The sequence below is a fragment of the Camelus dromedarius genome, chromosome 1 (assembly GCF_036321535.1).
Source record: "Camelus dromedarius isolate mCamDro1 chromosome 1, mCamDro1.pat, whole genome shotgun sequence".
Lineage (NCBI taxonomy): Eukaryota > Metazoa > Chordata > Mammalia > Artiodactyla > Camelidae > Camelus > Camelus dromedarius.
This window is the reverse complement of record NC_087436.1, coordinates 6,461,206-6,583,101: the sequence shown is the minus strand read 5'-3', so window position 1 is coordinate 6,583,101 and position 121,896 is coordinate 6,461,206. Positions and strand designations below refer to the sequence as shown.

Here is a 121,896-nt window from a genome sequence, read left to right as displayed (position 1 = left end):
TGCTGTATCATTTGGAAATTCTATGATTAGAGGAACCACCAAACTGTTTCCAACAGTGACTGCATCATTTTACATTCCTACCAATGTAGAAAGGTTTCAGTCTCATATCCTTGCCAATACTTGTTATTTTCTATTTTTTAAAAAATGATAGATAGCCCTCATAGTAGGTGTGAAGTGTTACCTCATTGTGGCTTTAATTTGCATTTTCCTAATAATCAGTAATATTGAGCATGCACATTGGCCATCTGTATATCTCTTTCGGAGAAATGTCTACTCAAGGCCTTTACCCATTGTTAAAATTTGGTTGCTTGTCTTTTTTTTGTTGAGTTGTAGGAGTTCTTTACGTATTCTGGATATTAAACCCTTCTCAGATATATGATTTGCAAGTATTTTCTTCCACTCTGAAGGTTGTCTTCACTTTTTTGGATACTGGTCTTTGATACACAAAAGTTTTAAATTTAGATGAAGTCCAGTTAATTCATTTTTTCCTTCTGTTGCTCATACTTGTGTTGTCATTTCTAAGAATCCATTGCTAAATCCAAGATTTTGAAGATTTCCCATGTATTTTCTTCTAAGAGATTTATCTCATGGTTAAGTTGTTGATTCATTTTGAGTTAATTTTTGTATATGGTATAAGGTAGGGGGTCCAGATTCATTATTTGCATGTGAATATCCAGTTGTCCCAGCATCATTTGTTGAAAAGACTACTCTTTTCCCATTTGATTGTCTTGGCATCTTAGTTGAAAATCAGTTGACTGTAAATATGAGGATTTTATTTCTGAACTATCAATTCTGTTCTACTGATCTAAATGTCTATCCTTTTAGCTTTTCTGATTCATTCATTTGCAATACTTTTATTCTCTTTTTACATTCCCATATAATGGTGCTCATTTAAAGCAAAAAGACAACTGGGCAGGAAGTGACAGAGAGGTGCTGTTTTGAGTTACTATCAAAGCATCTTTTCTCATAGTAACGAATATCAGTATTCGCTCTTAAGTGTATGGAGACTTGAAGAGAGGTAAGATGGCTTCTTAAAACAAAACATCTATATTTTGCGAACAATCAGGCATTTTCTCTGATGCTAGTATTTGATTATTCTGAAACCTTAAATTTCTATTTAAAAGTGTCCATGATTCTTATGTTTGCTGATAAGCAAGACAGATAAAGCTCTACCTTAAACTAGGAGCTGCCAGTGGACTTTGTATATTCTTATAGTTAAATACAATTTAACATTGGAGATTTAAAAAATTCTGTAGTGTCTCCTCCTAGGAATTTACCGCAGTGAATACTCAGTAAACGAATGTGTGCATAGTGAGTACTCAGTAAACGAATGGTAAAAGAATGAACGAACCTTCCTGAAGTAGAATTCTCTTAATTTCCTGTACAAAATATGTACTAGAATATACACATTATCAATATAATTTATTTACCTTTTTATGGGCATCAGTCATTTTGATTTTTCCCAAATAACCTCATGTCCTTGTAAGCTAATTTACTTTAGCCATTATTATAAATTATTTTGTGTCATTTATTTTATACTAATAAATCCATCATGAAGTATCCCACAGTGTTCTCTGTAGAAATGGGTTTCGGAGTCAGTTATGAATAAGAATTGAGTCTAGTTGATTGAGAGATTAGTGACAATTCACAGGGGTCTGTGAAGAGAGCTGGCTTCATTAACTCAGAGGGCACCTCCTGCAGGGGCCACATCTCTACCCAGATGAACGATGGAGTATATGTTTTCTGACTTCCTTTGCTGTCAAGAGATCTTCTTTGTCTATAGTTGTACCAAAACTGATGGATCATTTCTTTGAATGGTCTTGTGGTCAGAGTATAGAGAATTGGGTTCAAAGCACTGTTGATAGGCAGAATAAAAATCACCACCCAAGAGGTTATGGTACCTGGAGGAGAAAAATGAAACACCTTAAATGTTTATGGATGTTTACAAGGTATAGAAACACCTTTTCCCTGTTTCTCCCTCAGCTGTCTTTTGAGTCTTAATTTTCCCCCTTGATGTCCCATAATTAAATACCAAGTCTATATGTGTTTCCAGAATATATTTTTCCAGGGTGCCAGTGTTTTGAGGGAGGTGCTGACACTGCAAAAACACAGGTTTTTGCTAAGTAGCTTTTCTTGAATACACCAACAAAAGTATTCCATTAGATAGAGATATTTTCTGCCAAGTGATTACATATTAGTCTGATATGATTCCAGTTTAGGAAAAACAATGTTTAGCATTTAAATCATACTTTTTCAAATGTTTTAATTACTAGATAGTACATGTAGTATTTCTCAAAAATATATAGATGAATCTCTAATAGATTTTTTTTCCCCTACTGTTTGGTTTTTAAACAAGTATGCATTTTTAGGCTTTTGACCAGATATTTATTTCAGTAAAAACATCTTTGGCTAACTTTATCTTAAAATCACTGTAGTATATATGCAACTACCAAATGCTCAGATTTTTATTGTAATTCAGTGTATGCTATCTTCCTTCTTTATTACTTATAAAATGTAAGGCACTACCACCAACAACCACGGGATAAAGCAAAATTAAAATTGTATGTTTATAAATTTTTAAAATGTGATTATATATCGCATTATACATACAGTAAAGAGGATTTTACACATTTTTTTATCGTGGTAAAATATAAATAACATAAAATTTTCCATTTTAACCCTATTTAAGTGTATAGTTCAATGGCATTTCATTACATTGTTGTACACCACCATCCATCTCCTGAACTTTTTCATTTTCCCAAACTGAAAACTGAAACTCTGTACCTTTAAACAGTAACTTCCCACACCCTCTTCCCCTCAACCCCTGACAGCACCATTTACAAACTTTTTGTCTCTGTGAATTTGACTACACTAGTTACCTCATATAAATGGACTCATACAACATTTGTTTGTGACTGGCTTATTTCAGTAGCATTGTGTCTTCAAATTCTATCCATGTTGTAGCATGTGTCAGAATTTCATCCCTTTAAAGGCTGAATTATAATTCCTTGTGTATATGTAACACATTTGGTTTAACTTTGTCCATTGATGGACACTTGGGTTGTTTCCATATTTTGGCTGTTAGGAACATGCATACATGAATATGTTTAATTCTCTGCTTTCAGTTCTTTTAGGTATATACTAAGAAGTAGAATGGCTGGGTCATATTGTTATTCTACATTTAATTTTCTATGGTGGAGGACCCACCATACTGTTTTCTACTGCAGTTGTGCTATTTTACATTCCCACCAGTATGAGTTCCAATTTCTCCACATCCTCACCAATAGTTGTTTTTTTCTTTGTTTTTGATAACAGCCATCCTAGTGAGTGTGATACACACTGTTTTTAAATATCAAGAGTGCTTTTATCATCTCTCACTCTGGGGTAATGTTCTCTAAATTGCTCTGTATTCTAGGAAGAAAATTTTCCTATGTTCTGAAAAAAGTGAAGTAATTATTTGATAATCACTTTGACTTGTTTTCTTTTCTGGTCATCTCAAGCATGGGATTATCAGAATTTCAACACACTGAGCATAATTTATGTGAGTCGTTGTTCCTTTGCTCCCAGAGTGATTGTGTTTTTGGCATCTGTGGAAAGACTTGAACAAGGCAGCAGCCACTGGCATGTGCTGGGAGAATCTGTCCCCACCACACCCCCACCCCGTGCTCTGGCTCTGGCCCCTCTGGCTCCAGTCCCCCATCCCCAAGGTAGCAGCTGCCAGTGTACCCCGGGAGAAGTCCCCTGGCTCACATGGGACTCTGACTCTAGCCCTTTCATCTCCAGCCCCCAACCCTACACCAAGGCAATGGCCTGGGCATGTTCCAGAAAAAGCTCTGCCCTATGTTTGTTTCAGACCCAGCACTCCCACCAGAGCCACTGGGCACACGCAGACCACATAGGGTGCTCCCGCACGAGGACACATGTCAAAACCAGAAGTAACTGTTACAACTGATTTCACAAAGTGAGACAAAATGAGGAGACAGAGGAATATATTCCAAATTAAAGACCAAGATAAACCCTCCCGCCCCCAACTTTACAAAAATGGAGATAAGTGATTTTCCTGACAAACAGTTCAAAGCAATGGTCATAAAAATGCTCACACAACTCGGGAAAAGAATAGAGGAACACATAACTTTAACAAAGAATTAGAAAAGATAAAAAACCACTCAGAGCTGAAGATTACAAAAGCTGAAGTGAAAAGTACACAAGAGGGAATCACAGTAGATTAGATGATACAGAAGAATGCTTAGCAACCTGGAGGACAGAATAGTGTAAATCACCCAATCAGAACAGCAGGAAGAAAAAGTAATTTAAAAAAATGAGGCTAGTTTAAAGGACCTCTGAAACAATAACAAGTATACTAATATTTGTATTATAGGGGTCCCAGAATGAGAAAAGTGAGGGAAAGGGGCAAAAAAAAAAAAAAAAAAAAAAAAAAAAAAGAAACACATTTGATTAAATAATGACTGAAAATTCCCCTAACCTGATAAAACATATATCCTGACCCAGGAAGCACAAAATGACCCCAAAAAGATCCACACAAGACATAATTAAAGTGGCAAGAGTTAAAGAGAAAATTTTGAAGGCAGCAAGAAAAAAAACCCAAGAGTCACATATAAAGGAACCCTTATGAGGAAGGCTACTAGCTCATTTTTCAGTGGAAATTTGCAGGTCAGAAAGAAGGTGCATTATATAGTTAAAGTGATGAAAGAAAAAACTTGCAACCAAGGATACTCTGTCTGGTAAGGTTATCATTCAGAACTGAAGGAGCACTAAAGAGTTTCCCAACAAGCAAAAACTAAAAAAGTTCATCACCACTAAACCATCCTTGTAAGAATGGTTTTTAAGTGGAAAAGAAAAGGCCATAATAAATAATAAACTAGATGAAGGAAAAAAGTCTCACTGATAAAGGCAAATATATATTAAAGGCAGTGGATCAGCTACTTAAAAGAGCTAGTATGAAGTTCAGAAGATGAAAGTTGTGAAAGCAACTATAAGTACAATAAATAGTTAAGGGATACACATAAAGATGTAAACTATGACATCAAAACAAAACTCAGGAGGGGGATAAAACATAGAGCTTTTAGAATGTGCTCTAAGTTAAACCGTCAGGTTACAAGTCTCTCAGCCTCTCTCTCTTTCTCTCTTTAATGGTAACTGCAAACCATAAATCAACAACAGATACACAAAAAACAAAGAGAAAGAGACCCAAACATAACACTAAATGAAATCATTAAACCACAAGAGAGGATGCTAAAAGAAGAAAAGAACAAGCAAGAGTTACAAAACAACCAGAAAACAAGCAACAACGTGGCAATAAGTACATACTTATCAACAATCACTTTAAATACAAGTGGACTGTATGCACCACAAAAAAGACATAGAGTGGCTAAATGGATTAAAAACAAGCACCATCTAAGTGCTGTCTACAAAAGACTCACTTCAGAGCAAAAACACATATGGACTGAAAATGAAGGGATGGAAAAACATATTCTATGCAAATGGAAATGAAAACTGGATTAGCAATACTTAAATCAGACAAAATAGACTTTACAGTCTATAACAAAAACCAGAAAAGGGCATTATATAATGATAAAGGGGGTAAACCCAAGAAGAGGCTATAACATTTGTAAACATATATGCACTTACCATAGGAGCACCTAAATATGTAAAGTAGCTGTTACTAGACATAAAGGGAGAAACTGACAGTAATACAATGATAGCAAGGACTTTAATACCTTTAATTAATACTTTAATTCACATCAATTGCTAGATCATCCAGATAGAAAATCAACAAGAAAACTGGCTTTAAGTGACACGTAATACCAGATAGACTTAATAAATGTCTACAGAACATTTCGTTAAAAAACAACAGATTATGCAGTCTTCTTAAGTGCACATACAACATTCTCCAGGAGATACCACATGCTAGGCCACAAAACAAGTCTCCAAAAATTTAAGAAGATTGAAATAATATCAAGCATCTTTCTAACCACAATACTATGAAAGTAGAAATCAATTACAGGAAGAAACCTGGGAAACACAAACTTGTGGAGACTAAACAACATGCTACTAAAAAACCAATGGGTCAACAAAGAAATCAAAGAGGAAATAAAAGTACCTTAAAATGAATGAAAATAGAAAGACAAAACTCCAGAATCTATGGGACACAGCAAAAGCAGTTCTAAAAGGGAAGTTTATACTGATTCAAAGCTATTTCAAGAAACAAACAAAAAAATCTCAAATAGACAACCTAACCTTACACCTTAAGGAACTAGAGAAAGAACAAACAAAACACAAAGTTACTAGAAGGAAGGAAATAATAAAGAGCAGAGCAAAAATAAATGAAATAGAGACTAAAAAAAAAAAAAAAAGTCAATGACACTAAAAGCTGTTTTTTTTTGAGAAGATGAAAGATGGATAAATTTTTACCCAGACTCATTAAGAAAAAAAGACAGAACTCAAATAAATAAAATTAGAAATGGAAAAAGTCAAAGTTAACAACTGATATCATAGAAATACAATCATAAGAGAATACTACTAACAGTTATATTCCAATAAATTGGACAATCTACAAGAAATGGATAAATTCCTAAAACATACAATCTTACAAGAGTGCATTAGGAATATATAAGGAAAAAGGTATTCCATGCAAATGGAGATCAAAAGGAAGCTGGAGCCACAATACGTATAGCAAATAAAATACACTAAAATATTGTTATAACAGATGAGGACACTACATAATGATCAAAGGATCAACCCAAGAAGATATAACAATTGTAACTATATATGCATCCAGCAGAGGAGCACCTAAATGAATAAGGCAAATATTAACAGACGTGGAAGGAGAAATTGACAGTAACACAATTATATTAGGGAACTTTAAAACCCCACTTACATCAATGGACAGATTATCCAGATGAAAAATCAATAAGGAAATACTGGCCTTAAATGATACATTAGACCAGATGGACTTAATTGATACATAGAGAGCATTCTATCTGGAAGCAGCAGAATACACATTCTTTTCAAGAGCACACAGAACATTTTCCAGGTCACAAAACAAGCCTAGACAAATTTAAGAATATTGAAATTATATCAAGCATCTTTTCTGACTACAATGCTAAGAGACTAGAAATCAACTGCAAGAAAAAAAATGCTGAAACCACAAACACGGGAGGCCAAACAATATGCTATAAAAACCCAATGGATCACTTAAGAAGTCAAAGAGGAAATAAAAAAATACTTTGAGACAAATGAAAATGAGAACACGATGATCCAAAACCTATGGGATGCAGCAAAAACAGTTCTAAGAGAGAAGTTCATAAAAATACAAGCTTACCTCAGGAAACAAGCAAAATCTCAAATAAACAACCTAACCTTACATGTAAAGCAACTAGAGAAAGAGGAATAAATAAAACCCCAGGTTAGTAGAAGGAAATAAATCCTAAGGATTAGAGCAGAAATAAATGAAACAGAGACTAAAAAAAAAAAAAAATAGAAAAGATCAATGAAACTAAAAGCTGTTTCTTTGAAAAGATAAACAAAACTGATAAATTTTTAACCAGACTCATCAAGAAAAAAAGGGAGAGGGCCCAAATCAGTAAAATCAGAAATGAAAAGGGAGATGATATAACCGACACCACAGAAACAGAAAGGATCTTAAGAGAATATTATGAACAACTATATGCCAACTTAGAAGAAATGGACAAAATCTTAGAAAGGTACAATCTTCCAAGATTGAGCCAGGAAGAAATAGGAAATATGAACAGGCCAATTCCCAGTAATGAGATTGAACCAGTAATTTAAAAACTCCAAAGAAACAAAAGTACAGGACAAGCTGGTTTTATAGGTGAATTCTAGCAAACATTCAAGGAACAGTTAACACCTATGCTTCTGAAACTATTCCACAAAACTGCAGAGGAAAGAACACTTCTAAAGTCATTCTATGAGGCTAGATACCTGATACCAAAACCAGACAAAGATATCATAAAAAAAAAAGAAAATTACAAGCCAGTATCACTGATGAATATAGATGCAAAAATCCTCAACAAAATATTAGCAAAATGAATCCAACAACACATTAAAAAGATCATACACCATGATCAAGTTGGATTCATCCCACAGTCACAAGGATGATTCAGTATCTGCAAATCAATCAGTCTTATACACCACATTAACAAATTGAAGAGTGAAAACCATATGATCATCTCAATAGATGCATAGAAAGTATTTGACAAAGTTCAACATCCATTTGTGATAAAAACTCTCCAGAATGTGGGCATAGAGGGAACATACTGCAACATAAAAAAGGCCATATATGACAAACCCATGACTAACTGTATTCTCAGTGGTGAAGAGCTGAAAGCACTTCCTCTAAGACCAGGAACAAGACAAGGATGCCCACTCTTGCCACTTTTAGTCTACATAGTTTTGGAAGTGCTAGCCACAGCAATCAGAGAAGAAAAAGAAATAAAAGGAACCCAACTGGAAAGGGAGAAATAAAACTGTCACTGTTTACAGGTGACATGATACTATACATAGAAAATCCCACAGATGCCACCAGAAAACTACTAGAGCTCATCAATGAATTCAGTAAAGTTGCAGGATACAAAATTAACATATAGTAACTGGTTACATTTCTCCACACCAATAATGAGCTATCAGAAAGTGAAATTAAGAAAATAATCCCCCTTACAATCAAATCAAGAAGAATAAAATACCTAGCAATAAATGTTACCAAGGAGCTGAAAGAAATGTACTCTGAAAACTATAAGGCATTGATGAAAGAAAATGAAGACATCAAATAAGTGGAAAGATACACTGTGTTCTTGGATTGGAAGAATTAATATTGTTAAAATGTCCATACTGCCCAAAGCAATCTACAGAGTCAATGCAATCCCTATCAAAATATCCATGGCATTTTTCAGGGAGCTAGAACAAATAATTCTAAACTTTGTATAGGACTACAAAAAAAACCTGGAATAGCTAAAGCAATCTGGAGAAAGAAGAACAATGCTAGAAGTATCACACTCCCTGACTTCACGCTATACTACAAAGCTATGGTAATCAGAACAGTATAGTACTGGCACAAAAGCAGACAGAGAGCTCAATGGAACCCATGCACTTATGTTCAATTAGTCTATAACAAAGGAGGCAAGACTATAGGATATGGAAAAGAGAGTCTCTTCAATAAATGATGTTGGGAAAGCTGGACAGTTACATGTAAAAGAATGAAATGAAAACAGTTTCTCATGCCATACACAAAAATAAACTCAAAATGGGTTTAAGATTTAAATATAAGACCTGAAATCATAAAAGGCCTGGAAGAAAATAAGATGTATGCTTTTTGCCGTCAGTGTTAGCAGAATTTTTGGATGTCTCCTCAGTCAAGGGAAACAAAAGCAAAACTAAACAAATGGGACTTACCTAAATTAAAAAACCTTTTGCCCAGCAAAGGGAACCATCAATAAAATGAAAAGCAACCTACCGAATGGGAGAAGATATTTGCAAGTGATGTGACCGATAAAGGGTTATTATCCAAAATATATAAAGACCTCATACAACTTAACATCAAAAAAACAAAAATCTGTTTAAAAAACGAGACCACCTGAATAGGCATTTTCCCAAAGAAGACATACAGATGGCCAGCAGACACATGAAAAGATGCGCAACATCGCTAATCATCAGGGAAATGCAAATCAAAAGCACAATGAGACATCCCTCACACCTGTAAGAATGGGTATCATCAAAAAGACAAGAAATTACAAGTACTGATGAGGATGTGGAGAAAAGAGAACTCTTGTACACTGTTGGTGGGAATGTAAATTGGTGCAGCCACTATGGAAAACAGTATGAAGGGTCCTCAAAAAATTAAAAATAGAATTACCATATGATCTAGCAGTTCCACTCCTGGGTATTTATCTGAAGAAAATGAAAACACTAATTGGAAAAGATACATGCATCCCAATGTTCATTGCATTATTTACAATTGCCAAGATGTGGAAACAACCTAGATGTCCATCAGCAGATGAATGGATAAGGGAGATGTGATGTATATACTACTCAGCCATAAAAAAGAAAAAAATCTTATTTGCAGCAACATGGATGGACCTGGAGGGTATTATGCCTAGTGAAATAAGTCAGAGAAAGACAAATACAGTATATTTTCATATATATCTAAAGAACAAAACAAATGTAACAAAACAGAAACAGACTCACAGATATAGAAAACAAACTAGTAGTTACCAGACAGGGGAGGGGGAGGTAAAATAGGTGAAGGATATTAAGAGTTCCAAGCTACCAGTTATACAATAAATAAGTCACAGAGTTACAATGTATAGCACAGATAATATAGGTAGTATTTTATATTAACTTTGTATGTTGGTAATCTATAAAAATATTGAGTCACTATGTTGTACACTTGAAACTAATGTAGTATTGTAAGTCAACTATACTTCAATACATTAAAAATTTAAAAAGAAAAGTATATCATTTAAGACAAAAATTTAATTTACAAGTAACTCATATTAATCTAAAAATAAAATGGAATGGCTTAGGGAAAAAAAAGAACTGGACAGCTTCCTGCCAATAAACATTTTATTGATGAACAGAGCTTTAAGTATATATAACTCTGACTTATACTTCTTGAGATGAGTTAGTGTTAGGGATCATAAGTGTCTTTCTTAGAGAAACTCTGTAGAAAGAGATTTATTTTTTCTTTACAGAAAGAAAAAAAATTGTACCTGGTATTTCTACCTGAAGCAATGAAAGAAATTTCAGTACAAAGATGGGCATCCAACATAAGGCATCAGTAAATACAATAAAGAAAAACCGTTTGGCTAAGATCATCTCTTTTCTAACTTGATTCCGAACTTCAGTGGCTGTTAGGGCGCTTTGATGAACGCTGTAAAACATGCTTCCATAGGAAAAAACTATGATGATAAACGCTGCCAAATTAATACCTATGAAGGACACAAAGTTTACTATTCATGAATATGAACATTTTCAAAACAAATAAACATTCTCTTAGCAGTTATTACAAAGAAGATACAAAGACCACAATGTGTTTTCTGTTCTTCGTAAGAATGACTAAAGTACAAAAATCATGAATTAAAAAATTTAAATATCATTGAAGTAATAAACAATGATGAAATGTTTAATTTTAAAATGGCATATTAAAATTAGATTATAGCCATTCAGTGAATATCTTGGGCTTATTAAATTAATCTTCCTCATATTAATTTTTTGGTAATTCAACTGTTTTAAGTTCTACTTTGAAAATGTTTTCACAAGAGAAAACACTTGTTTGTCTACTCTCAAGCCAAAGAGTTGTGTGACTACTTTGAATTTGTTCATGTTATAAAGGCAGAGTTAAAATATATTTTGCTTAGTATTGTTAGAGTGAATGCGTGAAAGGCAAGTGTTTAGTAGCTTGTCTAAATTAATGTGATAAGGTGGTAATTTAGAAAACAGATCCCTTCAGGAGATTCTGATACAATCCACCCCAGTGTCACTTTCGCTTAGAAGATCTGAGATAAAAAGCTGTAAACATTAGAAGGCATCATGAGAGTCCTACTGGGATGTATTCTAACATTAGAATGAAAGCGCTTATCAGACAGAATTTCTTACCAAGAAAAATTGCCACGGAATAAATCTGGGCTCCAATACTTTCTGTATCTTCTGAATGAAGAGGGAAACATACTCCGTTGGTGCCGTAGTAGTTTTTGAAAAATTCCTTATTGCTCAGTGGGACGAAAGCCACGATGAAGCCAACAATCCAGATGAGAATCAGAACGGTGATGGTTCTGCACTTTCCGGGTCTCAGACATCGAAAAGGGTACACAATGCAGATGTACTTCTCCAGCGTCAGGAACGTCAGGAGCAGCACCGACACTTCCGTGGACAGGATGGCCACGGAGCCCAGCAGCTGGCAGTGCGGGCTCTCCGTCCACAGCTGCGCGTGCTTGTTGTACTCGCCTCGGAACTTCAGGTCAAAGGCTCCGATCGAGAATAGGTAGATGCCCATCAGGCAGTCGGCACCTAGAGCGATCAGGACGTTTCACAAATTTAGAGAGAAAAACAGATAAAATGAAGTTATCAGTCAGCAGTCATATTTTTAAGATTAGCTAAAAAATAGCCAAGTTTCTTCTGTCATGGTGGGGAGGTAGTTTTTATTCTAAGAATTAGTTTGTTAGTAAGGACCACTTCACCAACTCTTTGGTCCCCACCAGTAGAGACCCTCTGCAGCTGATTGTGTAATCAGTTCTCTGCTTTTGACTAATGGACAGGTCTGTGAGAGCAGGGATCTTGTCTGTTTTGTTTTCCATTCTAGCCCCATCACCTGGAAGTGTTGAATAAATGAGTAAAATGCAATTATGTTGAGCATCCGATTAGGGACAAGATGGGGAGGTTATAATTGGGTCCGTCTCTTCCCCTGAGATTCTCCTCAGGGGAGAACCAGCTAAAGGCATCATTCGAAAGCCCAGAGAAGGTAATCCAGAAGTTGCTATGATATTTGAAGTCCATAATTTAGAAGACACGACTAATGATGAAGTGCTTTGCAGTCAGTGTAGTTTTGCGGGGCTTAAATGATTTACCAGAGGTTCTCTCTGATTCTCTCTTCCCATTTTAACATCTTCCTCTGTCTCTTTAGACTTCTCCAGCCCCCAGATCAGCTGTTAATGTGATACACTTCTTGGAGTATTTGCTTTTTAAGCAAATACTACATATCAGAAAGCAGGTGATTTTTGTTTGTTTGTTTAACATACAAGCATTCTACACAAAGATCCTAAAAATCACATCATGGTATAAATCATTAGGCTGGCCCTAATCTTTAAACACAGAAGCTATATTCTAGCTTTTATCAGGGAATTTGAGCATATTCAAAATGCTGTGGCTAACAATACAGAGTAGTAAACAATTTCTGAGTTCTGCTTCTTGGCTAGCTTGCAATGAAAAAACAGTTAGACATTAGACTTTGAATAGGGTGCGGATAAGATGTGGAAGGGCACGCAGAAGAGTAGAACATGGTGTGGATTGATGCTTGTTTGAAGGAGGATGGCTAAATCACAGGCCACTTGACCCAGACTGTACACCCCCTGAGAACTGGTTTATAACTTTAATCTATTTTTTTTGTATTCCTCATTTAACAAAATACCTTGCAACCACATTTTCAAAACTTAAAAAATTTAACACTTTCTTAAAAACACTTGCTTATTTAAATGTTTCAAATTATGAGTGGGAAAGATGTTAGCAGGTTAAAAGCAACTATGGAGTCAGTGTCTATGAACTGGATGTGCAAACAAGAAGATAATAGCAGGTCTGGATGTGACAATGTGGCTATGGAAGTTTCTCTTTTATTCATTGCAAAAGATTTTATATGCTTTAATAAAATACCTTCAGAGAAGACAGCAAATGAACCAAAGCTTCTTTATGAGACAGAATTCATGAGTGGGAGCTTCAGTCATCTGTGTGAAGTGACTGAGTTTTCTTAGTTAAAAAACTTTCTTACTGCTAAAGTAATTTTATTTTCATTGTAGTGAACGTGAAAATGATATACAAGCCAAGAGGAGAAACTGTAAAGATCTCATAATTCTGCTACTCTGTTTCCTTATTTTCTAGTAGCAATGCTTTTTATATATTTTGAAAAGGTAAATTCCTCATTAGCCAGGAGGTACTCACAGCAGAGAGAAATGATGGACATGGCATGCAGTCTGTTCTCAGATCTGATGTAAGGTCGCGTACAAATAACAAAGATGTTTCCAAAGCATGTGACTGCAGACACAACCCAGACAAACACCCTCTGAATGATGCTCGCCAGGAGATTCTCTAAAGATGAGATGCCATCAGTGTTCGGTTTGCAGCTGCGGACATGTGGGGTGTAGCCACAGTACTGGAATTTCTTAAAATAGCTGAGGTACAAAGAGAAGGGGAAAGAAGATTGTAAATTTGATTCAGCGTCACTCTACATGCATATCAGTTGTCTACGTTTTCTCAGTAGAAAGAAAATGTCTTAAGATGTGAGGCCAGAAAGAGAAAGAAAAATACCATATGATATCATTTATATGTGGAATCTAAAAAAAGAGAAAAAAAGGACACTAATGAACTTCATCTACAGAACAGAAACAGACTCGCAGACATAGTAAACAATCTTATGGTTACCTGGGGAAAGGGGGGGTGGGAAGGGATAAATTTAGGAGTTTGAGATTTACAAATGTTAGCCACTATATATAAAAATAGATTTTAAAAACCCACAAATTTCTTCTGTATAGCACAGGGAACTATATTCAATATTGTGTAATAACCTTTAATGAAAAAGAATATGAAAACGAATATATGTATGTATATGCGTGACTGGGACATTGTGCTGTACACCAGAAATTGACACATTGTAACTGACTGTACTTCAATTAAAAAAAAAAAAAAGACGTGAGGGATACTGCAGCTTGAAACTTAAGTTTAGTTCTCATTAACTTGATTTTACTGTAAAAGAACATGTGAGAGCAGCAAACAAGCAAAATGAATACACAAATGTTAGGTAAGACTTAGAATATGAATGAACTATTAACATGTGATCCAGGCAGCCCACCCAAGGAGACAGTCACTGGGTTTTTAGGGTTTGGTGTATGTGAATGCACTGTTACCGAACTCCTATGATCACTGCAGCTGACTTTGCTTTTTCACACTCAGGGGGAGAGAGTTAAGTTCTTTGTCCTCTGTACTTCCATGACTTTCCTATTACAGAAGTTAATCATGTGATGTGTAACTACTTGCTAACATGTATATCTCTGACCCTGGATTTTGGTACACAGTAAGGTGTTCAGGAAGTATTTGTTGAGTGAATCCTTTCACCAGTAGAGAGACCTCCCTTGTTAACAGTCACCACCTGAATAATCAGTAATTACTACTGTGTTACCACCAACACCCCCACCGTTTTTTGAGCATCTTCTAAGTATCAGGGGCAACCCCTCACATCAACTCCATGAGGTTGGTGTCAGTATCACCATACGAGGAGATGAAGCTTCAATGGAGACAAATTATCTGCCAGGAAATTTTCTAATAAGTGTAGAAATTAGGATTCAATTTCGATCTATTTGCCCCTAAAGCCATGTACTCCGGCATAAAATAGAAATGATGTTTATCGTATAAAGAGTTGCAGTAATACAAGGTAACTTGAGGATTGCAGTATATCGTCCTGCAGTTTCACTCTTGCTGCCTGGATCCCTGTATCTGATGTGGCTTCTGCCCAGTTCAAGTCGCCTCCATGAGTTGTTTCTCGGGTTTTGTGAGCTATGCCATTTTCTCCCAATAAACTCTGCTTTGCTTAATTCAGTCGGAGTGTTTTATGTTGTGTGCAACCAAGGGAATTTTATAAGCATTCTCTCTGAGGAACTATGGAAAGCAAAAACAGTGTCCTCTGTTGGATTTAAAATACAAGCCAGATGATAGACTGGTGGTCGCTGACATGCCACTTTCTAAATTATTGAGAATTAATTACCTTGGCATGGAGGTCATTCTAATCCTGGCTATAAGATCGCATTCAATTAAAGAAAATGTTTGTAAAGCATGTAATCAATGGTGCGATGAGACACACTGTTTGAATGAAAGATTTTTCAAAGTTTACCCTTCTGTCCATGTACCCTTGCCCCAGTCATGCCCTGATGCTCTGGGCAGTTTTCACTGAGGAGGGCTTCTCTCTTCCTTCCTCCTTGTAGAGCAGTTATTTATCTATAATTGTTTTGTGCTGTCTGTACACACTCCTCTTTCATCTGGTCTCATTCATGCCACGTGTACAAACGACTAGCTCATCAGGCAAACATCAGTATTGGGAGTGGCCGCAGAGTGGAGGGGGGCGAACGAGGCTGAGTGGGTTCCCGCCGCACTCCTGTTCTCTGCCATCCAAACACATCTCCTTTGACGCCACGAAACTACGGAAAACTAAAGTCACCCTAGGCAACGTCAGCCATTTAAGAGTTAATTATTGTTTAGGTGAATTAGTCCGTAGGAAATACTAGCAGATCGGATGCATTGGGTGTGGAGGTATTAGCACAATACACTTGGAGACGGAAAAGATTAACATCGAAGTGAAGAACAAGAAAAACGTCTGCTTACATGTGAGAGAGATTCGCGAGAGGTCTGAACATCCTGTGTTGGATATTGGAAATTTCAATTCCTTCCAGGCTGCTAAAAATATCAAATTGATTATCAAAAAAACGTGTTGTGCAGGGTATAATAAAATGAGTTTTTGTGAAGGAAGATTTAATAAAGTGCTGTTAGTTAACACTTACTCCGAACCAAACATTCATACTCAATCTTCCCGAGGCACTTCCCCACCACCTTTTTCATTCTGTTATTTATGCACATACATGTCCCCTGTTTGGGATTTTTGCTTCTCATAGATCGTGGCACAGTAATACTCAATAAGTACTTGATTTTTTTTTAACTGAAGCATACTCAGTTACAGCGCTCAACAAGTATTTGTGAAATAAATGAGCGAGAGTTATCTTCTAGACAATGTTACAATAGCAGAGGCATTTTACATTCTTGAAATGTTTCTAATAAGTTTTAAAAAATAAATTTTTTCCTAATAAAATGCCATTTTACTGAGGGAACATTTAAAAGAACTGAAGCTTATCTTCATAAGGCAATTCTTAGATCCTAACAGAATTTGTGTGTGTGTGTGTGTGTGTGTGTGTGTGTGGTGTAGGTGCTGCAAGTAATGATTTCTATAATCTAGAATGTTGCCCCTTGGGATAACAATGGCTATAATACATTCTTAGATATCCAGTGCTAATGAAGGGGTGAAACGCATGTATGCCTGTAGAAGATCAAAGCGAACCATCCAGCATAAGCTCCTGGTGATTATAGAGAATATAAAATAATCATTATCTAATTTTTGCTTATAAATACAGAAGATTAAACTAACAGCTATTTGTTTGTTTATAGCCCAGCAAGCACTCATCTTAAGTTTTTGTGGAGCTTAAGTAATATCCTGGGAATAAAGCTTCTGATTTGAGAGGCTCTATAAATCTTATTTTACAGAATTTATCAGTTATCAATATATAAATAAAAATTCCATCATAAAACTATCCCCATAGGTTTATACTTACAGAGACTTGAGTTTGACAAGATAATCAAATTGGTTTGCTTGAATTTTCTGGATTGGGTTATAGGAGAGATTCCTGTTTTTTAAAAAAGGCAGCAATAGGTCATTTCTAGAAACTACTTGAGTAAAGAGGAAGGGTATCTGTTGACTTAGGGTTACCTTTTGTTTAAAGAACATTAACCAAAAAGGACCGTACTGGCACTTGCCCCTGTAGGGCTCACTGGACATTTAAATGGAGTAATGGAGAAAGAACACTTGGATAGTGCATGGCCCCTTTAAGTGCTCTGTGACTGTGTCAGTGAGAGAGAGAAAGAGAGCCAAGACCACGTGAGCACGAAGGTGAGACTGTCAGGAAACAGCTCCCACCAGAGAGGCGGTCGGGTACCCAAAGGGAAGACGCACCTACTTCTGGTTTTCTACCCTATAATCAGATGTGGTTTCAATTAAACAATAACCTCATTTCGTTGAAATTTATATTAATGAAATCACATTGAATACATTTTACAATAAATCATGCCAAGAGTGGCATATTGTATTAGCCATTTGTGAGACACAAAATGAAAAGTAAAAAAGGCTGTAGCTGGGAACAAAAGAGGTGTAGATGGAGTGACAGTACAGCTGAGTTTAAATGGAGAAAGTTTCAGAATCTTTGTAAAACAACACCTTGAAACAAGGACTATTGATTAAAGGAAACTTCTCAAGGCAGGTTCACTTTTCAAGATTAGACCATTAGTTGGGAGGGAGGAGCTGCTGGAGGGTGGTGATTACAGACAGAAGGACAGAGAGGGGGAATGACAATGAAACATGAGTTGTGTGAAAGAAATGAAGGGGACCCAACCACCTGCAAATAGAAGGAAACTATCTTAGTATAACAAAGGTTGTATGTGAAAGTCCATAGCCAACGTCACACTCAGCGGTAAAGGCAGAGAGCTTTTCCTCTAAAATCAGTAATAAGACAAGGATGCTGACTTCTGCCATTTCTATTCAACATAGTACTAGAAGTCCTAGCCAGAGCAATTAGGCAAGAAATCAAAGGCATCCAAGTTGGAAAGGGAGATGTAAAATAAGCTCTGTTCACAGATGACATGATTTTATGTGTATAAAACCCTAAAGATTTCACACACACACATACCCACAAAAACTGTTAGAACTAATAAACTCAGTAAAATTGCCAAATATGAAACCGACACACAATAATCAAACAATAATCAATAATCAAATGCAACAACAAGCAATAATCAAATGCATTTCTATACACTAACATGAGCAATCCAAAAAGAAAATTAAGAAAACAATAACATTTACAATAGCATTGAAAGAACAAAATACTTAGAAATAAACTGAATAAAGGTGAAAGACTGGTACTTTGTAAACAAACTTGCTGAAAGAAATTAAAGAAGTAACCAATAAATGGAAGGACATTCTGTGTTTATGGATTGGAAGATTTAGTATTGTTAAGATACCAACACTACCTAAAGCAATCTACAGGTTCGGTGTAATTGCTGTCAAAATCCCAATTTTTTTTTGCATAAATAGAAAAATACATCCTAAAATTCCTATGGCATCTCAAGGGAACCTGATAGCTAAAATAATCTTGAAAAAGAAGAACATAGTTAGAGATCTCACTTCCTGATTCAAAACTTACTACAAAGCTACAGTAATCAAAACAGTGTGGTACTGGCATAAAGACAGTTATAAAGAAAAATGGAACAGAATGTAGAGCCCAGGAACAAACTTTTGTATATATAATTTATAATTTGTTTATATAATTTGTACAGATAATTTTTAACAACATGCCAAGAAAGTTCAATGGAGACAGGTCGATCTTTTCAACAAATGATGCTGGGAAAACCCAACAGACATCTACATGCAAAAAGAAAAACCAAAAACAATGTGCTTAGACTCTTAGCTTACACCATGTACAAAATTTACTCAAAATGGATCATAGGCCTAAATATAAAAGTTAAACTGTAAAACTCTTAGAAGAAATCATAAGAGAAAAGTTTCATGACATTGAATTAGGCAGTGATTTCTTGCATATGATACCAAAAGTATAGGTAACAAAAGAAAAAAATACAAAAATTGGACTGAATCTAAATCAAAAACTTTTGTGCATCAGGAAACACTATTAACAGAGTGAAAAGGCAACCTACTTAATGGGAGAATGTATTTGTAAATCGTATACCTGAAAATGATTTAGTATATAAAATATATACACTCCTACAACTTAATAACAAAAAATCAAACAACCCAATTTAAAAGTGGGCAAAGACTTGAACAGACATTCTGCAAGGAAAATACACAAATGGCCAACAAGGACATGAAAAGATGCTCAATATCATTAATCATTAGAGAAATGCAAATCAAAATCACAATGAAGCACCATTTCACATCAATTAGATTGGCTAGTATTAAAAAAAATAACAAGTGTTGTCGAAAACATGGAGAAACTGGAATCCTTGTGCACTGACAGTGGGAATATAAAATAGTGTAGCTACTATGGAAAAGAGTATTACGGTATTTCCTTAAAAAATTAAAAATGGAATTACCATATGATCTAGTAATTCTACTTCTGAGGCTATAAACCCAAAAGAATTGAAAACAAGTTCTTGAACAGATATTTGCATCCCCATGTTCGTAGCAGCATTACTCATAACAGCTGAAAGGTGGAAGCAACCCAAATGTCCATCGATGGATGAATGGATAAATACAATGTGATATAGACACTCAATGTACTATTATTCAGAATAATAATATTCAGAATTTTTAACACATGCTAAAACATGGATGAACCTTGAAGACATTATGCTAAGTGAAATAAGCCAGTCACAAAAGAACAAATATTGTGTGATTCCACCTATATGAGGTGCTGAGAGATGTCAGCTTCATAGAGACAAACCAGCATGATGGGTGCTGGTGTGTGCGAGGGGGTGTTGATGGGGAGTTACTGTTTAATAGATATGGGGTTTCATTTTTGAAAGATGAAAGTTCTAGAGATGGATGGTGGTGATGTTTGCACAACAATGTGAGTGAATTTAATGCCACTCAACTGTACAATTAAAAATGGTTAAAATGGTAAAGTAAATATACATATGCCATGTACGTTTTATCACACTTTAAAAATAAAATATATTTAAAAATAAAGGTACAAAATTAATATATCAGCCTTACAATTGTGAGAGCTCCTTCAGATCCTTAAACACATGTGGTGAAAGATTTTCAATCTTATTACTTCCTAAATCCCTAGGGAAATAATTGCAAACATGTCATATTATTTTCTTAAGACTTTATCCATAGTTCTGTAAATTATTAGAAAATGATAATACAACTTTCAAATAATGCTATTAGTGAGTTATATTAATTAATAGAAGTCAAAACTTTTAAAAAAGGGAGTGAAATGGTAAAAGATAAAAATATTTTATCCCACATTATTACTCAGAGACAATACTTGATGGTATCTGATCTGGTTCTAATAGATACAATTTTCTAATTCCATTAATATACATGTTGTGCCTTCTTCCTTTCTCTTCTTCCTCTCCTTCCTTTCTCCCTCCCTCTCTCCCCTCCCCTCTTCCTTTCTTCCTTCCTTCCCTGTTAAAGTAGAAATGTGGTTTGGAGCCTTAATGTTTTCTTTTGCTTGGGTTTGTTATGATCTTCAGGTGGAAGTGGACTAATTCAGGTGCCAGCTTCTCCCACAGCTGACATACACGGGGTCTCATACCCTCCTGGGATGGGTATGTCACGTGTCACCTCCTGTATGTATAGGGGTCAGGCTGCCTATCACGGTGTGACCTTGCAGCCTAGTTGTGACAAGATTTGATGGTAGCATCTCTTGTGGTAGCTTTGACAGTGACAACTCTCAGGAGAAATGCCTTGGATTCTTCTAAACGAGATAATCTTTCAACAGGCTGGAATTCTCCAGCGTGATCAAGAGATACTAAAAGAAAGCCTGCGCACTTGTCTTCTCCGTCTCCAAGTCCTGTTAGTTGCCACAGGGGGAGGTAGGAGATGAGACCTATTTGTTGCATAGCTTGGAGTGCTTGTAAATCAGAAACTGGATTATTCAACTTTGAAGGGCAGCATAGTTTTAGACTAAGTTTTTTAAAACTAAAAATAACTAGCTAATATAATCAATATTATAAATGTCTTTGCTGTTAATGTTTTGTTTTCATATTGTAAACATGTAGCTCTGTCCACACTCCATACTCTTTTCAGAAAACATAAAATCAAACTAGTTGCTAACCCAAACTTTAGCAAAAATCAAATTGAAGAAATTAATACTAAAAAATAAAAATTGTCTGAAGGATTTGCACTCCATCCATTGTCCTGCATATACTTTATTTGGACAATCAGGTGCTGTGAACTTGGACCACAAGGCTCTGGTGTATCAGAGAGTTGTTTTAATGTCCTTTGGAATTGTGTCATTGATCTTAAAAAAGGGACTATAGATAGCTGTCTTAACTCATCTCTTTTTTCCACTATTACAGGTTGGGATGTTATCCATGGCAGGGTCTCATTTCCTCACAAGATTATCCTTTGGTTTCAGAATTAGCAAAGTGGTGTCTTTTTACCTGCTGGTCTCTGAATCATAACTCGCTAGGAAACTTAGAGATAAATCTGCTGTCCCTCTCTAGCAGTGGGTCAGAGTGGTGTAGGATGTATTTCATTTATGAATTTTCCATGACTTTATTCTTTTTCCACAGCTATGTTTCCTTTACCTTACTTTACTAAAATATTTATTTTATATTTTTCTTTTACACATATTTTTAAGCTATCAGAATTCCTTTGTGGCTCAAGGTGTATATATATAATGCTAAGAAAAGAAAAAGTAAATATTGCTTAAATGTATAAAAAATGTATAACAAGTATGAACTGAAATAATAGAAAATTCTTATCAATATGTGTAATCAAACTTACAATTCATGTAGTTTCTGGAGAGGTGCAAGCGTGTTTTCATTTAGGTAATTAATTTTGTTCTTCGTCATTACCCTGAAAGTAAAAAGAAAAATCTGTTGTAGCTTCTGGGGGTAACAGATAAATGAGTCATTGGAGAGGAGATTAACAGCCTGCAAAAACAAAGATAATTATATGTAGTGCATTTTCACATCAAGATCCTTTGAAGTAGTAGCATGATAAATTACCCAATCTAATTTTAATCTTAAATTTCCCAGATCTTTTAGTTATGATAAAAATAAAATATTTTTGGAATTTTTAAGTGAAGCAGGGAAGAACTCGGCAGGGGAAATAGGGAAGAACTTGGCTCTCGCAAATCCAGACTGTCGCACAGCGAAGAGCACGGGGAGCTGTCTCAGCCGCCCCTGCCCTCTGCGGGGCACACCTCTCTAACAAAACGCTCCGCCCCCTCAACAGTAGCACGCATGCTCGTTTGGCAGTTGATGTGATTCTGGGTGGAGATGCCGGAGGAAGTCTAAGCTGGACCAGCTCAGAAGACCTCTCCTTTGGGATGTCAAGTCAGACTGTACCTCCTGACAGTTCATTGCTGCACTGATCCCGTTTTATGAGCCAGCATAAAGGACTAACTCAGAAAAACTTTGAAAGGATTTCCAGTTCTTGCAACATCGTGGGACATGCCTGGAAGTTGGCCTCGTCCCATCCTGAAGTATTTATTTCCTCCCAGCACTCCAAGCCATCACCATTTTCTCCCAGTCTCCCTGGACCAGACAAGCCCAGGCACCTGCCAAGAGGAAACTCACAAATGACTGCTTCATACACAGGTTTCCTTGAAAACAAATACAAGTGCAACAGAAAAGAAGTGCTGCGGTTTCTAAGTATCTGTTTGGTCTATGCCCTTTCAGTGCAATTCGGTTTTCTTTGGGTAATTACTATGAACCGTTTTGCATGACTAAGGGAGAGAAGCCTGCATCTGAAGACTGCTGAACTCACCGCAGAAAAGTTCAAGCATCTCAGTGGCTTTGAGCCCGTTGGAATGGGCGGGGAGGGGGCGTAATTGGAGAAACATCATTGTATCAGTGGTAGCTATTGCATTGCCTACACAGGGGTTCTGTGCATTCTAGTATGATTTTCAAACTTTTCCCACGGTAACCTACAGTTAGAAAAATGCATTTTACATTGAGACATAACATACACCCACACAACCCCAGAGTCATGAAACAACACATTTAATTATCTCAGTTGCACTCTGAGATTTTTATTCAATGCAATTTCATTTAAATAATGTGGCTTAGGACATAGTATATTGTTTTTATCATCCACTTGTGAACTTCGACCCACAGTTTGAAAAATACTCTTCTGGAAGAATAAACTGCGAAGGAGCAGTTGTATTTTTAAATTGAAGGAAGCCCCAGCATCCTTCACTTTCAGGAAGAGGCAACGTGAATTTAACATAAGTCAGAGAGGCATAAGGAGAAATTAGACTCGGTGACATCCTAAGGTTTATCCTGGTGTCCACAGTTACATCCTCAGGGATGTGAATACTCCGCAATTTTTCAAAATTACAATTAACTTCTCCCCAATCTTTGCAGTAATAATTCTTACAGTTTAGGACTTTAACTTAGTATTTCTCAAACTGAGATCCAAGGATAGTTTCTAGGTGGTTTATGAGAAATTCGTTCCATTAAGTTGGGAATTACTTAAGTTTGAGAAAAACAGGTCTCATGTGATACAGTGTCATTGTGATGATTGATTCCTATATGTTGTGACTCTGTGGTTATGCCTGGTTTGAACTTCAATAATTTTGCCATTGTGCTTCAGTTTCAAAAAACTTCAAGCTGAGTGGGAACATTTGCTGTAATTACTTTGCATGTTTATGCTAGATTATACTCACACAAATGATTCATTTTGTTTGTAAAGAGATATAACATTACTTCCAAAGGACAAAACATTACTTACAAAACAGTTAAGTTACTGCAGGAAATAAAAGTCAAATTTCTTAAATTATGGATATGGTTGCCTTCAAAGTCCCTGAAATAGAAAAATCAAAAATGAGAAAGCTAAGTTTTAATCATAGACAAATAAATTGGTTAAGAATTATTTGATTTCTGCTAAAATATCATTTTTCACATACTGTTTATTTCCTATAGATTCTCACATGGTGGCCACTTACATAACACCTGAAATTGTATAATATAATGCCTCTTTTGTTCTGTGTTAATGTAAAAAGGTTTTAAAAAATCACATTAAAAACATTTGTTATGGTAAATACCAGCTTTGTAAACAGACATCTAGTGGTGATCTGTATGAAACATCTGTCCAGAGTTAACCAATGGCGTTTCACTAAGTGATATGAATCTCTTTGCTACAGAGGATGCTACTGCCCAGACGATATTTAACCTCCACCTCCTTTGCCCAAACGCTCCGTAGAGAAACATTCTCAATAGCCCTGGACCACTGAGAACCCCTCCAGTTGCTTTAGTACATGGCCACCCCGGCCAGGGCAGACGCTGTCCTTGGTGCTGCACTCCCACTTCAGGGCGTGCGTGCAGACCCTCCTCCAGGCCCCTTGCTGTGTGATCGCAGGTCACCAACAGGAGTCTGGTCTGAGCAGCAAAATTTGCCAGAAAGTTTATGTGTGATCGTCTCTTCTGCATGGTTATCACAAACGTGTTCCTCTATTGCCCGTCTTTTATGGTATCGTTCGTTCACAGTGGAAGTTTGTAGAACAGGGTTAGCTGGGCTTAGGGATACACTTTCAGAAGTAGATGCTGGTCTTCAGTCTACTCAGTCTGCCCCCACACTGAGCCTACTGGTCACCATCCAGCAGAGAGCCATTCAGGAACAACTGTGACTAAAGTACGGGAGCTGAAGGGTGACACGACTGCTCAAATCTGTAAGGGAAACTTGAGGAGCATTAACAGAAGTGCCTGTATTCTGCTGGCCAGGCTACATCTGGGATAGTCAGTTCTGTTTTGGCACTGCAGGAAAAATAGATGCTGACAAATCAAAGTCTGTCCGGATGTAAGGGTTCTAGAGATCAAGTCAATGGGATGTCAATGAAATAGGCATGTTTATAACAGAGAGGAGCAAGCCAGAGAGCTATATTTGAAGTCAGGGATGGGTTTTTCTCTGTTGCATCAGATTGCAAAATTAGATTGACTGGTTGAAGGACCCAAAACATTTCAAATTTACGCTCACAGTCAATGGGGTCCGGAGAATGAGCTTCCCACCGCTAGAGTGACTTAGCAGGGGCATTTATCGTAACTCAGAGGTTTTGTAGACAGGATTTCTGTACTGTATGGAATATTGTATTAAAATCTTACACCTTGACTCTAGATCATCCTTCGAAAGAAAAACATCTATTACTCTATTAAGTTGGACACCTACAGTACTACTTTTTTTGGTTGTTAGGTTTGGCTAAGGCTTTTTGGTCTCCTATAAATGGTATGTTGTCAATGACAAGAGACCTTCTTTCTTTCCCCAATTTTGTTGTTGCTACGAATCTGCCACCAGGTGGTGACGCTCGCCTAAGCCTCACAAAATAGCTTTAGGTGCGTTGATGTTCTTTTCTTGTTAACTACTTGTGAAACCTTTTTTTTTTTTTTTTCTGTTAAGGTAGCAAAAATATTTCAGTTGCTCTTAATTCACTAATTTGTAAAAATCACTAAGAAGCACACCTTGAGGCATAAATTAGGGACTTTTGATTAAACTGTTAAAATTTAATGCTGAGTTTATTTTCACCTTTGTGAATTTGCTTTGGCTTTCTTCCTAAAATTAGAGGTTTTTGTCCCTGAGATGGAGAGATCTGGCTTGCCGCACAAGTGTTACCCGAGGCATACAAATCCGCTCCTTGTTCCAGAGCTCCCAGCAATCCGGGACCTGAGAGCATGTTTTGCTTACTTCATGTCTGGACCACTTTTCCAACTGAATGAGCCTCTGAACCTAACCATTTTATTTTCCCCTTTATACAAGGCAGAACTGGCTGAAAATGAAAAATGTGCTTGTATCTGAAAAACGATAACAAAAAACAAAAACACCAATAATCTCACCTGTTCCCTCTCCACTTCCTCTCTTATCCCCTGGTGGCGCTCTAAACATGCAAACCTCCCCTATGTCTGCTTCCTCACCTGCCTTCTTTAGACATCTCTGGTTCCTACCTCATAGAGAAAACTGAGGTGATGAAGGATGGAAAAGCCTTTGCCCTTCTGCCCGACATCTGTAACTTACCTGTATGTGCATCTGGTCTCCTATTCTCAGAGGAAGCTATGACCCACATCCTGCTTTAGGCTAATCCTGTGTGTCATGAGTTTGGTTTGTGAACATATGTATCTTAAAATATATGATCAATTTTGGTGAATGTCTTTGGGCATTCTTCACTATCAGGTTTATATTTATTGGGATTTTTAGGTTCAGGTGCATACAACAGAGACCCAACTAAAACAGCATAGCTACACAAGGGTTTTTTTGTTTGTTTGTTTGTTTGTTTGTTTCAATTAAAGAAAACTAGGGTTAGGTAATTCAAGGCAAGTCTGGGAATTTTACAAAGTTGTTAGAAACCTAAAATCTTTCATATTCACTGTTCACATGTCCTTGTCTTCATGGTCCAAAATGTTGCTAAAACTCAAGCCATCGCATCCATTTTTTTTCTGGATGAGCAAAGAGGGGAAGGGTCTGCCTGTTTCTTTTCAAGGAGATTTCCTGGAAGTTCCACACATAATTCTTCCCCCTCATTAGTTAGGGCTCAGTCACTAGGCTCCTCTCCATGCAGGGAGGCTGGGAATGCAGTATTTTAGCTGGGCACATTTCCCCAAGTAAACCGGTTCTGTTGTTGAGAAGGGACATCGCAGTTTGGTGTGGATCAGTGTTAGCTTATTAATTATGTATTTAGTTCTCCATATCCTCTTTCGGTTTCACTTATCTTTCATGGACTGGAAGAGGTGGATTACTATCTCTTACCACTGTGTGTCTATTTTTCCTTTTGTTTTGGTTGCTGTCTGAATCTCTTTGGGGCACGTATACTCCTAATGTAATATCTCATATTGGAAATTGCACACTATAGTGTTTAAATGCCCTTCTTTGTGCTGTTGGCCAGAATTCTGCCTACTTGGCCAAAAATATACGACGCCTGTGTTTTGTTTGTTTGTTTGTTTGCATGTACATGGCATACTTTTGAGCAGCCTTTTATTTTTAATCCCTCTTAATCACTTATAGTTGCAATGTTTTGGTTAATAGTCCTGAGTTAGGTTTTACTTTAGAAGCCAATTTGAAAGTCCTTTTTTGTCTTTAGTAGATGAATTTAGTCCACTTATATTTATTGATATGACTAATATAACTGACCGTAACCTGCTATTTAAAAATATTATTATATTTACAGGTTGCTATGTTTATACGTATTATAACCTATATATTATATAGATATTGGTTGCTATATTTATAGGTTAAAAATCTTTCAACAAATGGCTTAAAATTTTTACTTCTTCCAATATTTAAAAAGGCTGAATATTCTATTGGTTATCTTGATAACTACCCAATAGACTGTATCTTCTCCTTCTTAGAGAATAACACTAGTACTCATTAATTTCCTATTAAAAGAAGTGATGAAATTAGTATATATTGTCTTCCTTTCTGTTCTTCTCTCTCTCCCACCACAGGATTTTGATCAATTACATGCTATTTATTAGTGTTCACCTTAAGAATATCAAATATCCACATATTGGTAGATCTGTTAGTTTTAAGTGACATCTCTTGACTCCTAGCTATTCTATTTTTATGGTTCTGTGGTTTCCACTTCATTCATTTTGAGACTGCTCACCCATCTAAGATTATTATGTCCTCTTGCCGAATTGACCCCTTTATCTTACATGTTATCTCTCTTTATCGCTGGTGATAGTCTTTGTTCAGAAGTCTATTTTTTCCTAATACTAACACAGTCCCTCCAGCTTAAAAAAAATTAGTGTTGCACTTCTTATCTTCATTTTACAGTGTGTAGTATCTCCATTTTTTCTGGTTGCCCCAAGGTTTTTTCTTTATCTTTGGTTTTCACCAGTTTGACTGATTTGTCCAGTTTTTTTTTTTTCCTTTTCTACTTCTGCTTGTTTTTTTCTGAGGTTCTTAGATTTTTGGTTTGTTGTATTCTATTAATTTTAGAAAATTCTTGGTCATTCTCTCTCCAGGTACTTCTCTGAAACTAAGCAGGACCCTGTGAGACAAGCCCCCTGTGTCCCCTGACCTGCCTCTTGTTTGTAGGAAAGCTTCAGCCTCCTAGGCCTTCCCCAAGTTCCAAAGAGAAGATTTAATCAGGAAAATGAGAAAATGCAGAAACAAAGAAAAACAGTCAAAATAATAATAGTTTAGCCATAAGACAAAGTCAAGGGTCTTTAGTTCCTCCTCGGGGGCTAGAGATGATATCCTGAGCTGCATCCTTGAGTCATTTTCAGATACTGAAACCCCCACCAGGTGGGAGAAGTTAACTTTGTGCTGACCACTAGCACGTAGACCCCAGACTGATGGGAACCAGAAGGCTGATGAATAAGATTCCCAAAATACCACCCAGTTACCTTACCACCAACCAATTAGAAGAATGTTCACAAGCTGATCACACACTCTGTGACTGCCTCCCTCATCTTGCCTTGAAAAGCCCTTCCCTGAAAGCCATCAGGGAGTTTGTGTCTTTTGAGCATGCTCTGCCCATTCTCCTTGTTTGGCACCTGCAATAAACACTGTACTTTCCTTCACCACAACCCAGTGTCAGTGCATTGGCTTTACTGTGCATCAGGCGAGTGGACCCAAATTTGGCTTGGTAACATCATCTGTCCTGATTTCCCTCCCTCTCTCTTTCTTTTTTCTGTGACTCCTTTTACACATTTTTAGACAATCTTATGTTATCCCACAACTTCGGGATTCTCTGTTCTGTCCTTTTAATTCAAATGAGAGCCTTCTGTCGGCCTATCTTCAAGGTCATTGATTCTTTCCTCAGTTGTGTTCAGTCTGCTGCTATACCTGTCGAAGTAATTCTCTGATTCACTTTAACAGCTTCCCTCTCTTTGCAGACATTTCCCATGTGTTCATCTATATGGACCACCTTTTCCACTAAACTGTTTAACTGATAAATCATTAGTATTTTAATTTTAATTTCCTTGTTTGGTAGTTGTAACATTTGAGCTATCTCTGGGTCTGGTTCTGTTGATTGCACAATAATTTGACAGTGGAATGTTTTTCTTGCTCTTTTAGGGATAGGGCTTTCTCAGTATTGCTGTCCCCCATACCCCAGATGCCCCAACCCAAGTGAGCATCACCCACTACTTTGTAACAGGGCAGAGTGCTGGGCTGGAGAGGTTTATCTGCCCCTACCACTGGAGCAGACAGCTTTCCCTTCTGATGCTCCTTTGGAAGCAGTAGATCTCTGCCTGGTCCCTGGCTGCAGGAGGACTTTCTGTCGCTCTCCTGGTGGCATAAAGCTTTTATTCATAAGAGGAAAGAGTCTAGGGAAGAAGGTGGGTTTGTGCCCCTGTCCACCAAGGAGGACTCTCTCTGGTTTCCTTACCTGCTCCCATCTTCTCTTGTGAGCTGGGGGAGACCAGAGGAGAAGAATCTGGTGGGAGTAGCTGGCTCCGCTTGAGTGTGGGTTCCCAGTTATTCCAAAATTTTACATAAGCCCACACTTAACCTTCACAGGTTTATTGAAATTTTAGCTAGTTTCTTTGTACCTGCTCCATGACGGTCAATTCTTCACCCTGTGCTCTGCCAAAGATGAAACGTTGTGTATGTCCCATCTCTCCTTGTCACTCCTTAGGATTCAGTTCACTTGCTTGCCTTACTACTGTAGCTCTCTGACGGGCTTGAGAAAATCCTGATTGTGTAGATTACAAAGTTCTTTCTCATTGGTAGAGGGAGCAGTGATGTCTTGTGACTTTCTATACCTTTAGCAGTATTGTTGGAATGTGGGATTGTAATATACGATACATACTCTTCTGTGACTTTTTCTTTATATTATATTTTACATTATGGTCTTGACGTTGAGCCATGCTGATTGAAGCGAGGAGTTCACTCATCTTCATTGAGCCCGCATGTGTATCACATTTTATTTGTCCATCATTTCCATGGTTTCCAGGACCTTGCTCCATAATGTATCCTTGTTTTCTGTATTTTCAAATTCTTTATATCAGCTCCTTCTGCCTATATATAAACTTGCTTAGTCTCATCCTAAAATTAAATTTACTTTATTCTCTTGATCTTTAGCTCACCTTTGGCTATTTTCCCATCTGCTTATTTATTACTTATATTTCTTCCTTTTTGAATTTCACAACTTTTATTGTTGTGTTTATAGTTTTATTTATTGCTTTGAAAGAACAATAAAAAGTTTTAAGCACATGTAAAAATATATATAAATATATAAAATTTATATAAAAGGTTTTAATCTGTTGTCTGTCATATATCTTGCAAGTATATTATCCTGGGCTGCCATATGTCTTTTTATTTCACTTATATCTTTCCACTTAATCATAGTTAAAAAAATTTTTGCCAACACATCTATCAGATTTTCTAGTTGATACTTTACTAAACAAAAGTTCGTGTGCAAGGTAGAACTATTGTAATTAATTTTTAAAAATGAATACTTACAAAGCAAAAAATAATTATTACTAGCATTAAGATTGGAATAATGTTCACCATCAGGAATACATGTGGAATGATTTGTTTTGGAGAGCTAAAATTTAAAGATTATAATTTTAGTAATGAAATATTTAAAAGTCCACCTCTTTAGTAATAAATTCTAATCATTTTTATTTTAATCTGAAATGTACATATGGCTGCCTTTTTAAAAGCAAAGTAAAGATTTATTATTGTATGTGTGTAGTACCTGCCACATTTGCTTCTGGTCTCAGTGCATGAATTTTTACTTGCTAATTTACTTATGCAAACATTGATCAATTTTACTTCATTACTAAGTTTGGATTACTGAGCATGTAATAACTGTTAATGATTGTTTATTCTGAGGAGGAGATAATTAAGTCTATTTATTTTTAGTGGAGGTACTGGGGATTGAACCCAGGACCTCATGCATGCTAGGCACTCACTCTACCACTGAGCTATACCCTCCCCACTTTGTAATAACTGTTAATGAATTCTTTTGAATCAAAATTTCATCACTACAAAGGCTACATTGAACCTAATTTGCCCTTTCCTTGATGACTTAGTTTGTCATCAGTGAGGGTACTGTACTGTCATACCAAGATGCCCTCTGGACTTTGTAATGATTTGGGGGCTGTTTCTGTTCCCTATATGGTTCCAAACTAGTGTGTTTTGAATGACTGTTTTTGCTTTTTATAGCACTTCTTGCTCCTGCTTTACTATCAGGTTGATAATTACTACTTCTCACTAAAGTCAACATCTCTAACTTTCCCCTCCTACTATTAACTTGGCACTTATAATCTGCTGTGAGCTTAGAACTCAAACAACCAAACTTTTGGGAACTTCCTACGAAATGAGAGACAGAGGGAATTTTCACAAGATATGCAGTTTACTGAATTGTTATTTTGGATTTATTTCTTCATGTTATCTGTGTTTTAAATAGACACATTTACTGGGTAATTGAGTTCTGCATAGGTAGAATGGTGCTAATCACCACAAGCAAAGCTACTATGGGAAAAATTCTGTGGAATATATTCTGTTGTGATGGACTTCAGAAATCCCTGCCTCCAAAGTATTTTTGGGTTCTTTTTGAGATGTTTTACTTTGGTGAGAGTTTAGAGGCATTAGTTTAGATAATACGGATGCTTAATAAAAAAAAAAAATCATGCTAAGAAAATTTGAGGAAATGTGACACAATATTAACAACCATCCTTTGGGAAGAAAACCTAACATCTGAAGTAAGCTAGGCAAACCCAGAACAGTCAGTTGCCTCCTGAAGGGAGAGAGACCGCAACTTACAGCCAGTGCAGTCTCGGCATGTGCTGGCAAAGGGGCTTGTTGGGCAGGCGGGTAAGGACGTTATTCATCAATGCTCTGAAAAAGAAGAGAAACAGAGAAGAGTCCCATTTCCCATTTCTTTTCTCAACTTACGTCAAACACGATTTTATCACGATTCTTACAAAACGGTGAAAATCCACTAAGTTGTTGTCTTCTCACTTTAATCTTTTCCTAGAAGCTGTGTTAGATTTCAGCGCATGTTAATAGTGCAATCAGACAAAGTAGCTGTCATGCGGAGAAAGCAGTAGGTCAGCAGCTGGAAAGAGGCTGTGCCCTCCGATAAGTGGGCAGTCAGAAAGGAGGTGACTTTGAATGACGGTGGTTTTTCTTTACCAAAATTAATATAGGCAGGCTAGTTCTGGTCTGCTTAAGAATATTCCAATATAATATGTCAGTGAGGCTGTGTTCATTTTTGATGAACTGACATTCTGGAAGACAGAAGATCTTATAAAATGGTTAGAACCACAAAATAGCCTCATAGAATATGATTAGAGATGGTTTTTAGCTGAAAGGCCTTTGTAGGGCTTTAATTCCAAATTTAATGCCATTAAACTTAAAGCAGTAATTTTCTTTTTCTTTTTTTTTTAATTGAAGTACAGCCAGTTACAATGTGTCAATTTCTGGTATATAGCACAATGTCCCAGTCATATAAATATACACACACACACACATATTCATTTTAAAGCAGTAATTTTCATTCATGTCTTTTCCTTCAAGTGAAATATTTGCTTACGTTCTTAATACTTACAGGAGAATAAGAGAATTTAGTCCATAAAACGTTAGTGGGGAAATTCGATTGAGGGCATTATCTTCGATTATCCTGCCGGCCAGAAGAAAAAATTGATTCATTTATATATTTTTTCGAACATAAAAACTAATACTATGAAATGCCACCCAAAATAAACATACAGCCATTCTAGTCTATGGAGATCTTCAAAAACACCTGGCTTCAAGAAGGTTATCCTGTTATGACTGAGATACCTGAAAAAAGAGAAACGACTCCAGTAAATTTGTTACCTTCCTAATAGTACAAGGAAAAGAACAATAGTCACCCATTTTCAAGTTTCTCACATGCTGTTCTCATCGGTCATTTTCCTGCCTTTGGTCTCTAAAAGTTCTTTAGCACTTACCTTTCTGTGTCTAGTTTTTAAATTCCCACTGATCAACCAACCACCCATCAGTCAATCACTCTGTCTATTCATTTATTCATCAAATTATTTTTTTAATCAAAACATAGTCAATTTACAATGTTGCATCAATTTCTGGTGACCAGCATCATGTTTTAGTCATATGTACACATACATATATTCCTTTTCATGTTCTTTTTCACTATAGGTATTGAATATAGTTCCTCGTGCCATGCAATAGAAATTTGTTATTCATCTATTTTATATATACTAGTTAGTATCTGCAAATCCTTTACTCCCGGTTTATCCCTTCCCACCCCCCTTCACCCCTGGTAACTGTAAGTTTGTTTTCTATGTCTGTCTTTCTGTTTCATAATAAGTTCTTTTGTGTCATTTGTTTTTTTAGATTCTGCATATAAGTGATGTCATATGGTATTTTTCTTTCTCTGTCTGACTTACTTCACTTGGATGGACAATCTCCAGGTCCATCCATGTTGATGCAAATGGAATTATTTTATTCTTTTTTATGGCTGAGTTGAGCAAACTGTTTTTGAGCACCTACTGTACAGCACTGTGCTAGGTATCAGATCCCTTTCTTCGAGGGGCTTTGGGTTTAGAAGAAGACAGCGTGGGAGCAGGTGGTCACAGAGGGAAAAGCGAGTGTATGTAGCAGACAGTTGCCCTGACTTTGTAGCAGAGGAGACACCAGGCTCTGCTGGGGGTTGGGGGTACGGAGTTTGGAGGGGTGAGGAGACAGGAAGTCTTAACTAAAGGAGGCTCAGTTGAGAAGAGTCTTGGATGGAGACATGTCACAAAGCCAAGCGTGGCTGGAGTGATTCTGCACAGAGGAGATGGCTTGTGCAAAGGCAAGAGGCGTAAAGGGGAGCAAAATGAGGTGAGAGGCTCGCCAGGGGACTTAGTGCAGCTTCGCCACAAAGAGGCTGTGAGGAGTGAGAGAAGATAGTCACGAAAGACCACATTCTGTATGACTGCACTCATACGACCGTCCAGAATGGGGAAATCTATATACAGAGAAAGTAGACTAGTGGCTTCTTAGGGCTAGGGTAACGGATGGCGGCCAGCGGGGTAAGAGCTGAAGAGTATGGGGGTTTCTTTTTGAGGTGATGAAGACCTTCTAAAATCAGTAGTTTATAAAACCACAGTGATAGGCGCACATATTTGTGAATATAGGAAAACCACTGAAGTTTGCACTATAAATGGGTAAATTGTATGGTATGTGGATTATAGCTAAATAAAGTGGGTTTTTAAAAAAACTTAAAAAGAAAAGAGAGAGTCTGTGAGGAGAGATGGGAGACATACCAGGGGCAGGCAGGGAGATGCTCTGGAGAAAAGGACATTGAAGTCTTCCTGGAGACTCTTTCCCCACCTCACTCACCCAACTTGACCTTTCACTCTTCTGCACAGCGAGCCGACTCTCTGTTCTACGGGGCTGACGCTGACCTCCTCTTGTGTGTTTATTTCTATCTCAACTTCTCTAGTGCAGCAACTCGCTGCTCTGAGTCTGCTATCAGACAGACTGGTTCCCAGCTTTGCCACTTGTTAATCGTGTGGCCTTAAACAATCAACAGCTTCTGAGAGCCTCAGTTTCCCCAAGTCTAAAATAGAAATAATACGAGTACCTAATTTATTGGGCTGTTGAACATTTGAGGCCGTGCACATCATAAGCACTGGGTGCATCTTATTAGAGCCATGTCTCTGTTCAACTTCCAACTTCAACTTCTTTCCTCTCCACCTACAATTCCTATGCAAGTATTCCTTCAAATTCCACTTCCACTGATACATGGACCACACCAGTTTCACTCTTTTCTCCACCCTGACAGATCTTGGTGCTGACGTCCTGGAAAATTCCTCCTGCCAGGAATCTCCTCTTCCTGCATCAGGGTGACTTTGCTTGGGGGTGGCAGGGATAGTGCCTCCAGTTAGGGCCACTCCCCTCCTTCCCTTGCACATCCAGAGCCCCGGCTCAACACTTCCCCATGAACACCTCAGGGAGCGGGGAAATTATTGGCCCCAGTACTTACAGCTTGGTGAGACTGGACAGTCCTCTGAAAGCATGGATGGATATGGATCTAATCTTATTGTTTTGCAGACACCTGTGAAAATGATGATTAAAAGGAAAACATAATGAAACTGAGTTTCAGTTTTGCCAAATGAAGAGTCCTGTGGGTGGATGGTGGTGATGGGAGTGCAAAACTGTGGGTGTCCTTAACGCCCCTGAATGTACATTTAAAAATGGTTAAGACTGTATGTTTCACGTCGCATGTTTTTTGCCACAATTAGAACTTTTTAAAAATGAAAAAGGGTAGCCACAACAAAATAATGTAGCGAAACTGCATGGTACTTTGCTTTGCTATTAAGTTAGTGTATGATTAGGCTCGTCTTTATGTAGAAATTCCCATTATAAAGGTAAACATATGAGAGCTAAAATTTAATGTTTGAATTTTCTATGAGTGAAACTTTAGTTTACTGCATAGTAAGGCATTCACTAATCAAAGAGGCCTAGAGGCTTTGTTTTTCTTTAACTTTTTAACATTTCCTGCTGTAATTCTACAAACTTGACAGTGCTCGACACAGTGCTGGTAAAACTACAAGTATGTGAGATCGTTAGGACTCCAAACCATATTCCATGCTGATCACAGATCAGCCAAGTGGACTTGAATTTTATTAATGTGATATCCAAGTCTTAACTCCAAACAGTGTTTGAGGAAACTCATCAGGAAGATAAATGATGAAAGAGAAAAACAGAAATAAAGAGAATCCAGACTGGAAGGATATAAATTAGCTTGGAAGGCCAAGCCAGAATGATGCGGGTTCACATAGTTCCCCGAGGTCACGCTGGGTGTTGGGCCTGGAGTTTACAGCAGGTCAGAGGAAACAGAACCCGGACACCAGCCACTGCATCACACGCACCCATTTAAGCATCGCACACCTGTGCACACCAGCCACAGGTTGTGAACAGGACAAGGAGGGGCTTCGAGCCTGATTTCCTCTTCTGATGCAGGTCACCATTGTCCTTTAGGGTTTTCTGAGTTTTTGTATAATTTTTCACAGATTTTAGGAGTAATAAAGGATAAGCCCCTATGAAAGAAGTCTCTTAATCAGAAACGTCGACTAAAGGAGAGTCCCTATTTCTCCAACATGCAAGAAAACCTCACTTTAATTGTAAAATATTATTATTAAGTCTGTCATCCACCTAGCATGCTGAGGGTCCAATCGTGTAGGAGATAATGTAGCTTCCTCACTAAAGCACAGTCAAACTTTCATGGCATTCATTTATACATGAGTTTATACCTGAGTCGTGGTGTTCATTCATTTATTTCTAACTATGGTAATGATCTACTGAACAATAGACTATATTGCCTGGAGTTTGAGACAAACTACGTCTCTAATAACCTATTAGAATTTTTTTTTGTAATTAAGCTATTTTGACCTCTTTCTTGGAACAAATTGGTTGTTCAAGAATTAATTCAGCGTTTGTTGTGTGAGAAATGCTAATGACTGAATTCTGATGTTTAGAGTTGAAGTCCTAACCCCTTTTAAACGATGTGGACATAAGGTGGAGCTGCAGCTCAGAAAAGTCCTCTTACTCCCAAAATCAGAAAACAGAAAAAGGAAGTATCTTGAAATTTTTGTATCAGGCCTGATTTTGAAAAGCTCTTCCCTGTTAGTCCATCAATGTCTACAAAAAAGTTCTGAAAAGCCTTTTTATTGGAATTTAATTTTCCAATATGAAACACTTTTCCGCAGCTCATCGGAGCTTTGAGAACATTTTATCAAAGTGGGTAAATATTTCTTCTGATTCTACTCTGTTTCTGTTATCCTAAAGAAAAATGTACAGGTGGATTGTATCCACGTACCAGAGTTCTCCAGTGGTTTTTTGTTTTCATTTTTTTACAGAACTAAAACCCATATAGACGTGAAAATGAAGCCAGAAGTTCTGAGACATTTTCTAGATAGTGTGGTGCCGGCATTTCAACGCAACCGTTTAAGCACATGACAGTATGATCTAGCCACAAAGTTGACCTAAAGAGCAGGCAGCCGTCACCTGGTCTATTATGGATCCTGCAAGTACATAGATAATCTTAAACTGAAGGGAAGCTGCATGTCAGATAACTACTCAAGGGTAAAATAAAACTCAGCCAACAAGGCAGAAGTGAAAATGGAATTAAGTCCCCAAACCAGCATACTTGGAGGTTTCAACCCACAAGGACTTGCTCTCTCAGGTAGAGCTTGAATTTGCAAACATAGGAAAGCTCTTCACTATCTAATCTCGATGGCAGATCTGGTGAAAGGCCATTACATCTTTCTCTAAGATGCACGGAGGGGCAGCGAGTGACACCACCTGAGTATCTTCACCAGGGGGGAGTGTGGTGGGAGGATTCACAGCACACGTCCTCCAGGTTCTTTGGGGGTAGGTATCTGAGATTTTTCTCAGATGGCTTTTAGAATTGCTCAGGAAAAAAAAAAAATGTTACCTCGTAGTCTCCAGCTAACAGTGAAATAATTCCCCAAAGAGGGATTGGACTTAAACAGTTGGTTCTTGCAGAAGTGGGAAGAAACAGGTATGTCCCCTGCAAAAGTCAGCTAATTTAATACCAAGAATTAACATTTTTCTTACAGTTGCTGAAGATCATGGTACTTCTTGAAGCCATCACGAGGAAGCTTTCTTATTAAGTTCCACTGAAGCGACCTGAAATAAATGCGAATTTTGGTTCTTAAAGTTTTTTCTTTACTTTTAAAAACAGTATGAATAACTATAAACTTTATTTACACCATAAATAACACCAGCTCTCAGGAAACACTTTGCTTCATGGTGTCACTCTTGTATTCCTAATACCATTTAAAAAATTTTTTAACAGATTTTGAGAGTTATTTTCATTTTATTTATTTAAATTAATTAATTGTATTGAGATATAGTTGATCCACAATATTATATTAGTTTCAGGTGTACAACAAAGTGATTCAAAATATTTATGGATTATACTTCATTTATAATTATTATAAAATATTGGCTATATTCCCTGTGATGCAGCTCATTTATTTAATACATAGAAATTTGTATCTCTTCTTCCCCTGCCCCTGTCTCATCCTCCCCTCTTCCCTCTCCCCACTAGTAACCTCTAGTTTGGTCTCTATATCTGTGAGTCTCTTTCTGTTTTGTTATGTTTACTAATTTGTTTTATGTTTTAGATTCCACATGTAAGTGACAACATACAGTATTTGTCTTTCTCTGTCTGACTGACTTCACTGGCATAATATATTCTAGGTCCATCCATATTGCTGCAAATGGCATTTTATCCTTTTTATCACTGAGTAGTATTTCATTGTGTGTGTGTGTGTATGTATTTAAAACATCTTTATCCTTTGTTCTGTTGATGGGCACTCGGTTTGCTTTCGTGTCTTGGCTATTGTAAATTATGACGCTATGAACAGTGCGGTACATGTATGTTTTTGAATTAGTGTTTTCATTTTCTTCAGATATACACCTGGGAGTGGAATTTATGGGTCACACGGTAGTTCTATTTTTAATTTTTTGAGGAACTTCCATACTGTTTTCCACAGTGGCTGCACCAAACTGCATTCCCACCAGCAGTGTATGAGGGTTCGCTTTCTCCACAGCCTCACCAACACTTTTTATTTGTGTCCTTTTTGATGACAGCTATTCTGACAGATGTGAGGTGTACCTCATTGTAATTTTGATTTGCATTTCCCTGATGATGAGTGATGTTGAGCATCTTTTCATGTGCCTGTTGGCCATCTGTATGTCTCCTTTGGAAAAATGTCTATTCAGGTTTCTGCCCATTTTTTAATCATGTTCTTGGTTTTTGTGACATTGAGTTGTAAGTACTCTTTATATATTTTGTATATTAACCCCTTGTTGGTCATATCATTTGCAAATATTTTCTCCCATTCAGTAGGTTGTCTTTTCATTTTGTTGATGGTTTCCTTTGCTGTGCAAAGGCTTTTAAGTTTAATTAGGCCTCATTCGTGTACTTTTGCTTTTGTTTCCTTTGCCTTAAGTTGCTGATCTGTTGATTTCAAAAGCATTTTAATACTCCTGCATTTTTCACTCTCCTCCCCCAACAACAGTTGTTTTTGACATCACATTGTACATCTGTTTGTTTTGTGTATCCCTTAACCGCTAATTGTGGATATAAATAATTTTACTACTTTAGTATTTCACTCTTCCCACTAGCTTTGTATGAGGTTGATTTACTACCTTTACTGTATATTTGCATTTACCAGGTTTTTCCTGTAGTGATTTTCACGTTTCTAGTTGGGTTGTGGCCTTTTCTTTTTTGCTTAGAGAATTTCCTTTAACATTTGTTGTAAAGCTGGCTTGATGGTGCCGAACTCTTTTGGGTTTTGCTTGTCTGTGAAACTTTTGAGCTCTCCTTCAAACGTGGATGAAAGCTTTGCCGGGTACAATACTCTTGGTTGTAGGTCTTTCCCTTTGATCACTTTCAATGTATACTGTGCCACTCCCTTCTGGCCTGTAGACTTTCTGTTGAAAAATCAGCTGATAGTCTCATGGGAGTTCCCTTGAATGTTACTTTTACTTTTCCCTTGGTGCTTTTAATATTCTCTCCTTATCTTTAGTTTTCTCATTTTAATTACAGTGTGACTCTTTAGGTTGATCCTGTTTGGGACTCTCTGTGCTTCCTGGACCTAGATGTCTTGTTTCCCCCCAACCAGGTTAGGGATGTTTTCAGCTATTATGTCTTCAAATATGTTCTCCACCTCTCCTTCTGGGAACCCTGTAATGCAAATGTTAGTGCACTTGATGTTGTCCCAGAGGTTTCTTAAAATGTCCTCATTTCTTTTCATTCTTTTTTCTTTTTACTGTTCAGCTTGGGTGGTTTCCTTTACCCTGTCTTCCAGTTCACTGGTCCATTCCTCTGTATCATTTAGTCTATTGTTGATTTCTTCTAGTGTGTTTTTTCATTTCAGTTATTGTAGTCTTCAGCTCTGTTTGGTTGTTCTTTATATTTTCTAACTCATTTTTAAAAACTTCTAATTCTTGCTCTGTGCATCCATTCTCCTCCTGAGTTCTTTGATCGTTTTTACACTCAGTATCCTGAACTCTTTCTCAGGTAGATTGCCTATCTCCATTTCACTTAGTTCTTCTGGGGTTTTATCTTGTTCCTTCATTTGGAACATGTTCCTCTGTCACCTCATTTTGCCTCATTTTCTGTTTTTATTTCCATGTATCTGGTACGTTAGTTATGTTTCCCGACCCTGGAGAAGTGAGTGTTTGTAAGAGACGTCCTGTGTGTCCCAGTAGCACACTCCCCTCTGGTCACCAGAGCTGTGTGCTCTAGGGGCTCCCCCTGTGTGGGCTGTGTGGGATCCTGGGTCTAGTGCCTGCTTACTGGTGTGTGGGGCCAGGGTTGTGTCCAGGGTGGCTGTGGGTGCAGGAAGTCTGAAGGCAGACTCTGCTGGGTGAGGCTGTGTCTCCATACAGTTAGTTGCTTGGCCTGAGACGTCCTAGTCCTGGAGCCTACAGGATGGTGGGCAGGGGTAGGGCTGGGTCCTGATGCTGATAAACAGAAGGAAGACTCCACAATGGCACTTCCCAGCATCAGTGTCCACATGGTAGAACAAGCTCCTTAAAACGGCTGCCACCAGCATCTGTGTCCTCAGGGTGAGCTTCAGTTGCCTCCTCCTCTCCTGGAGACTCTCCAAGATGAGCAGGTGGGTCTGACCCAGGCTCCTTTCAGATTACTGCTTCTGCCCTGGGTCTCGGTGCATGTGAGATTTTGTGTGCGCCCCTTAAGAGTGGAGTCTCTATTTCGCACAGCCCTCTGGAACTGCTGAAAGTAAGCCCTGATGGCCTTCAAAGCCAAATGTTCTTGGAGCTTGTCTTCCTGGTACAGGACATGGAGCCCAATGTGGGGCTCAGACCCTCACTCTTTTGGGAGAATCTGCAGTTATAATTATTCTCCTGTTTGTGGGTCGCCCACTTGGGGGTGTAGGTCTTGACTGTATCATGACTCTGCCCCTCCTACCTGTCTTCTTGTGGTTACTTCTTTCTGTCTTTAGTTGTAGAAGATATTTTCTGGTAGGTTCTGGTCTTTTTCATTGCTGGTTGTTTTGCAGATGGTTGTGATTTAGGTGTGCTTGTGGAAGGAGGTGAGCTCAGGGTGTCTGTACTCTGCCATCTTGAGAACTCCTTCATAGTTCCATTTGGACTAAGTCTAACTGTTGATCTTGTATTATTAGAGATATTCATCTTTTCTTAAATTTAACTTAGAACATGGTTTAATTCTGACAACAAAGACATAATAAAACTGGGAAAAAAATTTTCAGTTGTGTTCTCTCTTTCTGTTTTTATTTAACAAACAGAAAGCATCTCAGTTTTTGCATGACAATAAAAATAGTGTTTTCTTGTTTAAAACACATCCAAGAACTTAAATAATTTTATATTCCTCAATATTTCAATTCTCACATTCCACTACCTTTGCTTCCTTTAAAAATTAGTTACAAAGGAACCTGTCAATTGGTACATACAATTGAACCATTTTTAATCAGTAAGTGATTCCATTGCGATTTCTAGTAAATCGTATAGAAAGATTTCCCCTAGGGTCACAATTTGATAGGCAGCTTGACACAGACCAGGTTCACATAATTGTTGTTGCATTGGAAAGGACCTAACCTTTAATTTTTTAAGCAACGATACATGGTAGGAAAGAAATAAAACAAGCAAAAAACCCAAACTATCAAAGTTGGGGGGGGGGGTCCCTTGTATGAATCATACACAATCTTTCCATGTCAGTTTCTTTAACAGTGAAAGGATGGATTTGGACTAGATGACCTCTAATAATGTCATGCCATTGTTATTACCATCATTATATGTTATGGTGGAGCAGATGCTCATTGAGAAAAGAGCAACAGACTTCACTGTAGTGAGTCTGACTTGCTGTGGAATAAACACATGGAAACACTTCATCAGGTGAAGACAGTTTCATACAAGACTCTAATGATGTTATTAGCTTTCATGTTGGTTTTGGACCAGTGCTGCTTGAACTTGGCAATGAATCCTTCTTATAGAAAAAGAATTTCTCAGACTCCCTATGACACATTTTTGGAAACTAATAGGAGAAATAAACTGTTCTGGAGTCTAGAAAACTGTGTATTCTCAATGCGAGTGTTAGTATTCCAAGGGGGTGAAAATTGGTTCTTAGGGAGTGAAAAAAAATCTTACTTTTTTAATGGATAAAGAACAGACATATGTAAATAGAAACATAGTATACACATAGTATTAATATATCACAGAGGGGGACAAATAAATGTCTGAAAAGGCTTGGGAAGGGGGGCAATATTGGTAAGAAAAAAGGTTAAGAAGCATTATTCTAGACTATGCATTCCAGTCGCTTAGTGATTTTTTAATAAATGAAGGTCAAAGTTTGATTAACTAGTAACCCTCTCTTGAAATGCCTGTTACCAGATGTTCTTTCATTCCTAATATTAGCGAACTGAAAATCCCTTTTTTCTGCTGATGAGTCTCAGTTGGCTTAGACCTTCAATTCTCCTTTATATCCAGTTTATATGTTTGTGTTGTATAAAGACAAACTGAAATATTTGAGTTTGATTTAAGGATACTGATGTGCTCTCAAAAAAGTCCCATACATTCATTCATTCATTCATTTTCTCAACAAATGTGTTGAATGCCTTCCATTTGCATACTGGGAAAAAAGGTAATATCCTTGCCCTTAAGAAGCTTATACTCTGTTTGGATGTCAGATAATATACTTTGTTTTGATTGTCAGAGCTATCTCTAGTTTTTATAAAGAAAGCTCTTATTATTGGATTATGTGCTTTTAGTGATTAAATTCTAGGATCTACACGTTAGCTGTCACACAAAGCTAACATTTAGCAAGCTAGGCAATGTATACATAATACTTTTACCCGTTTGTCTCTTTTGTTCACTAGCATTTATATGAAATGTCTCAAAAAATTATAGTTTTGAAAAATATTACTTGGATTATTGTCCTCTTTGATACTTCAGTACTTACTTACATATGAGTCAACTCGCTCATTTCTGGCATTTCCCTATGATAGTTCCCGCTCAAAAATATGGTACAAGCCGAGTAAAAAAAATGATATTTACTCTTAATATATTTTTTGTAAAGCCTAGAGTTCCATTTTTCTATGGAATTGAACAGAGACACTGATGGGAGTCAGTGTTCTGCAGATAAAGGTGGAAATGGATAACCTGGATTGAGCCCTTCAACCCAAAGCACAAGAAAATGCTATTTTTCAACAAAAAATAAAGTGTAATAGACATAAACTCCTGAGCTTGAGTCCCGCTTCTCCAAATGCCTGTTGGAAATTTCCCGAGTGACCGTTAATCACCAAATGAAAAAACATCTAAATTGGAGTTCAAGTGCTCCCCACTGTCTGTCACCACGTCTCCCCATCACTTTTACTCAAGATGGAAACCTTGGAGTCATCTTCAGCCTTGCCTTCTCCCTGGCCTTTTGTAGCCAATCCTTCATGAAGATCTGAACCAGTTTTTTTCTTTATACCAAGGGCTGTAAGCTCGTGGCCCACAGGCCTGTACACACCTCTCTGTGAATGTCTGTCTGCATGAATTTATGTGTCTGTACGTGTTGAGCCAGGACAGTTTTTAAAACTGGAATCAGAATGCCTTTAGGTAGGGCTTACACTCCCACCCTAGTCATCATCATCTCCACTTCCATTCCTCCAGTCCCCTCCCTCTCTTCCTTTCTTCCACAAAGGCGAATTAAATTGTTGAAGAATGGGTTCAAATCTTACTTGTGGGAAAATGAGAAATGCTACTATCAATGTATTCATGGATTTGGATTTTCTAGTAATCTGACACAAGCAATATGGGTGGTAATGTTTTCTTCTTTGAAAACCAATTGAAATCATCACACATTTTTATACCCAGCCATTCTAGTCAGCGTTTAGATCATGGAAACTCAGTGGTACCTCAGATTTTTTGGGGAGAGGGGATTTTTTTTTCTAGTAGGACTAATTACTAAAAAAAGCTGTGGTAAATTGAGGGTAGGATAGAATGCTGTCTTAGTACAGGTGGGAGTCTCACCTCTGGAAAACAAGTCGTCGTGGCTTAACCTGCCTGCTCTCCTCATCTCGTTACCAAGTTGGATAAGTCCCCCAGACTCTGCTAATTTGATGGTACCTATGTAAAGGAACCAAGCTGAGGCTCTTCCCCACCCCTTGTATGTGTTAAGCACGTGAGTTGCAGTGTTATGTGGTTTGGGTTGAAAAAAGGCAAGTCTCGCCAACATTTGTAGCCTTAAAGATCCCTCCTAGTCTGTCCTCATATATACAAAAGTCAGAGCCATAAGGCACTAAAACCTATGGAAGAAAACCAAAAACTCAGCAAAACTTGGACTAAAATGTTTGTCCTCTGCTAATGTCTTTTGAAAGTTTCAGCCAAATGTCTGTTTGTGTTGCTGAAGTTTGTTAAATTCAAATTAGTATTGGATCCATAAACTGCTTATTATGAGAATAATTTTCTCTTACATTCATACATTTGAGTTACTTCAGGGAAAAACCAACATCAAATCTCTGAGTCAAAATGTGGTTCAGAAGAGGCAGATTTTAAATGTGAAGTTCTGGAATATTTTATCCAGCTTGTTTTACTTGCTTCATATTTTTATTTATACATGAGTGTATTACAGTTTATTTCCAATAAAGTCAAAAACTTTTCACTTTTGACACTTTTCCAATAAGTGTCAATTCTTGTAACAAGAAAGCTCTATATGATAATTTAATTGGTAGCCTTTTTTCTTCAGTAGCACATACATTCGATTGCATCTTTTGTTTAGATGAAATATGGTGGTACTAAATACTCTGTAAGATTGTTATGAGGAACTAAATAAGTGAATATATAGAATAATTTAGAGTAGGATCTATCTTTTAATAAATGCAAATAAGTGTCAGCAATTATTATAATTGACCAAGGAACAATGATATCATCTTTGAATGACAGTGCATTAGTAATAATGACAATTAAGCCTTAGTTACAACACATTTTACAGGTGCTGTTCTGGCAGTCAGGGTGAAGCCATTCTTTTCTACTTACATCAAAGTCACATTTGAAGAAACTGATGGAACAGCTCGTAAATTGGTCTCATCACAGTTAAGCTCTAAACCTCGGCAAAGACATTGCCCGGGCACAGAACCGACCACTGAATAAAGAGGACGTAGTGAGGAATGGGGATACCGAGGGACCAGGAACAGGAAGGTAATGAAAAGAAAGAAACGAAAAGCTATGAGAAAATTATATACAAAAGTGGGTCACGTCTTAATGTAAGCCATTTGCGCAAAGCTTTAAATTAAGGTTCCAAGGTTTTGCTTTTAATTTAACATTAAAATGATGCTAGAACTCTAAGATAAGGAAACATACACAGTTACCAGTTCATGCATTTTTTTTTAAATAGCTACCTGCTCTTCTCCAGTTGGTGCAAAATAATGAATGACGTCATCCTCTCTGACTTGTCCTCGGAGAGTAGCTGTGCCCAAGGGCGACATGACAGTGTGTGATGGGCTTTGTTGTTCATATTAAAGCTGCTACTTAAGAATAAAGTATCTACGAATAGCTTTAATGGAGGACTAAGCCATTTTTAATTAGCAAGAAAGAGAACTAAACTCTGAACTCAGTGCTGGTAGAATTTTTTTTTTTTTTGGAAAACTCAGGAGTTCTTTAAAAGATTTTTAGTGATCTGCTTTGACTTATGCAGGGATGTAGAGATGTCCACAGCTTCACTTATGGAAGTGAATACTTTTTATGCTGAGCCCTTCTGTTCTCGCTGGGTGTTGGAAAAAGAGGGACATTAGGACGCATGCTTTGGCAGTCTCATGGGGCTATCATGATAGTCTTAAGATGTGATCTGATATTTCTAAAGTCTGTTAGAGACTTGCAGCGGTGTGTTCATATAGCTAAACAATGAGGTGGGATTATTATTCAGTGTGATGGACTGTCTGATTCCTGACCTGATGGGACTGGACCAGTACTGAGAGCGATGAGGCGTACCTCCCTTCTGCTTTTATCTGCAAGCCCTGCACTTCAAGCAGGGGTTACAGACTCGGATATCTACAGAGGCAGGCAAAGCAGGCGTCAGCTGTGTCCAGATGACCCGTGGAACAGCTTCTCCTGACCATTGCCATGTGTGGCCAAGTCAACCAACATCCTCAAAGAAGCCAGAAAGACAATGCTTTGTATATAATTACCTACTTAAAAATAAGAATAGCTGACTAAAGCATTGTCACTGCCAAGAAGAGATTCCGGTGACAAAGCTGGTGGGTGGTGGTAGTGAGCACCTTGGCACCAGCCTTGGACACAGTGACGTGTCCCTTTGCTCAGATCTGAGGCCACAGATGTTTTTCCTCTCCTCCGAAATAACTCTGCAGACTCCTTACGGGACCATGAGAGTGCAAGATCACAACTGGGGTTTTCTGTGTTTTGTAAACAGAGGCTCTGCCAAGAACTTTTAAACAGTTTTATGGTTGTAAGTGACCATTTTGGCAAGGATCTCTGAAAGCTATTCTGTCTCTCTTGGTGAAGTCATGTGCTGATGTGACTGTTGTGGGGAAGAGAAGGGGAGCGTTGGCAAGGAAGATGAAGGTCCTGCGAGGGACAGTAAGAGGGTGAAAACAGAGGGCAGTGAAGTCAACATTAATTCCGGTGTGTTTTTTCTACTTCTATAGACTGAGTTGAGATAACCCATACATGTGGATTACGGGGTTACTTGTGACGGGGAAAAATGAACAAGATAACACCTACATACCCAACAACAAAACAAGGATGAAGCAAATTATGTCCCTTAAAATATGTATAGTATTTTGAAAGGTTTGTAATAATATGGGTACCTGATTATGCCAAAATGCTAACTGAAAATATGATAAAAATGGATGGCACAGAAAATTGCAACTATGTTGAAATTTCAAAAAAGATGATGAATGCACCAGTAAGTTAATGCTGGTAGCTTTTGAGAGGTGAAATTATGGCTGAGTAAAGAATTCTTGACAAGTCTCTGTGCTTTCCAAACTCCTCACATTTAAAGTGTATTAATGTATTCGTTAATGATGGATATGTTTTCCATGATAACTGTTCTTGGGAAGTGACTTTATAAATGTGAATTCCATTCATTCTTTCATTCAATCAAAAATTATTGGAAGCACTTCTCACATTAATTTCCAATAAGTCCTTATGATAATCTGATTTAAATAAAGTGATACAATAGGAACCTTAATTTAAGTTTCACCCTCCCAATTTCACACTAGTCTTCCCATTCCATTTTTACACTGCTTTTAAGCTTGAAAAAAGACATTTAATTATTCATTACCACCCCCCCCAATCTGTCTTGAAAGAACTGTAATTAAAATTAGATATTTGTTCATTACAAAAAATTGTTTAAAAAATTGCGTTTGTAATTTTTGAACCATCATTTTTGGTGCAACTGTATTCTGATGCACGTATACTTAGGACACACTTCTCCCAGAGTTCAGGATTGGGCAAAAATTTATTTCTCTTGCTCACTTGATCCATTTCCCCCCCTTTTGTTTGTTTTTGCTTTGCAAACCGGACTATGAAAGCTATGTAACCCATTATTTTCCCTCTTTGACCTCATTCCTCATTGCTTTTCCCATTCACCATGGAATTTTTGTCTTTTGCATCACATTAGTTGTTTAAGCCTGTTAGTAGCCATATTTTTATCGTAAACTGCCTAACAGCCTTTTGGGAATAGGTGAAATATAAAAAGATTTTATTGAATTTTAAGAAATGAAAAGAATTTACAAAAAAAAAGAGAGAAAATGAAAACTACATTTTGAGATAAAATGGTTTAGTCCCTTAGTTTTTTGCATTATATTAGTAGTTAAATTATACCTGTTAACTTTTTCCTTTCTCAAAAACTTTTAGCTTTTTAATGATCAAGTAATTTGTTCTTCAGATTTTGACAATAAGACAGTGTGAGGTTGAGACAAATCACTGAGTCATCTGAGAGACTCGCAAGAGGGACGTATACCCCCTTAAGTTGGGAAGTGCTCCACTTTTTATTAGTCTCATTTGAGTAGAGAGGACAAAAGCTAATAAAAATGTTTTTAAAAAGCTACACTTTACAATTTGTGGTGGAACATAAAGGGAAAAATATAGTAAAGGATTCTTTCCCCCAACCCCCGCTTTCAACCAAGGTTTGAAAAGCTAGTGTTAAAATTACAACTTCAAGACACGCACTTACATTTGAATATTTTATTAAAATGGACAAAATTTATTTAAGAGGAGTAATTTATATAAATCTTCCTGATCTAAAATATTATACTCTCCCACTTCCCCCCAGGGTTTTTGTAAATTTTTGGTATATGTCTAAACATAGTAGGTTACAATTAAGAAGGCTTTTTGGTAGCTCTGAAGTACGGTTTAGACCCCAGAAGCTTTTTCGCTTACAAACATTAAAATCCAAGCAGCTTCTCTGATCTTCTATTTTCAGTTTTCTTTATATCAGAGTTTCTTTTAAATCAGTGTTTCTAGTGATTGTGAAAAAGGCCCTGCCAAATAACAATGCTGACTGCTGACATTAATTGTTTTCACAACAATATCTGGCATGATTTATTACTTTTATAATTGTGATCCCCGAATGATTTTTAAATAAAATTCTCAAATTGAGGCTGCATTTCTAATAGAAAATTATAATTTTGCAAATAGAAAACTATAATTAATTTTTTTTAATGTTGGATCTAACTTTGAAGAACATGGTGTCTTACAATAAACTCAGAGGCAAGGACTCTCAGCCCCTCCAGTTACTTACGGCATTCAGATGTTCTTGCCTCAAATGGGTACGGAGATGTCGTAATAATTTTGTAGTAATTGGCAAAATATTTGTCAAGTTGCTCAGACCATCCATTGTTGTCTCCTAAAATAAAATCAGAGAGCAGAAAAGTTGAAGAAAACAGAAATATTCTGGGGTGTTGGGGAAAACAGGTCCGCCTTAAAATAAACAGGTGGTCGGCAGACTTAGAGAGGGAGACATCGCCCGGGGGCTTGTCAACACTGTGAGTTGCTGGCCCCCACCTGGAGTTGCTGATTTCATAGATCTGAGATGGATCTCCTCGTCTCCATTTTTAACAGGCACTGTAGGGGATTCTTCAGCAAGTGTTCCAACCAGATTTCAACAAACAGCACTTTAGATGTACTGAGACCCAGCGCACTGTTCTTAGCCTATTAATTACGGTTAATTGTCTTCAGTTGTTTAACCTGATATTGGAGATGTATTAACGTGGATAGATAAATGGCCATGATTGTTAAATAGGAAAAGAAAAAAAAATAACATGACCGGCACCATCTCATTCTTCTTTTCTTTTTTTCAAAGGCATGGTGGTATTGCTAGGTAGTTAGATAAGTGGGGGCACTGGGCAGACAGGTGGAGGAGAGAGAGAATGGTCCAGACGATGGCATGGTGCCCACCTCCAGCATTAAGGGGCTTTACTTCCTCTAAATGAGTGCCAGCAAGAAACTGGTTAGAACCCGACAGCTGTGACTACGCGGCAGTGACAAGGACCTAACCGGACATGACCCAGTGCTCACTGTATTATAATTAACACTGCAGTTGAGCCCCACCAGGGGTTTCTCTGTGTGCCTCGTGGGTAAGGACATGCGCAAAGCGGGACAAACATGACTGAGCACTCCAGGGGCAAGAGCTGTCAATCAATCAAAAGATCACCTCTGAGCAAGGGTGTAAGGGAAAGGGGAGCAGACAAAGACTGCCGCTTTCCTTCCCTTGGATGAGCCCGCCTCCTGTTCTTGGAGGTGCACTTTTCCTTTTCTTAAATAAATCCTTTGCTATACAACACACTCCGCCTCCTGTCTGTAGTCTTGTCTTTCAGGTGAGACAAGGACTGGGGTCTTTTCTTCACCTTTTGGGGTAACAATATCACAGATCGCACTGAGTGTTTATCCTCTGAGCCCTTACAGATTTTCTCATCTATATTTTCTGATTTTAATATTAAACTCTTGCATAAATTTTTTAAATAAAATCAAACAAATAATAGTAAAAGTCTTCACTGAGTTGGGGGAGAAAAGAAATTTTTTCCTCACAAAATTCCTCATGACCTTTTCAGTTATTTTTAAACATGAGACCATGAAGCCATTCATGTGGTGGAGTGGACAGTGAATGGGGAGGCAGGACCAACTTCCCTGTATCATCTGCAGATGGCACAAGCCTTCATCCCCCTGTGGTGGGGGGGGGCGAGTTTGAACATGACCCTTTCCAGAGGTTCCAAAATTTTTTCAGATTGCTGCTAAGACTCTTTAAGGATGCATAAATATATAAACAGATGATAGAAATGATAAAAGTTTATCCTTCTTCCATAAAAGTATTAAATCTAGCATTGATTTTATGAGTTGTTTCTGCACATATGTATAATTCAAGCCTGAGACTAAGACCAGGTATTAAAATTTTGTTCAGTTTGCTTGGATTTGGTGAACTTGACTTAATCATATCCATGGTTTTAATTCTTATCAAAGGATTTCAAAATTACGTTTTTAGCCTGCACTGTATCTACTGTGTAACATGGGATCAGTTCACATGTTGCGCTGGTTGGGGCAGCTGGGCCAGTGATGGTGTGGGCAGCCGTCAGTCTCCGGATGGGAGCCCTGGTGCTGAGTTCCTGGGTCCCCTGCCACCAGTGGCTGCGGCCCACACCTCCATCCCTTCTGAGAATTTTCTAAGTATCTAATTTCTGTTTAACAGACCTAGAGTGAGTTCTCTTTCTTGCATTAAACCCTGATAGATATAGAGACTGACTGAATTGTTGAATTAAAATGTTGTTTAAGTGTGACTGGATTTTGTTAGTTTTCAGAGCCCAGGCGGAGTCTCATGATTTAGAACAAGGCAGTGCATTTTTTTTCCTAAACCCACGAGCGTGAGTGTAATTTAGTTCCGTGGTCTCACTGTGGTAACATGGGTGATGCTTTCCCGAATTTTCCCCCATCTTCCAAGTGGATTCTGGGAGTGGGGTCAGAGTAGACCGCTCAGCTTTCCTGGGCTCCAGAAACACCTCTTTGTTTCCTCCGATGTCAAGTGTGAAGTTTACCGCATTTGGATTGTCCCCCTTTCCTGGGTTGGCTGAGTTTGTTGACTTTTAGGCAAGTTTTTACTTTTAAAAACTTAGTTCATATCTTTAGATACAAGAAAGGAAAATTCTAGGAGAGACTTAAATTCCCCCATTTTTTAATGGAGATTTTGAATATTAGCACTTAGCGCTGAGAGGACTAATATTCAGCAAGTACCTGTGTTATTACTTTATTTTATCCTCATAGTAACTCTATTTGGCCATTATTGTCAACTCTACTTACAGGTTGAAAAAACTGATTCTGAGACGTTTAAGTGATTTGACTAAGAAACAGAATTATTAAAAATACCTGAAAATTAAAATAAAATTATTTAAATCTTTTATAGGCCCCAAAGATTATTTAATCAGTTTATATTCTACCTATACAATTCCAACTTTTATGTGACACTGCCTTTAAATATTTAGCTATTACTGGGAGGGATAAATTAGGAGTTTGGGATTAACATATACACACTACTGTATATAAAATAGATAAACAACAAGGACCTAATGTATAGTATAGGAAACTATATTCAATATCTTATTCTCTAATGGAAAAGAATCTGAAAAATAATATATATACATATACACGTATAACTGAATCACTATGCTGTATACCAGAAACTAACACAACACTGTAAAGCAACTATACTTCAATTAAAAAATTTAAAAAACATTTAGCTATTACTGTTACCTATTTTTCTGTTGCCTGTTTCATTTTCACTCTAGAGGCTCTTACACCAGCATTGTGTGAATTACACAAAAATGTATTTAACAACCAGAAGTAGTTACTAACTAGAATTTAAGTTCGTCATTATCATTATCCATGGAATCCATGAAAGTATTGCTAATCATTAAGGTATTACTAAAAAAGTTTTTTAACAAATTAATTTTTGTGCTAATGTTATGATTTTTTTTTATCCATTTATAAATGCTGCAGGTAAAATATGTGAGTAGGAGAAGTCATTTGGCTCTGGATATGTTGAGGAACCGATTATTTTTATAAGCGAGGTTTTGTGTATCTGTAGGGCAAGGGTGAAGAGGGTCCGAAGGACTCTACCCTGCAGGCTGCCGAGGCCTTGCTGGGGGAGGAGGGGTGGCGTTCATGGTCACATTCGTGTTCCTGACACAGCTACCTGGACCTGAGTCACAGCAGTGGCACTTCATTGTGGTGACCGTGTCCCAGAGCCAGGCCTGTTTCTGCGGGTGGCCTTTCCCGGCTGCTGTGACATTCGTGAGACAGGGAGGCTGGCTGACCTCCAGAAGTTGTTGCTTCTCCTTCCCTGGTTCTCCAGCAGGCCCTGTATGCAACTGAGCTTTCACAAGTGAACTGGTTGAATCTGTGGCATTTTAACCATTAATAGATGGTACGGGGAGCGGGGGAGGTTATAGCTTAGTGATGGAGCACGTGCTTAGCACGCACAAGGTCCTGGGTCCAATCCCCAGTGCCTCCATCAAAACAAAAATAAGTTATAAAACCTAATTACCTCTCCCTCCCCCCAAAAATTACAAGTTAAAAAAATTTAAATAATAGGTGATGCAGGGCTCAAAACTGTGGGCCTTGGTGGCCTCTCCTGATCCTTCGTTCCCCACCACCTCTCTCTTGTCCTTCTGTCTAAAAGGGGCTCACTCCGCATGGCGTATTTGCAAAGCTTTGGTGCAGCAGATCCAAATGGTGTTGTAGTTGACATTCCCATCTCCTCTCTGTCTCTTCCTGAATCCTGTTCCTTCCTCTCCTTTTCTGCCCTGTTGTACCTCGACACACACATGCAGTTGAAAAGCCAGGCTAAGAAGGAGAAAGAAAGGGGGAATTTGAGAATCTGAAGGAAAGGGGACAAGACTGCTTGTATTTCCCCAAAGCAGACCACATATTTTGTGGGGAGACCCCTTTTTAAATAGCAACGTCTTCAAACAAACAAGCTCTTTACTAAGGGGTATTCACCTTCCTGCCTGCCTTCCCGAAGCATTCTCTCCTTCCCACCCATGACTTCCTCTCACCAGAAGGCAGGGATACGGAACATAGGAGATGTGGCCCAAACTGCAAAGTTGGAAAGCTAGCTTTCTTAAGAGAACAGCTTTTGGTATGTGTGTTTCTATATTTTAAGCCCTATATCCCTCATATTTTAAGGACGTAGTGGGCAGTGAGCGGGATGACTTCACCCTTTAGTAACGATCCCACTGAAACTGATTCTCCGATTTTCCCTGAGGAATCACAGAGCTGTGCATAGGGCAGGGTACTAAAGAGGACACTGTGTTAGGGGACACGGCTTCTAGGGGTGTGGGTAGTGGTATATGAACAGCATTGATTAAATATATATATATTTTCCAAAAATAGTTTTTTTCCTAAAAAAGCTAAAAAATGATATAATGATGCTGTGAATAAAAATGAATGACATAGACCAAGAAAAATCCTGTCTTACCTGTGGCATGAGCTCAATAAATACTTGTTAATTCAATAAATGAATGAATGAATGAATAAGTGGATGAATGAATGAAAGAGTGGGTCTCGGCCCTCCAAGACACTTCAGAGAAAACCCAGCCTTCCTCATGCAATCATAAAATTTGGGAACTGGGACACTTAACCAGAACACAGATTTCCAGGCTCCTCCGCTGGAGATTGTGATCTGTTTGGTCAGCATGGGGAGCGGTGAACTGTATTTTCCGCAAATGGCGCTAGAGGAGTCTTGCAGAGAGTTCTGGGAGAACCGCAGTGTGGGATTTTCTCCAGCGCAGCCCTTGTCACATGGCAGTGGGGGACAGCTACATTTAGTATCAGAAACATCCTGGCAATTGGAGGGAGCTGTTTTTTGTTGTTTTTTCCTTACTAAAGTTGCTGACTGTTGAGGGTCAGTCTGGTAGTCCAAACACTCGAGATTAATGGGAGTGGTCCCAAGTTTAAGGGCATGCACGTATCTCTTGTTACTCTTATTGTAACTTGCTTCATACTGTACTGTTTAGGGAGGAGGGTATAGCTCACTGGTAGAGCGCACACTCGGCATGCAGGAGGTCCTGGGTTCAGTCCCCAGTACATGCTTTAAAAATAAATGCTATGCCTATTAACATATATATTTTACCTCCTTAAGAGAGTCTGACAGAAATTAGTCTTTTGACCTGTGTATTTTTATTACCTCAGTGACTTCTAAAGCATTTTAATAGCACAAGGGATTTTTAGGGCAATGAAATTATTCTGTGTGATACTATAGTGGTGGCTACATGTCATTATGCATTTGTCAAAGCTCATAGAATGTACATCAAGAGTGAGCCCTAATGTAAACCATGGACTTTGGTTGATAGTAATGTGCCCATGTTGGTTCATCAATTGTACCAAATGTGCCACATGGATGAGGGATGCTGAGGGTAGCGGAGTGTATATGTGTGAGTGGGGAGGGCTATGTGGGAACTCTGTATTTTCTGCTCAATTCTGTTGTGAACCTAAAACTGCTCTAAAAGAATGAAGTCTATTAAAAACAACAACAACAAAAAACCAAAAACCAAAACCAAACTAAAACAATACAAAAAAACCCCACAAAAAATAAAGTACTTTTAATATAAAATATGGCTGTTTACTAGCTCTCACAAAGTATATGAAATGGTAAATCTTTATTTCGTCTGCACCAAATGTTAGTTATAATTGAGTTTAATGGAAAAGTGGGTTAGACACACCAATCTGAATTCTAGAGAGGGCATCACTCTCCTCTGCACGCTCAGACTCCCTGGCATTGGCATTGTGGAGGTGGGGGGCAGGGGGTGTCAAGGGATGAGGTCTGGGTGGGAATGGGAGAGGTTCGAGTCCCTCAAATGCACTCCATGCTTTGTTACGGTGCTACATTAGGGTTTCCTCAGTTTCCCAGGATTCTCCTTGAGAGGAGAGTTCTGTGATTAAATATCCTTGGGAAATGCTTCATCCTGTGGTCCCCCTTTGGAATTGATAATGCATGCTAGTATGAGGACAGGGAACTCAGGCTTAAAGAAATATCTTTAAAGTTTGTGTAACCCTGTTTATATGACACCTTTGACCACATTTTGGGAAGTGTTTGCTTTTGCATTTGTACGAGAAATAGCAGGTCCCAGAGGAGTGGTTTTCAAAGTGCAGATTCAGGGCAGGTAGTATCGGCATCATGTGGGGACTTCAAAGAAAAGCAAATTCTTGGGCCCCATGCCAGGGGCTTTTAATTAGGAACTCTGTAGAAGGGGCCCGCATTCTGTGTTTTAACAAGCCCTCCAGCCACCCTGACTCCTACTCAGGTTTGAAAATCACTGCTCCGGACTAACTGATTACTTTCCAGGTGTGCTGAATTCGGTAATAAAATTGTCTGCATTGGGAAGGGGATCATTTCAAAATTTTAACAGGTGTGACATTCATCTATGGGTTAAAACGCTAGTTTCTGGGCTCCACCCCGCCCTGCCCCGCAGCCTACCCGCCCCATCAGGGATCAGTGTTTCTGGGGGTGGGGAGCAGGACCCGGCTTCTCTCCAGCCGGCAGGAGGCTGCTATGCCTCCCAGACATTCACCGTTCCCGGGTTCCTTCGAGGTTTGGATTTTGAATATTCAGAAGCCGAGGAACTTGTTCCTCTGTCACATGCCTCTGTAAGAGAGGATGCCGTGAGGCTGTGTGTGAAAGGGTCTGCACTTTTATCAGAATGAAGGCATACATCCTATTGCTGATTGATGAATGAATGAATAGGTGGTTAATTTCTAATTGGATTGACGCGCAGCGGAGGTATTAACTCGGTTCTCAGCACCTATTCCGGGGACACAGTGAGTGGAGCATGTTTTTCTCAGAAGGTAACGGTCCCCAGAGTAGAGGTGCCCTGGGCCATCAGAAGAGGCCCTGGGGTGTCGCCTGGCCTGGCAGAAAAGTCATCAAACCCGTAGTGTGAGAGCTCCTTGAATCTGAGTGACAGCAGTCGTCTGCTGGACAGAATGCATATGCCTCTTTCTGGTTCTTAGTACCTTTAGAGGCAACTCTTTGAAGAAGTGGAAGGTGTAACATTATCCTGGGCATATTTTAAAGGCAATCAGGGCCAATACAGAAACTTCCTTTTGTGCCTATTCTGTAGGGAGCCTTCTGTGTTGGAAGTCTTTGTGCCGTGAACTCAAACGTCATTTACGCGTTGCTGGATACAACAGATAAACCTATTGGGGTTAAAATGAGGTTTGTCTTTTATAAAAAAAAAAGCCAAGGCTCAGCTCCTTAGGTATTTCCAGTGCTATTTTGAGAATAATAAATAGAAAACCAGCCGTTTTTGAACTTACAATGCATAGTTGTGTATTAATACACATATTTATGACCCGTGCTACTTTTCGCCTGTGTTTTTAACCTTAAAAGAGACGAACTGTCACCTTTAATTCTAAAATGAGAACAGCTAAGTTCTACGACAGACTATCTGGCACTGCCTTCATCCTGACAGCTGTGTGAAAAGCTGTATTGAGGAAATGAAAGACCGTTTAGCATTCCAGAATTTTAAATGCAGGTCCAAATCACAATTAAAAGGATCCTTGAATACACTTCAGACAGTCTTACAATCCTATTAAAAAGCATATATCCTCACCATCACACCCATAAAAAATACTGTTTACCTACTACTCAGAGATTATTAGTAAGTGCCAGCCAGTGACAGGCAAATATTCTGGGGTATTAAAGTTTTCTTTCCTTTGCATTCCTTGCACTCAGCCTTTTTCCTATGCAGGAGGCTAGAATTATCCACTTGCATTGCTTTGGGGAAGGGATGACACAGCAGTCTGCAGATAACAAAGGAGTCGAATTCTAAGTATTTGATTGTTTCAGCATTGGCCATAGACGTGGGGGAAAAAAAAAGAGCTGGGCTTTGCTGTTTCTAGACTGGACAGGAGAGCTGGACCAGAGACCCGGAGGGGAAGGGTCTTCCTTCCCTTCCCTCTGCCTGGGCGGAACCAGGGGAAGCCAGAAGCCCCTCACCTTCACTATATCCACAAAGACCTTATTTCCACATTCTAAGGTTCCTGGTGGACATGCATTTTTAGCAGACGCTAACATAATACATCACCCAAAATGTACTATAAGAGGTTTCTGTTTTCCCTGTGGATCAACGAAGTACAGATGTGGAAATAGTGACATCCTCTCCCTATAGGCAAGGCTGTGAGCGTGCAGAGCAGGAGTGATGTTTAGAGCCTCCCGCGGGGAGCCCCTGAACTTGGGTCTTCATGGTAGAGGGATTCAGCCTGCCTCCAGCAGGGGGATGAGGCTGGGCTGGTGTGACCGTGATGGGAGCCTTCTCCATAGAGACATCTGTTTACAATGCAGAAGGAGGGGTGCTAGCACATTCTAATCTGGAAATGCAAACGTTCCTTTTAAATAAAAACCTGGATATAATCAATAAATTCTGTAGCATCTGATAATTTGATGCTATTTTAATATTTCATTTTTACTATTGAGTTAGAACTCAGTTTGAGATGGACAAAAATAATTCATGAACTTGAGTCCTTATCTTTTTGTAACCAGGTTCCTTTGGTATTTACCCAGGCATATTCTCCCAAGTATCTCAGAGTTTTAGCTGGAAAAGTGAGAAGTTCCTCTTTTTTCGATTTGTCACTGTTGGACTAAACACTGCGCATGTGACTGTTAAAGATTTTTTTTTTTTTTTGGCCTCTATTCTGATGGCATCTGTGATAGTTCTGGGTACAGATAAAAAATAGGTTAGTAGCAAAAATGTTTTTTACCAGAGAATTTTGAATTTCTAGACGGCTGTGAGGATTTTATGTTTTATTGTTTCCTGTAAACAAGTTAGTAAAAATAATTTTACTAACTTGTGATCAGATAATTTGTTCTGTGTTGTTTCTACATTTGTGAATTTATTGAATTTTTATAGCTTAACGTATGTAAATTTTTATAAATGCTTAAAGGAATTTTTGAAAAGTTGTTTTTATTTTGAGGGTATTGAATTCAATATCTACCTGTAAGTTCTGTGAGATTGTGCCTTAGGCCTTCATATTGTTACTTATTTTTCTATCTCCTTAATCGATCGTATGCTGAGCTAGGGGTTTTATTGTTGTCGTTTTTCTGTTCTACTTGTACTTCTGCAGCTTTACCTTTTTGAATTTTAAAACTGTTATTTGGTGCATAAAGGTCCTTGAGAGATACAAAAAAAATGTGTTAATGATATATGGCAAAATCATTTGGGAGTTATATCAAACCACGTAATTCAGGGAAAAAATTTGTATATTTCCATATTGAGTTTATCAGTAAGGATCAGATTTGTGAAAATGCTGCAGTCAGTTTTGACCAGGACTCCCCTAGTCTGGAGTCCAATCAAATGTAAACGATTCCTGTGATAGAATGAAAAAGATGTCAGCTCCAGAGTAATAGACTATGTATTGCCCAAATATTTTAGAAGGAAAATGATCTCTGTGAATTCAGATAGAAACTTTAATCGAGCTTTAATCAAACTTGATTAAAACTTCTCCTTGCATTGTGTCCATGAAAAATGTTCAATGATTTTGATGTCTTATGTTTTTGTTTGAGATATTTTATTTTTTAATATTTAATATGATTTTATTTTTTATGGATTTTCAAAGAGAACTGGAAACGTAAGACTACTTGTTTCGAATGTTTGTGATGATACAAAACTAACAGTTCTTTCTAAATATAATGAGTTTATATTATAGGTCAGTACATGGGGAGTCAGTTTAATTTATTTGATGGCATTTCATTTTTTAGTGACTTCCTTAAATTTTATTACCGCTGTTTCCATTTGACTTATTTCTCCACTTCTATAATTATTATTAGTGTCAATATTTAAATAGTTTAAGGGAATAAGGAAGAGGGTTTTGGAGCTATTTTTCTAAAAGGTCTAATTAAGAACAAAGTTCCCCGTTTCAGAAAAAAGGTTTTTTATTTGACAACATACTAAGCTGTAAATGATCACTCTTAAAGAGATTTTTAGCTGTGCGTTCTTCTTTTATTTATGTCTAAGATATTGTATTTTATATGACTGCAAATATATTTAATGTTGCTTATTCAAATATGCGTGAAGGTTACATATTCTGAAAAGGGTCAACTTTCTGACTTAATTTAATAAGCATCAAACCAAATTTAAATATGGATGTCTTAAAAATGAACAGCCCAGGGAGCATAAATTATCCAGATACTATAAAAAGAAGGAAAAAAGCACATCTGGTGAAGGAAATTAAAGCAATGAGAAGCCAGAAGAAATAACTACATCTAATACTTTGTATCACCTGGACTGTGCAGGCGGCGTGAAATTCTGACATCGTTTCCGGGAAGTTCCAGTCTCCTGCCGCACAGACAGCAGCAGCATCTCAGCTGCGCATCTCTGAGGCTTTGGGCACAGCTCCCTCTTTTGGTATTTGCAGCTAGTAGAGTGTCAGTTCTTCTTACAGAAACTAAACAATTTGATAATAATGGAGTCTGTTATTGAGTTGTATGAGCAGGTTAGAATGCTGGCACGCCACGTTGAAATCCTGATTCCAGTTTATTTCTGCTGTGGCTACTGGGTCGTGTGCCCTCCTTATTTTCTCCTCACTCGGGCTTGGGTCAGCGGTTCTCAATGTCTAGCGTGCCCCTCTTTACCCTTTCTTGTTTACTGAAGTATAGCTGATTTACAATGAATGTTAGCGTCTGGTGTACAGTATGGTGATGCAATTATATATATTTCCCTTTTCATATTCTTTTCCATTACTGTTTATTACAGGATATTGAATATATTCCCTGTGCTGTACAATAGAACCTTATTGTTTATCTGTTTTATATACAGTAGTTAGTATCTGCTAATCCCAAGCTCCTAATTTATCTCTCCTCCATCCCCTTTCCCCTTCCAGTAACCATGTTTGTTTTCTATGTCTGAGTCTGTTTCTGTTCTCTAAATAAGTTCATTTGTGTCTTTTTTTAAGATTCCATATAGAAGTGATGTCATATGGTATTTGTTTTTCTCTGTCTGACTTATTTCACTTAGAATGATGATCTCCAGCTCCATCTATGCTGCTGCACATAGCCTTATTTCATTCATTTTTATGGCAGAGTAGTATTCCATTGTACATATATACCACAACTTCTTTATCCAGTCATCTGTTGATGGACATTTAGGTTTCCATGTCTCGGCTATTGTCAGTAGTGCTGCTGTGAACATTGAGGTGTGTGTGTCTTTTCCAATTAAAGTTCCCTTTGGATATATGCCCAGGAGTGGGCTTGCCGGATTATATGGCAACTCTACTTTTAGTTTTTAGAGGAACATCCATACTGTCCTCCATAGTCGTTGTACCAATTTACACTCCCACCAACAGTGTAGAAGTTTTCCTTTTCTCCACACCCTCTCCAGCATCTATTATTTGTGGACATTTTAATGATGGCTGTTCTGACCAGTGTGAGGTGGTAACTTCATCATAGTTTTGATTTGTATTTCTCTAATATTTACCAATGCTGAGCATCATTCTAAGTGAAGTAAGTCAGACAGAGAAAGACAAATACCATATGACATATTGGCCATCTGTGTGTCTTCTTTGGAGAAATATTTATTTAGATCTTCTGCCAATTTTTTGATTGGGTGGTTTGTTTGTTTTGATACTGAGTTGTAGGAGCTATTGGTATATTTTGGAAATTAAGCCTTTGTCAGTTGCATCGTTTGCAAATATTTTTCCCAATCAGTAGGTTGTCGTTTCATTTTGTTAATGGTTTCCTTTGTTGTGCAAAAACTGATTAGTTTGAATAGATCCCATTTGTTTATTTTTGCTTTTATTTCTATTGCCTTGGGAGACTGACCTAAGAAAATATTAGTATGATTTATGTCAAAGAATATTTTGCTTATGTTTTCTTCTAGGAGTTTATGGTCATATCTTATATTTAAGTCTTTAAGCCATTTTGAGTTTATTTTTGTGTGTGGTGTGAGGGACTGTTCTAATGTCACTGATGTACATGCTGCTGTCCAGCTTTCCTAACAACACTTGCCAAAGAGACTATCTTTTCTCCATTATATACTCATGCCTCCTTTGTTGAAGATTAATTGGCTGTACGTGTGTAGGTTTATTTCTGGGTTCTTTATTCTGTTCCATCCATCCGTATGTCTGATTTTCTGCCAATACCATGCTGTTCTGATTACTGTAGCTCTGTAGTATTGTCTGAAGTCTGGGAGGGTTATTCCGCCAGCTTTGTTCTTTTTCCTCAGGATTGCTTTGGCAATTCTGGGTCTTTTTATGGTTCCATATAAATTTTAGTATGATTTGTTCTAGTTCTGTGAAAAATGTCCTGGGTAATTTGATTGAGATCCTACTAAATCTGTAGATTGCTTTGTATAGTATGGACATTTTAACAATATTAATTCTTCCAGTCTAAGAGCATGGGATATCTTTCTGTTCTTTTTTTTTTTTAACTCATCTTCCATTTCCTTTATTAGTGTTTTATAGTTTTCAGCGTGTAAGTCATTCACTTCCTTGGTCAGGTTTATTCCTAAATATTTTATTTTTTGATGTGATTTTAAAGGGGATTTTTTTTCACTTTCCCTTTCTGATATTTCATTGTTAGTGTAAAGAAATGCAACAGATTTCTGTATGTTAATCTTGTATCCTGCTGCTTTGCTGAATCTGTGTATCAGTTCTGGTAGTTTTTGTGTGGAGTCTTTGGAGTTTTCTATATATTTCTTTTTCTTGTCTGAGTGCTGTGACTAGGACTTCAAATACTGTGTTGAATAGAAGTGGTGAAAGTGGGCATCCTTGTCTTGTTCCAGATTTTAGCAGGAAGGTTTTCAGCTTTCCACCATTAAATATGATGTTGGCTGTGAGTTTGTCATAAAAGATTTTTATTGTGTTGAGATATGTGCCCTCTATACCCACATTGGTAAGAGTTTTTTAAATCATACATGGATGCTGAATTTTATCAAATACTTTTTCTGCATCTATTGAGATGATCATGTGGTTTTTGTCCTTTTTTTGTTGATGTGTATCACATTGATTGATTTGCATATGTTGAACCATCCTTGTGACTCTGGGGTGAATCCAATTTGATCGTGGTGTATCATCTTTTTTTAAAACTTTTTAATTTATCTATTTTTATTGAAGTATGATCTTTTTTATGTGTTGTTAGATTCAGTTCGCTAATATTTTGTTGAGAATTTTGCATCTATATTCATCAAAGATACTGGTCTGTAATTTTCTTTTTTGGTGGTGTCTTTGTCTGGCTTTGGCATCAGGGTGGTAGTGGCTTCATAGAATGAGTTTGGGAGTGTTCCCTCCTCTTCAGTCTTTTGAAAGAGTTTGAGAAGAATCAGTGTAAGCTTTTCTTTGTATGTTTGGTAGAATTCCATAGTGAAGCCATCTGGTCCTGGACTTTTATTTGCAGGGAATTTTTTTAAATTACAGATTCTATTTCACTTCTAGTGATCACTGTGTTCAAATTATCTATTTCTTTTTGATTCAGTTTGGTAGGCTGCATGTTTCTGGAAAACTTGTCCATTTCTTCTGGGTTGTCCAGTTTGTTGTCATGTAGTTGTTCATTGTATGCTCTTATGTCCTTCTTTGCCTTTCTTTACGAATTTTGTTTTAAAGTCTACTTTGTCTGATATGAGTATTGCTACACTTGGTTTCTTTCCATTTCCATTTTCATGAAATATCTTTTTCTATCCTCTCACTTTCAATCTATATGTGTCCTTCACTCTAAAGAGGGTCTCTTGTAGGCAGCATATTGAAGGCTCTTGTTTTTATTATACAATCTGCCACTCTGTGTCTTTGATTGGAGCATTAGTCCATTGATGTTTATGGTAATTATTGATATATATGTTTGGATTGCCATTTTAAACCTTGTTTTCTGGTTGATTTTGTGTTTCTCCTTTGTTCCTTTCTTTTCCTTTTTGTTTTTCCTTTTGTGGTTTGATAGTTTTCTTTTGTATTATGCTTGTGTTCTCTCTCTCTTTTTTTTTTTTTTTGTGAACCTATTATATGTTTTTGATTTGTGGTTACCCTGTTTTTCAAGTATGTGAACCCATTACTATTCCTGCTTGCTTTAGACTGGTAGTCATATAGGCTCAAACATATTCTATATTCCCCACATTTTGATGTCCTCTCTTATATCTTCATATTTACCTTTTTGCTGTCCATTATAGTTATCATTGCTTTCACAACATTTTTTTTGGTTTTTAAAAATCTGTGTGCTGGCTTATTTAAGTGATTTACTTTCCAATTGTGATTTTTCTCTTTCCTATAGATTCTTGCTTCTTTTCTATTTAGAGAAAATCTTTCAATATTTCTTTTAGGATAGGCTTGGTATTGCTGAACTGTTTCAGTTTCTGCTTGTCTGAGAAATTCTTTCTCTCTCCTTCTATTCTAAATAATAATCTTGCTGGGTGAAGTGTCCTAGGTTACAGGGTTTCCACTTCCAGGACTTTGAATGTATCTTGCTGCTCCCTTCTGGCCTGTAATGTTTCTGTAGAGAAATCAGCTGAGATCCTTATGGGAGGGTCCCTTGTAATTAACTCTATTTTTCTCTGGCTACCTTTGGAATCTTCTTAACTTTTAGTTAGTGTCCATCTGAATGACACGAGGAGCTCACAGAAACACTGCGGAGTCACTGGCTGCATTTCTGATTCAGAAGGGATGGGGCCTGAGAACCTGCATTTCTGACAACTTCCTGGGTGCTGCTGACGGGTTTGGTCCTGAACTACATTTGGAGATCTGCTAGTCTAGTGAATTTCAAGAGAGTTATGTGATTCCAGCATATGAAGACCAGGGACAGTTTACATAATATTTGTTACAAAGATATGTCTTCATAAGAGTGGGTTATGATTTTCCTCATATTTCCAAAATTGGACATGGGACTTTTTTAACTGTTGACAATGGCAAATAAGAAAATTTTTAAATGATCATACTCTTTTTTGTCTAATAAAATTTTGAACATTAATTGCTTTTCAAATACCATGTGTATTTTTAATAATTAGTATTAGTTAATTAAACAAAGTGTTGTTTATTTGCCCATATGTAAGGTATTTATATACACCTGTAGCTAGAAATTGTTATTCAATCCATGCTCTGAATATTTATTTTTCATAAAAGTTAGTGGTCCACACCATTCCCTGCTCATGTCAGAGACCCTGAAGATGACATACAAACAGGACCTTGGGGATAGATTGCTTACACTACCTTGTCTCCGCTTGCTTCATACTTCCCTTAATACCTACAAACTAGGACTTCCCTGGTTTGGAGTCCAATAAAATATAAACAGTTCCTGGCATAGAACTGGAAGCTGTGAATTCCAGAGTAACTTCCAAGTATATAGTCAATAATCTGATCTGCACAGGTTTATTGCATGCCTGGTATATGACAAGTATTTCTGTGCAAGTAATTTATTTAATCCTCATAATGAATGTATTATTCCAATTTCACCAGTAAGGAATGGGATTTAACCCTAAGAAATGATTCACTCAAGTCACAACAGACAGAAAGAGGCACTTCGAAGATCTGAGCCTGAACCTTCTGATGCCTGGTTAAGGAATCTTCCTACAACTTTGTTTCTATTTTAAAAAGAAATCAAAGAAGGTAAAGAAAAGTTATTATTGGTGCAATTATTTTTTTAAACTACTCACAACATACTGATTTTACATGAGTGAATTTGGAGTGCTAATTGGGAGAAATTGATTCCAACTCAGGATGAAACAGTGTTTGTTTGTTTTCTTTTTTTAGATTTCTGTTTTAGCCAATGACAGGAATAAGGAAGCTTTTTGCCTTTTAAACGCTCTAAACCTTTTGCAAAGCTGATAAGATACGGACACTTTTCTCATTGAAAAGGCACATCTACACAAATACACAACATTTTCTAGTTTTCAAGGGATTTACAGAGCCCCCTGAAGAGTTCCTTGATTCTCAAAGAGGCCCCTGACCCTAAGGTAAAGACCACCTTTCTGGGCTGCTGAGCCCAAGTGTGGGGAGGGACGGTGGGAATCTTTTGACAGCTAAGTAAGATTGAAAAGCAACTTCTTGGATTTTTTTTTCCTTTGGAAGTAAAGGTGTTAAAATCTTTGTAACAACTAGCCTACCAACTTAATGAAGTGAGCTAAATAGTAATTAAGATCTCATTTATAAATATTGTGGTGGGCTTGGTTTGAAAGAGGAAAGGACAGAAGACTAGATAAGCATGAAACAGAAGGCAGAGTTGAGAGACATTAAGAGAAGGGACTGGGGATGGTTGGAGAGGAGGAACAGAAGTGGGAGGCAGGTGGAAACGAGACGGAGAGGCAGGGAGGGGCCGGCCTGAGACCTGCAGAGAGGGGACACCCTGGAGCGAGAGGAAGGCAAAGAGGTGGGAGGTAAGAAACAATTATGGAGCGATTCTCCTCCACCCTGATTTTTGTTCCCATTAGGGACGGTTTCCACAGGCATGATGCCCATGTCTGTCATCAGAATTCAATTCTAAGTATAAAGAAATAGACCCTGACATTTTCCCTAGAGTTACATTCTCTCTATTAAAATTCACCAGGATGCAGAGTAATGAATGTGCTTAACAGCCAAATATAGAAATCTACATAATTGATCTCCCCCCAAATAAACCATTTAGGAGATGTGGGAAAGCTTACCCACCTCCTGAATAACTACCCCAGAACCAAGAGGACACACAGACACACACGCACACAGACACACACCCCTACATACACACAACAGTACAAAATCAAGACTGTAGAAAAGTATTTCTTCAATTATCAGCTGCTGTTTCAAGACAATAAGTAGACAGATGAATCATGGTTGCTCCTGGAAATATTTAAATTGCTTAACAGACAGAACTTCCTAAGGTCATGCGGCTGGGAAGCCTGAGTGTCTGGGAGTTAGTGTTTGTGGGAAGAGCAAATATAGCACCAACTGTGGCAGAATTAGCAAGAGTGGCTGCAGTCTGGACTCCCTCTGCCTGAGCTCCTTGCAGTTGACATGGAGGTCCTCTCAGCAGGAGAAGGGGGTGTTTCCCCTGCTGGGACAGGGCTGGCCTGGTGACTTGCTTTGGGAGGGATGTGGTGGCAGTACCAGTGTCCCCAGCTGTTCCAGCCCAGGTCCCAGGCAGGATGCCAAAGCTGACCCTCAGATCACCACCAAGACACTGAGAAAGCCCAGCAGAGGCCAGCAGACTGTGCAGCTGATCTCAGCTGAGCCCAGCCCTGGTGGCCAACCCCCGGAATCCGAGCTAAGCCACTGAACCTGGAACCCAGCCGCAGGTGACTGACAGACCAGCTCGCATTTACAGAGAGGGCGATTATCTGTTGGGTGCTTGGCTCAGCATCTTAGACACAACATCTCAGCGAGTCCTCTGACCAGCTCAGGGATGCAGGCACTCTTAATTATCTCCATCTCATGGAAGACTCCCCAAAACTGATGCCCTGGTCTCTGGAGCCTGATGGCGAAACTCTAATGTGTGTGGCCTCCATCGGAATTTGCTGCTTAGTGGAGCCCAAGAAACTGGGACAGCTGGAAGGATTAGGACATTCTGGAGGGTTCCTCTTGTTACTTGGTCTCTTTAAACTTAGCAGGAAGGCAAGACTTCCCAAACCCTCTTCCCCAAGAAGCTACTTTTGGGGCTGAGTATGCTGTCCTCCCGGGTTCCACTTCCCACTTCCTGTTTCCTGCCACCATTGCAGTTGGTGGGGAGCACGTGTCTCTCTCCAAAAGTGCTGGCAGCTTGAGGGGGAGGTGGTTGGCAGTGGGCAGGACACTTGCATCTTAGTTTTTTGAAAATAAAAACTGTGTAGTATTCAATTATTTTAACAAGATGGGATATATATATATATATATATATATATATATATATTTTTTTTTTTTTTTAAAGAAGAAAACACATATGCATGGCCACCCAAATCAAGGGCCAGTGTAGCTTACTCCTGAGTTACCGCCACCCCCAGAGTCTGTGCTCCAGACCGAGAAGTGTAATTCCTTCAAGGCAGTGTCTTAAAAAGTCTGTGACTCTTGAGGGAGTGATGACAGCGAGGTGTCTCCAGGGCATCAGCTATTTATGCAGCCCTTAGAACTGTTGTTCATCTGTGTCCTCCAAAAATAGTACTTTATTTCCCCATGAGTATGAAATCTCCTTATTTTACATTTATTAGCCAAAGCCCATTTTTTTCCTCCAGTGAGTCAGATCCAGCCAATTCAAGTTCTTTTATACATGTGGGTCTTTTGAGGCTTCAGAAATTTGAACAAAATCCCCACTGAAAGCCAAGTTTTCCCAGATATTTTCATTGGCCAGACGCCCCGCTTGTTGGCTTAATAAGGTCATGAATAGGGCTGTTGGTTAAATGACAGGCCAGCTGGGCTTCCTGTTTCTTGTCCTTGTTAGGAGGTCTCATCTCTCCTTCACGGCTGTAGTGAGCAGGAGGCAGGAAAGCAACAGTGGTTGACACCTGAGTGGCACCTGCTGCTCGCCGGTGCGCTTCTAATTCTTTATGTCTTCCCAAGTCTCTTGTTGTGCCAGCTTCAAACCAGGCAGCCTGGCCCGGGAGCCCGCATTCTGCTTTAAACCATTCTGCGGGTTGAAAACATAACTATGTCCCAAAGCCACCCCTTCCCTGAAATATTGCCTGTGATACTAATACACAAAAGAATGGATATATATATATATATATATATATATATATATATATATATATATATATATATATATACATATATATATATATAAAATTTTTATCGGAGTATAATTGGTTTACAGTGTTGTGTTAGTTTCTGGTGTACAACATAGTGATTTGGTTATACATATATATTCTCTTACAGATTCTTTTCCATTATAGGTTATTACAAGGTACTAAATATAGTTTCCTGTGCTATAAAGTAGGACCCGGTTTGTTTATTTTATATATGGTAGTGGGTATCTGCTAATCCCAAACCCCTAATTTGTTCCTCCCTACCTTTTCCCCTTTGGTAACTATGAGTTTGTTTTCTATGTCTGTAAGTCTGTTTATGTTTTGTAAATAAGTTCATTTGTATCATTTGTTTAGATTCCACATATGTGATATCACATGGTATTTGTTTTTCTTTGCCTGTTCACTAAGTATAATATTCAAGGTCCACCCACGTTACTGCAGATGGCATTATTTCATTCTTTTTATGGCTGAGTAATATTCCATTGTGTGTGTGTATGTGTGTGTGTGTGTGTGTGTGTATACCACATCTTTTTAAAATAAGAATGGATAATGAAATAAATGTAAGATTTCTTAAAGTGCCCTACATTTTGTATTTCAACTTCATTTTCTCTTTTACATTTCTCTTTGTTCTGAGCTGTCTCAGGGACTTAACCTTAATCCTCCCGCCCCTGGTCCTGCCGTGACTCAACCCCCGTCCTTCTGCCCCCGGTCCTGCTGTGACGTTAGCCTGGTCCCCTTGCCCCTGGTCCCCCTGTGATGTGCCCCTGGCCCCCTGGTTCCCCGGGCCCGCGGTGACCAAGGCGCCGCACTCACCGCAGTTGTCCTCGTCCGCCCGGTTCCCGCAGTCGTCCACGCCGTTGCAGTGCAGAAGCTGAGGCAAGCACTTGGTGGTGTTCCCGCAGGGGAAGTAGCCCAGGGCGCACGGGGCATCCTGCCCACTCGTGGGAGCGACTGTGACGAGGGAAGGGGAGAGGGTCACACAAGGCACTGCTGAGACTGCTTCCCCCTCCTCTGCAACTCCGGTCCGCCCGTCCCTGCGGGTGCCGCCCTCCCTACCGCAGCCCCAGCTGCTCCCTCGCCCGACGGCCCCGACTCTCCAAGACCCGCCACCCCCAGTGGGTGTTCTTTTCCGTGTCCCCGGAAGATGCCAGGAGTCTCTTTCCTCTGCCTCTTGTCAGGTTTCCCGCCAGGACTGTCCCCGCCATCCATCTCCTACGAAATTCCTGCCCATACTTTACAGTTGAGCTCAATTCCCCTCTTCTCCAAAAATCTTTTAGCCAGTCATTTAAAAACTCAGGACTTTTTTGCATCCTGACTGTTGGCTCAGAATCAAGGCTCGTCTGGTTCTGGAGGAGGAGGAAGAGGAAGGATGCCAGGACGGCACCCTGCTCGCTCACACATCGGTCGGCTCCTCAGGATGAGGTTCTGTGCCAGACTTTGTGCACAGAGCGCTGAATGAAACAGAGTTCCTGTCCTTTTCACACTGTCTTATTTCTCTTAGTGACAAGCATTAAGGTTCCTCCATGTCTTTTCATGGCTTAGTAACTCATTTCTTTTCACTGCTGAATAATATTCCATTGTCTGAATGTACTAGCATTTATCTATCCATTCACCTAAGGACATCTTGATTGTGTCCAAATTTTGGCAGCTTTGAATAAAGCTCCCAGTAACATCTATGTACAGGTTTTTGTACAGACCGATATAAATTAGCTATGCCATTTTAAAACCTGAGATTTATATAATTTCAAAGATAGATGGTAGAATCCAAGATAATCCTATTGCTTAGTATCCTTACCAAGTTTATAAATCTTTGGGACTTTCAAAAATAATAGTCAATTTTAAAGAAATAAAAACAGAATAGTTTGAATAGTCAATAATGCTTATTGTGTAAAAACATATTTGTGGTCTATCATCGAAACATAAGAAGAATAAAAGTGACTATTTCCTTTGGAAGATACAGTGGGACCTTCTAATAACAGGGAAGTGACATTTCTCATAAGGGAGCAATCCACCTAGGTCAGGTTTTTACTGTGCTTGTTTCATAGCACATAATTTGATGAAGGAAATAGTCAAATCTATGTACTAAGAAGCTTCTTGTAAATAGTGTTCTCACTTGTGAAATTATTTAAAAATTATCAATCTTTTCTCAACACATTGATTAAAGCAAAGTCAAAACAAAGGATTTGTATGCCCCAGGATGTCATTAGTAGAACATCACACATTTCAGAGACCTGAAGTGTGTATCTAAATAAACTGATCTGTGTTGAGACTGACTTTTTTATTTTTATTGATTATTTTAAGAGCAAACTTTAAAAACCAAGGGTTTCAGAAAAATTCTTTGGTGAATTGTCAGCCTTCAGCCACAGTGCCTGTCTGAAGATATTTTAACTAGACATACCTGCCTGTGTTTTCATGCTGCTGTTCTGAAAATTCTTCTCTGAGTAACTTGCTCTTAGGGATATTTTGATTTTATGTACTGTCTTTAAAATTTCTATTTAGAGGCAGATATAGTTCGTTAATGATTGTATCATGAAATTAAGTCCTATATTTTCATAACATTATGATTCAACAAATATTTTTGAAATCTTAAATAGTAAGTGATATCTTTCAAATAAGTTTTTTTTTTTATTTCGAGATGATCTCGAACTTAAAGTTGCAAATATAGTATAAAGAACATTTTCCCCCCATTCTTGAACCATTTGAGATTAAGTTCCTGACCAGATACCCCTAAAAACTTTGGCATGTGTTTCCTGTTAGAAAGAACATTCTCCTATGAGACGGACATTCCCCACATTAGAACCATCAAGATCAGAAAATTGACATTGATATCTTGCTGCCTTTTAAAGCTCAGAACCCATTCAAGTTTCACATATCGCCCCCAAAACATCCTTCATAGTAAAGGATTCAGTTTACAATCACTCCTTGCATTTCCTTGTCACAGTTCTTTAGTTTCCTTTGAACTGAAGTCATTCCTCAGTCTTTCCTCATCTTTCATGACCTTGACACTTCCGAAAATTGCAGGTGAATTACTGTGAATGCTCCTGAATTTTGGTTTATTTCATCATAAGCAGATTTAGGTTATGCAATGGGAGTGTTTTTTTTTTAACTAGGACCATTTATAACTCCTATATGTGTACAGAAATGTTTGCCTAAGTTCTGTTGAAGCTAATATTGCTACAGCTGTAATCCTATGCTTACAAACACTAGTTCAAAATTATTGTGTTCATCAGCTTCGCCTCATTATTTTTATTGATTGGTTATAATAAATACATTTTATAAATATGTTCAGAAGTTTGAAAGCCATCGATCACTTAGCTTGTTTCTTCAGTTACATGCCTTGGCTTTTCTGTCCCCCAAACTCATTATTCTATGTATGACAAGCAGTTGCCTGTTATAGAATTCACATAAATTCAAGGTTTCTCAAACTTTAAAAGTGTATCCCTGGTTTTGATGATCAAATATATTTTATAAATGTGTTTCTGGAGATTCTGATATATTTCTCAAAGAGGTAAACATATACCTTGCAAAAGATTATCTTTTTTAAAAAATATAATTAATTTATAATATATTAATTTCAGATGTACAACATGGTGGTTCAAAATATTTATGGGTCATACTCCATTTAAAGTTATAAAATATTGACTGTATTCCTTATGCTATACAATACATTCTTGTAGCTTATTTATTTTATGCATAGTACTTTGTACCTCTTAACCCCCTACCCCATCTCATCCCTCACTCCTTCTGTCTCCTCACTGAAAACCACTAGTTTGTTCTCTATATCTGTGAGTTCCTTTTTGTTCTGTTATATTCGTTCATTTCACTTTTTAAATTCCACATGTAAGTGATAACATACAGTATTTGTCCTTCTCTGTCTGACTTTTTTCACCAGGCATACTATCCTCTAGGTCCATCCACATTGCTGCAAATGGCAATATTTCATTATATTTTATGGCTGAGTAGTATTCCATTGTATATATGTACCACCTCTTCTTTATCCAGTCATCTGGTGGGGGACACTTAGGTTGCCTCCATGTCTTGGCTATTGTAAATAGTGCTGCTATGAACGTTGGGGTGCATGTATCTTTTCCAATTAGTGTTTTCATTTTCTTCAGATATATACCTAGGAGAGGAATATATGGCTCATAGGGTAGTTCTATTTTTAGTTTTTTGAGGAACCTCCATACTGTTTTGCACAGTAGCTGCATCAAATTACATGCCCACCAACAGTGTAGGAGGGCTCCCTTTTCTCCACATCATCACCAGCATTTGTTATTTGTATTCTTTTTGATGACAGCCATTCTGACAGATACGAGTTGATACCTCATTGTGGTTTTGATTTGCATTTCTCTGATGATTAGTGATGTTGAACATCTTTTCATGTGCCTGCTGGCCATCTCTGAGAATCTCTGTTTAGATGTGTCATTTGGCACTAAATAAAGAAGACTCAATGATTAATGATTTCTGGATGTCAGGCCTAAACAGGGGGAAAAAAAGCCCTTTTCCTCTCTCTGTTTATGTTCCTCTCAGGTGTGAGTGGATTTGCAAACTCACATGCACCAAGCTTTGAAGCACATGGGAAGAAAGACAATGAATTCTTCATTTCAATCCATTTTTTTTTTACTTATTTTAAAATTAAGTTTATTTAGTCCTAAATGCCATAGCAAGCTCTTTTCAGATAAAGATTGAATCAGTGAGATAGAAAAGTTTAAGAAAATGGGATTTAGTGCAAATGTTGGTCGATGTATTTTTAAATAAGTTTTTGAAGGCTTTCTGACCACAATAAATGAAGTGTTAAATGTATCTGGATACACAGATGCGCTGGGAATTTGTCGGGCAGTGGGACCAGGAAATTAATAATTTCAGCAGAGACTGGGTAGCAGTAGGCTCAGAACTGAATTACAACACTTGGCAGAGCTCTAGAGATGCCGGGGACAGTCGATGATGGTGACAGCGTGGTGGCGCTGGCTCTGTCAGCATGGTATAAGTTCATACGTAATATTGGTGTAAGTGCATCTTGCTTTGAGAGATACTTGGAATTAATTTTTTATGACTACAGTTGTTTACTTTGAATACTCTCATCTCATACAAAAATCACTCATAATATAAGAAATTTTATAAACGATTTTTTTAAAGCACCCTAACTGAAAAATTACTCCAGTGCATAAAAATTCAAATAAATATTAGTCAGAAATTGAAGCAATTGGGGAAAAATGCTTAATAATTTTAACTGCAACAACAGAAACATTTTTGATGAAGCACTTCAATCGCTTCCTCCTCCTGGAAATCCTTTGAGATTAAGTGGATGGAAAAACAGGGAACAGTCATATATGCTGATTGCCAAGTGAGACACAGTACTGAGGGAAAATCAGTGCCTTTCTTTTTTTCTGCCAGAGAACAAATTATTGTCATTCCCGTATGACTAAATATGTGTACGTGCCTTGAATGCACTTTGTGGGGCTGTGGGAGCTGTCGTACACCAGAAGGAAAAAATGGTGCAGACTTTGTGCAGTGCCCTAGCTTTCTCTTCGACTTAATTGGGTTCCCATGTAATTCAAGGGCCAAAACCAAAAAGCACGAAGCATTTTTACAATGCGGTTTTGAGGAAACTGCTCTAGTTTCCACATAGTAAGGTGACTACGCTGTGGCTGTCTGTCATCATTTGGTGGTGGGGAGGGGCCATGATTTGACCTGAGTTATGCCCAAGTCTTGAATCCCTCCATCAGAACTAAAATCTTAAGGGTTTCAATAAACATTTCTGGAAGCTACATTCCTAATGATTTATCATCAATGGAATAAAACAGCTTTGGCTTTTTAATAGACCTTGCCCGAAACACACAAGCACTTACTATTGCGTCTAGGGAAATCATTTTCTGTGGAAAACACCAACTCGGTGAAATTATAACCCTCATTCTGTAACAACATTAAATGTTAATACGGAAAATGTTACCATGGTTGCTCTGGAATCAGTGCAGTCACTGCATTAAAGGCAGCTCTATATACTTATGTTCAAAATCAAGGAGGTGAGTGTACTCGGTACATTTCATCGTTTCTAGTGTTTCTGAATAGCTAAGACTTGGGCAAGCACTAAGAGAAGAGTTCCACTGGATTCTACGACTTATATCCAGCCTTTGAGATCCCTTTTGTAATCAATGGAAAATATGCAATATTCCTGTTTTCATGGGTAACTACCCATGTATCAAAAATATAGAGGGGGTTTGCTAAGATACTTTGTTAGGAAGTAAAATTAAAAATAAAAAAACAAGGGAATATATCCAGAGAAAAATCTAATTTGAAAAGATACACGCACCTCAATGTTCACAACAGCACTATTTATAGTAGCCAAACATGGAAGCAACCTAAATGTTCATTGACAGATGACTGGATAAAGATACATATACATGTATCTTATGTGTGTGTGTGTGTATTATAGAATACTACTCAACCATAAAAAAGAATGAAATAATGCCATTTGCAGCAACATGGATGGATCTAGAGATGATCATACTAAGTGAAGTAAGGCAGACAGAGAAAGACAAATACCATATGATATCACTTATATGTGGAATCTAAAAAAAAAAAATGACACAAACGAACCTATTTACAGAACAGAAACAGACTCACAGACATAGAAAATGAAATTAAGGTTACCAAAGGGGAAAGCGGGGGGAATGGGTAGATTAAGAGTTTGGGATTAGCAGATACACACTACTATATATGAAACAGATAAACAACAAGATCCTGCTGGGCAGCACAGGGAACTATATTCAATACCTTATAATAGCCTATAATGAAAAAGAATATGTATATATTATAACTGAATCACTATGCTGTGCACCAGAAACTAACATAACACTGTAATCAACTATACGTCAATAAAAAAAAAATGAAAAACCAACAAAGAAACAAACAAACAAAAAAACCCACAATGGCAAAATTTCCCTATATTTAACCCATTTATTTTATAATTTCTATCTTAAATGCTATCAGTAACTATTTCAGATATCCAAAAACAAAACAAATAAAAATACCAGTAATAATTGAGGGTTTTTAAATAAATATATGGTGTAATTATAGAACTATACACTCTTATATAGATATTCAGTTCAACAGTTTGGAAAGTGAGGTAGATATATATCTGCTAATATAATAAGATATTCAATGCATATCATTAAGCTACAGAAAGTATGTTGAACAATAGCCTATATAGTTTGATCTTATTTGTGGAAAATAAAGGAATATATAATACTGTGTTTATAAAATTCTGATATATTAACTAGAAACTGTTACCAGTGGTTGTCTTTGGGAAGTGGGACTAATAATGGCAGGATAAAGGGGAGATTTTTCTCTTCAGTTTATACCCTTAGGAAAATTTGAATTTTTTTTTTTCAAAGTGAATATTCCCTTAATAATAAAAAATGATCTGGAGCAATGTACAGCTAATTCAAATGCATGAAAATTTGGTTCCTTGTCTACAGATGAAAAAACACTGATTTCTAATTCGCTGGTTTTCTTCAGACCTTTAGTGACAGGCCAGTGATTCTCAATCAGGGATGATTTTGTAGCCTAGGGGACATTTGTCAAAGTGCAGATCTGTTTTATTATCATGACTTGAGGGGAGCTACTGGCATCTTAATAGGTCGATTCCAGTGATGCTGCTTGAATATCCCACGATGCACAGGACAGCTCCCCAGACAAAGACTTATCCATCCTAAAATGTCAACAGGGCCCACGCTGAGAAAGCAGGGGCGAGGCACTGGGGAAGCACCAATGGGAAACCCCCATGTCAGCAGCCTAAACACGTGCTCACTCGCAGGACAGGCAATTTGTTCTTTCTGTGGCTGTTTGTCTTCCAGTGGAGATTTTCTAGTTGATTTCATGAGTTCGGGGAAGTGGATGCACATTACCCGGCAAGGGCACCAGGGCAGCTGCTGTAGCTCTTCAGAGGTTGTGACGCTGTTGTTTTGGCTGATAACTTGGGGAAGGATTTCGGCCAGTAAACTTGGGGAATGGGCGGTCCTCCGACGCCAGAGGTGATAGTCAAGTTTGCTGTAAGGAATAATTTCTTAGCTACAAGGACTATCAAACAACAGACTGGGTTACTAAGACAATCTCTCCAGGTTGTGAAAAAACTGGATAGATAATTTAAGTATGTTCTGCCAAAATTAAAGGAATCAACCCCAAAATATTTTCAGGCTGTTTGAACTAGTTCCATCAATCTCTGAATAACATCAACAGATGTTTAAAAGAAGCACATTTTAGACTTCAAATTTGATATTTTGAGATGTGCATACTCTGAGATACACAAAAATCCTTGAAAAAGTTCAATTGTCCATACCTCAATAAAGCTAGAAAAAAAATAGTCAAAAAAATCCACTGTCCTGACAAAATCCAAATGCTCAGTATCTCTTCATGATGCTGCCTTCGTCCAGCTTCTCATTTTAAATCTTTGGTTAATGTTCTTTCTCATAGCTTGTGCTGGACCATATGAATCAGACACTTCGTTTCCCAAGAATGATGGGAACTCTTGGGAATGCTGGGAGTCTCCCTGTCTGAACTTCATGCCACGCTGACTGCAGACCTCACCCAGAACTGACCCAAGGACAGAACTGTTTACAGCCCCAAAATGTGCAATGCACACTGCTGCCTCCTTCCAATAAAATGGGAGTGGGGGTGGGGGCACTAATGCCACTCAGCAGCGGTTCCCTCTTCCATATGCTCTCCCATCTCCTAGATGAGCACTTCATTCCTTCTCTCCTCAAACCTCCACCCCCCTGAGGCCATCCCAGGAGCCCCATGGCACCCTACGGACCACCCTCGTGCACTCCGCCTCCTCCGAGCCCTCTGCTCCAGTCCCTCTCCTGAGCTCACCTCCATCCCTCTCACCTGCTCAGGACAGAGCCAGTGATTCTCCCTCCTATCTCAGCATCATAAGGTTTTTACCTCTTTCTTAGATCGTTCCCAGTAGCCTGAAACAGGCTCTTGTGTCTCCCTTCTTAAAAACAAGACAAAAGAGAACACATTTCATTCCCCCTGCTAGGTGCCTCCTCATTTCTCAACTCCCCTCTAAAGAGCAAAACTTGTCAGAAATTGTATACTGGTGTTCTGATTCAGTTTTGGGGTGTTTACCACTAAACGTTTAGAGCTCTTATGAACACAAGAGTAACTTTCCTTTGTGAATCTGGGTTATCATGTTTGCAACAGGGAAGAACAAATCTGACTCCATATTGGGTGTTTCTTTTACCTGAACCTGTGTATCTATTGCTTTTGGTACAAGTTCATCACTAAAGGGATGCTGCCTGAAAGCTTAAATTATACATAATGGTCCAACGCTGGGAACCCTGCCTCCCAGGTAATGAGCGTTAAGCTAAAATACCTTTGCTGAGCGCACAGGAAGCATCCTGACCAGGCTGACCCGAGAATGACTGCGGGAAGGAAGAAATGACACATCTCCTCTGGAGTCTGGCTGGAACAAGGAAGTGTTTGCAACAACTTACCACCTTTTTCACTTTACCTCCTCACCTCCTCCTCTTTGTTCTATGAAAGAAACTAGCATCCAAATCCAGGCAAGATAGTTCTTTGGGACACAAGTCCACCATCTTCTGGGTCTGCTGGCTTTCCAAATAAAGTCACTGTTCCTTGTCCCAACACCTCGTCTCTTGATTTATTGACCTGCCCTGCGGTGAGCAGACTGAGCTTGGACTCAGTAACATGCTGGGCAGGACAGTGATGCCTTAGGGCCTTTGAGGCAATGGTGTCCTATAACTTTGACCACAGACTCCTTGGCTTTAAGAGTTCTGTCAACTTTTTATGGTTTTTCCTCCACAGTTCTCTACCAGCTGTCATTCAACTGTCATTAATTTGTCTGCCTCTGTCATCTCAGTGCTGCGATCACCATTTCTAATTTATTACTTGAATCTGCTACAGCTGAAAACGCAGATGCCCAGACACGACATGACTTCTGTGTAAACAGGGAACAACTGAGCTATGAGTGTGGGACTGAAAAAGGACACACTTTCCTTCTTTTCTTAAAATTTAATTTAATTTATTTTATCTGTGAAATTTGAATGTATTTGAATATCCCAGCCTTAATGCACAATTAACCCAAGTCCATTCCTCGATTTTGAAAGCCTCACCTAACATGGAGATGGCAGTTCACGTTTCATCTGCTCAACACTGATAGATGTTATTACTGTTTTTCTGGGATCAGTGGCCTTCAGTTGGGTGAGATGTTATTATCAACATTGCGAAGGGCTTAGTATCCCACTGTCATAAACGCTCAGCGAGCACTTACTGGATGAGTGCACTCATTTCCCACCACATGGAACAGCTGAAAGTTCTAAGTTTTGTATTCACACATTTCTAGCGTATGCCTCAAACTATGATGAAGCTCCCTCCTTGACTTTCCAGCCATCACATTGGATTCCTGCTCCGTGGTGTGACAGCAGCAGTTTACCCATGACACTACTGGTACGGCTGAGACGAAAAGACCCCAGGTCAAGGGTGGGTGTGCATCTTAACAGCTCACTTCCACCCGCTCTGTCTCAGCCGTGTTCCCTTCCGGATTCTCTCACGTCTGGCTAAGACGTCTGCAGTGGCTTCCTTTTCATTACACTTTAGCCTTTCGGGCAAAGCATCCCCAGCTGGCCACAACCTCCTTTCTTAAACCTCAGAGTCCACTACATTACACTTTGCACTCTGATCAGTCGTTTGTTTCTTTTCTTTTCCTTCCACGTTTTTGGGTATTTACTGTATCAGTCACTAGCACCGAGCACTTTACATACCTTATTTCATTTCATCCTCAGAACAACGCCATTGCTCAGTTAGGAATACCATCACGGCTTTGCAGTTTAGAAGGCAAGGCACAGAGGAGTGAATTGCTTGGGGATCCCAGAACAAGAAAGTGGCGGGACTGAGAGTCAGACTCTGTCTGATTCTGATTTCAGAACATGTGTTCTCAACCACTCTGCCTCCGCTATTCCCCCCATATTGCCCTGCCCGCGAGCCGCTGAACAATCACTCACACTTCTGCCTCCCTCTCTTGGCTGGTGACAGTGTCCTGCATACTATGTTTTCACCTGGGTCTCACCCGTCACGGCCAAGATCAATTATGCCTTCAGACGGACATCCTCTCTGACCACGACGCTGCTGGTGCGGCTGAGGAGACCTGCCCCTCTGTTGGAACCTTTCAGCGCAGGGACGAGATGCTGGCTGCTTTACTGGTGGCTGCTTACTAGCTAGCAGAGTCCAAGAGGCCCATTCAAGACTGAAAGCCGTGTTTTCCCGATTTTGCCTTTTTTTCCGGCGTTACCGTGACCACAGACCAGAGCGGTTCCCACGGCTTGCTCTGTACCCCTGTGCCCCACGTGCCCGGCGCAGGCTAAGTGTGGCTGCCGCTGGGCAAGGGGGCACCTTGGATGTTCCCAGCTGTGCCCCTGTGGCCTCTGTGTAGGTTTTGTAGCTTTGCAGCTTCCTGTTCTAGGACACGGGGATTAGTGGAGCTCCCTCCTGGGTTTTTTGCTGTGATTAGACATAGTTAATGGATGTGGAGGAGTCCCTTACTGCCTCTCACAGACATCACAGGCACTAAATGTGGATTTCTCTTCATTTAAAGTCCAGTGGTCTTAATTTCCAGATATTTTCTATTGTCACTGACAGCTGTGCTTAAAATATATCTAATAGAGTCTGTACCGTACCATCCATGAAATTGTAAGCAGCATGGGCTGGATATCCACTGAGATGCTAAGAGTCACGTGTGGTCCACTTGGACGCTAAGACTCTCTCTGACACCAAGCAAATAATGCTTATGCCTTCCTCTCCTTACAAATGTCTACTGGGAACTGGTCAATACTCCTCTCCATCTTTTGTAGATCTCTCCATCCTCAAATCTTCCACGATTGAGTCTTCATGAACACAGCCACCCGGGGGTCCTTGGTTTGTGCTGCTGAAGGCCTGACTTCCTATTTCTGTCCACACTCCCATCTCAGGTTAAGAGTGAAGGCTGAGATGGGAGGTGCTTGCTAATTCAGGTCTCCGGGTGAAGCCGTGAGGAAGGATTCATTTTCTCTTCTCTGGTCATAGTCTGCGATTGCTGACCCTGAGTGGCTGACGGCTGACCTGCCCACCGGTTCCCAGCTCACCAGACCGACAGGTGGGTGGGACGCTCATCTGTGGCAGGTTAAGAGGAAGCACCGTTCCTCTAGAACTAGGCAGAGAGGCCGTGGATGCGCGACTGTTTTCTTTCATATTCCTCTCTCCTTTCAAAGAAAATCCCTTTCACGGCTCTCTGGTCCTTACAACTCCTTTTAGGGGTAAAGGACTCTCTCGCCCCTCTTCCTCCCACACCTGCGATCCTTCCGCAAAGGCGGCCTCCTCCCCACTGCGCTCCCGGGTGTGTGGACTCCCCTCATCTTCACTTCTTTCCCCACAGAATCAGCCACTGTCACTTCTTAGTGGCAATGGCCTCCCCCTCTGCCTCTTTCCCACCTGTTCTCCTCACAGCAGCCAGAGGGATCGTTCAGAAGTAAATTAGATCACAAAAATGTCCCCTCGCAAATCTGTGAGCGTCCCATGGTTCTCAGCATAAAAGCCGAACTTCCTACCCTCCCCTTCTGCCCTCCCACGAATTGACCCCTCCTATTCGCTGGCTTGGTTTCTTTCCACTCTTCTTGCCTCACTTAGTTGGGGCCATACCGACTGTCCTGTGGATGAGCTACGTGTGGTCTTGCTTGAGGGTTTTCGGGTAGCTGGTTCCACCCACCTGGACGCCTGGATTGTTCTTCCCTGGGGCCCTGGCTGCTTACTCCTCATCATTCAGGCCCACCTTAGACTTCGGATCACTCTGTCTGAAGATTCTTCACAATCCTTGCTGGTTACTATCCTGTGACACTGTCCTTTTTTTTTTTCTTCTTCACAACGCTTTCTACTATCTGAGACATTTTATTTATTAGTTTACTTCTTCTGGGACTTAAATATCACCGCCAGCATGTAAATTCCCTTAGTGAGGGTGCTTTCTTATTCTGTCCGCGATTGATTTTCAGTGTCTGTGTTGGTGCTGGGGAATATTGTAGGAATTCAAAAAAAAAAAAAAAAAAAAAAAGAGTTCAAGGAAAGAAAGAATGAATAATTGTCCATGTATCTGAAACATTTAGAATGGTATTTTTTTTTAATGGATCTGACTATTTTTCCTTTTAATTCCATTAGTTCCTAGTTCATAGGTTTTTTAAAAAAAAACCTTTTATTGATGTATATACAGTTAGAGTGCATCAATTTCTGATGTACAGCACAATGTCCCAGTCATTCATATACATACATATATTCACTTTCATATTCTTTTTCATTAAAGGCTATTACAAGATATTGAGTATAGTTCTCTGTGCTATACAGAAGAAACTTTTTTTTAAATCTACTTTTATATGTAGTGGCTAACACTTACAAATCTCAAACTCCCAAATTTATCCCTTCCCACCCCCTTACCCCCAATAACCATAAGGTTGTTTACTATGTCTGGGAGTCTGTTTCTGTTTTGCAGCTGAGTTCACTCGTGTCCTAGTTTTTACATGGTGGTGCCGTGAAGATCTCCTTAGTAGCTATGGCATGGGGCCTGTAATGAGGACTAGTTTTTCAGTAAAGCTGGTGGTGGAATAATACTGTTTTTACCACAGCTGTAGTTTGTCATCAAATGACGGTGAAAATCCGAAAGGTTAGATTTTAGATTCACAGTCTAGAATATTCATCTGCATTAACTGTGTGAATAAACATTTATTTCCCTAGATTAGCTAGGTTTCTTTAAATTGACATGAGATTAAATCAGCATAAGATTTACTTTTCGGGGGAAACAATAAACAAAACTTTGTGCTTTCATGTGCATGGAATTCTTTCCGCCCTCCTGTGGAAACCCTATTGTGTACACCGATATTGCAACTCCAGAATGTATATGATTTTCTGACTATGTTATTTCTAGAGTTAGTAGAGTTTCCAAATGTGCATTTAATTTACACCAGAAAGTAATTTATCCAGTGGAATGACATTCCTTAGTCCAGCTGAAGGTGAATCACTTTTTTTTTTCATAAATGTATTGAAAACTATTTTTTTTAGTGTTCTGTGAACTGTAGTTAAAACATTTCTAGTTGTATCAGAAGCTATTAGCATGTTTTTTGACATAATGTGTATAGTATTTGAAAAAGAGCCCATTTTCAGTCATGTATCTCTTTTAGTTCATTACCTGAGTTAATAATTACCTGTGAGAATGATATAAAGTATTCTTACTTTAAAGATCTGGGCAAGCACTTTCTCTAGATGGCATGACCACAGTTCTGCATTTTTAAGGGAGATTACAAATGTGCTGAGGGTTGAAATTGTCTTGATGCATTTTCAATGGGAATAAACAAATATCTTCACTTGTATCCACTTGACATGGTTGGAAAATACAGCTGAATATTTGATAATGTATGTTTCGCAAATTCTCAAGAGTTCATATTTTACTAATGTATGTCATTCTAATTATTATTTCAAACCCCTAGGCTTTGTGTTTATAATTCCTGTTTGCCCAATGCCCCATGCTTATAGGATATAACCAAATATACTTCTTTCTTGGTTATTCCTTTTTAACCCTTTCCCACCAATATGAGGCAGTTGGACTGTACTTTATTGCTCAGGGAAGGGAGACCAGAAAAGAACCTTTCTAGAATGGTCAACTGCCAAAAACAGTCAACTGCAAATCCAGATGCTTGAGAGACAGAGAGAGAGAGATTTTTTTTTTTTTTAATTTTAATAGGCTTTTTTGAACACTTGGCTTGAAGATCAAGACCAAAGACTGAAGCACACAGGGCATTGAGTTTTTCCACAGCCTGCAGAGAAGGTTAAGTGTGTTGCCCTGACCTTGGTGAGAGCTGCACGTGAGAACAAAGCATCCTGTCCCATTGGAGTTTCAGGCTCCTTGGGGGAAGGGAGAAGGTGGGAGTCGCCAAGGGCGGGGGCGTTACCCAAGCAAAGGTGATTCTCCTCTTAGATTCTAATACGCAGCCCAAGGGAAGGGCACGACTCCGGAAGCCTATGCTCTGGTTGGTGCGAGGGGCCGGGTGGCAAAGGGAGAGGTAAGGCAGAGATGGGGGTCTCAGTGAGCCCCAAGTCTCCCTTGGTCCTCGACAGGGGAGGAAGGACTTCGGGGTTTTCTTAGGCTAACGAGAGAAGGCTGGCTGCGAGCAGACAGTCCACGGGAAGTGGCCTTATTGCTTGGGTGGGAAACATGGGTTTTCTGGCCTGGTAGTTGGAGAATGTGAAAGTTTTGCATGCTTAGTAGGTACTGATGCCAGCACCCAGAGCAATGAGTGAAATAATCCGTGAGAAGCTGGCAACAGAAGTAGATATTCAGCCCTCTACCTGCCCCTCCACGTGGATGTTTCAGAAGCTGCCCTTGAACTACTGGGCAGAAGCTATTGGGTGGAACCGGAAAAGGGCAGACCAAGTAAGAATTCTTCAGTGATTGATAGTACTTTAAAGAAAAAGTGCCTGATTTTTAAACCAAGCTACTTGGAATGAGCAAATTTAAATGTCCTGTTATTTTATGTAGAAGTCGTGAATGCTAAGTTTAGTCATAGAAACATAAAATTTCTTTCTTTTCTTTCTTTCTTTCTTTCCCTTTCTTTCTTTCTTTTTTTCTTTCCCTTTCTTTCTCTTTCTTTCTTTCTTTTTCTTCCTTCCTTCCTTCCTTCCTTCCTTCCTTCCTTCCTTCCTTCCTTTCTTCCTTCCTTCCTTCCTTCCTTCCTTCCTTTCTTTCTTTCTTTCTTTCTTTCTTTCTTTCTTTCTTTCTTTCTTTCTTTCCTTCTTTCCTTCTTTCCTTCTTTCCTTCTTTCCTTCTTTCCTTCTTTCTTTCATCTGGGTGTTAAATTAAGGGAACAAGGAGGCCATTATACTGAGGTGGCTCTAAAGCCAGGCACAGAGGTAAGCAAACCAAAACCAAAGTCCATCAAGGCCTCAGGGTTATGAAACCCAAGTGCTAAGAGTGACCAGTCAGAAACAGCCAACGAGGCTTCAAGCAATCAACAAATGCCCATCAACAGTTTCCTCGCTTTGCTTTGGTAACTTTCTCTCTCTGTCTCCCACTCACCCTTTTCAGGTTTGGAGCTGCCCAATTCTAATCCATTTTTGCTCAAGTTAACTATTAAAAATTTTAACATGCCCATTTTATCTTTTAATATGAAATGTGTGGCCTAAAATATGAAAAATTTCTATGATATATGCTATGCTATCTGGTTTCGATAGACTTAATATTAATGATGGAACAGAATTGTTTAAGTGCAGGTCTGTGTGACGGTTTGTAACATTTCCCTCCACCTTCAAACTCTGTGGCAGAGAATGCTGGCTGGCAGTTCTTTTAACCCTCTACTGTGAACTCCTCCCCCACTGTGTGCTTTCTGCAGGAAAAAAAGGACAAACTTCTTTTTTTCCTCCTGAAAAAATTAGTCAGAATAGAAAAGAGACTTTGTGCCCAAGAACAGCAGAGGAGGATGTAGCATTAGGGGTGAGGGCTGAATGATAGGGAAATAAGATGCAGATGGGATCCAGGCAGCCTTGGACCAGAAAGAAATCTGGGGGAAAAGAGGCAAGGCTCCAGGGAATGAAGAATTACAGAGAAGAGGAAAGGACATGGGACTTAATAAGATTCCTGTAGATCTTATACAATCAACGGACTGTTCTTTAAACCTTTTCAGAGGCATGGATAAAGGTGAATGACCTTCATGTATCCAAGGGAACTCTAATTCAAAAAGACACATGCACCCCAATGTTCACAGCAAAACTATTTACAACAGCCAAGATATGGAAGCAACCTAAATGTCCATCGACAGATGACTGGATAAAGAAGTTGTGGTATATATATATACAATGGAATACTACTCAGCCATAAAGAAGAATAAAATAATTCCATTTGCAGCAACATGGTTGGACCTGAAGATCATTATATTAAGTGAAGTGGGCCAGAAAAAGAAAGAAAAATACCTTATGATCTTACTCATATGTAGAATCTAAAAAGAAGACAAATGAGCTTATTTACAAAACAGAAACAGATTCACAGACATGGAAAACAAACTTATAGTTACCTGGCGGGGAAAGGAGGTGGGAAGGGATAAACTGGGAGTTCAAGATTTGCAGATACTAACTACTATATATAAAACAGATAAACAACAAGTTTCTTCTGTTGAAGAAGGAACTACCTTCAATATCTTGTGGTAACATATAATGAAGAAAAACAAAAACATAGATGTATGTTCATGTGCGACTCAACTATTATACTGTACACCAGAAACTGACACAACATTGTAAACTGACTAGACCACAATAAATTTAAAAAAAGGTGAAAGCTCTTGTTCTAGATGACTTTCTTTAGATATGAGCCCATTCTAGGACTAGACCATGTATAATTAATGGCTTTATAACAGTTACATCATCCACAACACAAACATGCCTTTCCCTGTTCCCTCCGCTGCCTGTACCTCTGATCCAGCTGAGTGATTTCACTGCGTTCTTCTTTTATCTCTGAAGGCTTGCACTCTGCAAACACTGCTTATTTTTGTTCAATCCCATGTGGCCTCAGTGCTTCCTTTGATTCCTCCGTGACACACTGCCTTGTTAAATTCCATTCCTGACCAGTACCACATTCATTCTCCATTTATCTATCCAGGCATCCATGATAACTCTTCCACAGGCAAACTGTTGAGAGGATACAGTCATCTTAACATATTTGGCCTTGACTTATCTGTTCTCATGTTAATTTAATAATTCTAGCCTGTGTGCCTGCATGTCTGTCTTACATGTCTCTCTTTGGTTTGTACTTAGAGGGGAGGGAGGACATGTATTTAATTTATTCTCCTAGGTAATCATGATAATGGACCAGGAGAGAGTATGGAACTTGCTACATCTACTAGCTTAGAAACTTTGAAAAAGATGCCTAAGAGAGCAGCAGCATGCCAAGAAGATTTGTACAGATTTTTTTTTCCATTAAAGTGGACATGATGGACAGTTGATTTGCCCCAATAGTTCACGTCCAAACTGGGGATGGATGCTCAGTTGCTGAGAAAAGTTATTAAACATCAACTAACAAAATAATCCCTTTTTCCAGGGAGCAGAAATTCCTGTGCTATGAGCTCGGGACAGCAGGGGTAATGACTGCAATCAGGAGGGCAGAAATAAAAATCTATATTTAACTCAGCCAAGCTCGCCACCTCTCCCGATCTCAACACAAAGAGGGGAGGTTAAATGGAGGTTACGAGGAGCTGACGGACAGTGTGATGGGTGACGTCTTCACGTCTAAGTTTGAAATGTGTGAGAAAGTAGGAACATTTATAAACCAGGAGGCAGTTTTGCAATTTCCAGCAGATCAGCTGCAACACAGAAAGCACAAATGCCAAATCTCTGGACCACTGAAAATGAGTCCAACATCTCCAGCCTGCTCTGGGAAAAACCTATTAAAATACCAAAAGGCCGGGGTAGGAGGGGAGCAGCTGAGGATGAGAGAAAAGGGAGACAAGAAAGATGTGGATGGGAGTGGACATGGGAGTGCCCATAGTGGCACGTGATTGGCGTTCTCAGCGCCGATGCACCTGAGGTCTTAATTAGTTATTCTCATTCATTTATAACTGCGATGTGTGTCCTGGATAAAGTCTTCCCCAAAAGCCATGTGGGGTGGCTTCTCTGACCTCTCTCAGCAGAGCCAGGCACACACATTTAGACACGCTATTCAGAATTTGTCAATTCATGTCGATTTGCACATCTCAGTCTCTAACATTTCAATTTTCAGTCTGTAAAGTCAGGTTTATCTGTTTAAAAAACGGCTGCAACTACAGAAATTTGCATGCTCATGACTTCCTTACATGAAGTATTGGAACCAACTTACTAAATGTTGCAAAAATCAGCCCAAAATGTCCATGAATAACTGCAAAATGGGGCCGGGTGGGGGATGACCTGAATACGGTGTGTTTAAAGGCAACTGTCCTCTAATCGGCAAGGAGGGGATCTTAGGGAGAAGAGGTGGGTAGAAATAAGAATTCTGATGACAAGGTTTGGAACCAAGAGAGGACAGTTTCTTTAGCGTAGATTTTGTCCAGAGGGGTGGTGAGTTAGGCTAAGAAAGAGAGAGAACCGTTGAGATTAAAAAAGGGAGAAATTAAGTGCGAGGGGAGGAAGGGGACCTGGTTGATTAGAACTGGGTGTCAAATCCGGGCCCCCTGGAGGCCCTGTGAGGAGGAGCTGCTGGGATTCCACGTGGAGGGATGAGAAGGGAGAAACTGACCACAGAGCAGGGTCAAAACCCCAAGGCAGTGGGAACATGGCTAAGGAGATTCATACACAGCGTTCCCTTTATTTCGATGCCTGGAGCCAAAATGCAAAGACAGCCTCACCCTGCCAGGTGAACAGGAAGTCAAGCCGGCAGAGAGAATTTACTACCAGCGTGGGAGTTACTTGCTAGCAAATCATGAATGGTGGATACCTTTGGGTAGCATCGCACGGCAGTGAAGTTGGGTTGCCTGGCTTCTGTAGGCCTCCTTTAAATCCCCAGGAAGCTGTAAAACACATGACTCCATCTCAGGAAATCGTGTGTGTGCCAAGGTGGGGTAAAGGAGGAAAGAGTGAGTTTGGGGGGCTCTACTCTGTATGAGCAGAGTCTCAACTGTACCTCCTCCTCCTCCTGTACCTCAAGTACCAGCCTCAGCACAGGCACAGAGACAGAAGACTCAATATTTTGGGGGTTGGGGAGGAAGGGGTTATAGGAGAAGTGAAGCACATTGGTATTTGGAGCCCAAGCTACTTGGGGGCATCTAGGGGAAAGAGGGCACTGTCTTGAAAGGAGAGGCAGAGAGATTCTGAGAGTACAGATGCCTCCTGGGAAGCAGACGGTTTCCTTCCTCCTGTCCAGCAACGCTCAGTGTCCCACAGCCTGCAGCCCTCAGCCTCCCCCGCCTTGGTGGGATGCCCCAGGGCTCCGTGCCTTCGTCTGCACGGTGCGTGATGAAAATGCTGCCTCTTTAAAGATGACGTAGTTGTCTGGGGAGCAGCATGGGAGCGAGGAACGCGGATGCGAAAACACCCACTGGATCTGAATTCACTCTGAAAAATGTGGAAGCCCCTTTCATGAGGGTTCCTCCGGGCCTGACTGCAAGCCTGGACTCAGGAAGGTGTAACAAGGACCCCTCTCTCCTCTGCCCAGTCTCTCCTGGGTTGTGAGAATAGTTTAAAATGATCTGCCAGGCAGGTATGTGGAACGGGATACCAGCGTAGCAGATGGGCAAATCTCAATTTTTGAGGCTAGGACTGTGCTGGATAATAAATGTATGCGAATAACCTCGGTCTAGGTTCTTTGACAGTTCACCCTCTATCCTACATGCGAGATGGAGACCCGCTTTCAGCAGTGAGTAAAGACGGGGAGGGCACAGCTCAGTGGTGGAGCACGGGTTCTTACTCAGCACCGGGTCCTGGGTTCCATCCCCAGCACCCACATTATATAGATAAATACCGAATTACCTCCCTCTCGCCAAAAAAAAGTGAGTAAAGGATAAGGAAGCTGACAGCAAAAGGGAGCCCAGCCACCGGCCTCCGTCTCCTCCTGGGCAAGAAATGAGGGCGTTGAACTCTAGAAGCTTCATGTTGAACTCAAAAAGTCTAATTTTATGAAACTTAAATTTAAAAAAAATACTTGAGAGACAGAAGAGGAAACTGTTTAACCAAATTGCAATTTACTGGTGACTCAGACAGCTGGAGGCAGAAAAAGAGACTTCATATAATTTTTCCTTAAATGAATTAGATAAGAATCAAGAGAGAATACTGTTAGGAGACAATAGTACAACTAAATTTTTTTAATTGAAGTACAGCTGATTTACAATGTTGTGTTAGTTTCTGGTGCACAGCATAGCGATTCAGTTATACATCTATATATATATATTCTTTTTCATATTCTTTTTCACTATAGGTTATTACAAGATATTGAATATAGTTCCCTGTGCTGTACAGTAGGTCCTTGTTGTTTATCTATTTTATATACAGTAGTGTGTGTATCTTAATCTCAAACTCCTAATTTATCCCACCTCCCCTTTCCCCTTTGTAACCATAAGTTTGTTTTCTAGGTCTGTGAGTCTTTTTCTGTTTTGTAAATCAGTTCATTTGTGTCATTTTTTAGATTCCACATATGAGTGACATCATATGACATTTGTCTTTTCTCTGTCTGACCTACTTCACTCAGTATAATCATCTGTAGGTCCATCCATGTTGCTGCAATTTTTTTTTACACCTAAATATTTTTGTCAATGAATTAAGTCATGTCATTGAATGGCCTCTTAGTTCAAGCTCACACTCAACCCTCTGCCAAAAACAAACAAAAAAATGACTTAAAATCTCAACTGCCTTCTGAAAAGGGTGAATCTCATTGTTAAAGAGTACATCCAGTTATCTGCTGTCCCTTTCTGTAGCTGATCCCATGGGTGGGCATGGAACTGAGTTTGGAGACAGGGGCTCGACAGGAGAGAGCTCTGGGTGGTCCTTCATGACAGAATGAGAACTGAAGCCCCTGGGGTCACGTCAGGGTGGGGGTGGGGGACAAGCTGAGGAGGAAGGCGGGGATGGGTTGGGGAGAGGGACCTGTGCACAGACCAGAGACCAGGGCTCCACGTGGCCTGGAACAGCCCAGGAAAAGCCCGAAGGTCCCCCTCCCCAAAGATCATTCTCCCATTTTCGAGAGCACTGATTATTTTAAACAGATATATTCATTATCATAGAAGATTTAAGAAATAACGAGACTCTAGTTAAGTCCAGTAATACTGAAATAACTGTAAAATAAATCTATGTAACAGAAATCAAATCTCCGAATTACAATAAAATGCACCTATTTTACAAGAAAATAGCAATTTCAAACTCAAATAGCCAGAGACCCCACTTTATACTGTCCTTTCCCCCCACTCAACATTGATCTTTGCTGTGCTAGAGACTAATACCAAAATTTGATATACACACAACTTGCCCCTGTTTAGCTCCAAAGAAGGGAAGGGCTTCTGGTTTCAGTGATGGACCCTCGTGGTTCTGGTCAGGGTGATGGGTGGAGGTGCAGAATTGAAGAGGATGAGAGAGCACTGGATGGTTGTGCATAAGATGGGATCCAGAGCCACTGGGCTGTGGAGGAAACGAGGGGACAAAATACCCAGGAGGAGGGAGAGGTAGGCTCAGGTAAGAGGTAAGTCACTCGGTACTGGCCCTTCCTCTGTGTATAGCTCTGGGCCGGGGGCTGCAAACCAAAGTGCTTCCCGAGCAAAATCCTGGAGGCAATACAGGTTGAGTCTAAATTTCCATACAAATTATTTAAGCATGTGTCTCCATTCATCAATTTTTGGCACACACTGAGAATGTATGTAAAGCAGATGGTACCAGCTCATAGGGGAGATTTGTAAATACCACCTGGGTGAATTTCTCAGACGCCCCTGGGATGGGGAGGGCCTTGCTCTCATGGAAACTTTGTTTTTGTTTGGATTCACCAATGACCTTGGGCTGGTCAATATTTCTCTATTGCTTAATAACGAAAATGGAGAAATATGTAACTTGCTGAAGGATCAGTAGGCTAGACGAGGGGTCCTGTTCTGGTCCCTTTTAATTCTAAGATATTGTAGCTTTAGAAAATATTAGCACTGAATCAAGTTTTACTAGCACAGGCCTTCCAAGGACACAGACTTGGACTGAAATCTCTTTTGCAAGACCTCTTAAGGATGATGCCAGGCATGTGACTTAATATTTCTCATTTTCTGTTTCCTATTTTGTAAAGTAAGAATATCACTTAAGGTTGTTACAGGGATAACATCAGATGATACTTGTAAAGCATTTGGCACAGTCCGCGGTCCATGGAGAGCTCTCAATAAATGGTTGCTATAATGACCACCACATCCATAACCACCATCCCAGAACTTGAAATTAAAATGGTGCAAATGCTCACAGTGTGTTTGTTGAGAGATTTTTGTTACTGTTTCAGTCTCCTTACCAGTAATGAGTCTATGCAGATTTTGTTCATTGTTGGATGACTGGGTAAAGTAGCTCTGGTATGTATACACAAAGGAATACTACCCAGCCATGAAAAGAATGAAATCCTGCCACGTGAGACAACATGGATGGACGCTAAGTGAAATAAGTCAGATAGAGAAAGTCAAATACCGCATGATTTCACTCATATGTGGAATCTACAAAAATAAAACAAAGAAACAAAATAAAACACAAACTCATGGATACGGAGATTAGATTAGTGGCTGCCAGATGGCAAGAGGGTTGTGGGGTGTGAAATGGGTGGAGGGGTCAAGTGTATGGTGACGGATGGTAACTCGACCTTGCGGTTGTGATCACTCTGTAGTGTATGCAAACGTTGAATTATAATTCTGGACACCTAAAAATCATACAGTGAAAAAATGCTTATGGTTTTTTCAGTCCAAAAATAAATCTTGCAAGAATACCCAACTCCAGGCATTTCAGCTGAACAATTTTGTCCTAACGTGTAATGAAGCTTGCAAAACTCTTTTAGTTCACAAATATAATAATTTGTTTTTCTTTATTCAGATGACAATGATGCATTTGCACAGACTTGTTCTTTTTTTTTTTTTCTATTTGAACAGTAAAAATATGATTCCAAATTCAGAGGAGGGCAGTTCAGACTTGTGAGCAACCTTAAAACACGGGAGGTGAAATGTTAGACGCTTCTGTGGTCTGTATATTGGCAAGTCTCTTCTTCTAGCTTTTGGAGGTGGGTGGATGCATCGTGTACTAATGGTCTGCTTTTCACGTACTAATGGTCTGTCCAGGACCATTCCCCTCCACCCCATCTTGGTCCAGGCCAGTGCCAGGACCTAACGCAAATACCAGGTGGCGCTGTAGGTATCCGCGTGAAATCTAACAGTGAGGACCTTACCAGCCGGGCCAGTTCTTGGGGAAATACTAAAGGGAATCAAATTTATATTTGAGCCTCTTCTATTTCCTACTTCCTTCCTTGTTCCCTGCCTATCCAAAGCATTGGAGGTGGGGAGGGGACAGCTCGGTGGTAGAGCACATGCCTAGCATGCATGAGGTCCTGGGTTCAATCCCCAGCACCTCCATTAAATAAATAAATGTATAAATAAATTTAAAAAACATAATTACCTCCTCCCCTAAAAATAAAAAATAAACAAACTCAGTGTGCTAAGTGAAAGGATTGCTTTTTCTTCATGATACTGGTTAAGGGCTGAGTAAAGCATTTGCTGATAAGGACTTGTGATACAAGAAGTTGCCAAACAAGTGCAAGGGGTCCCCACAGACCATCACCCAGCTTCCCCTTGTGGTGCAATCTCACACAACCATAGGACATCATGAAAACTGGGAAATCAACATCAGCACAATACAGCCAACTGGACTATAGATGGAGGAGTTTTTAAGAATAAAGAAATCCTCAAGGCTAAAAGGAAATCTTTTTTGAATCTTTTTTTTTTTTTTCCCTGCATCTTAATGTGGCTCCTCTCTGTGTGCACCTAGGTTTTTGCCCTGTCTCACTGTTTGGTCATCCTTGAAACCCTCTCTCTTCTCCACTCTAACCCTTCAGAGCAAGGGTCATGCTGCTTTTTTTTTTTTTTTTTAATTGAAGTACAGTCAATTACAATGAGTCAATTTCTGGTGTGCAGCACAATGTCCCAGTCATGCATATACATACATATATTCATTTTCATATTCTTTTTCATTAAAGGTTATTACAAAATATTGAGCTTAGTTCCCTGTGCTATACTGAAGAAACTTTTTAAAAAATCTATTTTTATATATAGTGGCTAACATTAGTAAGTCTCAAACTCCCAAATTTATTCCTTCCCACTCCCTTTCCCAGTAACCATAAGACTGTTCACTATGTCTGTGAGTCTGTTTCTGTTTTGTAGATGAGTTCATTAGGTAACTGGCATTCAATACATACTTTTAGTTAAAAGGATGACCAGTAATTGCTTAGGTCTATAGAGGGCCTTCTGTTTTCAAAGTCCTTTTGTATTTACTATCTACTAAGAATGATCAAGGTCTAGGAAAGAGAGCAGAGACTAAGGAAGCCTTCCAGTCTTGGCACTATTTAGCTTGAGTCTTGTGACGAGGTACTGAATGTCCTGGTCTTGCCTTCCTCATGTGCTTAACTGTGTCCGTGTAATAGAGTTGTTGTGAAGATTCGAGGAGGTAATTTACCTAATAAAGAACCAAACACACGGGCTCTGGGAGGTAGACAGGGTCAAAGATTTTATGGCCCTTTTACAAACTAAGGCTCTCAGTCACTGCGGGAAATTACAGAGCGAGGACATGGTAGTGCTGTTAAGCACCTTAAATCTCCCGGGAGAGCACACTGTCTTTCCTGGGCAACAGGAGAGTGGATTGAAAAACAAGACTATCAACACCCATGGGGTAGTTACAGAGATTTAAGACGTTGTCCTTATGTAGTTGACTTCTCCTTGGCTATCTGCACAGGAGATCCTCTCCTGATGGGGGGAGCTTGGTGATGAGATAAGCTTGCAGGTAAGTCATGGGTGTGGGTTGCTACTTTGGGGGCACCTATCAAATACCTGCCCCATCCCACCCAGTGACAGCATGTGGCCGGGAATCCGACTTGCCTGGCTGGGAGGCGTGGAAGAATGAGAACTCAGTGCCCAGGACTTACAGGACATTACCAAAATCTTTTAAGGATCCAAAAGATAAATGTGGAAAGGGTTTTGGAGGGTTTTGACATCATCATCTTCATCACTATTATCCATTTTCTGCTCATGAAAATAAATTTTTATGGACAAGAGAAAACAGGGAAACAGAATTTTTTTTTTTTTTTTTTTTTTTTTGCTGAACGTGGACCATTTTTACCAAATGGCTGGGAACACATGAGCCAAACTGCCTGTCAGCTTGCCCTGAATACCTTCCACCCTCCCCTGAACCCCTCACACTAGGATGCTTCTCTGCAAGTATTCATTTGACTTATTCAGTCTGCTCATTTCATTGAAATGGAAGAGGAGATGGCAAAAGATGTTCTGGATTTATGAGGCTGTTGGCTGCAAGTGTCAGCACTTGGATTCTATTAGAAACCTGCGATTTTTGATGTGGTTTACGATTTGACTTTGCACCTCTATTTGGAAGATGGAAGTGTCAGCAATAAGATTAGAGCTGGAGAAAGCTGGAAACTAGGGTGTTTCTCCAGGATTTGGCATCATTTCCTCGGTTTGGATGCTGTCTCCCCCTTTAGACCATTAAAGTAAAGTGTACTCGAAGTCAGGAAGAGAGGAGATAAAGGAAAAAAAAAAATCACTTTGGGGCAGTACATGCATTAGAATTGGGAGAGTTAGGGTTGCAACTGACTCCCAGACATTCCTCCGTGGAATGTCTCCGTGTAAATAAACTTCTGCAAACTTTGAAGAGACAGAGAAATGTAAACATGCTTGTGAATTCCCAGTCTGTTAAAGCTTAGTGATTCCCAGCACCATAAGGTATGAAAGGTTCCCAGAAGGTTTTCTTTCTTGGTTTGCTTTGATTTTTCTCATCATGTATTACCTGAGAAACAAAAACATCTAATTTCTATTCACCTGATGTTTGAATAAGGTTTAGTGCTGAACAACTCCTTCTTTTGATTAAAAAAAAAAAAGATTTTCTGAAAAATGAATTAGGGCACACACAGAGAGGAGGAAAAAAAAATCACAATAGCAAAAGGAAAACTTGGGCTCCTCGTGTATCTGTGGGGTTTCACTGCTTTGTGCTTTCCTTTGTTCTTCTTTCCAGGAATAATGAGAAACCTTGCTAAATAAAAAAGGAGTTTTCTGAATGCATTTCCCCGGGAGGAGGGTCACTTACGATACGATCACAAAAGACCGGGCACAGGAAGGGGAAGAAAGGTACAGACCCCCCAGGATATGTGAGCGGGGCACATCTTTGGAACACAGTCTCTTTAAGGACCACTCCTCTTGAAATAAACCATGATTTATAAAACAATCGTTAATATCAGTGAGACCAGCTGGTTGTTCACAAGCACAGGATTACATGACACATTAGCCTTGTTTAACTCTTGAGCTGACAATTTATCCCAGTTTTTAATTTAAGTACCAGAAATGTGTCGAGAAGAATGATTCTGAAGTGAGATGACAGTTTTATCAGAAAGAGCATCTGTACCTTAAAAGCATACATGTAAGAAACACACATTTGTACTTTTGATTATGTCATAAAATCCAAAGGCATACAAAATAAATACTGAGCATACTTACAGTATTTCCCCAAAATCAAGATGTAGAAGAAGACAGGACCAGATGGCATTTCCTTCTTGCCGGGAAACAGGTTAACGCAGGTGAACACAGCCAGGTCCTGGTTTCTGAGCCGCGTGCAGGCACGGAGGTTGTGTGCTATTTCTGTCTGCGATCTGAGCAGCTATAAACCTGCCGTCCCTTCCTCTCTCACCGCCTCTCCCTCTCTCTTTCCATTTCCTCTTCTCTCCTTTATTCCTTTCTCTCTCCCAGAATCTCCCCTCCCCACCCTCCTTCTCTGACAGCCTTGATATCCCTTTTCACACGCACGCACGCGCGCACGCACGGACAAAGCTGAGCAGGGATGAAAAGTTTCAGGCAGAGAACGTGCAGGCTCTTCTTGACTCCAAGCACTATCCTGTTCCCCTGTCCTGCGACAGCTACCGAGGAGCGTGTGTGGGAACACTGACAACCACCTGAATGGATCAAAGTCAGGCAGCTAGAAGGAAACAGGACTCAGAGATACCTCACAAGCCCAGACTGCTTTTCCCCCTAGTGACTCACGAGGAGGGGAAGGGCAGAACCACACGGGGCAAGATGCCTTTGTGGGATGAAATCTCAGGCAAGATTTAAGTGTAACAGCAGCAGTCTTTCATGTTCTGTCTGGGCTGAGGCATTTGAATGATAGAATTTTGTTCAAAGAAAGATCTAGAGGGAGGAGGAACAGATCTTCAATGTTGTCAGACTCGTGAGTTCATTGACGGTGGAGTAAAACCTTCCTCGGTTTGAGTCTGTGGCTTGAGAGCTGCGGAGCTGCTGATTCTGGGCTGAGCCTTGCCTCTCCAGAGGGAAACACCTCTCCAGCCAAGCATCTGTGATGCTCAGCAGAGGGCACACAGGACGTCTGGCAGAGGTCCTAGTGCACGCAGGTGATTACTACCTGGCAGCCATTCATCTGACGATGATTTTGATTATTTTTAGCAGTGGGGGAAAAAGTTTGCAAATGCAAAGAACATTCGCATGGAATGCCTTTTCTTTAAACCAAGCTCTATCATTCTTATTTTGCACTATGATCATTTATTGCCAGAACCAATGAGCAGCGTTTGGACATGAGAGATTTGTTTGTGAGGTTAATGTCTCCTACCCACAACACATGTAGAATCTATTTAAATTATGTGACTTTATATTACTGATGCCGACCTATTTAGAAGCCTATTTCTAAATGGTGGCTAAAAGGTTATAGTAACACTACTTTCCTGTCTTCTTGTAGGAAGAAAGGAGTCGAAAGGAGACACGAGGTAGAGGAATCTTCACAATTCCTTATTCGTTTAGCAGAGGTGCTTAATGAAAACACCATTCTTTTGGTGGAAATGCTTATGGTTAACTGAATTTGAACACTCATTTAATGTTCAATAAGTGTTCCTGACATGTTTACTGTTTATAGTAACACTTGAAATGTTTTAAGTAGTTTTAAAGTAATTTTAAGTAATTTTCTTAGATTTATTTTAGAAATAGTGTTTCTGGGAAGGATGCCCAGGACATGTCATGGGCGTATCTGAAAGAGGGACCTAGAAGAAGCTTCTTGACATTAACGCTGAGGAACTTGCTTTAGGAAGTGTTTGGCGTAAAGCAAGCTATTGAGGGGGAGGGCAAAACTCAGTGGTAGAGCACGTGCTTAGCACGCATGAGGTCCTGGGTTCAAATCCCAGTGCCTCCACTAAAAACATAATAATAATTTAAAAAATAAACAAGCCTAATTACCCCCCAAAAAAGCTTAAAATAAATAAATATAAAGTTTTAAATAGTAAGCTGTTAATACAGAGATTTTCAAAGTAATCTTAATGTTGTTGTCAGCTTGGAACGTTTTGCCTGAGCTGATATAACGGACATGTATGATTTTGCTAAAACAGCTATTTAACTGGAGGAAAAGTTTTAGACATTTGCTTTTATCAGGATACCAATTCTTTCTTACTTCTGGCAAAGACAGAGAATCGGGAAAACTTATTTTATATAGGCATGTTGCTGGAAAAACACCCAGGAGTGAACACAGGGTCCCCCTACCATACATTGTACGGGCACTGTTTTTATTTAGGGCCAGAGAATTCTTTATTTGAGGTGCTGTCTTTTGGTTTAGTGGCATCTCTGGCCTCTACCCACTGGATGTCAATAGCACACCCTTGATGCGACCATTGAGGATGTCTCCAGACATGGGCTGATGTCCCTGGGGGGCAGACTTGCTCCCGGTTGAGAACTGCATTGTAGCAAAAGACTCCCATGAACAAAATTTAAGTACTGATTTTTACCAGCTAGTTAGAATTCTTCTTACCTACATTTAAAGGGCGTTTTCTCATTTTCTGGTTTCACAGCTTTGAAGACATTTATTAGAGAGTTTTCAAAACAAACAGACGTTTGTCAACCTGCACCGTGGGCCCCGGAGGGTCTGTGATGTCACTCCCTCTGTCTGGCTAGGCACATCCGGGTTTCCACCCCGCATCTGTTGCTGACATGGGCTAATGTGTCAGCATTTACAATTAACACATTTTCTTATCTTGAAACCTGTTCTTAAAACTTTATTGCAACTCTCTGAATAATTTAAAAAATTCTTCTATTTGGAAAGCACTTCTGAGAACAACCCAGTGAGTCAAGCCAGACGAACTTGACTGTGCTCCGTAGATTCAAGTTTCTAACCTTGTGGTTTTTCCAGCCCACGACCACTGAAATTCACCACGATGTTCTTCAGCATCATAGCTAAAGGTGACACAATAACCCTTGAGGGCTTTTGCCCATGCTTCTGAACCTACTGGCCACCATCATTTTCAGCAGTAGAAACAGTCCTGTTCTTAAAGGTTTGTTTGATTGTAGACCTGGGCAAGTCCCAGTGAAAGAGGCTGGAAAAATCTCAATCAGGGCATCACGATGTAGAGATATTCAGGTAATGGTGAGCCACCTGATGCAATTAGGATAAGAGATTTGTAGATACACACTAATATTTATGAAGTAGACAAGGTCCTACTGTATAGCACAGGGAACTATATTCAATACCTTAGAGTAACTGAGAGTGGAAAAGAATCTGAAAATGAAAAAAAAAAAGAATAAGTGCAATCCAGGAGCTTTTAAAAATGCTTGCTGTTACGTTGTTCATCCTCTGGCTCCATTTCTAATTGACAGCTGCCAATCAGGCAACACTCTTGCGATACCCATCCTCTCTCAGCCACCCCCTAGGCAGTTTTAGCTGTGTCGATTTAGCATTAATTAAACAACTCTGGAGTGAAACGACTTCTGGGGAATGGTATCAAGCAAAATGCACAAAGTGCGACAGAGCAACAAGTAGGGACAGGTATTTCAAAAGACACCGTGTACAAATTCTAAACAATTTTGCCCTCAGTGGAAGTGATTAGAAGTTATTATGCCCTTTCAGCAGAAAATCAGCGATTAAATGGTAAACCAAGTCCTGTGTGGATTCATGTGTCACCTTTGAGGGGTATGACTGGGACGTAACAGAATTAAGTTATCCTCTGGAAAGCTGCCAGTGTGGAGAGGAGGAAGACAGGGTTAGCAAGCTTAGCGCCGCCTGTCTGTCTATCTGGTATCTAATCTACCTAGCTAGTCTGTTATCTATCTATATATCTGTCATTTATCATCTTACCCAGTAAATACCAGTTGATGGCATTTGTTAAGTGCAAATTCTGTCTAGAGCTTAGTATTATTAATCTTGCTGTCCTTGGTTCTCTCAAACTATTGTAAGTGAAGACATTCAAGTTTCAGGCTCATTCCAACCAGATTGAACCCACCTAGTTCAAGACAGTGTAAGGGAGCAGTTCTCTGCAGCTGGTGGAGCCAGCGGGTGGGACCTGGAGACTGGACGTGCAGTGTCGCGTTTGGACCACCTGGGCGCCCAGAACACCCGTCTTCCCTCGCTTCTTCCCTGCCAACCCACGGCGCATGCTCACTCATCAGAATGTCTGGCTGCAGAATTCCGGCTTGAGTTCCCGCCTCCCTGCTGCCGCAGGAGCCCTCCTCTAACCCCTGCTCACTTGCCCGGGATTTAGCTTGCTATGCCTCCGTGGGGTCAACCGCACAGGAGATTCAGTGCTCTCAGCCCTACCCTGGGAATCCCGGTCTGCGCGATGCCTCTGCACGGCTCACTGGGGGCTACCTGATTTACGCGAGGGCCATCTCCTATGTGCCGGAAGGAAGAATGAGTTGGAAAAGTAAAGGTGGCTTGACCCAGTAGCGCCAGTAGGAGATGGAGAGTTCCTGCCCCAGTTACGCCACTGATGAGACGGATAACCTCCGAGCAGTCACTGAAAGGCTCTGGTCCTCCCTTGGAAATGGTAGCGGAGAGCCAGGGGTCATCAGTCGTTGGAGAGGGCAAGACATTAGGTTGATTAATTTAGGTAACGAAGTAGGTATAAACGTGGATGTTCATTTCTGAGCAACGAGTTGGTACAAATCAAAGAGATACTGACAAGGAGGATGAGTCTCCCGACCGTTGGGCGCAAAGATGAGCAGTGACAGCGGCTGCAGTCCGGACGCGAGGCTGTTGTGTGACAGATGGAAGTCGGCTAGTGTGGTCCAGCGTGTCTGCAGACGAGCCACTGCCAGAAAGAACACAGCCGTAGTCATGGCCAATTACGAACACACATTGGCTTTAGACAGGTGTGTCCAACAGACGGACAACACCAGGCACCTGTGCCGTTTTCCAGGAGCCATATTTAAAAAGGTGAAAAAAAAAAAACCAGGAGAAATTAATTTTAATAATAACTTTATTAAGCACCCAATTTATCCTTCCATGTCTCCTTCCCCCCGGGTAACAGTAAGTTCGTTTTCTATGTCTGTGAGTCTGTCTCTGTTTTGCAAATAAGTACACTTGTGTCCATGTTCTTAGATTCCACATGTAAGTGATACCCTATGGTATTTTTCTTTCTCTTTCTGGCTTACTTCACTTAATATGATATCTCCATGTTGCAAAGCAGAACTATTTTGCTGAGCCGTGCTAATGAGAGCTGCAGCCTGCCTTTCTGACCACCTGTGGGTATAACACACTAATCTCTTCTCCAAGGGAAACACCCCCGAAGTTACGTGCAGTCACAGTGCCAAGCGCACAGTTCAGGGTCTCTGGGTGACGCCCAGTAGGCGGTTCCGACCTGAGGTCTAGCGGTGGGTTCTCTGGACTAAACCTCTATGAACTCCGAAGACAAGCTGTCTGCCCCCGACACGTGGTGGTGGTCCGGGACAAGATAATGGCCATAAACACTCTCATTAGAAAGGGGATTGGTAGGGGAAACGCGGCAGACAGTCTGCAGGACTTCCGAAATTCTGCTGGGCAGACGAGTGAGGCTCCCCGCCCCAGGTGGGCGGGGATGCTCCTTAATTAGGCAGAGTCTGCACCCTGGGAGGGACTTCCAGCCCCTTGTCTGGTCTGCACTAATGGAGGGTCCTTCTTCCTCATTATCGGAATTCTCCGCATCTAAAGTGGATGTTGGAGAGTGTGCCCTCCAGTGTCCTGGGGCTGAGCAGAGGCCACAGCCTCCTCTTTGCATTCAGTTGGTTGAGTACCGCCAAGGTTGCTTTATAAGCGAAAAAATCGCTGTCTTTTTTTTTTTTTTAATTAAGCTCAGGCTAGTGGTCCTTGTAGCAGTACTACTCAACTCTTTTAAGAACTTTGCTCTGTTCTTATTTATTTGGTTCCAATTAGTTTCAGTTAGTTTCTTGTGTCAATAGGCACCTCTATAGTTCTTTTCTTAAAAAAGTTTTGTGAACTTAATTCCCAGGTTGGCTGCGCTGCTTTTCTTGCCCCCGCCGCCCCCCTTTCTCTCTTTCTCTCTAATGATTTATGGCAGGTGACCTGAGTCTGTGAAGTTTTGCTGACAACCACTTCCTTCGTCTTTTCCCTTGGTCCAAGTGAGAGGATTTACAGAACCACACTCTTAAGTTTCGCTTTTACTCTCAGATATTTCAGTGCCTTCAAAGATTTTTAGCAATGATTGTAATGGCCATCACCCTAATTTAATCCTTACTGCAAGGCTGATTTTGATTGACCTTTGTTGCTAAGGGAATTTTTCAGTCTTATCTTGCACTGGTTGTGGTTGAGAAGCACACAGTCCTAATTCTTCAAGTTCTGAGTTTCTGGACTCTAGTTCCCTTCATCTATTTTTTTTTTTTTTTACAAACTGGCAGCACCCGATACATCCTCCTCTGTTTCTGGGATCTCTTGTCCCAGGATTATACGCTCATTAGGTGTACGATCTGATTGCCAGGTTGTCACTGGTCACAGTGTTGCCAGATCATTTGCCACTTCTTAACATGGATAACTGTCCTCAGCTTCTGACAATTTCCTTCCTGTCTGCTACCTGGCTTTTAAGCCAAATACCGGCTATTTTCTGTTTGTGGTTATGACAGCGCACCGTATCTAGCCACCAATTTCTGAATCAGCCAGTACCTACTAGGTTGTACTGTAGTAAAAAGCTGGCCCCACAGAAGTTTAATTCTTATATTGGGGTCCCTCAGGGACCCAAACGGATAAGATTCTATCTCTTTTCTGCATTTTTTTTTTATTTACAATGTTGTATTAGTTGCTGGCGTACAGCGTAGTGATTCAATTATACATATACACATATATTATTTTTCATATTCTTTTTCATTACAGGTTGCTACAAGCCATGGAATATAGTTCTCTGTGCTGTACCTTGTTGTTTATGATAAGATCCTATCTTGATACACATTTCCTTGGTCCTTGGTTGTGGTGGGGAAAAAGGAAAGGAGAAAACCACATGCCAGTCCTAAGCCACAACAGACAACAGAATACAGTGAAGCTTTTTGACTGAATGACTAAACTGCCAACTTTTCAGTCTGGGACTGAGGAATTGCCATTGCTCTCCACCCCTTATCAGCTCAGTCACGCCCACAGTTAGCATCTCTCACTTCTGACAAGCCAGTCCCCGTTTTTGTATTAGTCAGGACTCCCTGGGTGCAAGAGACTTAAACCCAGCTCAGCCGAGGGCATCGGTCTCTCTGCATCTGTCTCTGTTTCTGTTCTGTACTCCTTTACTCCCTCTGTCTCTCTTGCTCTCTTTGTTTTTTTGTCTCTGTTTCTCTCTGCTTTATTACTTTAGATGGGCTTTCTCCATGTGGTTGAGATGATGTCTTTTGGGAACTGCTGATTCTCACCTTTTCAGATCCGTAGTCCGTGATCCCCAAGGGAAGGCTAGATCGCCTGCTCTGTTTAGAGAGCTACTGGGGCAGGCCTTTTACGGTGGCTTTTCAAGTTGGCAGTTTGGGAAACAAACCGGTCATGATGCAAGAGGATTGCAGGGGGAAAGGATGTGTGTTTCATTTTCAGAAAAATGGATTTTTGCAAGTGATTAACAGTTGTCACTGGGCTTTGTACCAGGTGTCAAACAGAAGTCCAAGGGGTCGACAGAAAGATCAATCTCTGACCTGAAATAAAACTATTCTATCTTTTTAAATTGTGTACTTTGGGAAAACCTGTCTTAGGAATCTGTGAAGGAATTTTTGGAATGTTAAATGTTCTCTTCAATCTGCAGGACAGGGAGCAATGGGAGAAAAGACATTAAGTATACAAAAGACTAATTTTACGTTGCCTTATTTTTTCTGGGAACAAGAAAATCTTGTATTTGAGATGGAATATTTGAGGCCCAGTGATTTCAGAAAGTCCTGCTATGAAGACCTGAAGCCAGGCTCTGTTGTTGGAAACAAACCTGACCCTGTTGTATCTTTAATTCCAAGCTAAACACCTGTTTGTTCTTAGATCACAGAGAATCTTGAATACAGTGAAGCAAATGCCTTTTTTTTAATTGAATTGCAGTCAGTTTGCAATGTTGTGTCAATTTCCAGTGTAGAGCACAATTTTTCAGTCATACATGAACATACATATATTCACTGTCACATTCTTTTTCACCGTGAGCTACCACAAGATCTTGTATATATTTCCCTGTGCTACACAGTATAATCTTTTTTATCTATTATATATACACCTGTCAGTATCTACAAATTTTGAACTCCCAGTCTGTCCCTTCCCACCCCCCACCCCCTTGGCAACCACAAGTTTGTATTCTATGTCTGTGAGTCTGTTTCTGTTTTGTAGTTATGTTCTTTTTTTTTTTTTCTTTTTAGATTTCACATATGAGCGATCTCATATGGTATTTTTCTTTCTCTTTCTGGCTTACTTCACTTAGAATGACATTCTCCAGGGACATCCATGTTGCTGCAAATGGCATTATTGTTGTCTTTTTTATGGCTGAATAGTATTCCATTGTATAAATATACCACTTCTTCTTTATCCAGTCATCTGTCGATGGACATTTAGGCTGTTTCCATGTCTTGGATATTGTAAATAGTGCTGCTATGAACATTGGGGTGCAGGTGTCTTTTTGAAGTAGGGTTCCTTCTGGATATATACCCAGGAGCAGGATTCCTGGGTCATATGGTAAGTCTATTCCTAGTCTTTTGAGGAATCTCCATACTGTTTTCCACGGTGGCTGCACCAAACTGCATTCCCACCAGCAGTGTAGGAGGGTTCCCTTTCCTCCACAGCCTCTCCAATATTTTCCATTTGTGGACTTTTGAATGATGGCCATTCTGACTGGTGTGAGGTGATACCTCATTGTAGTTTTGATTTGCATTCCTCTGATAATTAGTGATATTGAGCATTTTTTCATGTGCCTATTGATCATTTGTATTTCTTCCTTGGAGAATTGTCTGCCCATTTTTGGATTGGGTTGTTTAGAAGAGGTAAAATTGTCACTATATGCAGATGGCATGATACTATATATAGAAAACCCTAAAATGTCCACACAAAAACTACTAGAAATAATCAAAAAATTCAGCAAGGTAGCAGGTTACAAGATTAACGCACAAAAATCAGTTGCATTTCTTTACACTAACGATGAATCAACAGGAAAAGAAAGTAAAGAAACAATCTCCTTTAAAATAGCACCCAAAGTAATAAAATACTTCAGAATAAATCTAACCAAGGAGGTGAAAGACTTATACATGGAAAACTATAAAACATTGATTAAGGAAATTCAAGAAGACTTTAAAAAATGGAAAGATATCCCATGCTCTTGGATTGGAAGAATCAATACTGTTAAAATGGTCATGCTGCCCAAGGCAATCTACAGATTTAATACAATCCCTGTCAAATTACCCAGGACACATTTCACAAAACTAGAACAAATCACAATGAAATTAATATGGAATCACAAAAGACCTAGAATTGCCAAAGCATTACTGAAGAAAAAGAAAGAGGCTGGAAGAATAACCCTCCCAGACTTCAGACAATACTACAGAGCTACAGTAATCAAAACAGCATAGTATTGGTACAAAAAGAGACATATGGACCAATGGAACAGAACAGAGAGCCCAGAAATGAACCCATAAACTTTTGGTCAAATACTCTTTGACAAAGGAGGCAAGAACATACAGTGGAATAAAGACAGTCTCTTCAGCAAATGGTGTTGGGAAAACTAGACAGCAGCATGTAAATCAATGAAGCTGGAACACTCCCTTACACCATATACAAAAATAAACTCAAAATGGATCAAAGACTTAAACATAAGACAAGATACAATAAACCTCCTAGAAGAAAATATAGGCAAAACATTGTCTCAAATACATCTCAAAAATGTTCTCCTTGGCAGTCTACCCAAGCAATAGAAATAAAAGCAAGAATAAACTTTAAAATGAAAAAAAAAAAAAATGAAAAAAAGCAGGAATAAACAAATGGGACCTAATTAAACTTACAAGCTTTTGCACAGCAAGGGAAACCATAAGTAAAACAAAACAACAACGTACAGAATGGGAGAAAATTTTTGCAAAAGATGAAACTGACAAAGGCTTGATCTCCAGAATATATAAGCAACTCATACAACTTAATAAGAAAAAGAGCAAATGCCTTTGTGACGGTGTATTGTAGAAAGACTTTAATCATCAAAGGAGTAAGGAATGTTGCCAAATATCATTCTACATCCTGGTGAAATATTTACCAAACGAATTTACATACTAGTTTACTTCATTCAAATACACTACATAGTTCTTAAGGAATCTCCAAGTTAACATATGGCTTCTCCCACTGAACTATGAAAAGTGATTTCTACTGTATAAATAGACTGCGGTGTCCAGCTAAACAGGTTTTCTTTGTTTAGAAGCAAATGATACCAGCAAGAGTTACTGCATGTCTAGTGTATAAGGTGGTTTGTCCTTGTTGAGTTCTGAACTTAAAATACCCACCTAGGCTATTTAAAAGAGGTCTCAGAATTTTACACTTAAATTGTGTGACTTGGGATTTAAGTTGAAATTATCCGTTTGGTTTGTTTTGGGGTTTTTTTGGGGGGGGGTAATTAGATTTATTTATTTTTTAATGGAGGTACTGGGGATTGAACCCAGGACATCGTGCATGCTAAGCACACACTCTACCACTGAGCTGATCTACAACCTGATCCCTTTAAGCTGAAACTGTCTGATTTGAAAAGCTCTAAATGAACAGACAGAGAAAGACAAATACTGTGTGATATCAGTTATATGTAGAATCTAAAAAAGCCAAACCTGTAGAAACAGCGAATAGAATGGCAGTCCCCAGGGGCTGGGGGGTGGGGAGGTGATGTTTAAGGATGCCAGCTTGTAACTAGGAGATGACTAAGTTTTGGAGCTCTAGTAATCCACAGCGTGTTGATTACTGTCATTTATTACTGTAATAGATGCTTCAACATGGCTGAGAGACTAGATCTTAATGTTCTCACCATAAGAAAAGAACTGGTAAGTATGTGACACGATAGAGGTGTAGCTAAAGCTACAGTGGTCATCATATTGCAATATGTAAATGTGTCAGATCAAGAGTTGTTCACCTTGCACTGCTGCAAACTCTCCTTTTCTTTCGAGTCATTTCTTATTTGTCAGCCAGTCAAAGGTAGAGAGTATCAAGAAGTGAAATAAAAACAGTTCAGTTAGTTTTGTGCAGTGTTTGTACTGGTTTGATAAGTATTCATGTGTAAGCTGCAAAATACAAATCATATAATTTTGATAATTTTGCACGCAAGGTAAATGCTCTTGTATTTGTGAAAGCAGCATTACACAATATAGAGATGGACAGCAAAATGTATGCTCATAATTTAAAAAAATTCTTTTGACTTAGAGCAACATTAAGTAGCAAATAAAAAACATTGGGGGTGGGGAGAGAGAGAGAAAGGGAAAGCCTTTATATCTTTTGTAGCTTAAAATATATTTTTTATGACATCTAGTTGATTTACAATGTTGTGTTAGTTTCTGGTGTACAGATTCAGTTATACACGTATATATTCTTTTTCATATTCTTTTCCACTATTGGTTATTACAAGATATTGAATATAGTTCCCTGTGCTGTACAGTAGGTCCTTGTTGTTTATCTACTTTATATACAGTAGTATTTATCTATTAAGCCCAGACTCCTAGTTTATCCCTCCCCTTTCCCCTTTGGTAACCATAAGTTTGTTTTCTATGTCTGTGAGTCTGTTTCTATTCTACACATAAGTTTATTTGTATCATTTTTTAGATTCCACATATAAGTGATATCATATGGTATATTTGTCTTTCTCTGTCTTACTTACTTCACTTAGTATGATCATCTCTGGGTCCATCCATATTGCTGCAAATGGTATTATTTAATTATTTTTATGGCTGAGTAGTATTCCATTACACACACACACACACACACACATCTTCTTTATCCAGTCATCTGTTGATGGACATTTAAGTTGCTTCCATGCCTTGGCTATTATAAATAGTGCTGCTGCGAACACAGGGATGCATGCGCCTTTTCAAGTTAGAGTTTTCCCTGGATATATGCCCAAGAGTGAGATTGCTAGGTCATATGGTAAGTCTATCTTCTAAGTTTTTTAAGAAATCTCCATACTATTCTCCATAGTGACTGCACCAATTTGCATTCCCACCAACAGTGTAGGAGGGTTCCCTTTTCTCCACACACTCTCCAGCATTTTCATTTGTAGACTTTTTGATTATGGCCATTCAGACTGGTGTGAGGTGGTACCTTGTTGTAGTTTTGATTTGCATTTCTCTAGTAATTAGTGATAATGAGCATCTTTTCATGTGCCTCTTGGCCATCTGTATCTCTTCTTTGGAGAAATGTCTATTTAGGTCTTCTGCCCTATGTTTTTGTACCTTTAATGACACCTTTTTCCCCCTGCTTTTTGAAAAAGGAGTCCTGACATTTTGGTTTGCACTGGGACTTGCAAATTCCGTAGCTGACCCTGTGTTTGTACCAACATCAAACTCTGCACAGGTGTCAATTTCCTTTTTCCTTTCTTGGCTGTTTGGGGTTCGTACAGGAACGAGGACCCGGCAGCCACTTTGAAAATATGGGTGTCCCCCTAAGGACTCATTCAAGATGAATCTTTAAGAAATGCATCACTTTACAAGCTCTTTCAATGTCAGATTGATGTATTTGTTACATCTGCATCTCAGAAGATGAACTTAATACTTTAAAATCTTGACTCAAGTGCTATTCTGAATACCTGGGAGCAGAAGTGTGACATACTTTGCCGAAGATGGGAATTCTTGTCTCATAGTTTATTCATAGCAAGTATCAAGCCTGGCTTAATTATTAAAAATTAGGAAATATGTCTGTATTCAATAATGTAATTTTATACAATTCTGAGAAATAATATATTTTATTGCAGAGTGAGCAGCATCACGTTAGCATTGCTGAAGCAACTTCACATTGTGTAATGATTTTAATGCTGTTGTAACTCAAATTGGCAGGTAAAGCAGACTTCATTTCCCTCCGTAAACATTTATAGTCCAACTGCCTTAGGACATTATGTCTTGCAGTATCTGGCTCATAATAAAGACTTTTGAAATTGCCCATTTTGTTTGGCTTATAGCATTTTTTGATAACTGCTATGTCTATTCTTACCTAGCATTAAAGATTGTAGAATAAATGGGTGAATATCACATAAATAATAATTATTTTTATTAACAAAAAAGAAAACTGACTAATGGGTAGAAAATTCAGTGACTAATCCTTTAGGTAATTTATGGTTCAGTTATCTGCTTTGTTTTCCTCCTTTTCCCCTGTCTTCTACGATGACCCTCTGTCTGTTTTTATTTGCAACATTAGGAAATAAATGGAGAGATATTTGTACTCTTGTTTGGTTAGCTATTCAATCAAAAACGTTTATAGACCAACTGAATCTAATCTGTTTTTGGAACAGGAAAGCTAGACACTATGTTTTAACAATTGCAGATGGTCCCTAGTACCCATCAGTTGAATAATCACTCAGTAATTATATTGCTTTCCTTACATACCAGGCACTGGGAACTCGGGGTTCCTGCCCACAGGGAACTAACTCTCTTTTAGTAGCAGAGACATACAACACACATGCATGTGTTCTTGAGCTCAGCAGTCAAAGAGGGCGGTGCTAAGAATGGACAGTAGAGCCATATCCTGAATGAGGGGATGGGGCATTCTCCCACTGGCGATGCATCCTTCTCTTTTCCAACACTTGTTGTCTCTTTTCTTTTTGATAGCCGCTATTCTAACACATGTGAAGGTATCTCATTGTGGTTTTTATTTACATTTCCCTAATGATCAGTGACGTTAAGCACCTTTTCATGTACCTGTTGGCCATGTGTATGTCTTTGGAAAAATATCTGTAAAGATCCTGTGCCCATTTTTTAACTGAATTGTTTGTTTCTTGCTATTGAGTGGTATGAGTTCTTTATATATTTTGGATATTAACCCCTTATCAGATATATGATTTGCAAATATTTTCTCCAGTTGGGTAGGTCACCTTCTCCTTTGCTGATGGTTTCTTTTGCTATGTTGAAGCATTTTAGTTTGATGTAATCTCACATGTTTATTTTTACTTTTGTTGCCTTTGCTTTTGGTGTCATATCCAAAAAATTGACAAGATTTATGTCAAGGAGCTTACTGCTTAGGTTTTCTTTTAGGAGTTTCATGGTTTCAGGTTTTATGTTCAAGTCTTTAATCCATTTTGACCAAATTTTTGTGTATGGTGTAAGATAGTGGTCCATTTTCATTCTTTTGCATGTGGCTGTCTAGTCTTCTTAACACCTGTTAATTTCTCTAATGATTAGTGATATTGAGCATCTTTTCATGTGCCTGTTGGGCAACTGGATGCCTTCTTTGGAGAAATGTCTATTTAGGTCTTCTACCCATTTTTTGATTGGGTTGTTTGTTTGTTCATTTTTTCTGATGTTGAGTTGTATGAGCTATTTTTATATCTTGTATATCAGACCCTTGTCAGTCACATTGCTTGAAAATGTTGATGCAAATGTTTTCTCTCAGGGAATTCCTTTTTCATGAGAACTGACTGGACTCCTGTGCTCCTCAGCAATCTCAAGTCAGCAAACTCATTCACTTTCTGAATAACTGTAATCTCACTCCCACACTGTTAATATTCAAGAAAGAGATTAAAAGGCATAGCAAAAGACAAGAGATAACGTGTTGGCAAGGAGGTAGAAAAAAGGGAATCCTCCTACACTGTTGGTGGAAATGTAAATTGGTGCAGCCACTATGGAAAACAGTATGGAGATTCCTTAAAAAGTTGAAATATGATACAGGAATTGCACATCTGGACATTTATCTGAAGGAAAAAAAACACTAGCTTGAAAAGATATATGCACCCCCATGCTCTTTGCAGAATTATTTACAATAGTCAAGATATGGAAGCGACCTAAGTGTCCATCCATGAGTGAATGGATAAAGAAAACATTATATATATACACACACACACATACACACACATACATGATATATATAAAACATGATATATACAATGGGATACTACTCAGCCATAAAAAGAAGGAAATCTTGCCATTTGTAGCAACATAGATGAGCCTTGAGGACATTATCCTAAGTGAAATAAGTCGGACAGAGAAAGACATATATTGTATAATTTCATTTGTATGTGGAATCTAAAACAAAAACAAAAACAAATCCCCCTTCCCAAATCTGCCAAGAAACTGAGGTCATAGATAGAGAGCAAATGGGTGGTTGCCAAAAATGAGGGTGAAGGGTGGAGGGTTGATGAAATTGCTGGTGGTGAGGAAGTCAAAAGGTACAGAATTCCAGTTATGAAATAAATGTCATGTGGATGTAATATACATCATGGTGACTAAGGCAAATAATATTGTGTTGAGTATCTGAAAGTTGCTAAGGGAGTAAATCTTATGAGTTCTCATCACAAGGAAACAATTTTGTATCTACGTATGGTGTTGATTGTTAAGTAGACTTCTTGTGATCATTTTGCAATACATACAACTATCAAGGTCTTATGTTGTATACCTGAAACTGTTATATGATGTTACATGTCAATCATACCTCAATTAAAAAATATTGATTCTTCACTGTTTTAAGAATAAAACAGCAGTGAGTAGTTAGACACCAGTACACTGATATTATAAGGATAAACAAATGAAATTATACACATTTTTGATCATTGGTTTGTTTGGGAATTATTCATTCATTATTTCATCAAATTTGTTTTTTCTGTCCCATTTCTGCTTCTGGGATTGCAATTACCCAAAATTAGACCTTTTGATATGTCTCTCTGTTTGAAAGTTCTCTTAGAAGTCTATCTGATTGCTAAATATCTTCAAATTAAATTACATCTGGAGATATGGGTTGATATTTAGGAGTATTTCTTTTTTTGCTTTGAGTGTTAGAAAGCTGAAAAAAAAAACCCGACAAAGTTAAGACTCAATCAGAGAAAATATGTTTTGCTTATATGATTTCTTCCCACACTTATATTTTCAGTTTCCATTTTGTTAACATAATTAAATATTACTATTTTGCAAGCCATCTGTAATTATTTTGTGAGAGCCACAGCATAATAACTATGCAGTATACAATAAATGCTTTTGAAGAAAATGAAAGAGCTTATCCCAGGAAAACTTACAGAAAACACCTCCTAAATGCCCAATGCATGAAATCTGTGAAAACTGACTCACCAAAAGAAATATAGTTAAATGCTCATCCAATGAGTATAATATGTTTTAACATTTTGACATTTTTAAATTGAAGTACAGTCAGTTACAATGGGTCAATTTCTGATGTACAGCAAAATGTCTCAGTCATATGTGTATATATATATATTCATTTTAATATTTTTTTCATTAAAGGTTGTTACAAGATATTGATTACATCATTCCCTGTGCTATACAGAAGAAATTTATTTTTATCTATTTTTATATATCGTAGTTAATATTTGCGAATCTCCAGTTCCCAAATTTATTCCTTCCCACCCTCTTTCCTCTGGTAACTGTAAGATTGTTTACTATGTCTGCGAGTCTGTTTCTGCTTTGTAGATGAGTTCATTAGTGTCTTCTTTTTTCTTGTTTTAGATTCCGCATATGAGTGATATCAAATGGTATTTTTCTTTCTCTTTCCGGCTTGCTTCACTTAGAATGACAATCTCCAGGTCCATCCTCATGTGTTTTGAATTATTCCATTTACTATGTTAGATAAGAGATGATCCTGACCTTGAAAGCATTTAAAACTGAGAGAAGTGCAAAACTATACATAAATAATAATTTTGTAATGAATTTGTGATGTAAGTCATGGTGACCTCTGCTTGTGTAGACAGGAAGGAAAGTTCAGGGAGTAAATGGTGAGGAGGTGGTATTTGATGTGGGTCTTAAGGAATGTGTGAGATTCTGACAGATGGGGGAAAAAGTTAACAAGTCACATGGTGAACTATATTGGAAGTCAGCAGAATCTGGGGCTTGGGAGCAGACTAACAGCATGAAGTGGGTGGTTAAGTTCACAGAGGAGAATGTGACCAGAGGAGGGAAAGAGGGCTCCATAGAGCTGAATCCCAGGAACACCCTTGCAGGGGCTGAGAAGTAGCAGAGAGTTTAAAAGCTCTAGATCAAACATATGGACCAATGGAACAGAATAGAGAGCCCAGAAAAGAACCCACAAACTTTTGGTCAAATAATCTTTGACAAAGGAAGCAAGAATATACAATGGAATAAAGACAGTCTCTTCAGCAAATGGTGTTGGGAAAACTGGACAGCAGCATGTAAATCAGTGAAGCTAGAACACTCCCTTACACCATACACAAAAATAAACTCAAAATGGATCAAAGACTTAAACATAAGACAAGATACAATAAACCTCCTAGAAGAAAATATAGGCAAAACATTGTCTCACATACATCTCAAAAATGCTCTCCTAGGGTAGTCTACCCAAGCAATAGAAATAAAAGCAAGAATAAACAAATGGGACCTAATTAAACTTACAAGCTTTTGCACAGCAAAGGAAACTGTAAGTAAAACAAAACGACAACCTACGGAATGGGAGAAAATTTTTGCAAATGAAACCAACAAAGGCTTTATCTCCAGAATATATAAGCAGCTCATATGACTTAATAAGAAAAAAACAAACAACCCAATCCAAAAATGGGCAGAAGACCTAAACCAGCAATTCTCCAAGGAAGAAATACAAATGATCAATAGGCACATGAAAAAATACTCAATATCACTAATTATCAGAAAAATGCAAGTCAAAACTACCATGAAGTATCACTTCACACCAGTCAGAATGGCCATCATTCAAAAGTCCACAAATGACAAATGCTGGAGGGGCTGTGGAGGAAAGGGACCCCTCCCACACTGCTGGTGGGAATGCAGTTTGGTGCAGCCACTGTGGAAAACAGTATGGAGATTCCTCAAAAGGCTAGGAATAGACTTACCATATGACCCAGGAATCCTGCTCCTGGGCATATATCCAGAAGGAACCCTACTTCAAAAAGACACCTGCACCCCAATGTTCATAGCAGCACTATTTACAATAGCCAAGACATGGAAACAGCCTAAATGTCCATCGACAGATGACTGGATAAAGAAGAAGTGGTGTATTTATACAATGGAATACTATTCAGCCATAAAAAGACAACGTAACACCATTCGCAGCAACATGGATGCTCCTGGAGAATGTCATTCTAAGTGAAGTAAGCCAGAAAGAGAAAGAAAAATACCGTATGAGATCACTCATATACGGAATCTAAAAAAAAAAACAAACCATAAATACAAAACAGAAACAGACTCATATACATAGAATACAAACTGTGGTTGCCGGGGGACGGGTGGTGGGAAGGAACTGGGATTTCAAAATGTAGAATAGATAAACAAGATTGTACTGTGTAGCACAGGGAAATATATACAGGATGTTGTGGTGGCTCACAGTGAAAGAGAATGTGACAATGAATGTATGTATGTTCATATATAACTGAAAAATTGTGCTCTACACTGGAATTTGACACAATGTTGTAAAATGACTATAACTCAATACAAAAAATGTTAAAAGAAAAATAAAAGCACTCTAGATCTACGCTAAGCCAAAAACCAAAAGGCATCAGCTCTCACAAACACGTTGTTTACAGTGGGTGGCGGGGTGGTGATGCTGGTGGGGTGGGAACATTTGCAGTTGCAAGCAGGAAGACCAGGCAATTTCTCCTGGCAGCAACATCGGTGTTCCAGGTGCATTAATTGTCTTCAGCACCAGGTAGTGGTCCTCCACAGCACACATGGTCTGATGAGTTGCTGTTGGATGGTCAGTTTGGGTTGCAGCTGATTTTGTGACAGAGCAGGAGAAATAGACACAGAAATGAGAAATAAAGTGAGACACGTAGGTTGGGAGTAGAATTGGGCAGACCTCATTAATTTCAAAAAAAAATTTAAATTAATCGAAAACAAAACATGTGCATGGTTGATAATCAAAGAGTAGCTAACGGTTTATGATGAAAAGTTCTGTCACACTTCTTCCATTTTTCTACTTCTTCCTCCCCAGAGGAAGGTACTTCTCAACTGTTTCTTCCTGAAGTTTCAGCCTATATGATGTAGAATACACAAATCATTAATAGTTGACTTATTAATTTTAGACAGGATTTATTGACTTTTCTGCTATCATAGATAAAAGTTAGCTCACTTACATAATTTACTCAGTTTCCTTTTAACCTCATGCCAATATAGTTATTATTTTACTTTTGCTCCTCATGATCAATTTAAATAATGTTTTTTACTGAAGTATAGTTGATGTACCATATTGTATGTTACAGGTGTACAATGCAGTGATTCACAACTTTTAAAGGTTACACTCCATTTATGGTAATTATAAAATATTGGCTCTATTCCCTGTGTTGTACAATATACCCTTGTAGCTTATTTTATACTGAACAGTTTGTACCTCTTAATCCCTACCCCCATATTATCCCTTCCCGCTTTTCTCTCCTCATTGGTAGCCAATAATTTGTTCTCTATATCTGTGAGTCTGCTTCTTTTTAGTTACATTCACTACTTTGTTGTATTTTTTAGATTCCACACATAAGCAATATCAGGCAGTATTTGTCTTTCTCTGCCTGACTTATTTCACTTAGCATAATGCCCTCCAACTCTATCCATATTGCTGCACATGGCAAAATTTCATTCTTTTCATGGCTGAGTAGTATTCCATTCATGTGGATGGACACCTAGGTTGCTTCCACATGTTGTCAATTGTAAATAATATGGCTATGAACATTGGGATATAGATGTCTTTTCAAATTAGTGTTTTTGTTTTTTTGGGATATATACCCAGGAGTGGAATTGCTGGGTCAAATGGTAGCTCTCTTTTTAGTTTTTTGAGGACCCTCCATACTGTTTTACACAGTGGTCGCACCAGTTTACATTCCCACCAACCGTGCACGAGGGTTCCCCTTTCTCCACATCTTTGCCAACATTTGTTAGTTGTGTTCTTGTTGATGATAGCCATTCTGCCAGGTGTGAGGTGGTATCTCATTGTGGTTTTGATTTGCATTTCCTTGGCGATTAGTGATAATTTAGCATCTTTTCATGTGCCTGTTGGCCATCTGCATATCCTCTTTGGAAAAATGTCTATTCAGGTCTTCAGGCTATTTTTTAATCAGGTTCTTTGTTTTTTTATTTAATGTTGAGTTGTATGAGCTGTTTATAAATGTTAGATATTAACCCATACCATTTGCAAATATTTCTCCCATTCAGTAGTTGTCTGTTTGTCGATGGTTTCCTTTGCTGTACAAAAGCTTTTAAGCTTAATTAGGTCCCATTTGTTTATTTTTGCTTTTATTTCCTTTTCTTTATGAGACAGATCCAAAAATATTGCTGAAATTTATCTCAAAGAGTATTCCATCTATCTTTTAAATAACTAGTTAAATAATGTATTTTTAGTTCTTGTTGCATACTATATGCAATAAATTTTGACTCCCTACATTATAATGTGACTTTCCTTCACTTTTTCTTTCTCTCTTTCACCAAATTTCTGGCATTTCACTTTCACTTTAAATTGTTAAGGTTAATAAAATATAAATTTTATTTAGTAATCAGAAGTAATTCTTCTTTTATTTAGTGATTGATTCTGAAATTGGAAAATTAGCAAATCTATTTACTTTGTTATGACAATGTAACTACTTTTGCTCTGGCTACCATTATGCTATGATTATATTTCTTTTTTTAGGGATCTTTCTGTTTTTTTCCTGAAGATTTTACTTATATTTCTAATTTGTTGCATTAACTGTTTTTATTACATTCGCAAGTTCTTAATAACTTCTCAAGAACAATATGAAGTCTGCAAATATTTTTCTGAGATAATGTCTTCCTGGAATTCTGTCTCTTCCAGCCACAAGGTTTATAGTGAGTTTATAACTACTTTATTCTTTTATAACAATTTTAATGGGTTTTGATAAAGAGAGAAGATCAGTACTTATGGTTATGCCTCCATTTCAACCTTTGTTACTCTTTTACACTTACTGAAACAGGAAGATGCCTGCTAGGACTTAATTCTAACTTAACCTGTAAAAAAATTCAGTCTTTACAAATTATGTATAAATAAAACAGAACTCCTTTTATCATTTCCCATCCCCTATCCTGACCTGCTCTCCTTGAAAATGCAAATATTCTGAATAGGCTAAATCTTCATTCTCAAGAAGATCCCCTGGGCCTTGTTCACATCTTGTTTTCAGATTCTTGGGGAAATCTCATCTGACCCTAGTTTCAGTAACCATCCGTTTGCCGCCAAGTTCTGGATCAGTACCTCCAGCTGAGACCTTTCTCTGGATCTCCTTTCTTTCCTGGTGGCTGTATCCTGCGTGCTCTCACAAGCATCCCAACCTCAGTGGTCCAGAGCCCCTCCGTCTCTCCTGCTCAGTCTACTCCGCCTCCTGTGGGCGCCATCCTCTAGTCCCTCCAGCCAGGGATCCGGGAGTCACTCACGACTCCTTTGGTTTCTTCACTCCCTCGTTTCTCACCAGCCATCCATTGCTGTCAAATCTATCCCATAAATATTTCTCAAATTCATTCTATTTCTTAATCCCCACTGCCACCGTTTGAGCTGATGCCCTCATGTGAATTACTCCAATCATCCCAACTAATCTCTCTGACTCTCCTTTACGTCTGCCCTGGACCCCTTCCCCTCCCTTGCTTTGACTGATTTCTGTTTATCTTTTAGACAGTTTTCTTTAGGAAGACAGGCAAGAAGCCATGTATGAGGTGAGATACTCCTGCTAAGTATTTCCCCATCACGTCTCCTGTCCGTAACGATATGTCACTTTGTAGTAGAATTTTCCTTTGATAGCTGGTTCTATTGAAAATGGTGTGTTTCCTACTCAGTATTATGTTCCTGGTGCCTGGCATACCATCTGGGACACAGAAGAGGTGAAATACATATTTTGGGGTTTTGAATGAATAAATGAACGCGAGTATTCCATTGGAAGCTCTTTCTCTATTTTGATCATTGTAGTGTCTGAATATTATATTAGGTTAATCATGTACCCAGAGTCAACTCTTGACCAACACATTTCTCAGTTGTTAAACAACCATTATCTTGAATTTTACCCACAAATGGAATTTTTTCTTTCCTTGCTTGCAAAAGCATTTCTCACTTTTGAGATTTGCTTCCTACGTTTCAGGGCAGTGAGTGTGTGTCATTTGTTGTTCTCTGGGGGCCTCCTGGTTTCTCAGGATGCTTTTGTAATAATTGAGTCATTAGATTTTTCATTAAGAGAAGTTTTCAATTAGAAATATGGTAAAGGGTTTTATCTACAAAGGCAAAGTGTAACTGAATGGAGATTAAACCCTTGGATATACACCTGACAAATCAGAATATAGTAAACTTCTGAGTGATTATCTTAACGGAGCATATTCTAAATATCTACCATGTAAATTCTAAAACTGGAAACTGCCTCAACCATGAATTTAACACATGGAATGACAAATATGTGAGGGCATGATGGCTGTATTGTTAAAGGAACTTAATGTAGGAAGGTGATGAATGAATGATTTAGAAGTAGTAGAGATGGAACAGGGCAAAGATAAACCCTTTTTTTCCTGTTTCACTGGGTTAAAGAGGAACTGGAAAACATGAACCTTCAACAAAGGGAGCAGCTGGGGATGTGCTGTGAAAAACCCTCATTATCTTCCCTGTATTAGATCTCATGTTCATTAATTTATCCTTGAACTCCTCAGGCAGGTCTCTTTGAAGCTACCAGCAGCCACAAAGCAGTCGGTGTCAAGCCAGGAGCCCAAAGACATGTGTACATACTAATGTTTCCTACTTTGATAACTTTGGCGTGCTTTCTGAATCAGTCCTTTGGATATTTCCCTCTTGTTTACTTTGATAAAACTGGATGTTTTTAGATGTCTTTTCCCTCATCTCCTTAGGTGCTTTGAACACACAGGGACATGCTGTAGGACCCAAGAGGAATATACAAGTGATTTCTAGCTGATAAATATCAGAGTGTAGTCATTAAGTTTCGAAGATGTGTTTTGTAACATAGATGAATAGATGGAGCACAAGGGATTTTTAGGGCAATAAAATTATTCTGTATGATATTGTAGTGGTGGCTACATGTCATTATGCATTTGTCAAAACCCATAGAATGTACAACATCAAGAGTGAGCCCTAATGTAAACTATGGACTTTGGTTGATAATAATGTGCCCATGTTGGTTCATCGATTGTACCAAATATGCCACACTGATGAGGGAGGCTGAGGTCAGGGGAGTATATATGTGTGGGTGGGGAGGGCTATGTGTGAACTCTCTGTATTTTCTGCTCAGTTCTGCTGTGAACCTGAAACTGCTCTTAAAAAATAAAGCCTATTGAAAAAAAAGAAAATTTACATGGTATACCTAGAGTTTAAAAAAATATGTTTTTATGGACACTATCTATAAAAGTGAACAACAGGTGACAATGAGTAAACTGCTTTTCGATAGAATACGGCAGAATATTAAGAAATAAGACACTAGGTAACAAACGTGGTTTATGTTATATGGGCATCTTGGTCTCTCTAGGAAGATATTTACAAGGTGATGGGCTCACGGAAGCATGCATGGTCATGATGCTGCCCAGAGGATCCTTTATGTGATGTTACGGTCTCGGGGAGGTCAACTCAATCCTGCAGCATGTGCTTGTTGGACCTGGACCTGAGATGCTGGGTTCTTCTCACTGGAAAAGGCTTCCTGTTTCTCCTTCCAGTGCTTCCACTGCAATACTTATGCTCCTAGGGTCACAGAGCTAACTGACAAAAATGATCTCTTGAAGTCACACAATTGACATCAATCCAGAGGGACTGTGAATAAAATATGTGTTAGCAGGCTACTTTCACGGCGGGCTCATCAGCCTGGGAGGTAGGTCATTTATGAGAAGGTTTTAGAGTTCACTTCCCATCTCGCATGTTGGTACAGATAATTAACATGGTTTTCCTGCTCAAGGAAGTCATCTAAACCTGTTTTTTTCTGCTGTAGAACTGAGAAAGCTACAAAAAGTTATCCTTTAACACAGCGTATAAGGGAAAATATGCTACATTCTGCTTCTCTGCAGAACCAATTAAGGAGGGGAGAGAAAGAGAGACAGAGAGATGTCTATGCATGAAGAGTTTTATTGTAAAGTATTGGCTCACATGATTGCAGAGGCCAAGAAGTCACATGATTTGCCATCTGCAAGGCAGCGACCCAGGAGAGCTGCTGGTGCAGTTTAAAGGCCTGAGAACCAGAGGGCCAGTGGTGTAGACTCCAGTCTGAGTTAGAAAGCTTGAGAATCAGGTGTGCCCAGGACAGGCCTCAGTCAAGGTTCCAACTCAGTCCATCAGGCTGAGAGCAAATTCAACTTTCCTCTGCCTTTCTGTTCTCTTCAGGGTTGGGGATGCCTTCCCACATTGGTGAGGACCATCCCTTTCACTCATTTCACCAATTTGAATGCTAATCTCTTCTGGAAACACCTTCACAGACACACGCAGAAATAATGTTTAACCAGCGTCCTGGGCATCCCTTCACCCAGTCGAGTCGACACACAACATTAACCATCCCAACTACCCAACGCACCGTGCTCCTTCTCTTTAGAACTTGACCTCAGTTCCATGTTGCTGTTCAGCCAGACACTAAGTCACGTGGCATAGTTAGCTTTTCATAGCTTTCCCAACCGAGCGTGTGGAGCCTCTTGTCCTGGAGCAGATCTATGTCTGCTTTGCACTCTCTCTCCCTTCCTAATCAGGATAATGCCACCTGCCTTACCCTGTTCCATGAATCCGGCCTATGGTCTCTTAGGCAAGGTCCTTTGGTCATTCCTAAGGAAACTACCAAATTGCTAGACCAACATTGCAGATGCTGCAGAAATATAGGTTATGTTTGCATGGTTAATTGCCTGAACATAAATTACATTTGCTCAGTTAAGAGTCTGGCCAGCAGACTGGGAGGTTGTCCCAGGAGCAGTTCAGTGGGCCCCTCCCAGGCAACCCACAAATGCCCTGGGCAGTCAGGTCCTCAGAGAACCAGAGGAGACCTTGTAAGAAACAAACAGAATGCATCTAAATATCAGGTTTTTCATATTTCTTCTTTCAGCTAACATTTGTTCAGCAGGTACCCTGTGCCAGACACCAGAACAAAGGGTTTTCCATGTAACTATAATTACAGGGACAGTATTATTTTTCAGAGAAGAAGGTTGGACTTAGAGAATTAAGCAACTTGCTCAAAGTCACAGAACTTAACTGGCACTCAGCAGTTGGGATTTGAAACTAAGTCTGGTCTGGATTTACAGTGCGTGCTGTTGACAAGGGAGGTGTTCTTTGTTACCACCACGTTTGAGAGATGGTGGCGATGCTGTCAGAGAGCAAATTATCTCAGCAGATTGCCCTGAGGATGGTCAGTAGCTGCCTTTAAAAACTCAGTCTCCTTCCCCAGCTTGCTCTGTGGCGTTTATTTAACTCTGTCTCATCTTCTTAGGCATGTTTCCTGTAAATGTTTCCAGTTTTAGGTCAACTGTCCTTGCTCTGTGTTTCCTTCAAAGGTTGTAATGCTAGCTTGCTCTGAGGGAGTGATTTTTGCCTTAACATCCCTGCTACATAAGAATAAAGGGACATCTGAGATTTCCTTACGTAATTACTGCATAACCTGCCCTGGCCCTCGCCCCCCAAAAGGATGTAAACCAACGTGATCCTGGTTATTATTCCCAGGGGGGTTTGAGGGTTGATATGTTCATGTGTGTGTGCGTGCATACACTTTGGGAGAGCAAAGATAAAACATGATAAATCTTTGTTAACCTTAAGATCTCTTCATTTTCTGTAGTAATTGCACAAGAATGACATGTGAAAGTAATTACGGAAGGTCACCCTGAGGAGTGCACCAGTTAAAATGCTTCGGGTTGATTTTATTCATTAGAAGACTGAGTATGGGGGGAAAATTGGGTTTTTGTAAAAGTTATTTCCAAATGGAGTCAAATAAATCTATTTAAAATCACTAGGTTAGGCATCCTTCTATTTCAATGAAGTGATTCTCTGAAAAATACACATCTCACTTTGTTGACAAAGATCTCTAATGTATTTTATTTGGCCTTTTCTACCCACTCCACTCAGTGAATTGGTTTTTACCCAAATGTTTTATACACGTTGTCTTATTTGACCATCTGTTGTCTTTGAAACATTGTTTTGCTCTGAGTTTTATTTATTTATAATTTTAAAGTAGTTTCTCAGTGAGTTTTCCATTTAATTATTTTTAGAGATATTCATGTTAATATGAGAATAAAGGCAATTTATTGCCTTTTAGAGGATCACCATGGCCATACTTAGTAAATATGCCTGATTCCTGGCTTGTGTATGTGTTTCATGTATGGCTGTCAGTCCTGGATGATGGACTGCAGTGAAGATGGGTCAGGACAAAACGACACAGTACGCAGAGAGCTTGTGGATGAGACACAGAGAGAAAGACATGAGGTTACAAGCTGGAGAAAGTGAAGTCAGTTACACAGAATATGAGAAAAGAGAGTACCATAAATTCAGAGGATGAAACTGACATCAGGGTCAAGGGATGGTGACAAAGTCAAAGGAGTCATGGGAAATTCTGTTGGAAGAGTTGGAAGGGAAATCTGGAGGTGGTGGTATATTAGGACAAGAGTCCAGGAAATAAGATTTAACTGAACAGGAATACAGAGACTAGAAAGTCTCAGAGTCTAATAACATTTGGTGGGTCCATACATGTGTCTTATATGAATATAACTCCTCATCTCTGGAAGCTGGGTGGCACTTCCCAGTCTAGAGAAAGGCATGGCATTGAAGTTTGGGGTAAATTTCAGAAGGGGAAAGCTAGATACTCCAGAGTATTGCCTTCTTGACTGGCATATTTTGAGGAATAATGATACAATATTGGTAATTGGTAGGACTCACTTGAGAATTACGGCATAAAATCAATATCGCATAGCAGTCTTTTTCGTGCCAGATACCAGCTAAACTGTCTATGATCAGGAGTTTCAGCTATCAATATTTGCCCATCTTTTCAATGGTAATATTGAGTTTTGT

The 121,896-nt window shown here is 39.0% G+C and overlaps 1 protein-coding gene across 1 annotated transcript; it reads right to left on the bottom strand.

The window, feature by feature from the left end:
- Nucleotides 1–1,482: 1,482 nt before the first annotated feature.
- Nucleotides 1,483–95,600, bottom strand: RXFP1 (relaxin family peptide receptor 1). The gene is made up of 18 exons (XM_031463891.2): nt 95,085–95,600; nt 68,647–68,784; nt 48,936–49,040; nt 45,212–45,317; nt 37,754–37,825; nt 35,157–35,228; nt 32,897–32,968; nt 32,736–32,807; nt 31,949–32,023; nt 23,978–24,049; nt 22,025–22,096; nt 20,279–20,350; nt 17,112–17,183; nt 16,114–16,185; nt 13,684–13,913; nt 11,632–12,042; nt 10,746–10,964; nt 1,483–1,901 (listed from the first exon to the last, which is right to left on the bottom strand). The coding sequence occupies exons 1-18, from the start codon at nt 95,131–95,133 to the stop codon at nt 1,600–1,602; spliced, it is 2,283 nt and encodes a 760-aa protein (XP_031319751.1). The 5' UTR covers nt 95,134–95,600; the 3' UTR covers nt 1,483–1,599.
- Between the last annotated feature and the right edge of the window lie 26,296 nt (nt 95,601–121,896).

Bases quoted from the DNA above. Each gene is read 5' to 3' on its own strand.
- RXFP1 (XM_031463891.2), bottom strand. From the start codon at position 95,133: ATGCCATCTGGTCCTGTCTTCTTCTACATCTTGATTTTGGGGAAATAC. The intron at 32,024-32,735 runs GTAAGTATTAAG...CTTCTTTTTCAG, and splicing joins CTAAATTCTCTTATTCTCCT to AGCATTGATGAATAACGTCC. The intron at 16,186-17,111 runs GTAAGTATAAAC...TGATATTTTTAG, and splicing joins CTTGTCAAACTCAAGTCTCT to CAGCCTGGAAGGAATTGAAA.